This window comes from Calliphora vicina, chromosome 5 (assembly GCF_958450345.1).
Source record: "Calliphora vicina chromosome 5, idCalVici1.1, whole genome shotgun sequence".
NCBI lineage: Eukaryota > Metazoa > Arthropoda > Insecta > Diptera > Calliphoridae > Calliphora > Calliphora vicina.
The window spans coordinates 109,336,564-109,446,422 of record NC_088784.1 but is presented as its reverse complement, the minus strand read 5'-3'; the positions used below and the strand labels follow the sequence as shown (position 1 = coordinate 109,446,422).

Sequence of the window (109,859 nt, the reverse complement as noted above, 5' to 3'; positions counted from 1 at the left end):
TACATGCAATGGGCTTTGAAATATTTATCATTAGATATCCTTATTGTCTATATTAATGACTTAGTAATTCACATATAGATAGGCCAAAGATCGAGGTTGTCCCGGTTTTTTCCTTATATCTTGACATTTGTGGGCCGATTTTCTCGATTTTAAAGAATTCCCGATATATTGATGTATCGTTCAGGTTTGTAAGTTATTTGGGGGCTACGGAAAGTTGATTTCAACATACAGACAGACATGGCTATATCGACTTCGCTATCTATAACGATCCAGAATATACATATATGTATACTTTGTGGGGTCGTTAATTAAAAATGTAGAAATTACAAACGGAATGACAAAATTTCGTGTAATTTATTAATTCCAAAAATATTAAATAATTCTGTATTTCTGATTTTAATTTGAAAGCGTTTTCACATTAAAACAAATGTGAAGGTTTTGTTACAGAAATTGACAAACAATTTTAGAAAACCAAATAATTTCAATCAAAAATCAATTCCACTTTGCAAACTGAAATTGGTTTCATACCGAAAGAAATTTTCGTTTTACTTTTTCTGAAGAAGCAAAATACTGAATTAATTCCACTTTCGATCGGAATGGAATTCTGTGACAGGCCTGAATATAAATGCAACACCATTTATACATATATATATGTATGATAAATATCGAGCCCTTAGCGCGTATATCGTACGTGACAAAACACAAATTTTACCGGAAACGTTTTTTTCTTTCTAACAAATGAATATATGGTATTTATAAGTTATAAGTTATAAGTTTTATATATGTATGGTAATGTCATGTCACGAAATAAATTAGTCATAGCTCCCATGTATGGCCCGCTTCCGAAAATCACTTAAACTAGCAGAATCTTATATATCCTTAACCAAATTATACTTTAAAATACAAATTTTAAATATTTTTAATGTAAACAAAATTTTATTTTTTTTTTTATTTCAAATTTGAAAAAAAAAAATTTATTTTATTTTTTTTCCTGAAATTTTTCAAAATTGCTTTTTTTCCCGAATTTTTTTTATTTGTTTCCCAATTATTTTTTTTTAATTTATTGGTGAAAAAAAATGTATTACAAAAAAATATGTTTCCCGATTTTGACCCATTGTACGTCCAACTTGCTATAGCCTTATATACATGCAATGGGCTTTGAAATATTTATCATTAGATATCCTTATTGTCTATATTAATGACTTAGTAATTCACATATAGATAGGCCAAAGATCGAGGTTGTCCCGGTTTTTTCCTTATATCTTGACATTTGTGGGCCGATTTTCTCGATTTTAAAGAATTCCCGATATATTGATGTATCGTTCAGGTTTGTAAGTTATTTGGGGGCTACGGAAAGTTGATTTCAACATACAGACAGACATGGCTATATCGACTTCGCTATCTATAACGATCCAGAATATACATATATGTATACTTTGTGGGGTCGTTAATTAAAAATGTAGAAATTACAAACGGAATGACAAACTTTTATATACCCTTGCCACTCATGGTGAAGGGTAAACAAATAAAAGTGCTATATTTACCTGTATCGAATCTTATATAAAGAGTAAGTCAGAAAAAACTTATACACACTATTACAGGCAAAATGTATCCTTTATATAACAAATTATTATTTTTTAATCACGTTAGCTTTTAAAAATATGTCCTATATTATCTTTTCATTCGTTTACAACTGTTATATCGGACAAAATGGTCACCGAAAAGAAGTTCGTGACAAAATAATTAAAACTTTTCAAAAAAATCCATATGAAATTTTAAAAAAATAGCAAAAGATTTGAATGTTCATCGTCACACTTTTTCAAAAGCCATTAAACAGTATAAGGAAGACTTGAGTATTGAAAGAAAACCCCGATCAGGAAGAAAAAGAGGTCTAACAGATATTGGTAAGGCAAAAGAAGTCGAACAACTCTTTCGAAGAGCACCGAACACTTATATGAGCTAAAGAACTTAGAAGCAAAACAAACGTGCGAAAAAATGAGGTAAAATTTTATAAAAAAAATACACCTTTTGTGTGATGGATGATGAAACTTATGGACTGGCAGATTTTTCACAACTTATATGGCTGATGGACGAAGTAATGTTCAAGAACAATACCGGTCAAAAAACAAACAAAATACCAAAGAAGTTTCTTGTGTGGCAAAAGAAACCAATAATTTTTTTTATTTTATTCAGTAATAAAAAGGAAATTTGGCCAAAATAATATTACATATACAATAAACCTAAGTATAAAAATAAAAACAAGTAAGAGTGCTATATTCGGCTGTGCCGAATCTTATATACCCTTCACCAAATTATACTTTAAAATTTTAAATATTTTTAGGTAAACAAAATTTAATTTCTTTTCCAGTTGTTTTTTGAATTTTTTGGAAAAAAAAATTTTCGATTGTTATTTAATTTTTTTTTTTTAAATTTAAAATTTTTTTTTTAAATTTTAAAATTTTTTTTTTTGTTTTTTAAATTTTTTTTAAAAAAAAATCGGGTTCAAAATTTTTTTCCCGATTTTGACCCATTGTAGGTCCAACTTACTATGGTCTTATATACGTCGATGCAAATGTCTTTGAAATATCTATCATTAGATATCCATATTGTCTATTTTAATGTCTTAGTAATCCAGATATAGGTAAAAAATAGGTCAAAAATCGACGTTGTCTTGGTTTTTTCCTCATATCTCAGCCATTTGTGGACCGATTTTGCTGATTTTAAATAGCAAAATTCTCGAAAGCATGTCTGACAGAATTATTGAAGATTTGGATCCCGAAGATATCTGGGGTCTTCAGAAAACTGATTTCAAATGGGCTCCCCAGCCGTGATGTCATTTGTGGCAAAAACGGCTTTTACCTTTCTTACAACAGCACAGAGCCCCTTCATATTTCTGGCCATATTTGGCATCATGCCACTATTGACAAAACGCCCTTGAGTGGTATTCAAACAATAATGTAAATTTTGTATCACGGGAAGCAAATATGTACACCTAACTGTCCAGAACTTCGGCCTATGGAAATGTATTGGGATCTTGTAACGGAAGCAACTATAAAATCTTTAATGGGAGGTTTTCTGGAAAAAGTGGATAAATTTATAAATACCGAGTAATATGCCAATATTTTTATGTTTTTGTACAATATTTAAGTAAATTTATGTATTTTTGAGAATTTTTATATTGAACGATGTAAGTTTTACTATGATCGCCCGGTGGCCGAAATTCGACCACTTTTATGGAAAGAATTTAAAAAAATGATGTTCTGCAAATCTAGAGAAAATAACCTTTTAAACCATATATGTTTCATCAATATTGGTGGACAATAACATACTTAAAATTGTACCACAAAAAAACGTGTGGCCTATTTATATATAAGATTTAACAAGTATAGGTTTTTTTCACACTCTTTAGCATTCAGCAATGTGTACTTTAAGATACAAAAGATTTACATTCTACTTTACATTCATTTTACCTTATGTTACGTTATCAAGTTTTAGGCCGAACTATTCGGTTGCACACTCATGAATATGTTTACAAAAATACACGTACATTTTGTACAATATTTAGAGTGTAGTGAATCATCACTGACATGTATATTTGACATTTCACTTTATAGTTTTGACACCGGCTAGTATTTCTCATTTTTTGTGTTTACAATACAATAATTGGTGTGAATTTTTTACAGAAAATACAAAATAAATAAAAAACGTTAAAATGGAAATGATATTAGCAAATGTTAATAATATCTACTTTAAAGTAGAAAAGGATTTAACAGAACAAGTGGGTGCCATATCATTGCCGTTTTTTGGCATGGATAGTAAGTAACAATATGAGTTAGTTGTCGGGGCGAAGGTACATAGACATTTTTTATTTTTAGAGTCGGTGGCAGCAGTTTGTCAATTTCTTAACTCTAAGAATGGAGTGGAATGCAGCAAAGGTGTAATGTGTCCATTTCGACATATACGGGGAGATCGAACTATAGTCTGTAAACATTGGCTGCGCGGCCTGTGTAAAAAGGGAGACCAATGTGAATTTTTACACGAATTTGATATGAAAAAGATGCCTGAGTGTTACTTTTACTCTCGTTTCAATGCTTGTCATAACAAAGAATGCCCCTTTCTGCATATTGACCCGGAAAGTAAAATTAAGGACTGTCCCTGGTACGATCGTGGATTCTGCCGTCATGGACCTCACTGCCGACACCGTCACGTCAGAAGAGTTTTGTGCATGAATTATTTGTCTGGCTTTTGTCCAAACGGCTGGAACTGCAAGCACATGCATCCGCGTTTTGAATTGCCCCCAAGTGCCGACCTCAGTAAGGAAACTTTTCAAAAGAAAGTACCTACATGCCACTTTTGTGGTGAATTCGGGCATAAAGCTTCTGTATGTAAAAAGAATCCTGAAAGTAATACAGAACAACTTACAACAAAACCGGCATCCAATGCTCGTTACCAAAACTATTGTGGTCCGAACAATTCTGGTCAGCCTAGTAATCAACATAAAGATACCCAAGAAAATCTAAGCATTGAGGGTGGCAATGATGAAAATACTGATACTACTTCGAACACGTCTGCTGCTACCAACAATGGTCCTCCATATCCTAAAGTATCTAAACCATTAGACGAGATTACTTGTTATAAATGCGGTAACAAGGGTCATTATGCTAACAAATGTCCTAAAGGCCACTTAGCTTTTCTTTCTAATCATCGTAGTCACAAATGATGTATCCCTCATAATATGTATATGTTTTAATTTAAGGTTATAATTTTTCAAATTCAATTACCGTAATAAAATTTATTGGAAACAGATAATTGGCGTCTAAATTCCCTATAAGTGATGCAAAATATAAATTTCCTTTGGATGAAATTTATTCTTTACAGCTTTTTATTTTTTCATCATTAATAATAGTACATATTTTAAATTTCAAAATGAAGCCGCCTATTTTGTAAAGAATTGAATAAAATTAGTTTTTTATTAGAATAAAAAAAGATTTAAAAAAATCGAAAAGCTATAAATGAGCCAAAGTAGATAAGTGGACTTTTTTCAACTATTGAACCCTAATCGAGATCCTATATATTAAAGATGAGAATTAAAGTTAACAACATTGGTTGTAAATTGTTCAGAGATGGAAAATTCAGTACTATTATTAACTTTTAAAAATTATTGTATAATAATAGTCGGAAATCTTTAATTAATAATGTGCGGACAAGAAATTGATCGCTGCGTGATCCCTGTCTATAATTGACAAATATTTATCATAACAATATATGACGTTTGTTGTCAAGTCTATGTTGTCTGTGTAAAAGCACTTACAATTTAAAATAACACTAAAGGTAGGATCACACGATTGCCGCAATGCACCAATTATTGGTCTATTTTATACGTCAATCGTGTGATTTCACAACTTATTGGCTCATATGTCAAACCACAACAATATTGTGCTTATTTGGCCCAATCAAATGCAACCCTGGTGCGGCAATCATGTGAATGCTTGATAGGCAACATGCACCAATAAAAATGTTAAAAATACACCAATATTTATTGTGTTCTAGTGCGGCAATCAAAGAAGACAATTAGCGCCAATATTAATTTTTGTAAATGAAATATTGTTTTTGTGAGCCACTCTCTGACCCACATACATCTTTTAACATTTCTTTATTAATTTTTTTATATGATAATTAAAGCCGACGCAATTTTCTTTTTTTATTTAACAAATAATTTTTTCAAAAATAGATAGTTTTTACATTTATGTAAACAAAACAAAATTTAAAATCTAGCACAACAGCTGTTTCTCTGAGTTGCCGTAAACTAGAACAATCGTGTGACTGAAATGCGACAATTATTGCCACTAAATCGCTTTGCGCCAATTTACGACAATCAAATTTATATAAAATGAAGCAATCATGTGACTGCAGAGAATTTGATTGGGACAATTTCTTTATTGGGCCCCAATTCAGCACAATAAAAATTGTATTAAATTGGTTCATTGCGGCAATCGTGTGATCCTACCTTAATAAATGGACGGATGAAACCCAAAAACAAAAACACATTTCAAACATTCTCCTTAAATAGTACTTTTTCTTTTATAAAAGTACTTTTTTGTTGTAGAACCATCGTAGAATAACAACTTTCCATTCCTGTTGTCATATGTTTCTATAAAGAACAGAACAAGCATAATTGCAGTGTTAATTTACAAAAATAGAAACATTAAATTCAATTAGTAATTATTAGAAAAATATAAAAAATGATTTAATTTACATTCTTTGTTCGTGTTGTTAATACGTGCATCTGTTAAATTAAAGAAAATCTAAGAGATACTTAAATTTTTCTATTGAAATTTTAACTGAAACAAAAATCGATAGTTTTATTTAGGTATAGTTTTGTGTTCGTGTGTTTTTGTTTATGAATTATTAAAGACAACACAAAAATATAGTATAAACATAAAATGAATATCCATCCACCAAGGGGTACACTAGCCAGAGCTATATACGCAAAGTTTCACAACGATTTCTATTTGGATAAATATGATACTCGATTGGTATGTATACTTTATTTATGCAATCTTTATTATTTTTTAGATGATAATTGTTTATTTTGTTTGTGTTATATTTACGTGCAGTGGTATAGTATTAACTCAGACCATCCATTTGCCTATCATAGCTCATTTGTGCCCTTAGAGGAACCTGATGATATTACTTTACAATGGTTGGAAAAAGCTAAAGATAGTTCCACTAACATATGGTTACATTTGTGGCATGCTTTTGCTCGCATTGCACTGCAATTATTTATGACGCAAACGGATATTAATGGGTTTTTAAAAAGAGGTTCAATGTTTATTTTGTCGGAACAACAGTTTGCTTTACTGCTAAAGGAGGGTGGCTTTGATAGTGGTCGACATGAAAGGGTGAGTAAAATTTAAATGGTTTGAAGTAAACAAATAATTGTTTTCGGAATTTTTGGTGTATTTCAGGTACGATTTGTAGATATCGGAGCAGGTGATGGAGAAATATCAGCTGTTCTGCTGAAAGCCCTTAAGATTTCGAATGAAGACGTTATAGTAGATCCGTTTGCTACAGAAGCGAGCTGGACGATGAGAGAACGCTTAAAGAAGCGTAATTTCAGTGTGTTGGAGCGTTTAGATGAAGTACAAAATGTTCAACTAGTGTCTTGCTTGAATGTGTTGGATCGCTGCATCGATCCGATACAATTGTTGGAAGACATTCATCAAGTTTTAGCTCCAAATGGTCGAGTTATCATAGCTTTAGTATTACCATATATGCATTATGTGGAATGCAATTCCTCGCATATGCCTATACGTCCTTTAATGTCACATTGGCCGGATAAGGCCAAACAATATTCTTTCGAATCGGAAGCAGCCATCTTTTTTCGAGTATTGGAAAATATTGGGTTTCAAGTTGAAGCCTGGACAAAAGCTCCTTATCTATGTGAAGGCGACTTAAGACAATCCTATTATTGGTTAATCGATTTAGTAGTAGTGCTTTCAAAAAAGTCCTAGCTACATTTTTAAACCAAAAAATGTTATAATTAAACTGAACAACTTTTTATGTGCGTGTGTATGCTAAACAAATATAACGCACAACCAAAACCAACTAAATACAACATAAACAAAACTACTTTATTTCTAAATATGTATGTACTACTATTATACATAAAGTTAGTTATATTTTTATCTTTATTATTTGATTTTCTTAATATAAGATGGCATTTAAATGTTACTTAACTGAATTTACACACTTTACATAATTATAAAGATAACGAAAAAAGATAAATCCTATATAAATGCGTTTATATATACATACAAACTTACATATATCACAAAGAGCCTTTGCTATCTATTTAAATAAGTCTCTAAAAAATGTTATTGCCAAAATCTACATGAAAAATCAAATCATTTTTAGAGTTGCTAAATGTTAACGAAAAATATTATTTTCTATAAAAGGGTGCTATAAATTGTCTACTTAAATAAAAATCTAATGGTTTGAAAAAAAAATATACATAAATTATGAACTGTATAAATCTTAAAGAGAAAAATATGTTTTTAAATGAATTATTTTTGTTTAAGGTAAGAATGGAGTTAGTTATAGATCTCAATGAAAGGAGTTTGCAGAAAATCGTAAACATTTCGGAATTAAAAAATGATTTTTATGATTTTATGTTAGACAAGCAAACCCGGTTCACTTCGCTGCACCAAACATATTAAAACTAGTGAATGGTATGAAAAGCTAATAATCGATTTTCGACTTTTCGATCAACCATTTTCATTTCGATTTTTACAGTCAATTTTTTAATAATCGACCTGCATTTTTGGGAACTATAGCAAATGATCCATATACGCTATAATTATGTTGAGGTGCTAATTTTATAAATCGTAAAGTCAAACATTTGATAACAATTTTATGGAAAAAATGTCGTAAGGTTGAACAAATTTAATTAAAAAATGAGGTCCTCCGTGAATTTTCCGATGTCAGCTGCAGATTAATATATTGCAAATTTTAATGAAAGCAAAAAACGTAGATAATACTAAAAAATTCCGGAATTTTATTTCTATTTCGATTAATCGTTATCAAAAATCGATTTCAGCATCAAAATCGAAGTATATAATCGATCACGAAAAAATAGTTTTTAGACCCTGAAAATCGATTTTCGACCATAATCGTAATCGATTTACCATTCACTAATTAAAACTATGAAATGATATACAGTGGCGGCCAGCTATTTAGGGACAAATATTTGAATGTTTTGTATTTACTGAATTTTAAGTTTAAAAGTGCCAAAACAAAAGGACCTAGGGGAAATTTTAGTGTAACTATTTTTAGTTGCGCAAAAATGTTTGGAAAAATCGGTACAATATATATATGTAGACAAAAATATGTGGAAATATGTTGACCCGCCTCAGTGAGCATGATAACATAATATGGCCGAAATAAATGGAATTAAAAATACGAAATTTTGTCTGAATATATTCTAATAATGAAAATATAATTATATAAAATTTAGGAAATATGGTTATTTAAAAAATAAAATGTTGGTCAAGTTGTAGAAAAACCGTATGTGGTCGTGGTAAATATGTGTGAATTGACACATTTGAATAAAACACACTTGTGTTATAACAGTCCTTTTGCATATATATTTGTTGAAATATTTGAAAAATTAATTGAGAATCACATGGAATTTAGCAAACAATTTTTCCCTAATTAGCTGTCCACCACTGTATACCCTTCACCAAATTAAAATTTAAAATTTATTTTTTAAAAAATTTATTTTTTTTTTAGAAAAATAATTTATGACAAACATTTTTTTGATGAAAAACAATTCGTTTTAAAAAATATTTTTCCCTATTTTGACACATCGTATGTCCAACTTACTATATAGCCTTATATACATCGTTGCAATGGACTTTGAAATATACAGTGTTAACAGGGTTAAAATATGAACCGCTTATTTTTGTTTTTTTTTTTAACGTATTTTATCTATGTATCTACACAGAGTTGAAATCTAAATCAAAAGGGTAGTGGCTAAATTCTAATTCAACAGCTTAATAATTTGTATACTTCCCTAGGTGTTGATGGGAATTAGATGCCATTCGCAAATATGAACAATCTTGCAAAAATGAACGAGCCTGGTTGTAATTAGTTCATATTATCGCAAGTACACTGTATATCATTAAATATCCATATTGTCTTTACAGTGCACTCGCGACAATATGAACTAATTAAAACCAGTCCAGTTGACCTTTGCAAGATTGTTCATATTTGCGAATGGCAACTAATTCCCATCTACAGCTAGGGAAACGGAATGACAAACTTATATATACCCTTGCCACTCATGCTGAAGGGTATAAAAATATATACTCAAAATAATCACACATCCGAGTACTGCTTTCACATAGCTTTCCTATCTATGTGTATTTATCTATGTTCCAAACGATTCAAATCTGTATTCATATTTTAAGAAAGTACTAAACAGTTTATCCGGATTTGCCTTTATTTACGAAGTTATTAAAAATTTAAGATATTTGAGTTTTTTATACTAAAAATCGAATACGAAGTTATTAACGTTTTAAAATATTTAAATTTTTTATAATAAAAATCGCTTTTAACGATTTAAAATATATGAGTTTTTTTGAAATAAAAACAATGGACCATCTTATTGTGGCTGGATGGAATAGTATATTTCCAGTAACTGCTAGTATATTTCCAAATTGGTCTGTAACAACACAAAATTTTATTTTATTTATTTATTTATTTATTTATTTATTCACAGTAATATAAAAAAGCCTTCCTAGGCCAATTAACATATATTACAAGATTTATTCCTGAATAAAGATATCTAAAATTAAAAAAAAACAAAAAATTATTTCAATTCATACTCAATACTTCAATTTAATGGCTCCCCAGCCAAAGTAAGAAAGAGAAAAAAATATAAAAAAATGACCATAGTTATATAATCCCAAAAGTAGTAGCAAACATCATGAAATAAAAATTAGCATAAAACAAATTAAACAGTTTTATGAACATTATAACAAAACTATCGAGTAACTAAATACCGCATAAGTTTTAATCGAAATACATTATTCGACTGAGAAAACACACGAAGTTCCAAAGGTAAAGAGTTCCAGCAACGTGCAACTCTAACAATAAACGATCGCTCAAAAACAGAGTTTCTAATCCTAGGTATAATAATTTGCGGGTTACGATTTTATACAATACAATTTTATTTTATTATTTAAAACAAGTTGTTTGTGAATCTTAATCACTTAATCTTACCGAAATCACTGAATCGAATATAGATTGAAATATTAAATTCAAAATTAAGTTTTTCTCGAACTTTATTTTAAAATGGTGTAGTGTTACAAAATACTAGAGATATCCCAATGAGATAAATATCTAAATATCTTTCCAAAATCACTACTGAAGCTCTTTTAAATTTTTAAAAGCGGGTTCGATAATAGATTAAAACATAGACAATAACTATATAGGTAACTGAGAGCCAAAAACCTATGTCTGTTGTCAGATACCTAATTCATGAGAATGTATTGTATGTATTTTTAAAAACGGGTTCGATAATATATTAAAATTAAAACTAGCTGATCCGGCAAACGTTGTTCTGCCATACAAATTATTTCTAGTGAATATTTTGGTTGTTAAATAAAAAATAGCGAATGTATTCTAAGTGAAGTTGGCATTATAGGTATTTTTTGGAGAAATACAAACAAAATTTTTTGGCGAAAAATATTTTAAAAAATGGGTGGATAGGGACATCCTAATGTCCTAGCGGTATGATATATAATATTCTCGTACCTACCAAAAATATATACAAAATTTTATAAAAATAGTTAAATATTGATATTTGGATATTGCTCATACAAAATACTAAAATCTCGGCTAAAAAACGGGTGGGTGAGGGTCTGTTGATGAAAATTTGGGGTTATAGGAATTTTATAATGCCAAATAAATAAAATGCGAAAAAAAAGCTTTTAGCCAAAAAATGGTAAAACTAAATTCTGGATAGGGTCACCCTAATGACCTAGCGGTATGAAATATGCTTTACGACCTATTCTCATACCTACCAAACATACACACAAAATTTCATAAAAATCGGTTGAGCCGTTTCGGAGGAGTTCAAACACTAACATTGTGACACGAGATTTTTATATAATAGAAGATATTAAATTAATTTTGTTTTAGTTTCTTGTGAGTAGCTCTGGAACTTTTTTTAAAATGGAGTTAATAACTTTACAAAAAACTAGAGATAATAAAATGCTATCAATCTGGCAACTTTATACTCCGGATGCTTCGGCTGACATCAGCCAGTTTGGCTGACATCAGACGCTCACGCCTGTGTATTTCTTATGGGAATTTTTGGCTCATGTATCACCGAAATCTAAATCGTAAAAATTTCATATAAAAAAATGGTTTGGCCGCGGTGTTGCCACTACATTAAACTTAATACAATTTTTCACTTTCAGTGTTGATAATACAACACTGTGTTTACTAAGATTGACAATCATGAAATTGTCAATCTTTGTGTCAAAAATGAAACGATTGATGCTTGAAACGGAAATGCTTGAAAGTGACATTCGTTGAAGTCTTTTTGTTTTCGGGTTTTCAGGAGGTGTGTAGTATTTGTGCACATGCTGTAAAATTTTTATTAAATATTTTTAATTTTAAATTGTTAAAATTTTAGGTTAACACGATGCCGCCAAAGTTTGATCCTAGTGAAGTTAAATTAGGTAATTTTAAGTGAAAATTCATGTTTTTGTGGACAAGCGATTAATTTTGTGTAATTTTTAGTGTACTTGCGCTGCGTTGGCGGTGAGGTTGGTGCCACTTCTTCTTTGGCCCCTAAAATCGGTCCATTGGGTTTGGTAAGTGTCATGATCAATGAATTAATAAATTAAAAAAAATATTAACGTTTGCGTTTTTTCCATTTGTGTGCTTGTTATTATTAGTCTCCCAAGAAAGTTGGTGATGATATTGCCAAGGCCACCTCTGACTGGAAGGGCTTGAAAATCACTGTCTGCTTGACCATCCAAAACAGACAAGCCACCATCTCTGTTGTTCCTTCAGCTGCCTCTTTGATCATCAAGGCATTGAAAGAACCACCACGCGATAGAAAGAAGCAAAAGAACAGTGAGTATCTTTATTTACAAAAAAAATGTGTACACATTTGTTATTGCCTGCCGATTCATGAAACTAATTTTTTGTTTGTTTTTTTTTTTTTCATCGTTTAGTCAAACACTCTGGTAACATTGCCTTTGATGATGTCCTCTCTGTTGCTCGCACCATGAGACCCAGATCTATGGCCCGTACATTGTCTGGCACCTGCAAAGAAATCTTGGGTACTGCCCAAAGTGTAGGCTGCACCGTTGATGGACGTCCCCCACATGATATCATTGATGAAATCAATGATGGCTCTTTCGAAGTTCCATCCGAATAAATAGTAATAAACAATTCTAGTTTTATACAAAAATTATAAAGGAAATGGACTTATCAATTAAAAGCTTATTGATTTTATAAGATGAAAAATAATGTATTTCATTAATATGGAAATTAAATCGAAGTGGGCTAACGGGGATTGGTTATCTACATAAATGCATTAAGACACAAGTTTTTAAAATTTAGACAGAATTTTCCGGAAACTTTTATAACCGGAAATTTCATAAATGTTGTAAAAACACGATACAAAATGCCGCAACTGATAAATGCAACGGTAGTTCCGAAACATGGGTCGTAATTTATTTGAGATATTGGATAAATTCATTAAATTATCTCTAACTGAGAAGAGATATAAACATATTTTAAGCTTAGTTTTTGCGATCGGTTATTTGTTATAGATGATAACCCTAGCTAAACATTTTAATTGAGAATTAAAAGTGTCAGCCATTCATTCAATAATTATATCCCCAATATCTAATTCTATAGCTTCATTCAAAGGCGTTTATTTGAATAGAATTCATTCAACCTTTGAATGATTAAATTTTTTAATTCAAATCTAATACAAATTGGATTAAAAAATTTGTTCATTATTAAATTTGTGTTTTTAATCATTTACAAACTGAATTGAAAAATATCTAAAACCTTTTTGTAGGTATTAGATTTGAATTGATGGAAAATTTAACCATTCAAAACATTTTTTAAGCTATTTTGTAATGGATTTGAATTAAAGAAAATTGTATTGATTCCATACGAATTAATTCAATAACTAATGAATTCTTAAAGGAATTAATTAAGAAAACGAATTTGTGCTGAATGGAATTCTTAAGGGGATATATTTAATTTTATTCTGAAAATTTAATATAGAATTAATTCTTTCAAACCTTTGGTTGCAAGTTCTAAGATATAAAGTAAATAATCCTGAAATTAATGAAATACAAACTTCAGTCAGTTGCTTAAAACTGCATTATTAAATATAAACGTCACAAATTCATATTATTAGTTTATTCAACGCATTAAAATCGTAATAAACAGTTTATTTTTTAAAGAACAAATTTGTATTTTATTGGATAATATGATTATACTACTACATATTGATCCAAGTCAGAATTAACTCATTTTTAAAACATTTAAAATGTACCGAGCAATAAAAAACAGTGAAAATGTATTATGGATGACAACCGAACTTCAGTTGAGTTGTAAAAGGATAGAAACAAATTCGGCAACAGAATACCATTTTGAAATATGGCAGCGCAACTTTAGTTCAGTTGCCATCCATAATAGACCCATTAAATTTTCTTTAATATTAAATACTAATATAGAAAGAACAATTGAATAAATTCGTTTTCATATTTGTTTGCTAATTCACATTCAACTTATGTTTTAAAATTTTACATAAATAAAAGAAGTATGGACTGATCATCATAAAATTAGATGATATGACTTCTGTATATATAAAACTAATTTGGAGCGAAATTATAAAGTCCTATTCGGGAGGACATTTGTAAATATATGTAAAATTTTTAAAAATATTTAAACTTGTTATTTCACTAAATAAATTTAAGGGAAAAATATATAAATTTTTTTAAAACAAGTTTAAGAGGTTTTCATTTTATTAAAAAAAAATGATCGGTAACGATTTACAATTAGACATTTGTGTGTATGTATTTTTACTTAATCAGTTTTTTTTTTACAAATTAAGACATGAAATTTGTATTAATTTCACTAAGTTATAAAAGGTAAGAAATAATATATGTATATGTATGTAATTATATGTATGTGTTTCCAAGGCAATATTCCTTATGTAAAACTTCTCAGAATATTTCAACTATTTCGAGTTTTTAATGGTGATTGGAACGATACTGGTCGAGTTGGGAAAACGGACTAAGTAACGTTGTAAGCGTAAAAATTTAATGGATACCAAACGATTATCGAACCACCAACCGTTGATTTCGTTGTGAACAATACCAGCGTCCTTTTCGCTGGCACAACGTATATAAACACAACAGCTTTGGCGATCTAACTGAATGTCAAAGATTCTACATTGTGGTCCGACTTTTTCCAAAATGGACTCGATTATGTTTTGCTTTAGATCGGGCAAATTGGCCTCAGCCGCATCGAACATATGACGTATTTTCAAGCAGGGTGTTGGTGGATCAGATATCTTATTGACGTTGTCGAAGGCTGGACTCTGCCAATGTTTCTTCTTCAAACGTTGATCTGAATTATCCAGATGCAATGTTGATGTCGAGGACGAAGATGAAGCGGAAGAAGACGATGAATTGGATAATATCGATTCGACCCACTTCATAGTTCGAAATTCTTCACCATTTTGTAGAATACATCCAAATTGTATGCGACTGTCGCTGGCTTCCAACTTTTGTAAAGCCTCATTCCAAGCCCATAGCAGCGATTTGCGCTTGTTGAGTGGTATTAACTTGTCTCTCAAGTGATTAATGATTATTTCCCCTTGCGTGTCGTCTTTAAGAGATGCACGATGTATTAGTTCTTTAACAATTTCTTTGGTGAAATTGTCCACTGTTTTCAAACGCAACTCTCTGCGTTGATTCCAAAAGCGCCACAAAACAAACGCCGCGCCAACCAACAGCGCCGCCAAGAACACGCTACCTATTATTAGGAAAAATCGTTGCATTTTATTGAACAATATACACTTTAAGGGCAAGTATGGTTTAAGTAGACCAAATTGTATATCTTGTTTGTAAATATCGGGGAGCTGTTGCGGTCCTTCTATACGTCTATTGAGTATTTGAATTTTCCATTGCGGATTGTGTTCGATCAGGTAGATGGCAGCATGAAAACTCTTTAGCAATTTATGGGCATCTGTAGTGCGTTTTTTATAAAGGTGTTTCATAAATTCAGTGCCCGTCACTTCGGGACTAACAGAGTGATCTCTGCAGTAGTGTGCTTCAATATTTGTCTGCAAAAGTAGTATTAGTTCTTTGTTCAGGGCAAGTGAGGCACCCAACAGCTCGTTATCAATACAGTTGATCGAAGGTTTAGCCATAGACGACAATTCTTCGCATAACGTAAATGTCGTGCTCTTCTCTAGCATAGTACTGGGCATATCGGGTGGTTTGGTCATGTACAATACGGCCAAAACGAGAAAGAATAGTCCCAAACAGCTTATTAGTAGATATGGCACTGATGATTGCTTAAATTTGTTTTTAATATTGAGACGAGACCATAGATTATCACTGAACGATCTGTTTGGTCTTCTATTGAATGACGAAGAGTAACGGGTGGGACTGCCATTGTCCGAATCGGAATCAGATATGTAAAAATGATTTGTTGGAGACGGATTAAACGCTGTGTTTGTGTGGGATCTTCCTATGGTTATATTTCGCAGTTTAAGTAAACGGCTTACAACACCGGGCGTTTCTTTGCCATTTCTCAGAGGTGATCTCTCTGTTTCGCGGGAAGTACGTGTTGTAATATCTACCCGTGAAGAATTGAAGTGCTGCATATCATTGGACATAATTGGAGGTGGAACATATATTTTTGGTGAACTTTTAGGGCTAAGATTACTGCCGTATTTCGAGTTTGAAACAGAAGAGGAGTAACCAGTATCACTGACTGGTAGATGTGGCGACAATGTGCGATTGTCATAGTCCCTATTCAAATAAGATCTACCTTCATTGGAAAGATAGTATTCTCTATTGCTATTGTTAGAGATGCTGGCTGTTGGGGTTTCTTGAATATTCTTGTTGTTATTATTGTTTGTATATGTTGCTGCGGAAGCTGTTGCAGCAATTGTCTGACGTCTAGAGGGAGATGCATTTGATCGCCTGCCTGGCGAAGCATTTTGTCTCTTGGAACTATTTGTTGGCGTTTGCAAACTACGTCTGTTGGTTGCAGTTGACTTGGTCTTTGAAGAACCATTCAATACGTAGCTTTTAAGTTTTTTAATTAGCAAATTCCGCGTAGTCTCTGTAACTGGCATAATAGGAAATCCATATTTTTGCAACTCCTGACGTAATTCCACGTCACTTAGGTTGTCAAAGTACAAATCACTCATTGGACTTGATATTTCCAGATCCTGAAAAAATAAAAATATTAAATGATTATAACATTTCTTGAACATTTTTTAGTGATAGAGAGACATTAAACTATTGCAATTCTTAATTTTATAAAATCCTGGAATTTCATTCGAATGCGGTCTTTTTTAAATCTGACGCCACTTTTGTGTCCCCCATTTCTTTAGTTTGTGTAAATTTCATATAAATAGTTATCGCCGCATTATTTCATTTGTAGATTTCTTAAGTTAATAACACACTCACCACTTAATAACGAAAATGTTTTTATTTTTATTTTAAAAACACTAAAAAATTCTTCACTGCAATTTGGTGTTGTAAAATATCGGCTTGTTGTCTAAATGTCAAGAAGATTTTTGATATTTGCTTCACCTTCTCTTTCTTCATTAACATCGAAAAGACGAAATGTATTTTTATTAGACACACTAAGAAAATTTAGGAAAGAGGCACTGCATCTATAATTCTTATTTTAAAATTTATAATAATAAAAACCACATTAATTTAGTAAAATGTTCTTTAGAATTGCATTATTTGGGAAAAGTATGAAGATTGACAGTTAGTATGTTTGCGCGTGAAGTTGAGTAATGAATAAAAAAATTTTCAATTCCATCGTTTCAACAGGAGATACTACCAAATATCAAATGAAACAATCATCACAAGGCGTATTAACGCCTTGAATCATCATATGAAGCTATTAAAAGCAAAATAACCGAAATAAATAGTCCATATAATCTAAATTTGTACCGAAATTGTGATTTATATTTTGTTATACAAAATAAAACACTCAAAATAACTGTTATAAAATTATTTAGGCGAATTTGCATCGGTGGCAATGGCGAATTCAATTAAATTCGTGCCAAGGTGTCATCGGGAGCACAGCTGTTTATATAAATAGTACACGATCAAGGTGCATTTAATAAGGTGCCATCGGCAGCACAGCTGATTATAGAAATAGCACGCACAAATGTCAAACTACATATATAAAAAATATTCGCCCGTACGTCCGTATGTCAAACTCTATATATAAAAAATAACTGAATTCGCCTGTATTTATTTCAATTCGCCACTGCTGTCACCTTGTTAAATACGCCTTGGTACACGATAATGTCCAAGGTGCATTTAATAAGGTGCCATCGGCAGCACAGCTGATTATAGAAATAGCACGCACAAATGTCAAACTACATATATAAAAAATATTCGCCCGTACGCCCGTATGTCAAACTCTATATATAAAAAATAAGTGAATTCGCCTGTATTTATTTCAATTCGCCACTGCTGTCACCTTGTTAAATACGCCTTGATCAAGGCGTATTTAACAAGGTGACAGCAGTGGCGAATTGAAATAAATACAGGCGAATTCACTTATTTTTTATATATAGAGTTTGACATACAGACGTACGGGCGAATATTTTTTATATATGTAGTTTGACATTTGTGCGTGCTTTTTCTATAATCAGCTGTGCTGCCGATGGCACCTTATTAAATGCACCTTGGCCTTGATAATGTCAAACTACACATATATCAAACTCCATATAAAAAAAATTTTGTGAATTCGCCTGTACTTATTTCAATTCGCCACTGCTTTCACCTTATTAAATACGCCTTGATTCGTGCGTATTCATTAATTTGGTGAATTGAAATAAATACACTTATTACTTATTTTTTATATTTGGAGTTTGACATAAATGCGTACCGGCGAAGTTTGACATCAAGGCGAATTTATATACAAGGTGGTGTCGGTGGCGAATTCAGGCAAATACGAGCGAATTCATGCATTTTTTATATATGGAGTTTGACGTTCGAAACAATGAGAGATTGGTTTTGAACAAGGCGTATTTAACAAGGTGACAGCAGTGGCGAATTGAAATAAATACTGGCGCAAGGCGTATTTAAATGCACCTTGTACTGGCGAATTCACTTATTTTTTATATATAGAGTTTGACATACGGGCGTACGGGCGGATATTTTTTATATATGTAGTTTGACATTTGTGCGTGCTATTTCTATAATCAGCTGTGCTGCCGATGGCACCTTATTAAATGCACCTTGGTTTTGAACAAGGTGCATTAAATAAGGTGCCATCGGCACGCACAAATGTCAAACTACACATATAAAAAATATTCGCCCGTACGCCCGTATGTCAAACTCTATGTATAAAAAATAAGTGAATTCGCCTGTATTTATTTCAATTCGCCACTGCTGTCACCTTGTTAAATACGCCTTGGTATATTACAAGGCGAATTTATAGAAGGTGACGTCAGAACTACAACAAATACAACATATACAAAAACAACAGGTACTTCGTTTTTGTTGTTTTTGCTTTTGGGTTTGTTGTATTTTTCGCCACAACAACCACAAGTGAATTGACAATTCAAACTGAATAAAAACAAGTAAGAAAGTATGGTCGGTCAAGCCCGACCAAAGTAAATTAATAAAGTAGACTCAGTAGAACAGCTGACTATTTTTTTTACTTTGGTCTGAACTGTCAATTCACTTGTGGTTGTTGTGGCGAAAAATACAACAAGCCCAAAAGCAAAAACAACAACAGGCAACTTTGACAGCTCAGACCTTAAACCAAAAACAAAATTGCTTGTGGTTTTTGTAAATGTTGTATTTGTTGTAGTACTGTCGCTACTTTATTAATTTACTTTGAGCCCGACCATATAATACCCTGCACCAAGTAAATGAGTAAAAATATTTTTCTTTTAAAATATCAATAATTTATGTGAGTGAGACCAATTATGGACCGATCACCATAAAATTAGGTCGTGTGTTTTATGTCTATATGAAAGTTATTTATGTTGAATTTTGTGTATATACCAACATTTTTAAGTGATTTAAGCACGTTAAAGTGATTTTCGGAAGCGAGTCTATATGGGAGCTATGACTAATTATGGACCGATCGTAACCAAATTTGCTGACATGAATTTTGTATATATAAAACTTATTTGGAGCGAAATTTGTGTAAATACATATATAAATTAAACATTTATGACCGATAAAGTCCAAATTCGAGTGGACATTTGTATGGGGTCTAGGTGAAATATTGGACCGATTTCAGCCAGTTTCAATAGGCTTCGTCCATGGGCCGAAAAAATTATATGTACCAAATTTTATCGAAATATCTTCAAAATTGCGACCTGTACTCTGCGCACAAGGTTTACATGGACTCAGAAATTGATTCTAAGTCGATCGGTATACTTTAAGGTGGGTTAGACCAATATTTTTGGACGTTACATACATCTGCACAAACGCATAATACCCTCCCCACTATGGTGGTGTAGGGTATAAAAATAATCATCTGTTTCATAACAGTCACCCAAGGCGTATTAACACGGTGAGTGTGTCCCGGCAACAAATACAACAATGCAAAAACAACAGGCAATTTGTTTTTGTTAAAATGTACGGTAAATGTCAAGGCGTATTTAACAAGGTGACAGCAGTGGCGAATTGAAATAAATACAGGCGAATTCACTTATTTTTTATATATAGAGTCTGACATACGGACGTACGGGCGAATATTTTTTATATATGTAGTTTGACATTTGTGCGTGCTATTTCTATAATCAGCTGTGCTGCCGATGGCACCTTATTAAATGCACCTTGGTAAATGTCAAAATCAAGGCGAATTAAAATATTACTATGTTATTTACAATAACATATGTAAACATAAACAAAGTTTGACATATAGTGTACATAAAACCACAGCGAATTAACAAACAGCTGATTTTATGCACTCACCTTGTTAATACGCCTTGCAGTCACCTTTCTAAAGGTAGGGTCACACATGGCAAATATTTGCTCAAAAAAGCGTAACAACTTTTTTTAGCACAAATTTGTTTGACGTGTTTACTCTTACAAGTGTTTTGTAAGATCAATCATCCTAAGTAAAATAAGTTTTTCAAATAAATAAAAGAATTCAAATGTATTTTATTTAGTGGTTACGTCTTTTTCGTCAAAAATTTGTCATGTGCGACCCTACCTTTAGTGTGCCCTGGTCTTGGCCAAGACGATTTATGTCAGGTGGTGGCAGTGGCGAATTCACGCAAAAATACGAGCAAATTTAAAATTTTCTTAAAAATACAAGCTAATTCGCTTTTTTATATATGGATTGCAGGGAGTCCAAGGATATTTGGCAAAAGTTGGATGCAAAGGTAACCAGAATACTAATTGGGATGGGTAAGAAAAGTCTCAGGACTTTAGTGGGAGCAATAACCGGTAACTGCTCAATTGGAGCATTCATTGGTAAATGTGCGCACAGGACTTTTGTACGGAGTGTGATGATATTGAGAAACTATAAACATATTCTGTGTAACTGTCCTAGATTACAGAGCCTCAAGCAAAAATGACTAAAGCAATCTTCCATGATGAACTGTGGAATATAGCTAGGTAAACTATTAGGCTTTATCACGGAATTTTTTAGGTAGCAGGAAGGACTCTGAGAAACCGTCTATATTTATATCCCGTCTTTTAGACTGGAGTTTCACTTAACTTTATTTTTATAGGTATCAAATTACTTTCTTTTCAATTCATTTCTTCGCATCTAGTTATATTTCTAAAGGGTATCACAATGGATCCTATGGGTCTCCGAGTGGAAGTGTATTTCTTAAAGTGCACACCCCTTTAAATCTATCTAAATAAAACTCTTAAAACAAATTAAATAAACAGTGACATTTTTAATCAATAAACAATGTATTAGCACAGCATAAAATTAATTGTAATATATAAATAATTAAATTATTTTTCTGAAAAACTACATTTTAAATGTAATCTGTTACTTTGTTCCGTTAGCAGTGCTACTGGCTGTGGATGAGCAGCCAATTTTTGATGATACAGCCATTGTACCAGGTTCAACCATAGTGCTTGTTTCAACAACTTCCTGATTTTGATCAGGCATAACTTTATCAACTACATGCTTATATATAAAGCCGTTGTCACCCAAATAACAAATTGAGAAACCATCATACCAAGATTCCTGACTATCAAATACTCCTTTCAAATCCCACAATTTGTACTTCCAAAAGTTCAACATTACTTTTAATCCCGAAATGCCACGTACTCGCCATCTTATTTTAATGGTAAAGTCCTCTGGATGTTTGGTGATCTTAAGAACTTCTAATTTGACATAAGCATACTTCAAGTGACCCACTGTGCGCAAAAGAGCAATCTGCTTAACATAATGGTAAAGGCCTATTGTATGTTTTCCCGTTATGTTATTTTGAAATTCCAAGTTTGGACTGTAAATTGAATAATCCAAAGGTTGTATAAATAGTTTTGGCAGCGTATCACTCAGCACACTATAAGCGTGTTCTAAATCACTGACCGTGGGAGGTCTTGGTTGTGAGGGATCTTGTTTTTCCGTACTAGATGATCGCAGTGATTGGAACTGTAATACATTTGTGATATTAGAATTATTCTCTCCAGGATGATTTCTTAATACCGGCCGGAATTCTTGTTGATTAGACGGGATGGGGGGCAGTTTGCCTACAACAGATGAAAATCGTCTTAAACATGTTAACTGATCAAGGCGACTCCAGTAGTCTTTAATTCTGACTGAAGATTGTCGAATTGCAACTGTATTCGAATACATATAGTTCTAATTTATCGTTATTGAAGAGACAATTTATGAAAATTTATGTTTTCCTCTAAAAATTGTTGGATAATTTCTCAACTTTTATATTTTTGACAAAAAAAAACAACAACAATGAAAATGTGCAAAACAGACAAGGCGAATTCAAACAAGGTGGTGGCAGTTCTACGAAAACAATTGGTCTTAACAAATGTCGAAAAACAAAATTGAAAAATTAAACAAATATGTATTAAAACTTAATATAGTGTAGATAATTGAACAGTGAGGGCTTTACTTATTTATGCAAAAAAATAAATATTGTGTTAATAAGCTTAGAATATGTAGATATTTAAATATAAAAACAAGCTTTGACAGATGCTAAAACCAAAAAGCAAAATAAAGTAATCAGCTGTTTAGTGACTCCACCTTGTATAAATTCGCCTTGAAAGCAGAGTTGCAAAAAAACTAGAGATTCTGCCAATCTGGCAACTTTATACTCCTCCGGCTCAATGTGAGCGGCTCACATGCTCACACCTGTGTATTTCTTATGGGAATATTTGGCTGATGACCCCCCAAATCTAACTCGTAAAAACTCAATATAAAAAAATGGTTTTGCTGATGTCAGCCGCGGTGTTGCCACACAACAATGAAAATGTGCAAAACAGAGTTGCCAGTGCCGCACATGAAACTACTACAGATGTTTTGCCATTTAAAAGGATGCCGAACTTAAATTTAATATATTACCCAATAAGTATTTTTACTGGAATTCAAGTTGAATGCGTGTAAGGGTTTCTACAATTGTACTAGGTCATTCGACATTTTAAAAAAATCGCTCATTTGAGGTAATCTTAAAAATTCATATAATTTAAATTTTTACACACAATTGCTATGTAATTGTTAATTTAGTATTTTAAGCCTTATATATGACAAAACTTTGAAATAAAGGAACACTTAGGACTTTATTTTCTAAATCTTGGCGCCAAAGTGATAGTTTCATATGGAATTCAAGATCAAAAATTTGTTTTTGTTACTTCTACCTCTCCAACAAACCTCGTCCTTTCAATTTCTGCATTGTAAAATGGGACTTATTGGAAATAGCTGATTCATATCTATATTACATAAATTAATAAATAAATATCTGTGTAATCTGTGAACATTATGTTGAGCCTTGAAACTTTTCATAATCATTTTTGACAACAATTCAAAAGCAATTATCAACAATCGCTAGCCATGCGACATCGGATAGGTTTTGCTCACCTCTTTGCTTCTCAACAAACAAAAGTTCTTGCAATTTATAGCAGGAAAAGTTGTAAACAGGCATAGAGACAAGACGAAATTGTTAAAAACCAGCATGTTAGTCAATGTATTTTGTTGTTTTATTTTTTTGTTTCGCAAAATGTGTCTCGTCTCTATGCATAATTCTCTTTACAAACCTGTTTGAATGAAGAAAAAATGCGTTTCACCATTAATTTAAATTCACTCATATTTCAAGACAATAGCAACGTTTTATTTTTATATACAAACATATATCATGCTTTTTTATTTTAAACTTATGAATATATATTTATGTATGTCGTGCGTACCTTTTAAGGACGAAGAGTTCATCATGTAAATAATGAACTTTTCTGATGTTAAATAGTTTTTTGATTTTCATCAAAATCTAATTTATTTAAAAGATTTTGACTACCGTTGAACTCATCCAACTCTGGATCAGCGTACTCCAGTATATTGAAATCATCCCCAATCTCAGCAGTTAATGATTTAAGTATGTCGTCATCGTCACCATCTGCAAAACCACCAAGTATATCACCCAAACCGGCGTTTTCATCGGCTTCTAATTTTTCTACTCCACTAGTCATGGGATCCTTAGAATCTGTAAGTTTAGAAACTCCTGGCCAATTTTTATCTGATAAGAATATATCATTACGTTCAGAAAGTTGTAGAGCAGCATCTGCTTTGCTGGGATCAAAAACTTTAGATACGGCATCAATTGAGGGTTGTTGTTGGTGTTGCTGCATTGTTTGGTTTAGTGTGGACATGAAAGATGCTTGTTGTTGCTCGAGTTGAGATAATGATTTGTTGGTGTCACATGTTAGTTGATTTGGAATTATTGAACTCATATTATTATCATTACTCGAGCTCAACAGATTCGATTGCAATTTATTTTGTGAATTATTGTCACTAAAAAGATTCATATCGAACAGGGGCTGTGTCTGTTTATTGTTTGAATTAGTATTAACAGGCGTAGTCGGCTCTGAACGCGAATAGTCACCCATAAAGGCTGTAGTTAGAAATGAAAATAAATGGATTGTTAAAGTGTATTATTAACTTGTGAAGTTACCATTTTTATTAAATTTATTACTATAGGTTTCCTTGTTTTTAGCCTGATGTTGTTTCCATACTCGTTCCTGTTCTTGTTCTTTCAGAGACTTTTGTTGGAAATACATTTTTTCAGGTTCCTATATAAAGAACAATGGAAGATGGCGTATAGAAAAAAATACTTAATATAATTTTTTTACATTTATGAGAGATTGGCCATATTTACCTGTTGGGATCTTCTCAATCTCAAAACTGAACGATTATCTTTTGCATGTTGCAAAAACGGAGCTTTCATTTCCGTTGACAACGAACGCCACTTTTTGAGGATTTGTTTGCAACGTTCATTCCAATTGGGATATAAATGTTTCAGCTCTGGATGTTGAGTGTTGGCATACAAAACGGCAGATATAGTTGCCATCTCACCCAAATCTAATGAAGAAATACAATAATGATGTACAAGCAAATAATAGTATGCGGTAGTTACCTTCGTCTTTTCTCATTTTTTCTGCAGTTTTTTGTGTTCCAGCTACAGCTGTCTCTTTGACAGGTTCCTCTTGTTGCGGGGTCAATTCTTGAGAGTCATTTGATACACTTGTTGCTGTGGCTTGTGTTAGCATAACATCTCTTTCTACTTTTATTTGACTTAACATTGGATCTTCGGATTTTTGTGTTAAATATTGAGATGGATGTTTATTTTGAATGTTCATTGAATTGTAAGGCGTTTGTTGATATTGCATACGCTGTTGTTGTATTTGCTGCTGCTGCTGCATATGTTGTTGTTGTTGCATTTGCTGCTGCATTTGTTGTTGCTGTAGATGATGTTGTATTTGTTGTTGGGTCTGTTGTTGTTGCAATTGCTGAGGACTATTGATGCCGATGCTGGCTGGCATAAATGCCTGTTGTTGTGTCTGACTATTGCTTTGCTGGATATGTTGCATATTCATGTTATTGTTGTTGTTTTGCATCAGGTTCACATTATATTGACCGCTGAAAAGGCAATTAATTATTTTATATACATAACATTTTCTTTTACTTTTTCCGAATTTCGAGGATTGCGGATCGGATTAGTGTGAAACTTGGTAACAATGATTTTCGATTTTTTCAGGTTTCTTTAAAAAAAAATTTAATTTAATAAAACTAGTTTAAGAAACAGGTTAACTGCTATATTCGGCTACGCCGAGCCGAGTCTTATACATATAGCCAAAGTATAACCATATAGCCTTCACCAAGCTATAAAACTGAAAACAATTTTTGTTAAAAAAAATTTTGGTGAAACAATTTTTCTAGAATAAAAATTTTTAGTGAAAAAAATTTTTAAGGAAAATTTTTCTGTAAAAAAAAAATTTTGTGAAGAAAATTTTTCTGTAAAAAAATTTTGTGGACAAATCTAGGTAGTCGTATGTTTTTAGTATTTGTTGGACGATTTTCTCAGTCGATCTGTCTGTTGATTTCAACTTTCCGAAGCCCGCAAATAACTTACATACATGCTTGATAAATCAACATATCCGCTATAGTCCAACTTAGATTGCTATTTAAAATCGCCCCACAAATGTCTGAGACATAGCAAAAAACCTTGATTTTTTCATGAAGATTCGGCACAGCTGAATATAATACTCTTATTTGTTTATAGTAAAATGTCTAAGCATAGTGGTCCCAGAAAAAAACTTTTCAGTCCAAGGTGAAAAAGTACATCAATGGAGTACACAATGTTAGGTGGGTGCCAAGGCGAATTTATAGAAGGTGACGACAGAACTACAACAAATACAACATATACAAAAGCAACAGGTACTTTGTTTTTGTAAAAAGATAAGTGAACTGTGAAAGTTGCCTGTGGTTGTTTTAGCTTTTGGGTTTGTTGTATTTTTCGCCACAACAAACACAAGTGAATTGACAGTCACTTGTCTAAACAACTGAATAAAAAAAATAATCAGCTGTTCTTCTGTCGTCACCTTCTATAGATTCGCCTTGGTGGGTGCTTTAGGGTACCTATAAATTAGCTAAAACAAGCTCTAAAACTAAAATATTTTTTTTCCTAATATTAGATTCGGTTTCGATCTGAAAATGATAGTTCGGTCTGACACTATTAAAGATCATTAAAATCACTTACCCCATTTCCATTTTGATAGAATTTAATGCTATATTATTGGTTGAACCCGTGATAAAATCAGTTGGCATCTAAAAATATTTATAAATAAAATGTATTTCTTATGTTTCATAATAAAAACAAACACTTACATTTGTAGCAATATCTTCAGTTTTTATAGCCTTTAAAGTTTCTTCAATTTTGGCTGAACTGATTAAAACATTCCTCTGCATATTTTGTGTTAGATCAGATTGCTCGGTTTCCAGGGAGGTCGAGGGAGGTACTGCTACTAATGGTTTTGAAATGTCATTAATTAGTTTTTGCTGGATGCCAACATTTACATGTGGTTTGTTTTCCGTCACTTGTTGTAATAATGTTTGTTGTTGATTTGGAATTTGTGCAGCAGTAGTAGAAGTTGTGATATTAGGTTCCTTGGTGTTTGGCTTGTAATTGTCAGTGGAAAAACAAGCAGCCCCTGTATCAGATTCATCCGATTCTTCGAAAGAGATATGGGATGATTCTTTATTATCCAAAAGAGGTTTGCCGAAAAAGGCTTCTTGTAAATATGATGGATATGATTCGCACAATTTGGATTTCATTTTCTTCTTAATAATTTTCTTTTTCTTTTCATCAGTTAGAGATGGATTTTCTAAAGTACCCATGTATAGCTCTTCATTTTCCTTGCGTATACCACGCATGCGTACATTGAAACCGCCAATACCTAGTTTTTGCAAATTACGTTGACGTTTTTTACGCAAAATATTCAAACCTTCTTCATTGGTTGATATAGAGAACCCTTCTGGTTGGCTGCCATCTTCTCCCAACCACACCATGCCATCCTTATAGGTGGGAGTGGGTACTTTCTCTACGGGTGTGGTGTTACCATCATTACCAACATCTCCAGGAGTCGGAGTTGAATTGCCTGCAATTACCGAATCTATGGATGACATAATACCAGAATCTTTTTGTATTGCATCCGTACGCAATTTGCGCTTTCTTTTTATTTCCGTAGTGAGAGAACGAATCATATTAAATCCTTGTTCACTTACACAAACGCCATCTATCCAGAATGTGTTGTCGGTGGATTCGAAAGGTTCATTTACGGTTATATTTCCGGTCGAGCTTGAGGCTGCAGCATTAGTATTGTCTTGTGTTGTTTCATTGGCGGATGGCTTAACATTTGTCGATTCTTTTTGAGAGCTTTTCTCTCCTTGAGGCACTTTAGCAGGCGGTGCTTTCGGTATAACTATATCCTTGCGACACATTTTGCAATGATAGTCGACATCATTGAAAGCTTTTGCTTCATCTTCATTTTTTATATTGTCACATAGACAGTGCAACCACCGTTCACAGCTACTACATTGTATTATCAGCTCATTTTCGTTATACGGTTGGGTGCAGACGAAACAAGCTGCTTGGCTTGCACAGGGACCACACTCTAAAAAGCCGTTAAACCAAGATGAATTTTTTCCTGGTGAATTGCGACCACATTTTTGACAAATCGCACACCATTTACATTTCCAGTTGCCATTAGGCACAGCATCTAGCGGTGGACTCATGCAGTAGATATGATAGGAAATATCACATTCATCGCATAAAATAAGTCTGCCTTCATCATTCTTTTGTCCACATCCCTCGCAAACTGTGCAGTCTAAGCAACGCCAGCCTTTTTGAAGCATTGTCTTCGAGAGAGTTACGTTGGCACAGTGTGGATGGTAACACTGGCCACACTGGACACAACCAATTAAACATGCTTCTTGGTCTGTGCCTAAGGCACCACACATTACGCAAATGTCTTGCATGAGAATGAATTTGTCTTTAGCCGAACATAAAACCAGTTTCTTTTCCAACGCCATATCATCTTCAGAGCACTGAGAACTATTCAAATCACTACTCGTAGAGGGTGTTGATGAAGCGTTTAACATTAACAACTGACGCCCCTTGCCACGCACACTACGTTTACGATTGAATTGACTTAGCATTCCCTTGCCCATGAACAGTTTACCCATTTTTCCGCCACGATTCAACTCCTTCAGACCAATACGTTTTTTGGAGATTTTCAAAGGGTCTACCATATTAGTAAAATCTGCCCCACTATCCTTGTCGTAAAATTCCGCCTCCAAATCTCGAGGAAACCCATCAGCAGATGTGGTTAAGGAATCAGTGGAAGCAAATGTCATCAAATGCTTACCCGACTTACATGGTTGACAAACATAATCATAATCTGGATTTGTTTCTTTTTTTACATGGTATATGGTAAGATCTGCTTCATCGTCGCAAGTGCTGTGAACAAACCTAGAGCATAAAATGTTGTTAGAACAAACAGAATTGTAGGTATAGTGGGCATGCTGGTTATATTTACTTGTTACATTTGCTGCACTTGACCATTTCTTTATGAGAAGCAGCACGGTATGCTTTGTGACAAATGGGACACGAAAATCCCTTATTGCGTTGCTGATAGCAAGAATCACAAATAGTATAGTGACAATGCCATCTAGAGGAAGCGCCAGCGCCAGGTGTGCGTGCACCGCAGTCACTACATACGCGACACCGCTATAAATTATTAAAAGCATTTTACAATATGTATTTTATTCCCTTCAGCATGTACTTACATATGTACATTCATATATTTATTATTTTATTCAGTATTTCGATCAAAAAATTAATTATTGAACCTTTACGCTTCTGATTTCGATAATATTTGGTATACATACATGTTTTCCATGGCCATGCAAAATTTAAAGTTCTCAAAAATTTTGAAATTAGCTTTAGTGGAGTTTTTATAGGTTCAAAGTTCATATTTTTTAATAGAATACCTAAATGAGAGTTTGCAAAATTGAAAATTTGGAAAAATCAAAAACCAGCGGAACTTAGGTTTTGATCTTAGACCCATTTGTATAATTTTCTTAGAATTTTGTGTAGATTCCGATTTTGCTATATGCCTGTCGACCAACAAAATTTACCATCTTAAAGTTTTTTTCAATATTTTTTAGGGGCACATGAAATTTTTAATTTTTGCAACCTAACTGCAAGCCAAACCCGTTGCAAGCCACTGTGCGACGTGCGTTAGTCAAGATTGCTTAAATATATTGGAAATGCTGACTATATATATTTTTTATTTTATTTATTTTCAACAAACTAGCCTTATTGTCCATAACCGGTTATAAATTTCGACTATATATATAGTATTGACCATTTTTTAATTACACAATTTAAAATTTTTGAGAAAAAATTAACCTTTTTCCAGGCAACACACTGACTTAAATGAATATTGTACAAATCTATAATGTATGCTTTCTTGATCATCACTATTGAAAATTCTGGTAAATCGATTCAAGCACAATTTGTAAATGTTATACTCCTTCAAAACCATACATATTTACAGTGCATACGTTACACTATAAAATCGTCCCACTTTAATTTCTCTATTATTATATATTAAGGTAATACGGTTTAAGGTTCGGCATAGCGGACATAACTTGTTACTACATATTGCTGAAATCTAATATAAAAGAATGTAGTATGTATTATTAGGAATTTCACTTACGTTACATTTCCAACCATATTTGGGTACAGATGATATAATGGGTCTTAAACAAGTAGTATGATATACTTTTTGACATTGCTCGCATTTTACGGAACGATTTTCATTGTTTTCGGTTTGACGACAAATTAAACATTTACAACATTGGGAACAACTCCAGCCCGCTCGCGAATCTATCAGGCAAACAGTATGCATAAGTTTTTTTCTTAGAACATTACATTTCTTTAAGGGTTACCTGGAAAGTTAGTTAATCCGATACAGTTAGTATGATAATGAGCTCCACAGCTACAACACATTATAAGTTTTGATATGTCTCCCAAACTGCAGCATTGGCGACACTCAATATTAGTGTCCACAGCTAAAAATCAATTAATGTTCAATTCTTATTAATTTCAATCCTTTTTTAATACTGCATTGAATTACCTATATATGGAACTTGACTAATATGTTCGACGCAAAATGCTTGGAATGATTCAATTATAAGAAAACATCCAGCCGCAGCAGCACACGGCAAATGATAGTTATTTTGACAACTCATGCGACAATTAACACTGGCACCATAGCGGCAGCAGAACGAACATTTAAGAGTTATACTTTTAGCCACCATTTCCTCAAAATTCGGCACAAAGTCTTCTTCAATGCGTTTCATTTGTAGAGACCACATAGCACACATACTATGAATGTAAACGAAGCAACCTTCGAAAATTATATTATCCAGTGAGTGTACTTCATCTTGACCTACACTGTCCAATTCATTTACACATTCATTATTAACCGTAACTTTCGTCTTGATGGCAACTAGAGCCTTTTTGCGACCGCTATTATCTGCACAGTTCTCTAAGTTTTCGTCTTGAGAGACTTTTAGAACTTCCGATGTTGTAGCAAAGGCGGTTTTTAAAGTTTCGCCATTAACAGTTATCTTCAGCATATCACCTTGTCCCAAGGAACTGCGTTCGCATAAATTACACAAACAGCATACTTTTCCTGGGTATTTTTCGGCAAAATACGGCAATTCATCATTGTGGGCTGTGGAAACCGATGATATTTTGTTAGTAGATGTGGTTGATTCATCAGCAAACCCCATGTTTGGGCTCTCAATCACAAATGAATTCAGATATGATGCTTGGTTAAAGGGATCTTTATTAAATTTCTTTTTTGTTTGTTGTAACTGTTGTTTAGTTGGTGCTCGAAATGATAGTAGAGGATTTTCCTTGCGCGGACGTCCAGGACCACGTTTCGAGTTACTTAAAGGTTTATCGTCTGCTATGGGTAGAATAGGATCATTTCCAAGTAGTGATGTAAATGAACTGTTGGCAAAGAAGGTGTTGGTAATGTTGGTACAGCTACTACTCGTACTAGTAGTTGTATTGCACTGTTTGAGTATGATATTAATATTATTTGTTTGTATTAGATCTTCATTTAATAGAGATGATGAAGGTGACCCAGCATCTCCCAACTCAGATGTAGGTGCTATTTACAAAGATGTGTGGAATCGAGATACATGATGTTATATGAATAATTTACAAATGCAAATGTGTAAACATTATTTTACACGGTATGATGACAAGAATTTAAAGGAAAAAAATAATAAAAAATTCTACAAACCCGAAGACTGCTGGTTACTAAAATTGGTCAATTCATACTCGTCAATATCCAAATCTAATCCAATCTCCAGATCCATATCACATTTAATGCTTATATATAATTTAAAACATTTTCAATCGAACCACGTAAAAAGGAAAATATTCACAAATGTATTTACGCCACAAAAAAAACTTAACAAATATAATGAATAACGCGCTTCGTTTCTGTTAGTTACTTAAATTTACAGTTATCAAACTTTTTATTCTTAATAAAACATTAAAAAACAATATTATTTCACTAGAAATTTTATAAATTTAATGCGTATATTTCCAGTTGGTTTATTGTTTATTGCGAGAAGCACTTCCAAAATTGTTTTTATTACTATAATAAAACTTGAGATAATAAAGTGCTGCCATATCTGTACAATCTTGCAACTTTATACTTCTGCTCACGCGGCTGACATCAGCAGCTCACATGCTCACGCCTGTGTATTTCTTATGGGAATATTTGGCTGATGACCCCACAAATCTAGCTCGTAAAAACTTCATGCATTAAACACATTCAAGACAGCAGGCTACACGAATACACGAACACAAATTCTGCTGGTTACAGTTGTAGTCGTGTGGCAGCTACTGAATTATTTTAAAGACGACAGCTACAAAGAAAACAGCTGATTTATAATTCAGTGGTGCCACTTTAATAAAAAAATAACCGTACAAAATTCCAAAGTAATTAAGATTGAAACAATTATTTTGAGTAAAAATATATATATGGTTATAAATAATTATGTACCTGTTATTAATTTACATCAATATGGTTATCAAAAACTTCTCTTAATTAAGTAAAAAAAATATATTTTTTTTAAGCACTCATTTGATTTACATTTTTTATTATATTAGCAACACTATTTCTGCTTTGTAGTTGACAGAAATAGAAATTAGTTTAATTCGGCTACAGCGGCAAAAGCAATCGTGTGGCCGTGTAGCTGTGCTGTCGTTAAAATAATCGTCTCCATATAAACGTGTGCATTTTATTTTTGACAGATTGAAGTTGGTAGCCTGCTGTCTTGAATGTGTTTAATGCATCATATAAAAAAAATGGCTTCGCTCATGTCAGCCGCGGTGTTGCCACTACAACATGTCATCTACATGCAATTGTTGCAAATCCCAGGTAACCTGGCAACATCGTATTTGGCATTTGGATACAGTGATGTCAATCTTGCGAGTTGTAAAATCCAGAGATTTTTTAAGCAAATCTGTTGGTTTTTAACCCTTTCAGACATTTTGTCCAATTATTGGACATTTTGGTTTTTCGTTTTGAAGTCATGTATCGTTGACGCAAATAGACAGATTTTTACAGTTAATGGCGTTATCAAAAGAGTGTTTACTAGATTGTATATATATGTTAAACATCTAAGTTTGTCATTCCGTTTGTAATTTCCATAATATAATATTCCGACCCTATAAAGTATATATATTCTGGATCCTTATAGATAACGGAGTCGATTAAGCCATGCCCGTCTGTCTGTTGAAATCAATTTTCTGAAGACCCCAGATATCTTCGGGATCCAAATCTTCAATAATTCTGTTAGACATGTTTTCGAGAAGATTCCTATTTAAAATCAGCAAAATCGGTCCACAAATGCCTGAGATATGAAAAAAAAAGTTGGACCTACAATGGGTCAAAATCGGAAAAAATATTTTTTAACACGAATTTTTTTTCATCAAAAAAAAAAAAATTTAAAACAAAAAATTTTTTTTTTAAATTTTTAAAACAAAAAATTTAAAAATAAATCGAAAAAAAAATTTCAAAAAATTAAAAAAACAACTTTGGAAAAAAAAAATTTGTTTACCTAAAAATATTTAAAATTTGTATTTTGAATTTTGCCGATTTCGAGTTTTTGTTCGGACAAAGTATATATGATTCCATTTTTCTCGGTAGTTGAACACTTTGCACCTTAAATGTTATAGTATTATACATGGAGTAATGATTATATCATTACACCATGGTATTATCAGAATTCTTTGATTCTTCTATATAAATATGTACATTAGTAGGGCACATCAATAAATATTGGTATTTTATTTTTCTATGAAATAAATATGAAAACCTTAACGACTCTTACTTATACCCATAGGGTAACATAGAGACGAGACGGAATTGTCAAAAACCTAAGTCTGTTGTCAAAAACCTATCTCTTGCAACAACAAAATACATGCTAGTCAATGTATTTTGTTGTTGTATCAGAAATATTATTTGTTGTATTTTTGTTTGACAAATCGGAGTGTCTCGTCTCTATGTATAATTCTCTATGCTTATACCCTTAACCATTAGTGGTAAGGGTATATATGTTTGTCATTCCGTTGGTAATATTAATATTTTTCATTTGTTAGATAGCGGAGTGGATATAGCCATATATGTATGTTCGTCTGTATGTTAAAATCAACTTTCCGTAACCCTCAAATAACTAAAGACCTTTACTACGGCACGCCGCGGCGTATATAAGTTCATAGGGTCAAAATCGGGAAAAAATATTTTTTCACCCAATTTTTTTTCACTAAAACAAATTTAAAAATTCTTTTCCCATAATATTTGTTTCACTAAAAATAATTTTAAAAAAAATTGTTTGTATTTTAAAGTATAATATCGTCCCCTTAATAAAACAATCTATATACATACCCAGCAAATACTTTACTTACTTAGGAAGCCAGCAAGTAATATTGGAGCAAAGACATAACTACTTATTATTTGACTGAAACACTACTTACCTTTGTTCGAGATTTTTAAAAAAATCATGGGTCAAGCTTACAAATGTACTTACAATCAGTTAAGAAATATGTAGTAAATTTACAACAAGAATATGTAGCTAAAAAAAACACAAAAAATATTGTGTGGGAATCGAACAGTCACATTATTTGCTTGTGTTTGATAGTCAAGCTGCTAACTCACTGCTCCATGTACGAGTTATTTTATTGTAAGTAACCAATAGTTTTAACATCAACATATAAATGAATATGATATGAACATAAAAATTAATGTCTTTGACAGGTGGCTAACTAACCTCCCGTTTTCCAGTCAAACACACTAGATAGCTGTGCTAAATGCAAAAGTTCATTACCAAAATAAGTACTTATTCTAGTATTTAAAATAATGTGCTGGGTAACCACCACTCATTACAAAATAATGCATGAAATAACTAGTGGTCATTACAAAAATTCACAAAATTTTTGCTGGGTATGTATATAAAAATGGTGTAAAAAATGTAAAAAAGGAAAACGGCTGGGCCTATTTCTATAAAATTTTTTGTCAGTTGTTCGTATTTCGGAAAATTGGAAAAATCGAAAATCGAGTTTTGGTATGAAATTTTGAAATTATTAATTATTATTCCTTAACGGCTTTCCAAATCAAACAATAGAAAGTTCTTAGTGTAAATCATGGAAAATTGCGGAAAATGCGAAATGTTGTATTATTACTCTAAAGTTTGTCTGAAAGCTTAAAATTGGGGCGAGGCGAAGTTCGCCGGGTCCGCTAGTAGAGTATAATTTTGTTGCCAATAATTGAGTTTAAAATTTTTGCGTTAGTAGTAGAGTTTTTCTTTTCTCGCACTTTTTCATTACCCGGGAAATCGGGATTGATTTTGTAAATTCTCGGGATCCCGGGAATTCCCGCCTAGAACAAATTATTCAATTTTCTTCGTTAAAAATCTAAAATATAATTAGATACAAATATACAAATCCAAAAAAAAAAAAATTAATATAATTTTGATTATATACAAACCTGTCACCATTTTTCATCTGTAACGAAATGGTTTCAATTTCCATTCGATTTTGTTCTAGCTTCGTTAGATTCCAATTAATTCTGTTAATTCGCAAATTATTATTAAATCAAAAAATAAGTAAATTAAAACTTGCCCCAATAATATTAAACAAAATTCATTTCCACGGAATGTGGTTTCATTCCCAAAATTTTCGTTTTACTCTTTTTGAAAAAACAAACTATTAAAATAATTCCACTTTCGATCGGAATAGAATTCTGTGACAGCCCTGAACATTCACGAGTTTTTGGAATAATTTGAATAATGAACTTGTTATTGGTCTATTTGGGTTGAATCTTTTTTGTTGTATGAATCTTCTGCATGTTTTGGAGCTTTAAGTTTCTTTTAGAGAAAGTCAAGTTCAAAAAACATCACATAAATCTAAGAAAAATAATTCCTATTAATTCCGGCAAAATTTCCCGGGATTTAAAATTTTGCGGATTTACTTTGTGAAAGTAGAATATCACCAAATTTTGACCACATATAGAATCAGTTATGTATATTCTTACTATGCAATACAAAATAATGGTGTATATGCTTATACAATATTGTTTTATTGAGGGACGATATTCACTGTATATCGTCCCTCAAAAGTGAGTAAACACCAAAAATTATTTGATTTTTTTTAAGATAATGAAAATCCTAAAATCTATCCATGGATTCAAATTTAAAAATGTCAGTTTGTTGGAGATTGAGTTGAATAATAGATTCGATTCGGAAAAAAAAAGATTTAAGATGCTTTTCGTGATCTGAAAAAAATCAAAAATTTACTGTGTGTAGCTCTCTTACTTGTTTTCTGTTAATATTCAAAATTGTCTGAAGCAATGTTATATAATTTAAAACGTAATTTTTGGTTCACAGTGTTAATAAACTTTTTCATATCACATATAGTATATTAAAGGTATTTTAATTATAGGAGATATTTAATATTATATATAAAGACATGAAAGTCCTATAACTCCTAAACTAAGAGAGAGCTATCAAACATTTGTCGGTTATTATGAATATAATTAAGAGAGTTATCAAAAACAAAATTAGTATTAAAGCTGTTGTCACGATCTTGATTTATACCATATATTATAGATAGTTATATATATATATATATATATATATATATATATAGCGGAGTCGATATATTCATGTCCGTCTGTCTGTTGAAACCACTTTCCAAAGCCCAAAAGTAACTAGATAATATGGATATTTAATAATAGACCTTTAAAAAATACAAATATAATTTATTGGTAATACTGGGTAAAATATTTGTTCCTCAAACGTAGTTCAGATAATAAAATTTGATTAGTCCCCTTTTACAATGCAGAAATTGAAAGGCAGACATTTTTCTCATTCTCTTTTAAACTAACCTAAACCTGTGTACTACAAGTCTACCTCTTCGACCCCGCGCCGACAAACTTCGTCTGTCTGTCTTTCAATTACTGCATTGTAAAAGGGGATATACTGATAATTATATTTATAATCCGAATTATCAGAAGTCCTTTTCGTGGGTGAAATTTGTGAAACTTAAAGAACGACTTCAAACGCTGTACGAAGCGTTTATATGAGATAAAGGTACAGTTATTATATTGGGAAAAGTATAAGCAAAATGTATGTATTTCTGAAAGAAAGAGAAAAATGTAAAACGTATTATCATCTGTCTCGTGTCACATCGTAATGCATGGAAACGTACGTTAATCCCATTTGGTCTCTAATCAATACTCACCTTTAATTATGATTAAGTTAATATGCAAATTAAACACTTGTAATATTTATTAAGGTAGATATAGAATAAAATATCCAAAAAGTTATATTGTATGTATAGTTAATAATTGTAAATTTCTAGTATGTAAATATTTATTAACAATTTCGTTTATGTATACTTTTCTAAATTTAATACTAACATTATACATAATGTAAATATCATCGTTATTTTGAAACCTTTGGAAGATGCATCTAATGACAAGCCAGCATTTCTGGAAGAACAACATTCAATTGCAAAGTCAATTAACTTTGGATAATACTCATTCCAAAAATTAATTTTATGATTTTCAGCGACAGCCTTTACATTAAAATCTTCATTAATTTGTAAATAAGTTTGGTTATTAACATTATATGAATTCCATTTTAGATATATATTAAACGATGTAGGATTAGATGATTTTGCAAAGTTTGCCCACAGGGTCATAACTATTTCAGAAATTTTTTTATCTGTAGAATTCCAACGATTTATAAACATATTATTGTTCATATATGGAACTCCCCATATAAATATTTGATCAAAATATTTCGGCACACTAATCCAATTTGGTAGAACGTAAAATTCGGTACGTGGACGCATATTAAAATAATAAACAAAAACATCTTCATCAGCACTAAGAAGATTAGCAAAAAGGAATAAAGGTGCTAGATGCATTCTGTCTGTGTGGAAGCTTATAAAATTGTTCAGTACTGTTTCCTGATTAACATTTTCTTCATTTTTATACATCAGATTAATGGAGTCTAAAACAATTGGATAGTCTGTTTCGCAAAAATCACTTTGATTCGTTTTACGAATATCCTCCATAGCTACTTTTGAAGCAAAACTTTCAAAATCATCACTAGTCATTAATGTTCCATCCTTTTCTTCATCGTCTAGGATTTGCAGAACATCTTCCATGTCCGTTATACCAGCCATAATTGGAACTTTATTATAATTTCCACTTTTTAAGAGCACTGTTGGAAAATCCTCTATGAAACCTTTTGAGGTATTACTGAATCCTTTATCTATCACTGGGCCCCATTCAATTTCAGGTACATTATCCATTAAAATTTTAGCATCAAGTCTTTTTAAGCATTGTATCAGCATTGAGGTAGGTTTACGATTGCACGCAAAAACATGGGCCACCGAGTCCAATAGGGGACTAAAGTGATCAAATGTTCGAACTATATCTTCGGTAAGCGGGTTGCCCGACATCATAATAACTTTGTGGAAAGCATTTCGGGACCAATCTCCTGATGTCAAATGGAGGCCAGCACTGATGGCTCCCGCCGAATGCCCTATAATTGTTACTTGTTTTGAATCACCACCAAAATGAGCAATATTTTTGCGTATCCACAGTAAGGCGGCTGATTGATCCATTAATCCAAAATTTCCAGGTGCTTCAGCATCTCCGGTTGTTAAAAATCCTAATATATTTAACCGATATGCTACGGTTACCACAATTACCTTTTGTTTGAAAACCATTTGAAACGGATCGATATCGGTAGGACTGCCTGAGGAAAAGTCACCACCATGAAACCACACCATAACAGCATAACCAGTAAGACCAGGGGAACCTTTAAGTAAAGTCATCATTTGTTTAGAGATAAAAGTAATTTAGTTAACAAATAATAATGACATAAACAATAAGATTATAATATTACAAACTCATCTGTAGTTGAGAATGTCATTAACAGGGCAATTTTTTCAAGATTTTTGAATTTTTTATCCAATACCACACATCGAAAATGTCGATCCCATAACTTATACTAAATACATACATATGTATATTTTGGGTCCTCATGAAACAGTCGGTTTTGGCAATGATATAATTTTGAAAACTGGAAAAGATTTAATATTACAATAAACTAAATTTAAAGCTTTAAATCTTTTCCTGTACATATCCATGATTTTTCTGCACTTTTTTGTGAATATTTAAATTTGTCCAGCTCATTAAACTATAAAGTTAATAACCATCTACCTTTCTTTTTGGCAAGAACAAATATTAAATAAAATATAATAATAACACATAACTAGACTTACCCCCATTAACAATAACTCTGGTTATGTTTTAACTAATAGTTATACTGATAGTTTTCAGACAAAAATAATTTTAAACGACAGTTTAACTTTTAGTTAGCACCTAACCAGACTTCTTGTTAATGGGGGTAAGTCTAGCTATGTGTTAACTTATAGTTATATCTTATGTTAAAATATTTTTGAATGAAAACTATCAGTATAACTATTAGTTAACACATAACCAGACTTCGTGTTAATGGGGGTAATTCGAATAATTTGAATATAAAAATTCCATAAAATTTTGCAACAGTATAATTAGAAACTCTTCAAAACTGATGCGACTGCATACTTCATAAGATTAATATAACTTTGGACGAAAATAAATATGTAAGTCTTTAGTGCTGACTTATCTGTACATTTCATACGTAAAAAATAAGCCCAATACTTACCATCTGGTATAAAAATATTTAAATATAAACATTCTTCATCATAGCCCTCGCGAACATTGCCGCCCATAGAATTAGAAGTCATTAATAATTCTTGTATTTGCATTGTTTGTTTATCCGTTTGTCCAATATCTTTCGGCCAACATTTAGGACCGTATGATGTAGCATTATAAATCATGTTCCATTTATTTACTCTTATTTCAGGCGGGGCAAATCTTGGAGCTTTAGCATACTGAATTCCCAAATATGCTTTTATATTTTGTGTGCGAAACATTTTCATATATAGTCCAACCATTACACCCTGGTTGGGTAAATGTACTGTGGGTGCTTCGAGGGCGCATATCGGCTCCGTCTTTTGACTGATCAAATGGCCAATTAAGAATATCAATTTCGCGGATATGATGCTCTTAAGAGGATATTTTGATTTAGCTGTTAACATTTTTACACTTAATGAATAACTAAGGGAATTTAGGCTAAATTGTTTTTTTGGTAAAAAAATATATACTATTGTGCTAAATCTTTGCATTGCATGAGGGTGCAAAATTATGATTGGTTGTCATGGTGCTGAAATATAAAAAATTTCGGTTGCCAAGATATGTTTTAAAGTGACACAGAACACGACATTGCACAATAGGGAGGTGATATTTGTGAATATTTACTATTGCAAACTATACATACGGATCAATTGCGTATGGATGACATTATTTTGAGGTTTTTAAACACAAGCCTACAATCAAATTTTTAATGAATATGTATATCAAAGGATTCAATTCGATATTTCCTAAATAATATTAAAAGTTTTCAGGTACATAGTATGAATTATGTTTAATGAATAGATAGTTAAAAGATTAAAGTTTTATAATTTAATCTACTGGTTCAAATCAGCAAGTGTTGATTTTAGGGTGTTACGCCTAAAAAATGGTTATCACCCTAATTTATGTAAATCTCATATACGGTGTGTTAAAAATTCTGTTAACAAATAATCATACATAGATTTGTACATAGTATGTAGTATATTTAAAAATAATCGTGCCAAAAATTTATTTTGTTTCGTATTAAGCATTTTTACATATACATATATTACACGTATAATTATGCTTAAGAAATTAGTTTTTCTTATTGTCGAAAGATTTTATTAATATACTGTACTATACAGGGTGTGGCAATTAAAGTGTTACAAAATTAATGATTTATTTATAGAATTTTTTATATAAAAAATATTGATAACTTTGGAACCAATGGACATATTTGCTGACAATAGTTTGACTAGTCATTGGACACTATAGATATGAGGATGTTTCAGGATGTCGAAAAAAAAATGAAAATTACACATTTGTTGGCGTAACGATGTATGGATAAAAAATACATTGTGTATACATATATACATTAGGATAGCCCCAAAAAAGTAGTCGATATTCACAAATAAAATAAAAGATTAGTTTGTTTTAAAATTTAATTTTTTTATTTTAAGTTAAGATGTTGTTGTTAACGCAGGTTATAGTTATTATTAAAGTTAAAAATATAACAAATTGTTGTTGGTAAATATTAAAACATATTTTACCTTTAAGGCAAATATGTATAGAAACACAAAAAAAAAATATATTTTTGTTCTTTCAACATTGGGGACTATCCAAATGTACACATGCATACATACTCTTATGTATGTTTGGATTTATATTTGTATATTTATTCATGCAATTGGGAGTAAGTAATAAAATGTCCTTGATTTTCATTACATTTATTTACATACGATGACTAAGGCCAAATCTCTGTTATGAACAAGATTTAAATAGTTAATAAATCATTAACATTATTTCACAGCTTTTTTATTTATGAGTTCAATATACATATTACAAAAAAAAAAAAGAAAAAATGATTGCACTTAATTAATGGAAAATTGTATTTATTCCAAATATTTATATAGATAAATAAGAAGAGTGCTCCTTTAAAAATAAAAAAGAAAAGCAAGCCATTGCACACAACATCCATGCAGCACACTCTCACTTTTGTTCAATTTAAGTGTTATATTTATCATTAACCATGACTTTAAGATAATAAAAAAAAAATAAGAAATATTGGTAGACATCTGTGTATTTTGTTATTTTTATTTTTTGTAAATTGAATTTTTTTTTTGTTAAATACACATTAAAATTAAAAAAGAAAAACCATAACATCTTTCTTTGTATGTAGAGAAAAATCATGCCGTCGTGCTTCAATAATTTTTGAATCTTTATCGTGTTTTAGAGGCATTTTAGTTGTATGAATTTATTCTTCAATCAGTTTTACCTTAGAGCTCTTCAATTACAAATCGAAAATAAAGTAAAACGAATCAATTTATCTCGTAAAGAAAGTTTTGAAGATGAGTGCCTTAGCATTTAAATTGTTATTATATCTATGTGGTAAACATTTCGCAAAAGAAATCCTTTTAATTTATTGTATTACATATTTGACAATCATACCGATAAGAAATAGAAAACGAAGTTAATATTAATTCTTAAATAAACAAATACTACTCGTTCCACCACGACGGTGACATCGAAAATAAAGCCGATTTTTAACTAACCAGCTAGTGCAATACATGATTTCAAAGTCATTTTATATGTCAGATATCTGTGTTTTTGATTTTCGATAATCTCATACAGTAATGTCTCAACCAATTTAATAACATATCGTTACCTAAACCGCAAAATGCCCTAAGTAACATAAAATTAAAAACCGATTTTTGTTACAAATTCCGATGTACTTTGAAAAGATACATCGGAATTTGTTTCAGGTAACGATATACAAATTTTGCTTTAAATAACGTTATCCCATAATATGAAAATATGTCGCAGATGGTAACAAGATATCAGGCTGCATCTATGATGACATGGGTATCAATTTTGTTACAAAGAAAATCTGAAAAATTAATAATATTCGACTGGTATTGGCATATTGAAACTAATTTGGTTTCTATTCTTGGGAAAAAAAGGAATAAAATCAACAATTTCCCTTTGAACTAGACCCAAATTCATACAATTCATTATTATGCCAAAATCTGATATTTATTCAATATAAATATTTATAAATATAACTTCAAAAATATAATTTTTTAATTATATGTATGTATATGTACATTAGACATGGATCTTATTTTGTTCATTAGGATGGATCTTATTTTGTTCATTAGTAGGTAAACTAAAAAATTTACTGCAAAATTTAAGTGCAATCAGATAACTAGAACACGTGCCGGAAATCGATTGAAAGTTGTAAAATTGGGTAAATAATGGTACTTTTTCGATATCTTAAGAAAATCCCCTACTCAAATACGGGTTTTTAACATTTGCAATAAACGTAAGCTTCTAGAGAAAATTATCTTTCAAACAAGTTATTAAACATGAACATCGAGTTAAAAATAACAACGTTATACGTGTTTTATCTGACCAAATATAGTGCAAAACGTCATATTGTCATAAATAAAAAAATTGTAATTTATTAGTGAAAATGTGTTTTAATTAATAAAAAAAAATGTTGGCAAAAAAAATTCCGGTTAAAAAATATTTTTTCTGATTTTGACCCATTGTAGGTCCGACATACTATAACATTATATAAGCCGTTGCAAAGGTCCTTGAAATATCATAAGATAGATATTAGATTAGATTGTCTATATTAATGACTTACAGCCGTATTTATAACCAAAATTTAGCATGGGTTTAACATACGAATTATTTATAATGCATTTCTTATCCACTCGCTAAACGAATGTTAACGAATGGCATTTTTATAATGAACTAGCTGACCGATAGCTATTAATACATTTTTACTTCATTTGTGAATCTAACCCATCCAGGGACCCACTCAAACAAACACGAAAAATGTCTTCGAAAGTACAGAAGAATTATATATACTTATAAAGATAACTACATAATAGTTAACACTATATAATAATTATGCGTTAAAAAAAAATATCAAATGAATTTTATAACAATCTCGAAAAAATTACAAGATATAAATTAAATTATACGATTGAGAAATCTGGTATATCGCTTATAGTCACCACCATTAGTTGCACACAAATTGTGTACATTATCGCTAACACTGAGGCATATAAAGGAACACTAATGCAAATAACAAATTTACGTAAATATGGTTTCTCTAACGGACAGTAACAATTGTTTAGAACTTTTAAGCTGTTTAAAAAATTTACATCCTAGATGTATTGGCCTCAAAGGCTTGTATTGAATTGAATTCTTAAATAAATAAAAAAAAATATTCGAAAATGTCGAATAATAAAATTGGGTTATCGAATAATTCGAAATACTTATAATTATACTTTTGGAGCCTGTTGGACATAACCGGTTATAAATTTATACTTCAAATTGTTTTAATAATTTAACTTTGACAATCGTGAATAGGAGGCTTACACATGCATATACATATGTATAATAATAGACTATAACGTAAACTTTTTTTATGAAATTGTCCGTCCAATAGTGGTATTTTTTGTACCTAAATTGGACTATTCACTATAATGTATATAATGTATACACGGTAGTGACTATAAACGAAAAGTACCCTGTATACCAAAAATTAGTAAAACATATTGATAAGTGTTCATATGTATATTTATTTTACTTTATTTATTCATTTATTTCGTAATATCAAGCCTTCATGGCCAAAATAACAATATTTTCATACTTTGTTTATATATTTTTTAGTATGGAGTAGTATTCTCCAAGCAAATGGCATACAAAATCTCCGCTATCCAACAAGGTTTGACAATACTGTATGTAAAACACATTTTATATTGCTCACATTTATAATTTACTGTATTTTTTGTTTATCTTAGCAATTGAGATTAGGCAAGCGTCAAGATTTTTTAACAAAATCTAGACTTTTTATGTGGAAACCAGCGTTAAATGCCGGCCAAATGTATCCAAATGTTAAAGCACAAGCAGTTCCACTAAATTTTAACCGCTATGGCATTCCACCACCACCAATGGCGCCAATTCATCAAAACTATATGTTCACAATACCAACTAAAGTTAATTATCCTTCATACCAGCCAGTAAAAGAAATCGATGATAAAAGGTAACATAAACAGTGCTTGTGTATTAGAACGTTTCAAAAATCACATTTTAATTTACCCCTCTAAAATGCAAACCTTTTTCATTATTTTCATGTTTCAATATGAAACATGAAAAAAATGCGCATGCCCATACATATTTGTTAATGCATATTAAACATGAAATTAGTTCTACTAAATTTTCAATAAGGAATTAATTCTATTCTCAAAGTAATGAATTCAATGCATTTGAATCACAAAGGAATTAGGCCTATGAATTAATTCTTTAATTCTAATATATTCATTAAGAGATAAAATTTATTTTGATTTTGCAAATGTAATTAAGAATTAATTCTTTTAAACCTTTGATTATGGTACATACCGTTTTTTGACAAATGTTAATGCTCAGTATTATCGCCTGTAAATACCGTATGTAGAACTTAATTTCAGGGGGCTACTATTGCAATGTTGTTTTCCATGAGGCGGTCTAATGTACAAAAAACTGTATAGTATTATTTCTTAAACATGCTAATTACGCTGTTAAAAGTGTAACTAATGTTGGGGTTTTCTTTATTTTTTGCTGACAGAAAGCCAGGAAATTTACATCACATCACGATAATTAATGCCATAATGCCAAAACCTTATTTGCCAACGGTACCCACCCACAGCCATCCAACGACAACTTTTCGAAATTATAGAACAAACAATAAACTACTTTATCATCAGTATTATAATAATAATTTTGGGCGCCAAAGTATGGAAAATTTAAATAAAATGAATGTACAACAACTTCAATTACAACAGTTGCAGCAGCAACAAATCCAACAACAACAGCAGCAACAGCAGCAACAACAACAGCAGCAACTGCAAATTATATATCCTTCAACTCCTTTAGCTTTTAAAGTGAGTACCCCAACAATGGAGTATAGGCATGTTATAAGCTACAACACTGAAAACAACAACAACATTGAACATGCAGAAAATGAAATCAATACTCAGGTTTCACAATGTGGACGAAAAACTAAAAACGATACAAATCATTCTGCCAGCGATGTTTTATACTATTATTGCAATAACCGTATAACAAATTACAAAAATCCTACCCAACAGCAAACATTGGTCTCAATTCAACCAACAACAACAACATCTACATCAACTACGACGACTACTACAACTACTACTGAGGCACCTCCTACCACACCACACTCTACAAAATCTGCACGTTTAGATTTTGATTTTTTCACCACCGAAAGGCCAATATTTTTACCAACTCCAAATGCTCCGATGGAAAGCAGTTTTACTCCAATTACATCTACCACAATACAAAAAAATTCTATAGTTGATTCAGACAATGATAACAATTTTAAGCTACAGAGACAAAAATACAGACCAAAGAAATATGAAGATATCAGACCTACACAACAGCGATATCGTCAAACTGCAACGAGGTATGAAGACATAAAACGACAACAACAGTATACAACTGCAGCAGCAGCAACGTATGATGATATGAAATTTCATAGTTTCTTTACCATAGAAGATGCTGTAACCAGAGCTCCAGAAATGCAAGTTTTCAATGATCCATATCAAGCATATAGACATGCTAGAAGACATCACCACAGCCATCAGCGACAAACGACAACTACAACGATCAAGCCAGATACCACAACAACCACTAAAAAACCAAAATATAAAAGTTTTTTCGATGATCTAGATGAAGAAGATTATATAATACCGGAAGTAAATCAATACGATTATTCATTATTTAGTACCCCTGCAAAATCTGTTTATCACAAATCAAAAATTCATAATGAGCTACAATTTTCAGAAAATAATCAAATCTTAGAACATACGCATAAGCCTACGGAAGAGAATGCATTTTTTGCAGTTGACGAACCATTCCAAGGTAAACCCAAAATAAAACAACATAATTTTGGATTATTTAATGCGATTGGTTCTACTACATACACAACACCTGCTATTACCACATATAAACCTTATGAAAACTTAAGAAATCTTTTTCTAACTACTCATAAAATACCCTCATCTTCTTCTGCCTACGATTCGAAGCCAATAACATTTACTAGCACTACAGAAACGATATTAAGGAATCAGGAACCGATAACCGAAAGGGAAAAGGAAAATACGACTTCTAATTTATTTTCGAACGAAGTTCGTACATCAACAACTATTCCAATTACAACTACTACCGAAAAAAAATCCAACAGAATTATATTAAAATCACCACTGAACCTGAGGTCACCTACAACGTTTAAATATCCCAAGCAAAGAATACATAAATCATTTAAAAATATAACTTCTACCACCACTAGAGCCACACCCACATTAAAAAAGGTCCCAAAATATCAAAGACAATATAAATCAAAGAAATTGAAACAATTCAAACACTTGTTTACAACTTCAAGTACAACTACATCAACCACAACTACAGCTATTCCGACTACCACAGAAATTCCTACTAAACGGATTTCGGTCAGATTAGTTCCAACAACGTCCACCACTGAAGAGCCAACAACGAAGAAAGCTGTGATCTCAAGAACAGTATCAACAACAGAGGCAACAAAAATAAAAAAATTTAGACAACAGCCATCTCCTACAACTGAAACAACAAACAGAAAGAAAATAAAATCACGTACTTCAACTGCGTCAACAACAGCGGCAGTTAGTGATATCTCTATCAGAAGACAATCACCAAGGAGAGGTTCTAAAAGAGCTAATATTGCCAGAAATGAAAAAGAAAGCGTACAACCAACAACGAGAAAAACTGAAAATAAAAGTCGGCGCAGACCTACTTCATCGTCTACAACCACAAAGCCTTTAATCACTCGGACTTCATCAAACTTATCTACTACGAGTACAACTTCATCAACACCAATGTCCACGAGCCTGAGGACATCGTCTACAACGACAACCATGAAATCCATAATGAGAATAGCCAATAGTAAATCACGAACAAAACTCCACAACAACATTAAAACGCCAACAAAACCTTTTAAAGAGCTGAAAGATGATCGCCAAGTTTTCGATGAAAGAATGTCGTTGATGTCAATAACATCTACAATGGCCAATATACCACCATTACCAATAGAAATATATTTTAAAAAGAGTCACAGTGCTAAAATGTAAACATTAATTATGTATTTAGCTAATGATGAATATAAAATTTAGTCAAATTCAGTTTTGTTTCTTTAAAAATATAAATATACTTGGTACTAAAAAGGGGTTTCCCATTTCAAAAATGTTATCCTGTTTATTGTTGACCAGATCTAATTTTCAAGTAGTAATTTAATAGAGGTAATAAATTGTATAAATATTTTTTTTAAAAAATCAAACATATTTTTATTTTGGAGAGTAAACAAACTTATCTCATAAATAAATAAAATTTGCAACCAGCATTACAAATCAGGCAGTGCTCATTCACTTTTTATTATCATATTCACCCTTATCGTGGTTGGCGTAAACGCCTTACGCCTACGACTGTTGCGTACTAGATTAAAGATAAAATGCAAACTGTTTCTTTAATCTAGTACGAAACAGTCGTAGGCGTATGACGTTTACGCCAACCACGATAAGGGTGATAAGGCTGATTGTATAATAAGTAAATTCAGGTCACCATTTTTTGTCCTTACAAAATTTCGAACTTTCTCACAATCATAACCAAAAGTTTTTTAGTAAACTTTTTTTTTTTTTTTGTGAAAAACTCTTATTTGAACACGACTTTTAAAGGCGTCCAAATTGGTATTTTCTATGTACATACATAACGGTACTTTAAAAAGTTTTAAAAATTATCCAGAATAGACTTATTCAGCAAGGTTGCCTACCGTTACCGCTAAGCGACCGTAATTGTTAGTTGTATTACGGTCTTGCACAAAAATATCTATATTTATTCTAAAGATTGTGTTAAAACAAATTTTGATGGCGTCGTAAATCAAAAATATAACTAAAATTTATTATTTAAAGTAACATTTTTAAGAATTTAGTTTTTATCTGGTATGGATGTATGAATACGTACACCATGCATCTCCTTAATCTGTTCCTTGAGAGTATTGGTTACCATTTTATGTTGTTTTAATGTATTTAAGCCTTTGAATTCAGGAGCCTCAACAAAAACTTCAAACATAGCGCCACAGCCACCGGACACGTCGGTTACTTTGACAGTTGCCTAAAAGTCAATGTAAAAACGACCGTTAGGATTACTTATCAAATAGAGGGGGTTTAAATTGTACCCAATGTACGCACCTGAGGAAAACGGCTGATCAGCAAACTGTGTATTGTTTGTTCGGCATGTTTAGCTGTACTAGAGCATAATGAACGCAAATTTAGCTAACAATTTTTAATTAAAACTATATGTTAATGTTTTAATACATAAAATTAAACGAAATACTTACAAAACGTGAGATAAAACTCATTGTGCTAATTTTACGTAAAAATGTTTGAGAAGAAGAAGACGCAACATATGATTAGCCATAGTTGCCAGCTTACATTTCAATTTACCTCACATACATTGCCAGACTTTTAAATCACTTTATTGTATTAAAACCAACTTGTAGTGGCAACACCGCAGCTGACGTCAGCGGCTGATATCAATATGGGGGGTACATGAGCCTAAAATTCCCATAAGAAATACACAGGCGTGAGCATGTGAGCGGCTGATGTCAGCCAAACTGGCTGATGTCAGCCGGAGCATCCGGAGTATAAAGTTGCAAGATTGATAGCATTTTATTATCTCTAGTTTTTTGTAACGTTATTCGATTTAAAAAGAATTTTCCAGTGCTACTCACAAGAAACTAAAATTTTATATTTTAATAATTATCGAACCCGTTTTTAAAAATTAAAAAAAGCTCCAGTATGTAGTGATGTTGAAAGATATTTACCCCCGTGGGATATCTCTAGTTTTTTGTAACGTTGTTGTTGTTACTACTCCATTTTAAAAAAAGTTCAAGAAAAACATAATTTAGCTCGCAAGAAACTAAAAAAATTTTAATATTTTAATCAATATTCGAACCCGTTATAAAAAACTTGAAGTACCTTCAGTAGTAATTTTGGTAAGATTTAATGGGTTATCTCTAGTTTTTTGTAACAACTAACTATTCCATTTAAAAAAAAATTCTATTTGCTACTCGCTTGAGGAACCTAAAAAATTTTGAATTTAACATTTTAATCTATATTCGATTCAGTGGTTTCGGTAAGATTAAGTGATTGATCCCCACTTTATCAATCTCTGGTTATTTTTTATCGTGAAAGTTTATTTTTTCATTTCTTTATTTTTTTTTATTTAAATGATATTTGTTTTTATTTTTATAAAGAACTTAAAAATGTCTCATAATTTATATATTTTATTTAAAAATTGTTAAAATATTGAAAAATAAAATTATTTGTAAAATAAAACGAAAAAATTTAATTTTTTCACTAGATTTATCTGGATGAAATGGGCCAATTTTCCGAAGAACATCGATAATGACGTGCGAAAGTTAATTTGTATTTGGTTCGTGATCTACAATATTTTAATTAAAAATCATCAGCTCGGTCAGTCTGACTGACGCTCGTTCCGATTCATTTTTTTAACAATTCATAAATAATGATTTAATGTCACCCTGTGTTTATTTCTCATTCGTTTCTTCAGCTTTGAGCTTCATTTTCAAAGGAAAAGTGTCTGAAAAATTTTCGTTTTGTGGTGTTTGAAATTATTCCTGCTATTATTATTGATAAAAAGCAATATATTACTTTAAAGTGAACGAAACAGGTGATTTGATATTTTGTTAATAGTCTAGTCAATTAATTTGTTGAATGTGTTGCATTTTGCATTAAATAAACACGAAAAACATAAGTGATGATGTATGTGTGTATACCTTATAATGAACGAGTAAATAAAAAAAAGAATAAAATATAGAGAGGCATAATCATCAACATTAATGCATACACATCTCTACATACATATGTACATACGAATCAAATATTGAATATTCGAAATTGGAAGAAGTGAAAAAAGAAAAACAATAAATTTAATTGAGACATAATAATTTCTAATAAGATTTTGATGCCCTTCTTGTTTCAGGATTGAAATGAACTTTTGTTAGTTATGAATCGTAGAGGTATTAACGCAAACACAAATATTAATTCACAAACAGTCATGGATGATGCCAGTTGGAAAAACGTAAATGTCCCCGAAAACGCTTCAATGTTGGGTGGCGGTAACAATAACCCCTCCTTAAATCCCGATGCTTCAAATCAAGGAGGTTTTGCACAGGGAAATATGCCGTATGGTGGTTCAAATACACCCTATTCTCAGGCTGGTCAGAATTCGCCGGCTGGCAATCAACCTTTAGTATTTCCTAATGCCAATCCTACAGGTTCTAATACACCACAATACACATCGTCTCCTGCACCTTCAGGCTCCTCAACACCAGGACCAGTTGCACAGCAAAATATGTCGGGGCCATATCCTCAGCCAGCAAATTCAGGCAATTTCAATGGACCGGTGGGTGGACCCTTCGGTTCGCCTTCCTCGGGTATGGGCCAGTTTAGTCGTCCGGCCAGTTCAGGAACACCATTTAATAGTGGTCAAGGTGGACACTTCCCCGGGCAAGCGGTGTTCAATGTGGGTGGACAGTTCAATTCAATGCCACCAACCTCTTCATTCGGTCATGGGGGCGGCCATCCCATGATGGGTGGTCCTCAAATGGATCGCATTGATCCAGGTTACAGACGTCACAACTCGTATTTCAGCCATACAGAACACCGTGTTTTCGAAATGAATAAACGTCTGCAACAACGTACAGAGGAAAGTGACAATTGCTGGTGGGATTCCTTTACAACTGAATTCTTTGAAGACGATGCCAAACTCACAGTTCTCTTCTGTTTGGAGGACGGCCCAAAACGTTACACAATTGGACGCACACTGATTCCGCGTTTTTTCCGCAGCATTTACGAGGGCGGTGTGTCTGACTTGTATTTCCAGTTGAAACACGCAAAGGAATCATTTCACAATACCTCGATTACATTGGACTGCGACCAATGTACAGTTATCACACAACACGGCAAACCGTTCTTCACAAAAGTATGTGCTGATGCCAGACTTATTTTGGAATTCATGTATGATGATTATATGCGCATTAAATCATGGCACATGACAATCAAAGGTCACCGAGAACTCATACCGCGGTCAGTAATTGGCACTTCATTACCATCGGACCCCATGATTTTGGAGCAAATTACTAAAAACATCACTAGGGCTGGCATCACAAACTCAACTTTGAACTACTTACGCCTGTGTGTGATATTGGAGCCAATGCAAGAGCTAATGTCACGGCACAAGGCGTATGCGTTAAGTCCTCGCGATTGTTTAAAGACGACCCTTTTTCAGAAGTGGCAAAGAATGGTCGCCCCCCCGGGGAAAAAAGACCCGCAGAGGCCGGCGAACAAAAGGCGCAAAAGAAAAGGGTCAAACTCGGGCGGGGGCGCAAACGCAAACACGCCACCAGTGAGTAATCAAAAGCGCTCCCCGTCCGGTCCCAACTTCTCACTGTCGTCACAAGATGTCATGGTTGTAGGTGAACCCACCCTAATGGGTGGCGAATTTGGTGAAGAAGATGAACGACTCATCACACGTTTGGAAAACACCCAATACGATGGCACCAACGCTATGGATCACGAAAATCATACTGGCTTTGGTCACTCAGATTCACCCATTTCTGGTGCAAACCCCTGGAATATCGATAGATCAGGTGCAATACCAGCTAGTCCCGGTAGTGGGTCTGTACAGAATAATGCGAACATGTCTGATATAGATAAGAAAAGTCCAATAGTATCACAGTAAAATATATAAATATATAGTTTCTTTTTTTTAATAAATTTAATAAAAAAAAATACTTTAAATTTTAGCGTAGTTACGTTAAGTAAAAATTGTATTTTGACAAAGCAATTATAAATAAGAGCAACAAGCAGACACACATTCATAACTTCAAACCCCCAATTGAATGCATCCGGCCCCCTTAAAACATCATACTACTATATTGTATTAATGTAAGCTAAACAACACACTCACACATACACAATTAATAATAACAATAATCATAAATAAAGCAAAATTTAAATAGTTTTTAAAGAAAAACATAAAATGTAACATTTAATGTGTTTTTTTTTTTAATTTTTTAAGATACCAAAATATACCAATATATTAATTCGAGTACATCTGGTTAATTTAAACCATTGCATGTATGCAGTACTACTATTATTTATTTTATTATAATTTTTAATAACCTAGCCTATAGGCCATAATCGGTGACAAATTTCTAATTAAATAAATTTTTTTTTGTTAGAAAATAATTTTCATCAATTTAGATGTAGTCAAAAATAAATTTGTTGGTGAAAACTCTACAAAAATTCTCTTACAGTATTTCGTTTTTATCTGGGACATTTACGGACTGATTTTTGTGAAAAATGAATGTTGCTGATTTTAAAATTGAAAATTTCAAAACCAAAATTTGGAGCATATTGATGTATCATACATTGCTGTAAGTAATTTGGTCTTAAGAAAGTGGATTCAAACATTGTTTAATTTTCTCTCCTACCTATAAAAAATTGTGGATGAAAAAAAATGTGTAAATTTTGTAAAACAGAAATTTTTTGGAGGAAGCAATTTTTTGATGAAAAAAACTGTTACTGTTTTTTTCCCCGATTTTAACCGGATTTTTAATGGATATCATTAGATATCCATATTGTCTTTGTTAATCCAGATACATATAGGCCAAAAATCGAGGTAGTCGTTTTTTTTTTTGCTTATAACTCAGCCATTTGTTGACTGATTTTCCCGAAATTAAATAGCGATCGAGCCAGGACTATAGTATCAATCATGCAATTTATTTTGGGTTTCGAAAAATTGATTTCAACAGACAGATGGACATGACTATATTGACTAGTATATATATAACGTTCCAGAATTTATATATCGTTAACTTAATTAGAAAGGCCCTAACTGGGGTTTATGTTGTAAGCCCAGATTTTTGTTTGAATATCTTATATATACCCTTAACCTGGCGCTGATCCAGCTCAACCATTTGGGGGAGGAGGGAGTTATACAGCCCAATTATGAATAAAAATTCCGCGGGAGTTTTTTCCCTTTTCTCATTTTTCCTATTCAATTTCAATGAGAAAAAACTCCCGGGGAACAAACTCCCGCGGAATTTTTTATTCATAATTGGGCTGATAAATTTAAATTTCGTTTGCCTTTTTAATTTTTACCTTTTTTTATATTAAAAAATTTTGGTTTTAATTTATTCACTCGCCGGATCCGCGTCTGCTGTTAGCACTAATGTTGAAGAGTACAATTTCAGGCAAACCTAATCTGAAAAGATTACGGATGCATTTTCTTTTCCCTGAGATTTATCGCCATCCACCCAAGCCTTTATTTTACCTTCAATTAAACTTCCACAAACCAGTAAGTTCGATTAACTCTACACTGAGTCTTAAAGAATATGGACAATTTAAGAGTTTCAATATTCATGACGAGTGATACGGTAAATAACCGGAAGAAGTATTTAAGATGCGGTTTTATTTCGGCGTAAACAAACACTCACATAAAATAATCAATTCTTCATATTCTAAATACATTAAACTAATTAATATGCAGAAATATAGCAACAATTTTAAAATCAGATTGAAAAATATATTATATTTAGGGTAAACATTTTGATTTTCGAAAAAATATAAACCTTCTAAATACCTATGTATATAGATATGTAATGTTTATCCAAGAAATACAATTATTAAAAATGCAGAAATAAGTTGACTCGATCTAATCAAATAGCTATAACCCTATAAACTTGTATATAATATATACAAGCAATCTTTAAGTGTTTTTAATGAATTATACCAAAAAATTGAAACTGCAATTTTGAAATTAGCAAGTTATCCTCCGTCTAAAATTAATATACAATTTTTTTTTAATTTAGCTTGTATTCAATTTGTTTTTGACTTGACCTAATGAATGAAATACCTCCAATCTTAAGTTTAATTGTTCAGTAGTTTTGTATTTCCGGAAAGATATTGTTCACGAAAAAAACACTACATTTAGAGCTTGCAATAATGTTTCATACAAATTACAATAAACCACACAAGTTATCAATCACCATCTTCTAGCACGAATCAATTATACAAAATAAAAACACTGAAATATTTTGCTTAAATAAAAAAGCAATTATTTTTTATATTTTTTTCCAAGATATTCTGTGTATATTAACATACATATTTAAACTCATACATCAAAAAACACTACGAATATTGAAGATGTAAACACTACATAAAAATGAATTCTCATTATATGAGAATCTAATCCAGGGTAGCATAAAATTTACAACTTCAACTTGGTGCGTCTCCAGTGACGTCTCTTGGCGTTGTATCTAAATTAGGAAACAAATTTCAAGGATATTAGTATAAATATTACAAATACTAGGCTTAGTTTTTGTATAACTTACCTAATGGTGTTGCCTGTACGCAAGCGGATCCATTGAGGTACCGAACGATTTTGTTTCAATTTCTTGGCAAGCTTTTGCTTGATTCTGAAAGTTTTATGGGCCGCCTAAAATATAATTATATTTATTTAGTATATGAATAAAAATTTATTTAAAATAATATTAGGATTCCATAGATAAATACGGATTTAAAAATATACGCACCATTTCGTCTTGCTCGTATGAGACAAAAGAGGGAAAAGAAAGGTTGTCAAAGCTGAGCACACACCGATAAATGTTTCAATGAAATGTCAAAACAAAATATCGATAAATTAGTGATGAGCTACAACTCAAGAAATATGGTAGCACTGGCTTACGGACTGGCAATACTTTTATTTATTTATTTATTAAAAATTTGTTGTATTTTCCCGGCCGGTCGCAAGTACTTTAAACATTTTATATGCAACTGTTGGTTTTAATTTTGTGCGAATGAAGTGCTGCTTATGTTATTTAGTATATAAAAAATAAGGTTGCCAGATTATTTTACATGTTTTTCACAATAAGAAATTATTGTGAAATTATTTCGCAAATATTTCATTCCAAATATTTTATATGTAGTTTGACAGCATTTCGCACGAAATTTTGAAATTTTAAGAGTACTCAGCATAAATTCAAATTGGAATTTTTGGTTCATAAGTCCCGGTCCACACTGTGAAACATTTGCTGCAAAACATTTTTAAATTCTCTTTTGAAACTGTATTCGTGTCCACACAGTGAAGTTTTTGCCTTTCAGTTTTTGACATTTCTGTACAGTACGTATACGAACAAATAAATGTGGATGACATACTCAACAAAAACTTCATGTACATGAAACAAAGTTCCCTTTATCATTCATCTTTCCCCTTTCATCAACAAACTCAAATGATTTGTAGCAAATGTTTCACAGTGTGGACCGGGACTAAGAGATATAATTTGAAGCACCAGTCAACGATACTCATATTTTTCAGATAATTTATTTTAATTTGCTAACATTGTTAAACCGACTTTACAATGGTTCTACAACTGACATGAAAAGCTTAACATGATATTAGTGTTAGGTATAGACTCATCATGTTAACGTTTTTCTCACGTTTTAACACAGTTTTTAAGCCATGTGTTTTAACAACTCTTTTATAACAGCATTTCATGCCTGTTGTTAATAGTAATTATATTGTAAAAATACATTATTTACAAATTTTTAGCCGCCGCCGTTACTTTCTTGTTTAAGCCGACGCCGTTTTGTCCAATTTTGCCGATATCTGGCAACAGTGTACCTGTTTATTAGTTTCAATTGCAACCAACTTCGCTATATTTTTTTAAAATTATTATTTGTGTTCGTGTAACTGATAATTTGTTTTTAATATTCATTTATTTTACTAATGTAATAAAAAAATTTAACGTTTTTTTTGAAAGTTATTTCTTTCTCTCGTTTTATGTATATTTGAAACCCAGGATGATTTTTAATTAAAAATTGTTCGAACAATAGTGATGATTTCGTGTCCAATTTTGCCGAAATTTGGCAACAGTGTACCTTTTTATTAACTTCAACTCATAGTAGAAAAATAGAAGGTAGTTTCATTCTCTCTTTATTTTTTAAAATTCTACGTCTGACATGCTTAAGGATTTTGACGTTTTCGTTAAAATAGTAATACCATATTAATTAAAAATTTTCCCATATATTCTTTGAAGTTTGTGAAAAAATTAATACATAATTTTCATTAATTTGAAAAATATAAAAAATATTATTTTAAGATTTAACAAACATGAGTTGCATTTTCCCCAACTGCGAAAATACCAAATATTTTTGCAAAAATTCAAATGTAAATTTGTTTAAAGTCCCTACATTACCTAACAAACGACAACAGTGGCTGGATGTATGTAAAACTTGTGAAGAAGATTTGCCAAAAGAGCCAATGGTGTGCTCCGACCATTTCCTTAACGTTTAAATTAAATTTTTTTAAAATTTAATGAAAATTCTTTGCTTGGTAGCCCAAATTATATGTTAAATTTGGATAAAAAAATTGTTAAAAGGTTTTATCTTGGGAGAACATATTTTCGAATTCGGTTTTTAAACCGCCATTTAAAAGATACAAAATATGTTCATAGTAATAAAAAAATTAAAAAAAATTCTTACTTAATATACCTATAAAAATAGTCAATGTGTTTTAATTATAAGTAAGCGAAAGTTAGGAATTGAATCATTAACTTCCAACACAACATATTTAATACATTTTTATTTAAATACTAAATTATAAATTACACATTTTTTGTAAAAAAATTTCTCTAAAATAAAAATCATTTTTAGGAATGTGGCAACGCTTTTTATAATGCTCACAAAATAAGGAAACTTCAAAAAACCTTATTTGAAAAAAAAAATTGGATTGAAACTACCTTCTATATTTTTATCATGGAATGAACTACTTCCAAAGTTATGTTTTTCTAGAAGAACTTTTTTTTTTAAAAAAATGGAGTAGTTGTTACAAAAAACTAGAGATAACCCACTAAATCTTACAAAAATCAGTACTGAAGCTATTTTAAGTTTTTTAAAACGGTTTCGAATATAACTTTTTTTAAAATGGATTAGTAACAACAACAACGTTATAAAAAACTACAGTGGGATAAATTTCTTTTAAAATCACTACTGGAGCTTTTTTATACCCTTCACCTTCGTGAGAAGGGTATATATAAGTTTGTCATTCCGTTTGTAATTTCCACAATATAATTTTCCGACCCTATAAAGTATATATATTCTGGATCCTTATAGATAGCGGAGTCGATTAAGCCATGTCCGTCTGTCTGTCTGTTGAAATCAATTTTCTGAAGGCCCCAGATATCTCCGGGATCCAAATCTTCAACAATTCTGTCAGACATACTTTCGAGAATTTTGCTATTTAAAATCAGCAAAATCCGTCCATCAATAACGGAGATATGAGTAAAAATCCGAGACAACCTCGGAAAATTTCATCAAAAAACACAATGTATGCATGCTTTGACAAAAAAGCAACAAAACGTATGTTTGGATGTGCATGCTTTGCTTATTTTGTTTTTTTTGTGTTTTGTTTCTTTTGGCGTTGTTGTTGTTTTTTATACAATTAAACGTATGTTTGGATGTGTGTTGGTTTCATTGCCTTGCGTATTTTGTTTTTGTTTTTTCTTTTGGTGTTTTGTTTCGTTTGGCGTTGTTGTTGTTTTTTGTGTTCTTGATAAATTTAGGATGCTGTACGCTGAAAGTGGGCAATGTACATACACATATACTAATTATAAAAAATAATAATGCATCCACAACAATGGTGAAGGGTATATAAGATTCGGCATAGCCGAATATAGCACTCTTACTTGTTTAATTTTAAAACGGGTACGATAATAGATTAATGTGCTGTTTTTCTATAGCGAACGAGTGCTTTGAGTGGACGTTTTACATGTATTTTGTTTTTGTTACAATAACAAAACACATGTAAAACGTCCACTCAAAACGCTCATTCGCTATAGAAAAACAGCACATAAAATATTAAATATAAAATTTTAGTTTCTTGTGAGTAGCACTGGAACATTTTTTTAAAATGGAGTATCGTTACAAAAAACTAGAGATAATAAAATGCTATCAATCTGGCAAGTTTATACTCCGGATGCTCCGGCCATAGAGAAACAACAAGAGCGGAAAATAGAAAAAAACTCAAACAAAAATTTTACTCAAAATAATCACACATACGAATGTTGTTTTTGTTTTCACATAGTTTTTTTTACTAATGCATTCTCAGCTTTTAGGTTTTTGACAACTGAGTTAGATCTTTGACAGGAGAGTTTCCGCTCTATGTATATTTCTCTATGGCTCCGGCTGACATCAGCCAGTTTGGCTAACATCAGCCGCTCACATGCTCACGCCCAAGGCGAATTTATACAAGGTGGTGGTAGTTCTACAAAAACAACAAATGGTCTTAACAAATGTCAAAAAACAGAAATTAAAAATTAAACAAATATGTATTAAAACTAAATATAGTGTAGATAATTGAATAGTGAGGGCTTTACTTATTTATGCAAAATATAAATATTTTGTTAATTAGCTTAGAATATGTAGATATTGAAGTATAAAAACAAGCTTTGACAGGTGTTAGAACCAAACAAGCGAAAAAAGAGTAATCAGCTGATTGACTGACTCCACCTTGTATAAATTCGCCTTGCTCACGCCTGTGTATTTCTTAAGGGAATTTTTGGCTCATGTACCCCCTAAATCTAAATCGTAAAAACTTCATATAAAAAAATGGTTTGGCTGACGTCAGCCGCGGTGTTGCCACTACTACTTGTACAAGCCGCTGGCGGCTGACGCGGTGTTGCCATTCCAGCTAAACCAGCTGTCATTTTAAATTGTATTTCTTTCCACAGCGTTTCAATAGATCATTCCTATTTGTTAACTACAGAGCGAGTGTTGTTTATTGATTTTTTTTGCTTGTGATTAAGAAAATACAAAAATATTGTAAAAAATGAATACTACCAAGATTGCAGAAGGCAACGAACTAGTAAAACAGGCTGAGAAGAGGTGTGTTATAATTAATAAAATATTTATAATAATATATGTATTTGCAAACATAATTGTACTAATTATTGTTCTTTGGCAAAAATGAAATATCCCCACCACCCACTATAGATCAGATACTATATTTACATTGTATGTACATATGAACGAATAAATATTTGTGTATAACTCCTACAGAAAGTAAAATTATCTTATTAGTATGATTAATTATAAATATAAGATTATCATATGCTAAAAATATTTACACTTTTTACCAGTTACTTGCTGCTATGACACATTAAAGTACTTTGTAGAGGAAATACATATCTCCAGTAATGAATCTGGTAGAGATTGTGACCTTGAATATACTATATATCAAATATAAAAAGTTAAAAAACTTCAAAAAAAAAAATTTAACTTCAAATGTAGTTTTATATAATAAATAAATATTGCACTTCATGGATAAATTATCATTATTGGAAACGCCCAAATAAGGAAGAGGATATGCATATATACCTACTCGGATTGTATTTGTAAAACACAATTCGTTCACTTAACACAAGACCGTCACAACTCAAAAATACCTATAAATACAGTTTAATTTGATTTTGTTCTATAATTATGTATGTTAAATCTAAATTAATTGCGTAAAAATTTAATTTCTTGAAGGAGTTGGGTAGAAAATTTTAAGTAGTTGTTTCAAAATTTTTAGTTGTGACGGTATTGTACAAACCTAGGAAATTATAATTTTTTGTTTAAAATCGAAGGAAGCGTTAGTAGATTTATTTGAGGTTTTTCATATTATATTATTTTTTTGTAAAATGTCTGATTTTAGTGACAATTTCTTATAAAATTAGAAATAAAGGTGAATTTAAAAAAAAAATATATAAAATATAATTGAAGGGGGCTTAGTACAGTAACTCGATAAGCCACAAAATTAAAAAACTTCCACAGTAGACTTTAAAGTTAAAATAAATCTAAAAATAAGATTATTGACAATTTTTACTTTTATATAATGGGTCGATTATGGATGGCAACCGAACTGCAGTTGCGTTGCCAGAGGGCAACAGAAATGATAGCCATCTGTAATATCATTTAGGCAACTGACAATGCAACTGAAGTTCTGTTGCCATCCATAATCGACCCATAAGAAATAGTACTACCAGAAGCCCGTTGATGGATATCTAAAACAAAATGGAAGCAACTTCAGCCAAAAAGTATTTTATAAAGTTAAATGTTATTGAATATTTTTATCTTCAAAACTACTTGTACTAAAGTGGCTTATAAAGTTTTAATGAAAAAATATAATACCATTATTACATTACAAAATGTTTGTTTGGTGGCATTTACACTTTGATTTAAAGTCATGTCGTTTTTTTTGTTTTTCTTTTAAAACTCCTACGAAAATCCCCTTGCATTTATACGATGCCTTTTTTGTCAACCACGTTTGCCTTATTTTTGGCATATAATCGTATCAACAACCAATCAGAAAAGAGCTCAAAGCTGAATATCAAAAAAAGTCTTGAAAAACAGAAAACTTGCCTTTTGTTTAGACGTTACAATTTGTTAGTACAAAAAATAAAACATGATTTTTAGTCATGACTTAAAGTCATAATGTAAATGCCCCTTTTTTAATTTTTTTTTAATTTTTTTTTTTTAATTTTATTTCATTTATTTGTAATACAAAGCCTAAAAAGGCCAAAATAATTATATTACATAGCAAATATTGCCTGATAACATACAATATAAAATCTATAAATACCATAATATGTATATAAAAATCCATAACTATCATAAATTACATACATATGTAAATTATTTAGATTATTATTATTTTTTTTTTCTTTTCTCTTTTTCATTTATAATATTTAATTTTATTTGGCTCCCCAGCCGTAGAAAAGTTTAAAACATTGATAATAATATTAAAATTGGTCCACTCAGCAACAAATTTATATAATTAAATAGTACCAAGAAAGTTAAATTAAATTCCAGAATTCAAAAAAGATCTTAAGAGTTTTAGTCTAAAAACATTATTAGATTGAGAAAAAGTGCGTAAATAATGTGGTAAAATGTTCCACCATCTAGCAATTCGGACTAAGAAAGACTTTTCCAAAAAAGATGATATTCTAGGTATTAAAATTTGAGGGTTTCTTTCTTAAAAGTTCGAATTATTTTCGTTATATGTAGTTGTTGTAACAGTTCGACTGTGACCGATTGTTCTTTCCTGGGGAAAACACTTTCGGTTTGTACAGCTGTCGCTGAGTTGACAATCTTTGGCCGAATATGATTCGGGTCGTTCCGGAACGGAGATCCAATTGTCGTGGGAACGTTTTTATTTTCGTTATATGATGCCTTTAGCTGTTATAGATTTAACGATATATGCATTATTGTAATTTATCATATTAGCGAATTTCTGTCTGCATTATTCTATTAAGAGGAAATCACTATCTGATTTTAATAATAAACGGAGTTATTCAGTTAAGTGTTTATAATTCCAAACTTGAGCTTTTTTCGCGAAAATAAAAAGGCATGAGAAATTTTGTATGAACATAATGTAAGACGCTCTGAACATATTGCGAATTTTGCTTCTCGTTTTCTTTGATATACATTTAATAACATTATTAAATGTCTTACAAAGTATTTCGTTAAAACCGGTTTGTCAAAAATCCGGAAAGCTACAACTTTTTTTGAATTTTTTTTCTTGTGTTTGTTTTTTAAAATGTAAAAAAATTAGAGTGTAATTTTTAATTTTTTTGAAATGAATACCCTCTATGTTTGAAATCGAGTGGCTTTTCAGATTTTTCAATAAGAATATTCACAAAATAGAATTTTTAATTGTAATGTTACAAATTATATTATTGATTTCTTTCAGCATGAAAACAGGCCTACTTAAATGGCGTCCAGATTATGATATTGCTGCAGATTGTTATACTAAAGCAGGTTAAACATTGTCAACATTTTAATATACAATTTATGCTAATTCATATCTAATACTTTACTCTTATGTTCATTAGCAACCGCATTCCGAATAGGCAAATCGTATGATCAAAGCAGAGAATGTCTTATGAAAGCAGCCGATTGTCATAAACATAATACAGCTTGGTTCCATGCAGCCAAATGTTACGAACAAGTACATTTGATTATTGAAAATAAATGTTAAAATTTCATTACAATTTATTTCCAGGTAATTTTAATTTGTAAAGAAACAAATAATTTGTTGCAAGTTGAAGAATTTGCCTGTAGAGCCAGTCAGTTGTATCAGCAACATGGCTCTCCAGAATCGGCCGCATCCGCTTTGGACAAGGCTTCCAAAGTTGTTGAACAAAAACATCCCGAGATTGCACTACGTTTCTATCAACGAGCATTGGAAATAAGTATGGTAAGTACAGATATTTGATATACAAATCTACCAATTCTACCATTTGATCTGTAGCTGATAATTGAATTTGTTTTTTGTTACTGCCATCTATAACAATAACTACTTAATAATAAAGATTGAGGACTCGACACGTTCTGCAGCAGAATATGCTTCCAAAGTATCACGTATTTTGGTTAAATTACAAATGTAATGCTTATTGATTCGTTATACAATTGTTACTTTTTATATAAAATGTAGAAATAACATGAAATTAATGTTTATAATGATGTTTTTAAATAAACAGGTTTGATCAGGCCGCTGATGCTTTAAGGCGTGAGATTGGTATAAATCAACAAACAGAATCGTATGGTCACATTGGCAGACTGGCTGTTGTTTTAGTGATGGTGCAATTGGCAAGAGGTGATCAGGTGGCTGCTGAAAAGGCATTTAAGGAGTGGGGCAATTGTTGTGATCCCCAGGAAGTCCAAACATTAGAAATGTTGCTGCAAGCATATGATGACGAGGATCCTGAAACTGCTGAAAGGGCATTGAATTCTCCATTCATAAAACATATGGATGTGGAGTACGCAAAGCTAGCACGACAAATTCCTTTGCCCCAAGGCATATTATCATCCTCAAAAACAGGTGTTGTTAAAAATGCAGCAGCTTCCTATACGTCACCAAATTTGGATGTAATTTATAAAACGAACAGCTAAATTTTAAATTATTTACTTTATTAATTTTCTGTGATTTGTAGATATCGAATTCTGATGCTGCTGGTGCTGGTGCTGATGCTAAAAATGACGAAGATGATGATGATGAAGGTGGACTTTGTTAATTTATTATATATTTTTTCCTAGCTTAATTGTTTTAATGCCAGTTATTATATTATATTTGATGTAATTAACAGCAATGCAATCTAAAAATTTCATTCCAAATATAAAGTCAAATGTCGTTAAATATGTTATTATTTATTTTTATACGGCCAGCACTATTTAATTGAACTTTGCCTCGACGTCTTCGATTTATAATTACATTCCGATTGAAATTTCCACAATATAATTTTTCGACCCTATAAAGTATATAGTACCTAAATAACTTACATACACGATTCATAGATCAATATCTCCGGAATCCTTCCGGCTCTGTTGCTATTTAAAATCGATAAAATCGGTCCACAAATGGCTGAGTTGTAAGGAAAAAAACCAGGACAACCTCGATTTTTGACCTATATCTGGATTACTAAGTCAAAAATACAATATGTATATAAGACAACGACGTATATAAGATCATAGTAAGTTGGACCTACAATGGGTCAAAATCGGAAAAAAATATTTTTTAACCCGAATTCTTTTTCACTTCATTTTTTCGCTAAATATTAAAAAAAAAAATTGGAAAAAAAAATTTCCAAAAAATTAAAAAAACATCTTTGATAATTTTATTTAAAATTTTTATTTCGAAGTATAATTTGGTGAAGGGCTGTTCCGAATCTTATATTACTTGTTTTTACCTATTTTTGATCTACATAGTATATATGTATATCTGGATTACTAAGTCATATTATAGACAACATGAATATCTAATGATAGATATTTCAAAATTTGTTTCGCTAATAAATTTAAAAAATAAGAAACCTTTTTTTCGAAAGTCGACTTGAAATTCCGAAAAGTCGACGTTTTGTTTCAACTATAAACCCCTACCCTACAGCACCCAAGGCGGATTCATAGAAGGTGGTGGCAGTTTTACAACAATTGTTCTTACCAAATGTCAAAAAACAGAAATGATATATTAAAAGAAAATATATTGTTAATAAGCATAGAATATGTAGATATTGATATATAAAGATAAAATTTGATAGACGCTAGAACCAAACAAACGAAAAAAAGTTATCAGCTGTTTGCCTGACTCCACCTTATATGATGCACCCTGTAGTAACTTAGGTTTGTTTATTTGGCAAACAAAATTCGATAACGATAATATGTTTTGCTACGTTGCAACAAAAAGTACTTTAATTTTTTTAATATAAATTTTACTACAAAATGTCTTTTAAACGTATTAACAGACTTTGTTTACACGATAGTATTATTATTTTTGTTGATAGATATTTTTCTGCAAACTTTATTTTAATTTATATAATTTGAAAGTTAATTTTTAATTAGACTTTAGTTCATTTATTATAATTAATCTGTAATAATTCAAGGAATATCATTGATTATAACATTTCAATGCGAATTTATACATGATGATTTCAACTAAACGGCTGTTCACTGTTGTTTTCTATGGGAAACGTCAAACTCTACATATAAAAAATAATTCTGTTTCATCGAATCTCAAACTTCATTTACAAAAACATATACCAAGGCGAATTCATACAAGGTGGTGTCAGTTCTATAAAAACAACAATTGGTCTTAACAAATGTCAAAAAACCAAAATTAAACAAATATTGAATAGTGGGGGCTTTGCTTATTTATGTAAAAAATAATTATTTTGTGAATAAGATTAGAATATGTAGATATTTAAATATAAAAACAAGCTTTGACAACTGTTAGAACCAAAAAACTGTTAGAACCTTGTATAAATTCGCCTTGACATATACCAATTCTTTGTGCATAAGTGCCCGTCTATACTTGATAATTTTTTATCATGATAAACTTCAAATTGGTTGTCAAGATAAAAAACATCAGGTATAGTCTCCTGATATTTTTTGTTATGATAAGTATTTGCTATGTATAGACAGGTGCTACGTTTTATTTAACTTGCATGTGTAAATGCAAGTCAAAAACTAACAAACATGCGCTTTATTTGCATTTCAATAAATATAACAAATGCTGATATTATAAGGGTTTATTTATTTAATTCCTTATAATTTTCTTATCTTTCTGAATTTTCGGCGATATCATCCTCCATCTCTAAAATATGCACTTTTACTTACATGTGTAAACACTCAGTTAACTTGCTGACATTTCGATGTATTTTTCGATTATAATTCGTATTCTCAACTTTTTACAATTTACTTGCCTGTGTAAATAAAGGTTTATGTCTTTGACAATTAAAAAACAAATTTTGTATGAAAATTAAAATAAATTTTTGTAAATAATTGCATTTTATTGCGATGCAGCCGAAAAAAATATATATGCCGTTAAAAAAACGGCGTCGAGCCAATAAGCTGCCGCCGCCGACAAATTTTGCCCCTTCAGCCGCCGCCGAAAAATTATAGTTACGTTCTCTTTTGCTTTGCGGGTGTAACTCTGTAAAGTCGTAGAATTTGTTGAAGGAAAAGTTTCAACAAATTAATAAATTTAAATAGATTTTTCATTTATTGGTAAGTTTAATTAAAGAATATTGATAAGAAAAAATACAACAAATGAGTGTAAACAGCAAAAATGCTAGAAAATATGTACATAATAAGAATTGCAAATAATTTGCAAATCACGCACGTGTTTTTCTCTTAGAAGGACAAAATTTTGTCTATAGAAAATTTTTTTTATTAATTCTATTTCAACATGGTCTTTTTATTGTTATTGGAAATAAGATTTTGAGTGAAATTTTTTGTTTAAATTATAAAATTTGTTAAAAATGTTCGTTTCCCTTGTGTTTTTAATTATTTTTTATATGCGAAATTATGTACATCATCTAGTATATATTTATATTATACATGTGTGTGTGTATATGTATAGACGCAAATCAGTAAACCACCAGCCATGCTTTGGATGGTAGACGACAGACTACATATTGTATGATGATGATACATCATACATGAATGCCTGCCTGACTACCTATTCTATAAGTTTTCATTTTTGTTGTTTTTGCATTATGTTAAAACTACGCAGTTTAATATGATTATTCTTGTGAGTTATTTTTCTTCAGTTTTCTCTTTTGCATTAAAATTCCGTCACATTTGCTTAGAAAATATATCAATTGATTAGTTTTCTTATTATTATTTCATTAGAGATTCAATCGGAAATATGGATGCCCCTCACGACACTGAAGATACTGCCGAGTCCATGAACGAGGATGAGGAGAGAGGATTTTCCTCTAACCAGATGGTGTAAGTTCTTTATTTTTGTATTTTATTTCCATTTATATTTAATTTCTGGATACAAAGAGATTCACATTGTTTAAAGTTACCGGCATTTTAAAACCGGTTTTTTAGTGTACATATGTATATCTAAGCTTGAACTTATTATTGTGATACACACATAATTATCATTACAGAACCGACCCAGTTAATTTCTTATGTTCTTAATGTTAAACATTTTAATGGATTTTAAAAACATTATAAAGTTATATTTTATGTAGTTTAAAGAATTTGAGATTCTATAATTAATTTAGGCGTAGGTACTTAATGGATTTGCTATCTGACGTCATTCTCTATGCTAAGAAATATGTTCAAATTCTATCTTGTAACTTGACATTAGCGTAGCAAATGAGTATTTGCGTTTCGACTACGAATCCCACAGATCTCGACATTTTTAAATAATTATTACAGAACTGACTCAAATAATCAATATCTTCTTAAAAATATAGCAAACTTTAATGGGGTTTAAACATTAATAATTTAATAATTAATTAAGCGTATTTAATAAATTTTCTGTCAGACGTCATGCTTTATGCTAAGAAATATGTTCAAATTTGACCACTGCATAGTGAAATTAAATTGTCATTTCTAATTGGCTGATACCATTGGCATGTAACTTCAAATTGGAGTATTTGACAAATGAGTATGTGACTTTCGACTACGAACCCCACAGGCCACTACACTTTAAAAAGCTTGCAAACTGTTTGTGGTTCCTTCAATTGTAATGCATTAAATATGTATAATATTAAAGCCCTCTATTAGACCTATAAAAACAAGATTGCGTGCACTATTATCTCTTATAGTCAAAATTTAATTTCCGGGTTCAGCTTTATGAAAAATCGGACACAAATTATTTTATTAAAATTGTTGTTGTTAAGCAATAAATAAAAAAAAACGAAACAAATTAACGTAGAATAGTCATGTCTGTATTTTTTGATATTTCTTGTTTTGTGATAGTTTTGTTGGTGTTTTTATGATACATATTAGAAATATTTTTTAAAAATATCCATGGCAAAATCAACACAAGCAATGACTTGGTACAGCGCTAGGTATGAAACGAGCTCGTTTTTGTTGATGGTTGATGCAATAAATAAAATCAGAGTTTTTAAAATGATGCATACAAATTTTGGAGTGTTTCTTCAGATTTACACCACATGCGGCACTCCAAACTTTTATTTTATCTGCTGAACATTTCAGAAACTTAACATATTTTTGTTCAAATGAACATTGAACATTTTCAAACAATACATTTTATAAACATTTTTGTAATTAAATTTAAAAATTAAAACTGTTTAATATTGTTTAAATCATGGTAGAACCAACCAGGTACAATTATTACGGAGAGTTTTCAATATTTACCCCTGCAACGTCAAATAACGCATTTACTCTCATCACTTTTTATTTTGTATTCGCAATGTTTTGCACGTTATATTAAAACTAACACATATTTATTTGGAAAAAATTAAATTTGAATTGAATATTTCACGAAAAAAAGTAAATACACAAAAATTTGTTAATTGATTTATTTTTGTCTTAGACATTTCGTTTTGTTTTTTTCTAATTTACTTTTGTTTGACGTTATAGGGAATGTATAATTGAGAACGTACTTTTTAATAATTGTACCTTGCTTGTTCTGTCATGGTTTAAATATAAAAATTTTGACATTTTTATTTATTTATTGAATATAAAATGTCCCTTAGGACCAAAATAACTTATATTGCATAGATAAATTAACTGAATAAATAATATACATTCAAAAAAAGTTATATTCAAATAAAATCTTATTCGATTTCACTTAAACTTAAAAATACTGACTAATTGTTTTAATTGTTCTTTTTTTATTTTTTTTATTTTCTTTCTTTCTTTCTGTATGTAAATGACATTTTAGGGAAATTATAATTGAGAACGAACTTTCTAATAATTGTACCATAGCATGACACAACTGTATAAGGTACACTCAGTAGAAAATAAATTCTCAATTATACAATTCTGTAACGTTAAACAACAGAAAATATAAAAAAATATGAGGCTAAATATTAAAAACTCTCCCTAGTGATTGTACCTTCTACAATTATTGTATCATGGTACCATAGTAGAAAAATAGAAGGTAGTTTCATTCTCTCTTTATTTTTTCAAAAGAACCAAAATACATATTTGCATACATGACACAACAATTATAAGGTACACTCAGTAGAAAATAAATTCTCAATTATACAATTCTTGAAACGTAAAACAAAAGAAAATATGAAAAAAATCGAAATCAAAGTTTGACGTTATAGGGGTAAATATTAAAAACTCACCCTAGTGATTCTACCTTCTACAATTTTTGTATCATGTTTGCATAGTAATTATAAGTAAGCGAAACTTAGGAATTGAATCAATAAATTCTAACACAACAATATTTAAATTTAAATACTGAATTATAAATTACACATTTTTTTTAAAAAATGTCTCGAAAATCAAAATCATATTTAGGAATGTGGCAACGCTTTTCATTAAACCTTATTTAAAAAAAATTTATTGAAGCTACCATATAGAAATATACCAGAGAGAATAGACAAAATATACATAGGGACGAGATACTCCGTTTGTCAACCAAAAATAAAACAAATCATATGCCTGAAACCATAGATGGGGGTAGTGCACTAATTTTGCAGTTTGCACTGATACTTAGTGATAGTGCAATCATTTTGTTCATATTTAGTGCTGAGTTGAAAATTAGCAGCCTCACTAAAAATGTTGCACTCAAAATCAAATTAGTTGATTTAAACAAATGCAATCATCAGTTTATTGCAACTTTTTTTCTGCACTAATTTGAGTGCAACTAATTTAAAACTTAAGACTAATACTTCATTAAAAATAACAAAAAATATTTAAAATGTTTATTTTTCGAACTATGTCTGAAAGAAAAACAAAATACATTGTTGCAAGCAAAGTATATTTATACAAGTACATGCAACTCTACAACAAATCAACAATAAAAAAAAAAGTAAAACATTGTGAGATTGTCAAAAACATTTGAAAATTTTTGCCACAAATTTGACTCATGTTGCCTTTTAATCGGGTGCAATCTTTTCGCACATAGAATAAGTCACCACTGCCACTTGTACATCTTTTTTACACAATGATCAAAAACACATAATTCCAATTACTTTTCGTCTCTATGTTACCCTGTGGAAACTACCTTCTATTTTTCTTGCTAATTCTGCCATGAAAATATCTAAGCAGTTTTTTATAACATATTCCACATTTTTTTTTAACCATAGCCCTGCATATATGAATGCTATATTGCGTCGTCAATTTTTGCAAGAAATGGTTAAGAGTCTACCAGCTCCATTGCAAAATCGCATTACCGTTTTGAAAAATCTCCAACTGGAACACTTGGCGCTTGAAGCTGAATTCTTCGATGAAGTTTACAAATTGGAAAAGAAATATCAAGAAAAGTACCAACCTCTGTTCGAAAAGCGAAAAACTATTGTTACCGGCGAAGTAGAACCCCCAAAGGAAGAGCCCAAATGGAAGCCCGAGCCAGCTGATGAAAATAGCGAAGACTTACCCGACTTCAGTAAACTGTTGACCAAGGTCAAAGAAATTTCAGAGGATACAAAGGGTATTCCAAACTTCTGGATGACCATCTTCCGCAATACGGAAATACTATCTGAAATGGTGCAAGAGCATGATGAACCCGTTTTACAAAAACTTACTGATATTACCATTAAATACGACGATGAGGTGGGTTGAGTTGTTTTGTGTTTTTTTTTTGTGTGTGAAAATGTTTTAAATAATCTCTTTCTCTCAGCATTCGTATACTTTGGAATTCCATTTTGATAAAAACGATTACTTCTCCAACCAAGTGCTTACCAAGCAATATTTCCTGAAGTCTGCTGTAGATGAGGATAACCCCTTCGGCTTTGAAGGTCCTGAAATTTACAAATGCAAGGGTTGCAACATCAACTGGGAAAAGAAAATGAACTTGACCGTGAAGACCATCAGGAAGAAGCAAAAACATAAGGAGCGTGGTGCTGTTAGAACCATCGTTAAACAAGTGCCCAACGATTCATTCTTCAACTTCTTCAATCCCCCAGAAGTACCAGAGGATAAGGAAGAAATCGATGAAGACTCTCAAGGCGTAAGTGTTTTTAGTAAAATTCTTAAAAAGTACATCATCTCATTTCTTTCCATTTTTTTTTTTTTAGATTTTGGCCACCGATTTTGAGATCGGTCATTTCTTGCGTGCAAGAATCATTCCTAAAGCCGTTTTGTATTATACTGGTGATGTTATTGATGATGAAGACGAAGATGATGATTCCTTCGATGGCGAAGAAGAGGAAGAAGAAGATGAGTCTGGCGACGAAAGAGAACACAAAAGCAGCAACAAAAAGAAACCAACACCCAATGAATGTCCAAATCAATAAGTAAATAAAAATAAACAATCACAAAACAAAACTCATTTAAAAATAGAAATATAATTTCAATTTAAAATGTAGTTTTTAAAACAAGAACAAATTCATAAAATTGTGTCCCTATAAACATCATTTCTTTTTATTTTCTAATTGTGAATTAACTATTAAAATTTAAATAAAAACGTCTTTATTTTGAAAAGCATTTGTTTAAATATTATTTATTAAAATTCAGTAACCTAGCCTCATGGCCACAGTCGGTTACAAATGTTTGTATTTGATTTTGGGGGCATATGTTTTTTTTGTAATCATTTATTTGCCATCAGCCAGCAGGGTTCTGCGATCCAAAGGTGACGCTAAAGCCATTAGAATTAATGACATTAAAACGCCAACAACTTAAATATTTTGAAAAATTAAAAAAACATATTTACATAACATATGTACATTTTTAAATTCAAAGAAAGGTACTTTATATTTCTTACCACAAGTTATAACATTTGCAGGATTCATTATAATGACTATAATTTGGTTTCGACTGTTTGAATATAATTCGTTTAACAATTGAAGAGCACTTGTAGTTGCAGTAAAATTGGTAATATTTATAGTCAAATATCATAGGGTAGTTTATATGATGAGAAAAAAAATAATTGAGTGCACGAAATCGTGTTTGTATAAAATTAAAATTGTACACAATCACGATTTCGAAGAGGCCCATTAAATTTAAAAAATTTGGATTTAAACATTTTTACTTGTAAAATTTATTTCTGCAATTACCGTAACAACTAAAATATCGTTATCGATATACCGAATGATTTCAATAATAATTTAATTGTGAAATGTATTAATACTCTGTATTGTTGTCTCTAAATACATACCTTAAATTGTATTATAAATTTAAATCCGACCAAAATTACCCTTATCATTAAAATACCGTTACCGAAACAATCTAAAAACTGCCGTTATCTTTTAACCGTTTCGAATCGGTAGCTAACCTTGAAAATAACTTAACTGAATAATCAAAATGGAGACATTATTACAGCCATAGAGAATTATAAGTAGAGACGAGACACTCCGATTTGTAAAACAAATACAACAAATCATATGTCTGATACAACAACAAAATTCATTGACTAGCATGTATTTTGTTGTTGCAAGAGTTAGGTTTTTGACAACAGACTTAGGTTTTCGACAATTACGTCTCGTCTCTATGATTGCAGTTTCCTAATTTTTTGACAAGACTACGAAATTCCTATACAAACAAAAATAAGTAAGAGAGCCATATTCGGCTGTGCCGAATTTTATACATCCTTCACCAAAGTTTACTTTAAGATAAAGATTGACAACAATATTTGGTGAAAAAACTTATTGTTAAAAAAAATCCAACAAAATAATTCTTTAGCATCATTCAAAGTCTTTCTTTGAATATAATTCATTCATCGTTCATGAAAAAATTGGTTAAAATTTTTTGTTAATTCAAATCTAATCGAAATTAATAATGTTTTTGTCATAGAGAAATCCACTCTATGGTTTTTGTTTTTAATTATTTACAAAATTAATTGAAATAATTGTCTAAAGCATATTTGAATTGAAGTAAAATTTAATCATTTAATAAATTTCATTAAGGTATTTTGTAGTGTATTTAAATTATTGAGTATTTTTCATAAACAAATTTTAAAATTGTTTAATACGTTTAAAGAACTAATGAATTAATTAGTAATGAAGTTATTTATTTCAAAATTCTGTAATAAAATAAATAAGCAATTTATAACAATTATAATAAACTAAAAAATAACGAATTTATTTGAATGGTTAGAGATAAAATTTAATTTGACTTTGAAAATTGAATTGAGAATTAATTCTTCCGAACATAATTTCCTTTTCTTTTTTAATTCTAAATTAACTAAATATTTAACAAATTAAATAAAAATATATTTTAAAATACAAACACTGGTACTAGGAATGTTTTTTTATTTTACTACGATAGTGGTAGCGAAGCGCACAGGGTCAAGCTAGTAGAAGGTTAAAATCGAATAAAAAAAATCAGCCAAATCGCTCTAGCCGTGCTCACGAGATGCGATTACATACATAGACCATTTAATTTTTATATATATAGATAAGCCTTCACCTTTAGATTTGAAAATTATTTTATTAAAAGGGGAGGTTATATAATATTTTATATACCAATAATTCTACTTATGAAGAATTCTAAGAACTTTGCCCTAGAAATCATAGGTATAAAATTGAGGAAATTATAAAATATTCACTATAGTGATCAATTCGTTGTTTTTCAAAACCTATTTGTTTTGTAAATTGTATATGTGATCGCCGATTTTCAACGTTTTAGCTGTAGTGACTTTAGTTTCCAAGATGTTTATTTATTAATCCTCATTGTAATACAAAAGCCATCCAGGTCAAAAAAATGCACACCCCTGTGACCTGTGATTAGTGAACAATAATCACAGGTCACAGGGGTGTTTAGAACTTTTACAGATAATGTCATCATTTAGTTAAATAATCAAAATTATCTTCCACGAATGTCCTTAATTAACAACCATCTGTTGTCATTGAAAATTAATGAATTCAACTGAATTTTAGCTGTTAATGGAATTTATAAAATGAATCCATACTCCTTGTACACAAAGAATTATAATAATAAACAAATTTTATTATTGCAAAAAGGGTATGTTTTTTTTTTGTTTCATAATTTTTAAAAAATATTGTACTTAATATTAAAAATTAGATTATAGAGAAATTATTATATTATGAGTTATCCATTAAATCATCATATTTTTTCATTATCGCCTTAATTGTATAAATGTACAAATTGCTGTCCATTTATTTTATTTATCCTTAATTGTTTTGCTCCTGTTGAGTTCGTACGATACATTGAAATGATAATTGATTATTTTCTTTTTAATTTATTCTCCTTTCTTTTGATCTGATAGTGTTCGATCGATTTGTGAATACCGTTCTATGGATGATGTCGATAAATACTTCATTTGACCTTGATACAAGATATCCGAGATTATTTTTTCTGCATAAATGGCTTGTTTGGCTTCCATCGTACGAAGTTTGTGAGCAACAATTTCTCCAAAACTGGTGTAGTGATCAGAGGTGTTCTTTTGGAAATTCTTACAGGCCAGCGATAACAGATTTTCGATATCCAACGTGATATCACTTTTCGAAGTTTTGATGGGTGTTGTGGTGTCAGTTTCATTGGAGTGTTGAGATGAAAAGGAGGATGATCGTTTGCGGGATTTATTGTTAGACGACTGTTGCTGCTTTATGTGGGGTGTTGAGCTGCTTATAGTGGTGGCGGTGGAAATGGTGGTGGGGTTGTTAGCAGTTGATGTATCTACAATGAATACTTGATCTTTCCGGATGGGCGTTATAGCAATCTCTTCAATATCTTGGCTTATGGGTATACCTTTCTCCGAGATGACAGATATATTGACTGTGGCTGTTGTCTCCTCACCAGTCATATCCTCTTCTTCCTCAGTACAGTTATTTTCCTTTCGAATTTCTTTGCAAATATCTGAAAACAGATTATTGGGTACTTGCATTGCATCTTCAACACCATTGATGGACGACTGCTTGTCGGGATCTACCACCTCCAATGAAGCACTTTCCGTCTCAGTGCTAAGTAAACGCCTCTCGTTCTTGCCATTGCTGGCTCGGGTGATACTGGTTATTGTTATTTCACTGATCGAGTTGTCTACTTTACTGTTGTTGAGGATTCTCTTGTCTCGAATCTCTTCATCTTTGAGAAACATTAAAGATTCAAAATACTTGCGTTTGGGACAGTAGGGCTCCTCCTTTTCTCCCTTAGTCTTGAGTTCATTGTACTTTTTGAGCTGGTGACGGAAAGCACAGCGCAAATTATTTATTTTTTGTTTGGTTCTCTCTACATTGTAGTGTTCGCCATGTTTTGCGGCTACATCAATTAGTTTCATATAGGCCTCTTGGCGCTTGACGCGATTTTTATAATTCGCTGAATCAGCCTTCCAAAGGCAAGGATTATTTTTATATTCTTGTATGAAATCGTCAATAAAATCCATAATTTCTATTTATTAAATTTCCTTTTTCGTGAATTTGATTGTTTTCAGTTGATTCCATCAATTGTCATTTTATTGATTTGTTAAATACAGTGATAGTAATACAGCGATTTTTTCTAGCGATTTTTAAATAATTTTAGTGTTTTTGATATTTGTCGGATTTCTAGCGATTTTATTTGCATTGTGAAGAACTAAATGATGACAATTTCGATATATATTCGGACCTCCCGCATATATATATATACGCATAGATCAAATGTAATCTTATTGAATTTATATATTTTATTCATTAGTAATAGTGCGAGACAAAGCTATCAAAATGATGGTCACATATATTTACATTTTGGGACTAAATATTTAAGGTGCAAAGGATATCAACAAAAGTTTTGGGAATGATAAACTTATATATACCCTTGTACAAAAATATTTGCATTAAATTTGGATTAGATTATTAAAAAAATGAGCGGCTCAAGCGGGTTTTTATGAAAAAGTTATAGTTCTCGTACAAATCTTATTAAAATATGGCAACTTTATTGCTGTACATGTGATATCATTTCACAGTGAGTACAGTCCAGTAAAAAGAAGACTTATTTTTTTTTTGGCAAAAGGTTATTCTGCAGAAATTTCATATTTGATTCCAAAATGTTATCATCCTATGCCAATTCAGGAAGAATATTATCAAGAGTAGGTTCTACATTATATGCAAATACTAAACTATGTAATAACATTTCTCTTGACTTTACGTATTTTAGCAAATTTTAAACAATTGCCGGCACAATGCTCTTATCAATCAATGTAGGACCAAAACATCAACTCCGATGAATACCATCATAATGTTTGTGCCACAACAAGAGGTAAGCTACATTAGGGAATATTGTTCATTAATTTCTTAAATTCAAATTAATAATTCTTATTATGTTCATTAAGTACGTTTATTTGAAGACGCATTTCTGTGTGGTTCAATTTCATTAGATAACTGATGTAATGTCTATATTTGATTGTGTGTTATGTTGTTGTTTTAAGGCATGGATTGTTGAACGCATGGGCCGGTTTTCTCGAATTTTGGAGCCTGGTCTAAATGTATTGCTGCCCATTATGGATAAAATCAAATATGTTCAGAGTCTTAAGGAAATTGCAATCGATGTGCCCAAACAGAGTGCCATTACCTCGGACAATGTTACTTTAAGCATAGATGGTGTTTTATATTTACGGATTATAGATCCATATCGGGGTAAGTTAAAGTATTGGAATTTAATTGTATAATTCATGTTATTTCTGTACGATTTTGTATAATTTGTATTAGTAACAAATAAGAGTGCGATTCTTTTATGCGCTTTTCCTTAGTATGTATATGTCGTTCCGTTTGTAATTACACATTTTTAATTTGTGATCCCATAAAGTATATTCAGGATCGTTATAAATAGCGGAGTCGATATAGCATGCCTGTACATCAACATATCCGCAATAGTCCCATTTCGATTGCAATTCAAATTCGGAAAAATCGGCCCACAAATAGTTGAAATTTTTTATTTATATCTGGATTACTAAGTAATTAACATACATACACAATATCGTGATCTAATATTAGACATTTCAAACTACGTATGAAGATATGTATATAACGAAGGACATATAAACGTAATAACAATGGGTCAAAAGCGAGAAAAATATTTTTTACTCTAATTTTTTTTCACCAATTTTTTTTTCATTAATATTTTTTCCAACATTTTTTAACAAAAATTTTTGGACCAATTCTGCAAATTTTCATTATATTGTCGAAAATACGGATGTTAGACATTTCAAAGACCTTTCAAATGACGTATGCAGATATACATATGTATGTATAACGACGAACATATAAACGTATTCCCCATTTTAGATTTATTAGTGGAAAAAAATTTGGCATGAATGTAGAATTATATATTTTCGAAAAAAACCCTGTATATCTATCGTTGTAATCGTTTAATTATTTTAGAATATATAGGTATAATAGGAATGTAATAAAAAAGATACGATGTTTTAAATTGAATTATTCTAATTGTTAGAAAATGTGAAATGTTTGTAATTCTTAAAAGAATAATTAACAAAATTTTATATTTTAGCTTCCTATGGCGTTGAAGATCCTGAATTTGCTATAACGCAATTGGCACAAACTACTATGCGTTCGGAATTGGGTAAAATGTCATTGGATAAAGTTTTCCGTGAAAGAGAGTCTCTTAATGTCAGCATTGTTGATTCCATCAATAAGGCTAGTGAAGCTTGGGGCATTGCTTGTTTGCGTTATGAAATTCGTGATATTAGGGTAAATTTAAAATTGTTATAAAATATATTAAGTTTGTAATAAAATCGTATGTTTCTAGTTGCCGTCTAGAGTACACGAGGCCATGCAAATGCAGGTTGAAGCCGAAAGAAGAAAACGTGCAGCCATTTTAGAATCCGAGGGTCAAAGAGAAGCAGACATTAATATAGCCGAGGGTAAACGTAAATCGAGAATCTTGGCATCAGGTGCGATAACACGCTTTTGAAATTTATACTAGAAATATTTTATTAATAATGAAAAACTATTTTTAGAGGCTGATCGTCAGGAACAAATTAATAAAGCTAGCGGTGAAGCGGCTGCCATGTTGGCTGTAGCTGATGCTAGAGCTCGTGGTTTAGTTACTTTGGCGAAATCTCTAGAGGATTTGGTAAGTTTATTTTAAAATTTAACTGGTGAAATTTACTATATATTTTTACTCAATTTCAGAACGGTAAAAATGCTGCTTCTCTAACATTAGCTGAACAATACATTTCCGCTTTTAAGCATTTAGCCAAAACCAACAATACCCTTATACTTCCCTCAAATGCTGGCGATATTTCTTCTTTAGTTACTCAAGCCTTAAGTGTATATAAAACGGTATCGTCGCAAAATTTGGGTTCTACAACAACACTATCCGGTGATGATATCTCATATAGAAGAGGATCCCGCGAAAACGATAGTTCGTCAGAAGTGAATGCTAGACAGAAAATACAATCGGGTGGCAATGTATCTAAAATGGATATTGAATAAATTGTATTAAAGAAACACAAAACAGATTGTTATTAAAAATGTAATTTATGTTTTTTTTATTATTTATTGTTCAGACTTAGACTAAGTTGAGAATAATTTGAATACAAATCAGAATCGGAAATGATTAATGAATTTGTCTATATCTGTAAATATAAAATAGCGTATTTTTGATGGAATTATAATTTTTGGGGGAAACTTTTTTAATAAGCGATTATTTTTTCAGAACTTTTTAATAAACGTTGTCTTTTAAAATTGTATTTTCGTTTAATTATTCAGTCTTATTTCGATTGCTGAGATATAAGCCACACAAAAAAAAACAAGACAACTTTGGATTGATAGCTACGAGTAGCACCAGTAATTAATTTATCTCCCGGAGACATTTCGGGCATGTTATGTTTATCCCAGTTCAAATTAAATACTTCTTTTTCAACTTTAGGCCAAAAGAGTAAATCAAAAAAAAAAAAAATTGTTAATCCTGTATCAATAAATTCAAACAATCTCTTCCTACAAGGACTTCTTCTATGTAGTTTTATTTTTTTTATTGCTGTGATTAGTACTTGGCTAGAGCATCCAAATCCGAAAACCGGTTTTTTCATCTCTATAAACTGGTTTTATTTAACTCTTCGGTTTTTTGATAAACCGGTTTTTGTAAGACGGTTAACCGGTTTTAATGAAATATATTTTCTTAAACTCATTTAAATATATATTTATAAAACTTTGATGCCATTTTTAAAAATAATGATTTATTTTATAGAAAATTGTATCATGTGACAATATTTCGTAATAGATATAAAATAATTGCATAAAGATGGAGCCTTAAGATGATAAATTTCCAGAGATTTAGTATACAATTCTAACATATTTCTTATTAGCGTCCACAAATGAAAATAAATTTAAGTAGACTTTAATTATTGTCTTTTAAGAAAACAGGTTCAACGATTTCGGTTTTTGTCTTAAAAAACCGGTTTATATTATATTTCTATTTAATATGAAAAAGGTCTCCTTAAATTTACTTAATTTGCGGACGCTAATAGGAAATGTGTTATGAATTGTGTACTAAATCTTTGGAAATTTAGCATTTTAAATTCATGCTATTATTTTATATCTTTTACGAAATATTATCATATGCTACAATTTTCTATAAAATAAATCAATATTTTTAAAAATGTTATCAAAGTTTTTCATAAATATGTTTGAATGAGCTTTAGAAAATATGTTTCATTAAACCGGTTAACCGTCTTACAAAAACCGGTTTGTTAAAAAACCGAAACCGGTGGAGTTTAGAAAGATAAAAAAAAACGATTTTCGGTTTGGACTCCAATTGTTAACTTACGATAAAATAACTCGTACATGGAGCAGTGAGTAAGTAGCTAAACTTTCAAACAAAAGAACAATCAGCATGCCGGTTAGATTCCCACACAAGGTTAAAAATATTTTTATTTAAACAAAATCCAAATTTTTTTTTAATGTTTTAAAATTTTTTTTTCCAAATTGTTTTTTAATTTTTTTTAAAAAAAAGTTTTTTCAAAAATTTTTTTGGAAAAAGAATTTGACAAAAGAATTTTTTTGGACATACAATCCGATTTTGATTGTATGTCCAACTTACTATGGTCTTATATACGTCGTTGCAAAGGTCTTTGAAATATCTATCATTAGATATCCATATTGTCTATATTAATGACTTAGTAATATAGGTCAAAAATCGAGGTTGTCCTAGTTTTTTCCTTATTTCTCAGCCATTTGTAGACCGATTTTCTCGATTTTAAATAGTGACCGAGCCGGAAGAATTTCGGAGATATTGATGTATGAATCGTGTATGTAAGTTATTTGGGGGCTTCGGAAAGTTGATTTCAACACACAGACGGACATGGCTATATCGATTCCGCTATCTATAACAATCCAGAATATATATACTCTATGGGGTCGCAAATGAAAAATGTGTGTGAAGGGTATAATAAAGAAAATTAAATATGAATGCCAAAGAAAAAATATTTTGGGGATAATTTCTCGAACTTTATAAAACAATGACTTGCCTATGGAAAGTTAAAAGTATGGAATACTGCAATCGTGAATTAAAAAACCATTTCTACAATAAAATGGTAGAAAAATTAAAAGAGGTGGACCAAGAAGCAAATAGACCCAAAGTGGTAAAAAATTAACTTTATTCGAATGCTGCAGGAACAGATGATGTTTTTGAGTCTTCGTTGTGGTATTACGATAAACTAAATCTTTGGAAGATCAGGAATGTTACAGAGATGGAAAATATAACATCATCATCTTTAGAAGTTTAGTATGTCCTAGTTCTCTTTTGTTTTCTAGCCATTTCTTCATCCAAACATGTTTTTTTTCTCATTTTTTGCTTTCGTTTATCATTATTCATTAAAACCTTTTCCACATAATTTTTGGTAAAAATTAATTTTGTACCAGCATGCTGGTGTATTGTGAGCATCAGGCCTAATTGCACAATCACTTGATAATAATGGTGTTGTGTATGGACCCTAAAAAGGTGTATGAGTTACCATTTTCCGATTTTCTTACTATTATAGCTGGATTCTTGACTTCATTTTATACTTTACATACTCCATTTTCCGCTAAAAGCTGGATTGTTGACTACTCCAATATTATTGTCATCGGCTTTTGAAGAAGGTGCTAAATTAGTGGACCCCGGTGGCTTGCAGAATACCATGTCTCTCCTTTTTACGATAACAGCGTTTTACGTTTGCATTTCACGGCTTTGATATCATCTCAAGCATCAGCCATATTTCAAAGGATTCTTTATTAAAAAATCCTTTAATGTTTTTCACAAAATTGCAAAATTATAAAACTAAACTCATAAAAACTACCTTTTGCCGCTTTTTTTGTTGAAAATAATAAAAAAGAAAATTGTTCTATTTTAATCAATCTGGCAACTTTATACTCCAGATGGTCCGGCTGACATCAGCTGTTCACATGCTCACGCCTGTGTATTTCTTATGGGAATTTTTGGCTCATGTACCCCCCAAATCTAAATCGTAAAAACTTCATATAAAAAAATGGTCAGCGGCTGACATCTGCCGATTTGGCTGACGTCAGTCAGAGTGTTGCCACTGGTATTGCCACTTGTTGGTTTTAATACAAATTTGGCAGCACCGTGTTGCCAATAACAGTAGTGTTGACAAGAAAAAAAAAACGTTGTGTTGGCATACTTTTAGGCTGATGTAATTGTAATGTTGGCAACACCACAATCCAGAAGAAAATTTTCATTCAATGGTGGGTGAAGGAAGACAAGAAAAGAAAACTTTGTGTGGTAGTGAAAATTTTGTCTAAAAAATCTAATTAAATAATTAAAATTGACTTGAAAATTATTAAAAATCTATTAAGTAAGTTGTAGATAACTCAGTGGAAATGAAATAATAACTGTTTTCGGCAATAATAAATGAACGAGACAAATTGGCATACTTTTAGGCTGATGTAATATGCAGTTCTTGAATTTTCATCGGGTTTTATTTAATAATAGTGTATCTCTTCGTATTTATTTTTCAGATGCATTATAGTGTAGTAGTACAACATTATGTCACAAAAATCTTGCATAGAACTTAATGAGATACGTAAATTGGACGAAATTCTACGTCAGTGTGAGATTTACGTATCAAAGAACAAACAGACACCTCTACTAGAGACACGTAAAAAGAAATTTGCTCATCAGATTTTAACCTCTACCAAGCTGCAAAAATTTGTGGAACGCGAACTCTTCTCCTTAATGTGCACCGCCAACAAAATGAACAAGAAAAGCATATTTGTTTCCGACATCCTAATGAACTCCAATCTGTTGTCGTACAAAGATGAAAATGGCAAATATTTCTTACGTAACAATTTTCAAAAGACACCGAATAACTTTCGAATGTACCACAAGATAGTGCGTTCGAATATCGAGGACGACGAGGATGAGTTTATGTATCGCAAGTGTGCTAAAAAGGAAATTTCGCAAAATTGTTTGGAAAACATAAAAAATTGTCTGCATGAGAATCTAAAGCAGGGCAAGAAATATGGCTCCAATACTTATGAAGCCATACAGCATAAGCGGAAACAACAATTAAGCAAACAACACCATGAACAACAACATGAGCAACAACAACAACAACAGCATCAGAAGCAGCAGCTGCAGCGCGCGCAGCAACAACAACATCATCAGATGACCTCCCAAGCCCCACGTACGGCAACCTCCATTGGTCATTCGCATTTACCACCATTGGAAAACTGTACCATGAAAACGATGAAGCCACCACCAATGGAAACAGTTGTCGGTGTTGGTCCCGGTATATCCTGTAATAAATGTGAAAAACAACGCCACAAAGCGGTACTAATACAGACCGGTTCCGACAATGTTAGTGAAAAAAGTCGAAAATTCCATAAAACGGAGGCTCCGTATGCCAGCAGAGATCATGGTTTCTCGAAATCTATAGCTCAAAGTAGCTGTCAAACCACTCCCGAGGAAAAAAGAAAAAATCTCAACAACAACAGCAATAGTCGCTATAAATTCTCATCGCAAATATTTGGACGCAAACTTTCATCGAAGCATGTAAGCGAACATGGAGAGGATACACTAGATAAGGAGGCTTTGCTAAGTCCAAAAATTGAGATCAAATTTCCGGATCCTGTTGAAACGGTAAGAGCACAATATGAGATAAACGACTCCATAATACATTTCTTCTCATTTTGTTTTTATTGTTAGGTATTATCGCTGGGAGCAAATGTTTTACCCGAACAGAAAAATATGACTGCTAAAACTCATCGTTGGACTATTTTACATTATTCCCCATTCAAGGCTGTCTGGGATTGGATCATTTTGATTTTGGTTATGTATACAGCAATATTTACACCATACGTAGCTGCATTTTTATTGGGTGAACAAGATTATCAGAGACGTACCAATAAGTATATTAACAGTGATCCTATAGTTATTGTGGATCTTATAGGTAATTGGAACAAAGTGCAAAGAAAATCAATTCAATTCAAAACAAAACAAAATTTAAGCAATTCAAATATTTATATACAAAACATCTGTATCAGCAAATATCAAATGATTCGCATAAAATAACCAATTGTGTCATAATGAATGGAATAATTATTAATGCCAACAATGACAAATATGCATTTTTTAACGATTTTCTCACGTTTCTATTGAATGTAAAAGAATAAAATCCGAATGTTTTTTTTTGAAGCAAAGACTATTTTCCTAAAATTCTGTGGTTCTGAATTGAGGTTCTAATATCCCGGAATTTTTCCATTCACGGGAATCTTTTAATTCTAAAAATTAAAAAAAAAATCAGTCAAATTTCAATAATGAACTTATGTATGTATATCACGAATTCAATAAGATATCTAAAATAAATTGACCAAGGGTGTTCCGATTTTTATCATATTTATGTGCTGTTTTTCTATAGCGAATGAGCGTTTTGAGTGGACGTTTTACATGTATTTTGTTTTTGTTACAATAACAAAACACATGTTAAATTTCCACTCAAAGTACTCGTTCGCTATAGAAAAACAGCACATTAAGCAACGTTTCCCGGAACGAAAACAACTTCAAGTAGGTTGTTGTCGGTGCTGTAGGAACGAAATTATTTTAATTATTTTTTTATTTCAAATTTAAAGAAAATCAAAATGAATAATAAAAATAAATTTTCTTTATTGGAAGAGGAAAAAATAATAGATTTTGTCCATGATACAATAATTGTAGAAGGTAGAATCACTAGGGAGAGTTTTCAATATTTAGCCCTATAAAGTCAAACTTTGATTTTGATTTTTTTCATATTTTTTTATATTTTCTTTTGTTTGACGTTACAAGAATTGTATAATTGAGAATTAATTTTCTACTGGGTGTACCTTATGTTGTTGTATCATGGATTTTGTCAAAAATAATGAAATTAAAAAATAATTTCGTTTCTGTTTTATGCCGCAACGCACCCAACTGAAACGAAAACAATTCAGAAACGAGACGGTGACGAACACCAACGTTTCGGTTTTCGTTATCAGAGCCGATTACGGTATATGCGGAAACCCAGCTTTATTAAACACACATTCTTTAGAGTTATTGGGACATTTAGAAGAAAACTTATAAAGAAATTCCCGGGAAAATTTTCCAGATTAGTGGAACCTTATCCTGAACAAAACAATTTACTACCGATTTTATAAAAAAAAACAAATATTTTGTTATATTTAGTAAAGTTGTTTTGGTAAAAAGCTACAGAATTACAATAAAAAAAAAACTATTCTTCACTTTACGATCTTCATCAGGCTATATATGTATCTTCGCTTCAAAGATGTAATTTTAAATACTCAATACGAAATTTCAAAATTATTTTCACTGAAAAGAAAATACTAAATACGTGAGAGAATTTCTGATAAATTGGTACAACAAAAATTTCGCAAATTTAGCAAAAATGAATATGAAATTCTACAATTCGTGTTAAACAGAAATGAAATACATAAATATTTTATATAAATGAATGGAAAAAATTAAAAGTTTTGGTTGGATAAGGATTTGGAGAATACTGCAAATAAAAACAAAAAAAAAACATAATTTCTATGAATGTATGCGATGAATTGGTAAACCAAAAATTATTAATTAATACTTCAATTGAGCACAAAAACTAAAATTGGTAACGAACGAAATCAAGGTGTATTATGTTTCTATCATGTCAAATGATCACTTTCCCGCGGTGGACTTCGTATTGAGAATAATGAATAAACGAGTTAGTCTATTTTTGTGAAATGATGTGGCCTTTCGAATGCGACTATCAAAATTCACTTCCATCAAAACATACACAATTTTAGACTAATTTTGTGCAATATGCTTTTATATTATAATAGTATTTAATATGTAAAATACATACTACATAACTGACGAATTTTGCCTATTCTTCTGATCCTTAAAATCCATACATATACTTTATGGGGTCTCTGATACCTAATTCAAAATATTTTTTTAAAAATAACCACGTTATTGATTGTCAAAACAAAATGCCACCAAACATTACACTCGCACTCACACCCAGGCCCTGTAGAATGTCAAAAATGTTTCTTCAATGGGGTAGTAGGGTGGTGGTGTAATCGAATGGCAATTTCTTTTGACAATTAAGGCGGCTTGAACGCGCTCATTATACAAAAGCTGTACGCCGAGGTAAGAGAGTAAAATGCTACTACTTAACAAACAACATACATACTTAATTGCCTAAGAAAACTTGGTAAATAATAATTAAACTTAAAACACCACTGCTGAACTTATTTCTTTCTTATTATTATTATTATTATTGAGTACATTATTTTTCTTATTTTTTTTTTTTTTTTTTTTTTCAAAGTACACAAAATTGTAATTGTCGCTGTTGTACTTGTACACATTCCTCACTCCTATAAAACAAAAAATTTGAAAAGAAAGTACTATTCTAAATACTTGTAAATGAAAAGTTTCCTGGCTAATATTTCCGTTAAAATTACCTTTCCATTTTTGTAGTTGATGTCACATTTATTGTTGATATATTAATAAATTTCCGTACTACTTTTGTTAATGGGCAAGATGAAGTCGTCTCGCATCCGGGTCGCATAGCAGTCCACTATTTGAGTGGTTGGTTCTTAATCGATTTGGTAGCGGCCATACCATTTGACTTACTCTTGGTAGGCAGTGATACGGACGAGGTAAGTTGTACAAGTTTTTCTTTAAACATTTTTATTTTAAATTGTTATTTTTTGAATTTGAATTTATGTTTTTGTTTTATATTTAGTACCTACAGAATTAAAACAAAACAAAAGCATAGTAAACTATTATTATTTATTTTTTGAATTTTTGTTCTATATTAATTGTAATAATTTTTTTTTTTTATTATTTGATTTTCTTTAATTTCAATTATTATTTTCTAGTTCATCATTAGCCAAGTTCTTATTTTATAAAATGCTATATTAACAAATATTTATCCATTTAGAAATTCCGTATTACATGAATAAGAAGGATTTGATTTGTTTTGTGTACAGTGGGTTAGAATTTTGTTTCATTATTGGAATCTCCTCAAGGGAATGTAGCAAATTGGTTTAACATATAGTAAAACAAATCATTTAAAAGTCACGTTGACAAGTTTTTTGTTATTTGAAAGTACTTAGAATCATGTAGAACTAGCTAGCCATAGATCACAACTAGATAGGTAACTGAGAGCCAAAAACCTATGTCTGCTGTCAAAAATCTAATTGATGAGAATGTATTGCCATGTATTTTGTTATTCTATCACACATACATATGTATGTGCGAAAAGAGAGACATATTGTTTTCTCTCCTTCCGCTCTATGCATTTATTTTATGTAAGTAGATAGCAAGGTAGAATCAATTTCAAAAATATTTTTGTGAAATAATTTTATAAATAAATAATGACAATCCTCTCTAATAATTTTCCACAAAGCTTCTCCATCTTACTCGGTTTACTGCTGTTGTTTTCGCGCCTTCCCACGTAACATTGCATTGTCTTAGTTCTTTTAGTATCGTGCGTTTCCAGGTGTTATCGGTCGAATACGGCTTCTTGAACCTTGAGGAATCCACTCTAGCGCCATCATAGTAAAGGCTGGTTTAGCCGACTGTTGATGGAATGTAACCGTAATGTTGACTTAACGTAACACTTTAGTGCGATTAAAAATATGTAACACGATCCACCTCCATTTTCTGCGTTTGATTTGTTTCTGTATGAGTTCCACATTGGGCCGTGTTGGGCCAGAATATTCTGCATATAATTCTGAGGCAGTTATTGATGAATACCTGTAATCTCGATATTAGCCAGGTTTCACTTTCGTACAAGAAAGTAGACTTTTCACATTGAATGCATTGAATATTCTGACTTGGTTCGTCATGGATATTTTCGAGTTTCTCCATACTGAATGCAGTCGTCCGAATGCCGCATTGTTAATTCTCATGACTTTGGGTTTTCTTGATATTTATCTCAAGTCCAACATTACGCTCCAATCTTTCAAGATCTTGTAAATTGGTTTGCATGTTGGATAATCCAAATCCTCGAGTTGGCGTTAGAGACTCTATATAATTACTCTTCACTCTAAACATGTATCAAAAGAGTTGAAGTGAAAATGTCATCCTTGTTTTACTCCAGCGTTAGTATGAAATGGTTGACTGATGTTCCTGTTGTGAAGAACTGAGAGTTCTGTATCCTCGATTATTTTCTTGGGTACTCCTTTCCTACTCAATGCTTTCCATATTGCAGTTCGTCTGATGGTATCAAAGGCTTTCTTTAAGTCTATGAACAGTAGATATAGGGAGGTACGCCATTCTATAGATTGCTCCATTATAATGCGTAGAGCAGCTTCCATTTGGCCTGAAACCTGCTTGTTCATTTCGCAGATTGTTCACTATTTTGTTTTGGATTCTTCCCTGTACTATGACTACCAGTATTTCAAAGCTGTGGTTTCAAAGTCAGCCCGTAGAATTTCGGCTGATATTTTATACTTCTTAATTTTAAGATGGCATCTTTTATCTCAGTTGCATGATATTCTCAAGATATTTTCTGCAGGACAGCTATTGTTTCTTTCGTTGTCTTCAGTAGCTTCATATACATACGATGACGTTACTAATTTCTTCGATATGCTCTCTCCATTTTAGCCTCTGTGCATCATTGTTTGTTAGTAGTGCGCCACTGCGATCAGCGATTGCTTGGCTCCTGTTACACCTTCGATTAGTGGGACCATGCTTATTAAGCTGCTTAAAAAATTGTTTTATTTTTAAATTTGAAAATCATTATTTATCCCTGCAAAATATTTCGCTAGATTTACATATAAATACACTTAAATATGCTATTCCAAACACTTTGAAATTTGCTAGAATGTTGAACAAAAATATTTGCTTTTATATATATAAAATCACAATTGCTTAAAGCATTTTTCAGCATCACAAACATTATTAAATACTCATCTCCTCACCCCTGCGCTTCTATGTCAGGAAGCTTCATATTTAGGAAAATATACTGAAATATGTACTAGTTTTTCTTGAAGTGATTCCAATATGACTCGACTACCCACTGTAAGTTCTTTTTGTGTTGTTCTTCTTTTACATTTTTTTTATTGTACTTATTATTTTTTGGTCCGATTACTGCAATATTTTTAATTTTTGAGATTTGAAAACCAAAACCAAAAAAAAAAACAAGGAAAATCGGTCACTGTCAAGCCTACGTAAGTTGAATTCTTTTCTTAATTTGATTTCTTAATTGAAAAACCAAGATTTTTTTAAAATTGGCTTTAAACGACTCTAAGCCTTTTCATGACGTTCATTCTATAAATTATAACGAAACAAAAAGAAATATTTACAAAAATTAAAGTTTAATGTTGTTGTTGTTGTTTTATTTTTACGTCTTTCATAATATTGAGCCTTACTATTGTAAAACGTGTCTACTTTCTCTCGCAGTGTTAAATTTTAAGCTCCATTTTTTACACCCCCTCCTCTGTTCTATTTTTTTTGTTCTGTTTTTCTTTCGTTTTCATTTTAGTCAGTTAAACTCTAAATAAAAAAAAATATGGCGGCCGAAGAATAACTAATTGACAAAGTAGTAGGTAGCTGGCATTAAAAATAAATAAAAACTTTAAAATCTTCTTCCTTTTAAATAATACACTTAGAAAAAAAATATCAAAAAAAAAAACAAACAATGTGTTTAAACTTTAAAGCCAAGTGTAAACGTTAAAATTTCATTTTATGTGTGTTTGTTGTTTTGTTTTTGTTTATCGTTTATCGTTCGTTTTCTTTTTTTACGTTCAGTAGAAAAACTTTGTTTTTTTTTTACTTTACTTTCATTTTGTTTTACAATAGTTGGTTTGATATCATTTCTCAACTTGAATTTATTGTTTAATTTCTTGTGCAAAATTGTTAGAATCGATCAGAAATATATACCCACATATATATTAATTAATTAATCTACATTGTTTTCTATCCAATTATAATGGTTCGAAAGGAAAATTGTCATCAGTTATGGAAAATTCCAGACATCGTATAGGCTTTATCTTTCTATTAACATAAATAGTTACCAACTTTAAGGCTGAACTTAGCCTGTTGCATCCCTTAATAATGGCTGGAGTTTATTATAAGTTGAATTAATTTCACTTCGACCCATAATAATGTGGGTTGTAGGTCTGGAATTTTTAAAATCTGGAGTTTCGACACATCTATTTTCAATAAAAATCAAAATGAGTTTAAAAAATTGTATTATCGATTTTTCCAAAAAAAATTAAAAAAAATGAAACTATTTTAAGTTTTCGAGAGATCGAAAAAATCGTAACACATGAATTCTCTTACAACTTTATTCACAAGCATTAATTGGATTTTTTAATCATCTCAGTTATTCTGACAAAGTCCAGAATGCTCTAATGCTAGAAGTTCTTGCTATTACTGTCGAATATGCTCAACAGATCGTTTTTTTTTGTAAAATACCTCCTTTTTGACATTTTGTAAAATACCTCCTGAAACAAATCCAACAAAGTCCCCGGAACTATTTCCAGTGACATGAATTTTGACATTTTAAATCATAGAAATCCGCGCACAAATGGCTAAGATATAAGCAAACACCCACGACTACGTCGATTTTTATCCAAAAGTTATCCTTTGAAACCTTCCAGATATCATATGTGACAAATAATACTCAACCCTGTCAGAAATACATTCTGAATTGTCTGTAGTAGAGGAGTCATCCAAATCGATCCATAAATGGTATAGATAAGCAAAAAGTGGTTTAAAAAAATTGAAATTTTTCATATTCCACCTCTCATTACAAGGGCGCGACAATGAGTCCATGACTTTTTGAATGAAACACAGGTTTTTTTGATAAAAAAATCATACCCAAGTGATCATTCAAAATAGAAACCACTGAGCCATGTGTTTTTATACTCTTCACCTTCGTGAAAACGGTATATATAAGTTTGTCATTCCGTTTGTAATTTCCACAATATAATTTTCCAACCCTATAAAGTATATATATTCTGGATCCCTATAGATAGCGGAGTCGATTAAGCATTTCCTAAGCCCCCAAATAACTTACATACACGATTCATACATCAATATCTCCGGCATTCTTCCGGCTCGGTTGCTATTTAAAATCGAGAAAATCGGTCCACAAATGGCTGAGATATACAGCCCAATTATGAATAAAAATTCCCCGGGAGTTTTACCTCTTTTCACATTTTTCCTATTCAAACTCAATGGGAAAAAACTCCCGGGGAACAAACTCCCGCCGAATTTTTTATTCATAATTGGGCTGATAAGGAAAAAACCATGACAACCTCGATTTTCGACCTATATCTGCATTACTAAGTCATTAGTATAGACAATATGGATATCTAATGATAGATATTTCAAAGACCTTTTACAACGACGTATGGGTCAAAATCGGAAAAAATATTTTTTAACCCGAATTTTTTTTCAACAAAATATTTTTTTTGCTAAATATTTAAAAAAAAATTTTAAATTTAAACAATTTAAAAACAATTCGAAAAAAATTTTTTTCCAAAAAATTAAAAAAACAACTTTGGGAAAAAAATAAATTTTGTTTACCTAAAAATATTCAAAATTTTTATTTTGAAGTATAATTTGGTGAAGGTTATATAAGATTCGGCACAGCCAAATATAGCTCTCTTACTTGTTTTTTAATTGTTTCGGGTGTAGAGACATAAACAAGAACGTTCGGCATCTTCCAAAATACTATGTTACCATTGCGATTTATGGTGCAGTGGTCCCAATGTATTTATCAAGCTTTGTCTTGGTTTGAGTGATTATTTTTTTCCGCAAAATCTAATATCGTGTGCTCTTATTAAATGTTTTCATTTTCTCCTCAAGTTTCGCTTCAGTCTACTATCAATGGCTGTCAAACACAAAGTAAATGACGCACGCAGCTTGTTCAAATTTTGACGGGAGTCAACTGCCTGTTGATAGGAGCAATTATATATTTAAATCAAATTAAAAATTTGGATAGATTCTGGAAACACATTTTTAACTCGACTATAGCCAACACATTAAGCTTTAATTTAATGTATAATACGACTCTGTATGTGTCGTATCACAACTAGAGTATTCAAAAATCGAAACAGGGAATTCCCGAATTTTTTGTCGGGAAATTTCGGAAATTTCTTTTCTTTTTAAAGTTACAATATTTATCTAATGATTTCATTATATCCATAGAAATCCGATCATATAAATCTTTTGCAGTATGAATGTTTTAAATACTGTAAATGCGAGCATATAAAATTCTTGACAATATCTAAAATTAATTGTTAAAGTGTCGGGTAATTCCCGAGAAATATTTAGTTGCCATATTTATTAATTGATTGGTGAAATAGGAAAGAAAGCTTAAATACAAAACAAGAACTTTTGAAAATTACGATCCAATTTTCCTCCATTCAAATATTCTTATTTAATGTGAATTTTGATACCATTTAACGGATAGATAACACTGTGAGACATGACGTATGACAAAATTTTCTATTTTTGAAATTGTTTAACGAACAAATTAATTCAATTCATAAATTGTTTTACAGGCATTATCAAAATAATGGTCTCTTGCATGTTTGTTTTTCATAGTTTTTTCATATAAAATACTAATAATAATAATAATAATAATATATTATAAATAAATATTTACGTTAGGCCTGGTAGTATATTTCCGATTTTACTCGTTTTTACTCTAAATATAATAGACTACACCTTAAAAAATATTTAAAAAAAAAACATTTTTGTTGGTAGAATTTCACTTTTCAAAAACAAAATTAAAAAAAAAATAAAATTAAAAGCTAGTTTGTGTATTTATTATATTCCTAAATTGTAAACCATAATTAAAACTTTGTTCAACACTTTTAAATCAAAATTAAAATTTTCTATACATTTTCATTATGCTAAATTGGAGGGATCTCAATTCTATTAGAATCAAAGAAACCGTTCATTCATACACATAAATATTTTGTTCGAAATTGGCAAAAAAAATTACTTTCGTTTAATTTAAATTTTGATTTGATTAAAAAATTTTAGCATTTCTTTTCTTACACTCAAACCCACCCAACTCCACTTACCACGTCCACCCACCTTTATTCATTTAAGTTCATAACAATTTTCTTCTTATTTTACAAAAAAAAAAAAATAATAAAAATAAATAAAACAATTAAATTTTTATCTTAAAAAAAAAACTATTTTATATTTAATTCAGAATTTAATTTTAACAAAAATATTTTACAGCTTGGCTTGGATAATGAAGAGGTATTAAAAGCCAGTTTCTACTTTTTTAAAAAACAAAAAAACTTTAATATTCCACTACATACACGATTTATTTTACGTTTTTTTTTTCCTTTAAAATTTTCAATAATTTTTACTACTACTTTGCAAGAATATAAATATACTATAAATAAATTTAATGTCAATACTTTTGTTTTCCTAACTGAATAATAAGTATCTATCTGTATGTAATTGAGAGGGCATTTTTTTAGGTGGTAGTTACAACTAATTTGTCTTTTTTTTTTTTGTTCAAATTCGATCTGAAATCTATTCAAGCAATACGCATATTTTTGTTTCTCCTAAACTAAAAATGAAATTTGAAAATTAACAACTTGTAAGTATTAGAAAATCTGGCCAGATCTTGTATTGCCTGTAAATACAACAAATACTACTACAACTACTACTTTACATTTGTATTACAATTTTACCAATAACCAATAATGCACTTTATCAAATTCTAAATGAATTGTACTTCTACAAACTTTGGCACTTGTACTATAAATACTTAAATACTTCTTAATCAATACAACAATTGTTATTTTCTTTTAATTTCATGAAATACACACAATGCTTTTTACCCCAATAACTAATATGTAATAAGAACTAACTACAGATATGGACGGAAAATATATTTACATATATGAAAAAGAATTCTTAATTCATTTTCTAAACTTTATTTTTATTTTACTTTTAGTTTAATAAACAATTTAGAGCATTTTATCTTTTTGTTACACATTTTTCTCTTTACTTTTTTACATTTTATTATTATTACATATTTTTGTTTGAATGGCTTGAAATTTAGGCATTTTAAAATAATTCTCGCTAATTTTTCCTTTTTAAAACTTTCTATACTTACTAATAAATACTTTCTTTCAGTAATTTAGCCTAAATTATAAACCTCTTTAGGAGTTTAAAGATTTTTAAAATACAATCAAGCGTAAACTAATAAAAAGGTAACGTTATTTATGTAAAGATACATATTTTGGCGACAGCGATATTACGTATAATTTCGGTTACGTTAAGTAGTCAAGTCTATTTCAACGTCATTAATCCTCATCTCACCCTTGTGTGGTAAACCACACTAAATAAAACTTTTTTATACACATTAATTTATTCAAAAATAGTTTTTGATATAGAGTTATTTCAAAAGTGACGTTTCTTAACCACTTGTGTCGTTTTCCACACATATGTAATTTTATGTATTTTGCTTTGAAATAAACCAATAAATACTTTCTTTCAGTAATTTAACCTAAATTATAAAACTCTGTATGAGTTTAAAGAATTTTAAAATACGAACAAGCGTAAACTAATATTTTGGCGACAACGATATTTCGTATAATTTCGGTTACGTTAATTAATCTAGTTTAAAGGAAAGTTTTGTAATTTGCTATTTACATATTTCAAGGTCATTAATCTTCATCTTACACTTGTGTGTTAAACCACACAAAATTAAACTTTTTTTATATATTAAAACACAAATTGATAAGCGATGTTCATAAAAACGCATTAATTTATTCAAAAACTGTTTTTGATCTCGAGATATTTCAAAAAGGACGTTCTTACCCACTTGTGTAGTTTTCCACACATAAGTAATTCTATGTAAAGCCGGAAAATATGCTGTTTCTGCCCAAAAGCTTTCTTACTCATACTGAAATGTTTGTGTAAAGTGTGTTGAAGATAAACTAATTTTTTAATGATGGTAAATCATGATTTTTACCACATAAAAAATTATGTTGCTAGTGTAAAATACATAGACATATTGTATGTGTGGAAAACAACACACAAGGATAAACAACGTTAGTTTTTTTGTGGGTGAGATGAGTGTTAAAGAAAATATGAATGCGAAAACATGAAAAATAATGCAGTAATATTCGGATTTACAAGTTTTAAAAGAAAAACATAAAATATTTTCTTTAAAAGCCGCAAATCTGGTAAATACTGAAACTAAGCTTGTATTATTAATTCAAATGCTCATCAAAATTAATTGAAAAACATCTATCACATGATCATAGGTAATTATTCTGTGATGTGTGCAATGCTTCGCGATCATATTGTGAATGAGCAATTCCTTCACATGAGTTCCACAATTATAATTTAAGAGAAACATATTATAGAATATGATACATAATTCGTTATCATCCCAATAATTACTGAAATCATTTAACGATTGCAGCGACCATATTAGTGTGAAACAAGATTTAATTTTCCAACCACATACTGTGGGGATTTCAAAAAAGTGGAATTTCTAAACGGATCGTAATAGTCGAGATATTCGTATTTGAAAGTGAAATGCAAAAAATGGAATTAGTTTTCAATTTACAACCTTTAGTATGATTTGTCACGCGAAATATATAAGAAAGAGCAGACAAACGTTTTTATGCTTATAATTATATATTTGGTCAATTCACAAGGTCTCTTATCAGTCATAATGTTCTAATATATCACGACTCGGCGGCTCGGCTTAACCGACTCTTAGGCATTCGACGCAGGTCTCTGCTAGTTGGTTACGATAACACAATAAACATAGTATGATTTTAGGACATACTTATTTTGCTTGAAAAGCAATACATTGTGAAATTTTAGGACATTATGACAATATGACATGATAAGAGACTTTGTGAATGGACCAATTATATTTTAAGGGAGCTTTTAACACAAACTAATTATTAAAATTCATTAGCCAGAATAGAATTAGATTGTGTAAGTTGTTAGTTAGCCATTAACTTATGATTTACATAAAAATGTTCAGTCATTTAATTAAATGATCGCGGAGTACTGATAACAAATAATAGTTAGTCATAGTTCCCATATAAGGCCCACTTCCAAAAATCACTTTAACGTGCAAAAAATCTCTTAAAAATGTTGGTATCCACAAAGAATTCAACAGAAATATATTTCATATAGACATAAATCACACGACCTAATTTCATGGAGATCGGTCCATAATTGGTTGTGGCTGCCACTTCCGGAAGTTACACAGAAAAAATTATATTTCAATACACACATTTATCCCATATTGGTTTCAATTATTTCATAATTAAATCAAATATTCATTTGCTCAAAAACAAAATTTCATGATATTTTCTATTGAATTTTGAGTTTTGAATTTGATTATTTTGACAATTGAATACACAATTTTCGTTATTGGTTGAATTTCAATTACAAAAATTATTGAATAGATAATTTTCGTAATTGAAACACAAAAAATAACAAAAATGTGTTTTCAATTACGAAAATTATCTGTTCAATAATTTTTGTATTTGAAATTCAACCAATAACGAAAATTGTATATTCAATTGTCAAAATTATCAAATTGAAAACTCAAAATTCAATAGAAAATATCAAGAAATTTTGTTTTTGAGCAAATGAATACTTAATTTAATTATGAAATAATTGAAACCAGTTCAATATGTGATAAATATTTGAATTGAAACGGTTTAAGAAATAGTTTTTTTCTGTGTAGTCATGAGAAAAAAAAAATTATGAAATTTTAAATGAAAAATTATTTGTTCATATACTCAGCTGTAAATACCTTCACATAGAACAATTTGAGTGTTTTTCAACTGATCTTGGGCAACTTTCCGTAGCCCCCAGTTAACTTATATACATGATTCATGCATCAATATATCCGCTATAGACCCGGTTTAAAATCGAGAAAATCGGCCAACAAATGACTGAGATATAAGGAAAAACTCATAACAACCTCGATTTTTGGCCTATTTTTTTGTTATCTGGATTACTAAGTCCTTAATATGGACAATATGGATATCTAATGATAGATATTTCAAAGACCTTTGCAGCGGTCATAGTAAGTCGGACCTACAATGGTCCGAATTACGGGAAAGTAATTTTTAAACTAATTTTTTTTTTCACCAACAATTTTTTTCACTAATAAATTAAAAAAAATTTTGAAAAACAAATTATAAATTCAATTTTTTCCAATAACATTTTTCACTAATAAATAAAAAAATATATTAAAAAAGTTTTGAAATTTTTTTTACCTAAAAATATTTGAAATATGTATTTTAAAGTATAATTTGGTGAAGGGTATATAAGATTTGGAATATAGCTCTCTTAAGGCCCAACTATAATATGCATAAGCTAGCTTAAGTTAATGTCAAAACCGAACGAAAAGTCCGTCAAATGCTTAAGAAAATTCGAAGAAACTTTTAGGTGGCCATAATGTACTTACGTGCATTCAAAATAATTTAGCCCCATTTGCACATTTATGTGCAACACGTAATTAAAAACAATCGTATTTCTTATTATTTTATGAAATAATAAATTAATAAATTAATTTTCTTCATCCTTTTCTTTTTTTCTTTATTTTCTTTGTATAAAATAAACAAACTTACGGAATGTGCGACCAGCTTCGCTCATTGCTTAAGCAAATAAAATTTGACGATACTTGACGAAACTCTCTTAAGTACATTATAGTTTGTCACATTCGTTTTATACATATGTATTCGCACAGTGGCTTAAGCTGACTTAAACTATTGTATGCATATTATAGTTGGGCCTTTATTTGTTTCAGTTGTAGTTGAGATATTCATGGAATTGCCCATATGTAAAAAATAAATACTAAAGATTAAATGTCATTAATAGTAGCTAACAGCAAGAAAAGCTACATATATTTTCAGCTTTAAAACCAATTTTCTAAAATTTTAATATACACAGAGAAAACAGATTCGTTTTCCTTAGTGAACGAATTTTACAGTTGTGGATACAAAATATTAGAAGGGGTAACAAAAGTTTGGTTGCCACAATCGAAATTCTTCTTTAGCAACTGACTTTCTGTAGATAGAACCGCGAAAATTCAATGTGTGCAACCGAATCATTCGATTGGCAACAAATTCGTTTGCTATCACCAATCTGTTTTCTCTGTGTAATATTAGAAAAACTCATTTGTTAATGAACATATTTATTTTCGGTTACGGTGAACCTATTCGTGAAAATGTTCATATTTATTACCATTTATTTTGGAATAGGCCTTATCGTGAAATGTAACTTTTCTATTCTAGTGTCCATAAATGTAAATTTACCAAAAAAAAACAAATATTTCTTCTTTTTCTATAAGATTTAAAATGTGAAAACTTGAGAAATGTTCCTTCCATGAGCATGTCGGTAATTCCGATGAGGTGCACGTTATAAATGACAATTATTTAGTTTTATTTTACTTTTTCTTTTATTTGTATTATTGCAGTTTTAATTATTTCAAATCAAATATGTATGATTAAATGTTTATATTTTTATTTTCATTTCATTTCATATCTGTAACTGTATCTCTATCCGTATCTGTATTGTATGGAAAAATATGCATACATATCTACCAAGTTATACGATTTCCTAATATGTAGGTTTCTAACACCTAAGCAATTTATTTACTATTAAATACTACCCAAAATCTTTTACTGATTATCCATTTTCAAAACTATTTATCTATACATAAGAACTGGTTGTAGGCAAATCTCAATATTCTTTCAAAACAAAACAAACAAAAATCAAAAAGAAAAAGAGAGAAAAACTTTTTTCGATAGTTATAAAAAAAGTTTTAAAATTAAAATTAAAAAAAAAATAATGGAATTGGTTGGTTGGATGGATGTTTAAATTGTATTGTAAGAAGACATCGGCGCTTTTTATGAATTCTTATACATTTTGCAGGTCTTGCTTGTCAAACAAACATTCACATTAATAAGGATGATTATATTTATTCAAACATTGGCAATTCGGTTCGTATATTTTGAAAATAACAAACAATATTTAGAACAGAAAACTACATACTTATAAAAAAAATAAAAAATACAAAAATACAAATATCTACAATGATTTTTGACAAATTAAACATAACAATATTTGAAAAAGAACGTTTCATTTTAACGACTTGTTGTGTCTGTGTCATGAAAAGATTTAGTGTCGTTTTTATTCCGAAACCTTGTTTTTGTGTATGTGTATTTAGTTGATTATGTGTTTTTTTTTTGAATTTTTTTGTTTTTTTTTAAAAAACAATTTTAGTTTTTGTATAATTTATGTATATTTTTTCCAATGTTTAGATGCTTTTTAAAAATTTTCAGTTATTTTTTACACACATTTTAGAAAAGAAAAATTTAATTAATTATTTTAGTAAACATACTAACTAACTATATAATAATAATAATGGATCAATTTGAAACCAAAATTTATGTTTAGCAAACACTAGGTAACAAAAAACAAAACAAAGATTTTATATAGAAACTAGTATATAGAATGTTAAAAATAAATAAATAACTACATGAATGCTGAGATGAGCTTTTATTTTATATAAAAATATTTAAATACATACAATATTATTACTTATTAATTATATACATAAATATTTATGAATATATAGATTAGGATTTTTTTTAAAAAAAAGAATACTTACAAGATGATTTTATATACAAGAAACTAATATTCAATATTTGATTTCATTTCCCAGACTACAACACTGATTGGTTTATTGAAAACAGCACGGCTGTTGCGTTTGGTAAGAGTTGCCCGTAAAATCGATCGTTATTCGGAATATGGTGCTGCGGTGTTGGTATTACTGATGGCTACCTTTGTTCTAATTGCCCATTGGTTGGCTTGTATATGGTAATGTGGTTTTATTCTAATACATTTATGCTTCATAGTTATTTTATTGCAAAGCCTCACTTTCAAAATTTGTAACTGTCATACTCTGAAATTTAAGTTTTGAAATGTTTTCTGATAAAATTTACATACATACATAATATTTGTATATATTTATTTTCTTTTGCCAATAAATATTAATAATACGCTTGAAACATATGTAATTGTAAATATATCGTATGCTTCCCCTTAATCCTTAGGAAAAATATATAAAAAACAATCAAATTTAATTACAGAGAACAAATTCTTTCAGAATTACAGAGTCTGACAGTTAACATTTGTTTGTTGTAAGTTGGGGCTTTTCAATTTTTTTAACAATACTTACATTAACATTGTTGTCGTAATTATTGTTTTTTCTTACAGTGTATTTTTTTTTCGTATTTTTAACATTTCCTTAGAGATTTTTCTTGCATCAAATTAATCCGTATTATTAGCGCTTGTTAATTTTCATCCATATGTATTTGTTTTTTAATTTCATCAAATTTGTTTAAATCTAGAAATGTGGTTCTCAAACTTCTATATCGAACTGAAACAGAAAATAATTTACAAATTTACATCCAAGCCCACCTCAAAGTATTCGTGGATGATGCTTTCAATACAGACATTTCAGAAAGTATTTCTGACAGATTTTATTTGTAGTTCTTTGCGGTTTCTGAGAACATCCAAAACTAAATTTTTCTGTACATATTTTGGCCAAAAAATCAAGTTTTGAGTTTTTGCTTATATCTCAGACTTCTATAGGATGATTATGTGGATTTTCAATATCAATACCTTCACCATATCATACTTTAAAATAAAAATGTTAAATATTTTTAGGTAAACAAAATTAAAATTTTTAATTTTTAGCGAAAAAAATTGTATGTCAAAAAAATTTGATTCCAATTTTTGTTTAATTTAAAAAAAAATAATTTTTTAAATTTATTTGTGAAAAAAAAAAAATTTTTGGTGGAAAAAAAATCGGGTTAAAAAATATTTTTCCCGATTTTGAGCCATTGTAGTTTCGACTTACTATGGTGTTATATACGCCGTTTCAAAGGTCTTTGAAATATCTATTATTGGATATCCATATTGTCTATATTAATGACTTAATAATCCAGATATACATATGTAGATCACAAATAGGTCAAAAATGAGATGTCCTGGTTTTTTCCTTATATCTCAGCCATTTATGGGCCGACTGTCTCGACGGAAAGGACATGGCTATATCGAATTCGCTATCTATAACGATACATTGTGGGGTCGCAAATAAAAAATGTATAAATTACAAACGGAATGCCAAACTTAATACCCTTGCCACTCATGGTGAAGGGCAATAAACACTTCCAAAAATAATAAATCATATTTTACTGATTTCTGTTGAGAGTATGACGTTCGAGAACCACTGATCTAGAATGTTTATAGATGTTTATCAATGTATAAATTAAATTTAAGAGAAAAAACGGTCTGACTTTTTATCTATAAAGGAACATCTTACAAAAGATGTTCAATAACTTTATATGTAAAAAGCGGATAATGACAAAAGGTTGTTTGATAAGTCCAATTTATTGAATCAATAATGTTTCAATAAAGTTGACGCTATATCGTTTAAAATGTTTTAACATTTATGTAGAAATGTTATTGAAAATATAAAACAGACACTGGCATAATAAAATTTTAGTATTATGATATGCGTTAAATGTACTTTAGATTAAAATACATGAAGTGATCTGATAACTTCAGATCTGTTTGCGCAAAACAGTTTAGGGAAAGAACTGTCAAAATATTTCTTTCCCAAGTTATGTAATTTTGCAGCAATACATTTCCGAATATTAGATATTTTAAAACTTAAAAACATTTTCCCTTATATTGACATCAAACCTTCGAAGGAATTAATTCGTAATTCTATTTTCAAAATCCAATTAAATTGTATTTCTTAACCATTCCATTAAGGCATTATTTACGATTTAATTCATAGGCTTAATTCCTTAGTATCTCAAACGTATTGAATTCATTCATTTAAGAATTCATTCTTTATAGCATTAATTCCTTATTGAATCGATTAAGTTTTCTTTAATTCAAATCCATTACAAAATGGCTTAATAAAGTTTATTGAACGATTGAAATTGTCTTCAATTAAAATCTGTTACAAATATACAATAAGAAACAATTTTTAACCTTTTGTTACCCTATGTCTATAGCTGTTGTCATGATAAACGTCAAAATGGTTGTCAAGATAAAAAATTATCAGGTGTAGTCTCCATTTATTAGTATTATTGCTTCGTTGTGACAAAATTGTTAGTGCTTTTGCTCAGACAACTTTGTCTTGACAACAAACGCCATTATTTGTTATGATAAATATTTGTCTAGTATAGACACGGGTTAATGATTAAAAACAAAAAAAATGAATTTATAATAATTTAACCATTCAAAAGTTTAATGAATTTTAGTATGAATTAATTTCATTATGAATGAAATCTATCCAAATAAAGCCTTTGACTAAAGATAAAGAATTTGTTGTTGATGGAAATGGTGTTATGGAATGAATTGCTGACATTTTTTAATTCTGAATTAAGATTTTTGTGAAATATGCTTTAATTAATTCGATGTTCTGTTATTAAAATAAATATTTCGAAAAAAATAAGAAAATTATAAGATTTCACATAGAAAGTGTGCTACTTCAAATACTATGTATTAAAAGGCAAATGTTTAGTTAAATAAACATAGATCGGAAACTCTCCTGTCAAAGTCCTAACTTAGTTGTCAAGAAACTAAGTGGTGATAATGTATTAGTAAAAAAAACTATCCCAGCAGTTCTAGGAGATTGTCCCTAACTAGTGATTTTACCTATCATTTAGAGTGAAATTAGTTACATAACTAGCCACGTGACTAGTTATTTTAACACGCATTTCCCAAGCAGGGCGTCAATTGACACTTTTGGATTACAATGAGACTGCCTGATAACTGGTCCCAAGTAGTCAACGCATTTGATTCACATACTGGTTACATAGAGTCGGTTATATTATTAGCTACCTAAATGGTTACTTCATCAGCTACATTAAGTACTAGTTATTTTAACATGTTCGTGTGGAAGCGGAAGATAATTATTTATCTTCGACCTCAAATAGCCAGTTAAAAAACATTTCATAGACAGTCCAATAGCCGATTGCTTGTAAACAAACCTTTCTCCGATTATTTCTGTTGGGTAAACTAACTGTTTCTAAAGTTTAAATTGACATTACATGGGATGTCAGTATACTTAAGTAAAAAAGAAATTAAACTGTATGAGAATTATATCAACATAATTTGTATAAAACAAGTTTTTACGAATTACTCACAATACGTTTAAAGTGACTACACTCTAGATTACTTAGAGACACTTAAGTGACAATTGACTTCAAGTCAGATTATATGGGATGTATAAAGTAACTAATTGACTTATCCCTACACTACAAAGTGCTCAACGTGTCAAATAATCCGAAATATATCAATTGTAGTTAGCCAAGTGATCAGACATTAGGGAATATTACTTGACAGCTGTATATTTCTGTATGGTTAAATGGTTTTAAATTGTCTCAATTCATTTTTGTCTATGAATTGTTTCTACGAATAGAAAATTCATTAACATTTCTATAAAATAACTATTGAAAAAGCATAAACCGTAAACTATTTTTTAAGGACTCGTCAAACAACCTCTTTTGCATCAAGATCAAAAAGATCTTCATTATTAAATCCAATCCAATTGAATCTAATTATTTGCTTTTGATGGAAAATATACATAATTTAGTTGAATAATGGAAATACTTATGTATGTATCTACGATTTCTTTTCCACTTTGGAACACATATATGGTGAAAATTTTCATTAATTTTTTCCAAAAATCATAATATTAGATTTTTATAAAGTGCATTTAAAAAATCTAAATGTGATTGCATATGGACAAGCAGTTTTCGGTTTTAGTATCATCTTATACTATACTAACTATACAATATTTGGAGCCGCTGAATATATTTTTGAATTCTAAATTGTTTGCCTGCGTTAAAGATAAAAACTTGGACCAGCTTAATCCCCTCCTAAAATAAAAATGTCTTATGTTATTAAAAAAATGTTTGTTATTGAATGTTTGCGCTATTTTGTTTTTTTTTATGGAATGCTCAGTGAATGAAACGCTGTTAAAATGTTGCTTAAAGAAAAAAAATAAAACTGATATATAAAATCATGCGTGTTAATATGTTTTGATTAAAAATACATATGTACTATACGTTACAATATTCTAGTGCTGTTTTGTTATAAATTTGTTATAAATACATAGTGTCTAAATAATATATATCGTTTCTATCCGGTTAACGGAGTAATCAAAAAAGTCATATCGTTCACGAGGCTGCTGTTTGTATAATAATTTCCCTATTTTAGGTATGCTCTTGGTAATGCTGAACGTATAATGTTATCAAAAAATATAGGCTGGTTACATACTTTGGGAAATGATATTGACGAACCCTATTTTGAAAATAAAACCGGTGGTCCTTCTATCAAGGTAAACGAAAGATACAAGAAAAAGTGAAATTGAAATTGATATTTGGAATGTAGTGGAGGGGTAGTGGCTGTGGCAGTTTGTTTGTTAACGGAAAACATTTTTACATTTTACAGTCCCGGTATATAACCGCGCTATATTTTACATTTACATCCTTAACCTCGGTGGGATTCGGTAATGTGGCTCCAAATACAGATGCAGAGAAAATTTTTACAATATGTGTTATGTTGGTGGGATGTAAGTTAACTTTTTGTATTAACTTTTTGTAACCGTATACGAATCCATCCATGTATTAGCATTTATTGAATATACTAATTTCAGCCTTAATGTATGCTAGTATTTTCGGTAATGTTTCGGCCATTATACAACGATTGTATTCGGGTACAGCCCGCTATCATACACAAATGTTAAGAGTGCGAGAGTTTATAAGATTTCATCAGGTATTACAAAATAAACAGTCAAATCCTGGCTATAACGTTCACAAATATACAATGATATTGAACATTTATGTGTTTTAACATGCAAAGAGATCAATTAGAAAAATCCAAAACGTTATAGTCAAGTTTCGCTGTAAATCTGTTGATATCCTATAATAGTGATGGTTATGTGACATGAATACAAACACAATAAAACGCGTTTTTATTTTTAAACTTTTTATTTTCAACTTTCGATGATATAGTTAAACAGATTGTGTTTACGCTCTAAATTCAGGTCACATATCCAGCTCTATTGTACATTTTCGTTTTCTTCTTATGTTTGTGCTGATAAAAATCGAAAATACTTTCTCTAGATACCCAATCCTTTAAGGCAACGCCTAGAAGAATATTTCCAACATGCCTGGAACTATACGAATGGCATTGATATGAATTCGGTTTTAAAGGGCTTCCCGGAATGCCTACAGGCTGATATTTGTTTACATTTGAATCGTAAATTGTTACAAAATTGTCCTGCGTTTTCCGGTGCTAGTCCTGGTTGTCTAAGGTACATAAATACATACATACTCATAAATATATGCTGATTTGATTTGAGCTCTCTATTTATGGAATTTATGAAAACAAAATTAACTTTGAATCTTTGAATTCTAGAGCGCTATCATTAAAATTCAAAACTACACATGCGCCGCCCGGTGATGTTTTGGTGCATAAAGGAGATGTCTTGACCTCATTGTTTTTCATAGCCAGAGGATCAATTGAAATTCAAAGGGAGAATACCACTATTATTATATTGGGTAAGTACAAACTTATTATACATATTTCCTTAAAAATAAATATCAACTCACTTTTCTTTAGACATCGGGAAACTGACTCTAAATAAAGCTCTGAATAAAATTTCATCCTCACTTAGAACAACAAGTCCCTCGGTATGGGGAATGATTCAGAAACACTGACAGAAATTTTTATTTTAAAATATTGTATGAAAATCACTCAGTTTTTTTAATAATTTTTGAGTGTTTTTTGAACAAAAATTTGAAAATTGTTTTCTCTTCGTGCTTGGGATTATAATCATAGATAAATACACATAGATCGGACACTCTCCTGTCAACTCAGTTGTCAAAAACCTAAGTGGTGAGAATGTATTAGTAAAAAAAACTATGTGAAAACAAAAACAACACTCGTATGTGTAACTTTTTTGAGTAATTTATTTGTTTGTAGTTTCCGCTCTATGTATATTTTCTTTATCATAGATAAATTCACATAGATGAGAAACACTCCTGTCAAAGACCTAACTCAGTTGTCAAAATCCTATGTGAAAGCTAAAACATCATTCGTTTTTTGAGTATGTTTTTTGTTTGAGTTTTTTCTACTTTCCGCTCAATGTTTCTCTGTGGTTTAATCATAGTTTAATCATACTCTGTTACAAAGTGAAGCGTATCCCAGAGATAGCGTTCTGTATCGATCGACAAAAATAGTTGTCGGACGGGGCACGATCTGGACTATAAAACGGGTGAGGCAGAACTTCTCAACCACTTTATTCTAAATAGTTTTTAACAGGTATTGCAACATGTGGCCGAGCGATGTCATGATGGAATATTACGCTTCAAACGAATCAGTTGCGTTCGATACAGGTTCGGTGTGATGGTCTTGCCAGATTTAAGCAGCCCATAATAGATAGGACCCTTTTGTTCCCACCAAATACAGAACATTATCTTACCGCCATGGATATTTGTCATTGGTGTCGATTCGGCTGGTTGGCCGGGCATCACGTACGATCTCTTACACTTCGGGTTATCGCTAGTAATGATTCGGTACAAACATGATTTTCTTTTATAGAGTTCAAGCATCATTTCAGACACACAAAAATCGTCTTTCAAGGCCTCGCTTCAATTCGTATGGTATCCAATTTCCAACTTCAAACGTTTTAAAATTGCTGCTTGAGTAGCTCCCAATGATTTTTCAAGCTCTTGTTAAGTTTGACAACAATCTTCATGGCCTGGGAGATCATCGGTGTCAAAATTACCACTTCTGAACCGAACAAACCATCTCTCGCACGTTGAAACCGATGGAACACATTCACCATAAGCACTGGTGAGCAATCTAGGTGCTTCAGCGGCTCTTTTTTCAAATTAAAGAAATAAAGCAAAACTTCCCGCATATGACGCTTTGCCACTTAGATTTTAGACAACTGAGTTAGGTCTTTGACAGGAATGTTTTCGATCTATCGGTATTTATCTATGGTTATAATAACGATAACTTGTCCCTCGTTTTTGGGGAAAGATTCGAACACTCGGAGAGAAAATTTATTTTAAATCTGTTTATGATAATCACTCAGTTTTCAAATAATTTTTGAGGTTATTTTTGGATTATCATTTTTGAACCAATTCAAATAATTAATAATCGTCAATATTTATCCACTTCGTGAAAAGTACGTGATTTACCTCAATTATGTTTAATACTTTATGTTATAATGTGGAAATAATAAATATTTTGTATAAATATTGTTTAAAAACTGATGACAAACACTTTAACAAAATTTACACAAATAAGATTATAATTACTTCAAAGATGTTAATTGAACGTTTTTTTTTAATAATATACTAATATAGTAGGGTCCTAGAATTAGTATATTTGATTAAAAAACACGTTCCATAAATATTATAGAAAATCATTAACCCTTACCGCATCGATCCTAAAGTTTGGTGATTTATTTAAAGGGAGGAATTTAAATAAATATGTTTAAATGCATTCCATAAAACTAGTCCCAATATTACAAAAGGGTCGCATTTCTCAGCTCTCAAAAACGAACGACAGAACATGTCGCTTCATCATCCTAAAGTTTGGTGATTTATTTAAAGGGAGGAATTTAAATAAATATGTTTAAATGCATTCCATAAAACTAGTCCCAATATTACAAAAGGGTCGCTTTTCTCAGCTCTCAAAAGCGAACGACAGAACATGTCGCTTCATCTGTATTTAGGGGTGTTGGAAATATTGTAGAATCAGACGTTCTTGATGTTCTGGGCATGAGAATACAATGTGATGTCCACTGGTCTAAACATATTTTTCAAGTGTCGAAAGAAGCATTCAAGTCTCGGATTTCTAAAACGGTGTAGGAATTACTTCACTACATCTGATCTCCCACTATTAACACCACCTATATCCGACCGAAAATGGAATACAACTCACATGTATGGGCCGGTGCTTCAAAGTCCATTTCGGAGCTTTTCGACTGCGTACAGGAGAGGGCGAAGGTGATTATTGGTGACAGTAGGGTATCCAACTCTATTGATTCGCTACAGCACCGAAGCAATGTCGGCAGCGTTTCACTTTTCTATCTGATTAAATTAGGGAACTCCTGATACCCACAGATTTTTACATAATATATTCACGTGTTTCATCAAGAACACATCCCTTTGTGTTCTATTGGCCAGTTGACTGCCCAATACACTACAGGGAAAATTCGTTCTTTAGCCGTACTGTATGTATGTGGAACAAACTTCCCGATGTAGTGTTTCCTGTCATTTTCACATCGAATGTCCATAAACACTACTCCTTCTTTCCTCTCTCCCATAACCTAGCTTCGCAATCTCCAAACTACATATATTTGAAACAATTCTACAAATATTCATTCTTCATTAAATGTTTGAGTGAAATATGCGTACTTTTTACAATAATTCATTTATTTTGCTTATACTTGCAGGTAAAGATGATATATTTGGTGAGAATCCTTGTATTTATCCGAATATTGGCAAATCAAATGCAAATGTACGTGCCTTGACCTATTGTGATTTGCATAAAATTCATCGAGACGATCTATTGGATGTGCTGCACTTGTATCCCGAATTCTTCGATAGTTTTGTCAATAATCTAGACATTACATACGTCATGAGAGATGTAAGTTGCCAACAGTCATGTAATTAAATATTTATTAATATTTCTATGGAATTCATTTCAATTCACAGGAATACACATCTGGCGTTGATGTGAAACATAAATATTTACGAGTGAAATCGATGGATAAAGAACGCAGTAACAGTGATATGAACTCAATAAGAATGTAAGAGATTCTATGGATGTGTGTGCAAAAATTACACATTCTTCTACTCATTTTCAATTTAACGTTATTTGTTTGTGAAAAAATTTAATATAAATTTTCTGTTCATGTCTTTCAGTGTGGGTCTTCAATTTAAGACCAACAATAAATCATTCGTGCGTGATGGTGCACAAAAAGATACACCCGATGTTAATTTCTATGTGGGCAAAGATAGTAATAATTACAAATATGGAGCACCCAAAAGTGGTAAATACATTATTTGTATACAAATACTTATTACAAATACATTAACTATTTTTAATATTAATTATTTTTCTTTTTCGTTTTCTAGATTACTTTTAATTTTAAAGTGCTTAACTAGGTTTTACATAAGTAAATATGGGTAAACATATTGTAATAATTAAGTGAAATATACTACTCCTCGTAAATAATTCAATAAATTTTAAAATTAATGGCTCAATTAGTATGAAAGCATATTATGAAATAATGAATGAAAGAAAGGAAACATTAAAATTTTAATTCAAATCTTTTAATATGAGGCGACAATAGTTAGATGAAAAAAAAAACAAATAATTTTTATTCGTTAAACTTTTTAAAATTAAAATTTTACAAATTGTTTAATTGAAATTGAACCCACTCTTTTTATGTATTAAAGTTTTTTATTTAAGTTTATTAAAGTTAATTACATATTTAAATACTCATATTGTGCAATAAATCTTAATATAAATATTTTTATTAATAATCAGAATATGTACACATGATGGTTTTTAATTTCAAAGTCAATTACTTGCAATAAAACGGTAAGTTACAATACTTTAAATTTAAAACCTT

General features: G+C 30.7%; 16 protein-coding genes across 17 annotated transcripts; 9 read left to right on the top strand and 7 right to left on the bottom strand.

Moving 5' to 3' along the window:
- The first annotated feature begins 3,657 nt into the window (after positions 1-3,657).
- On the top strand, positions 3,658-4,809 carry Clp (Cleavage and polyadenylation specificity factor subunit 4). The gene is made up of 2 exons (XM_065511194.1): positions 3,658-3,815; positions 3,876-4,809. Exons 1-2 carry the CDS (start codon positions 3,713-3,715, stop codon positions 4,718-4,720), a joined length of 948 nt encoding a protein of 315 aa, XP_065367266.1. The 5' UTR covers positions 3,658-3,712; the 3' UTR covers positions 4,721-4,809.
- Positions 4,810-6,189: 1,380 nt separating this feature from the next.
- Positions 6,190-8,050, top strand: LOC135960074 (protein-L-histidine N-pros-methyltransferase). The gene is made up of 3 exons (XM_065511277.1): positions 6,190-6,536; positions 6,618-6,902; positions 6,969-8,050. The coding sequence occupies exons 1-3, from the start codon at positions 6,444-6,446 to the stop codon at positions 7,512-7,514; spliced, it is 924 nt and encodes a 307-aa protein (XP_065367349.1). The 5' UTR covers positions 6,190-6,443; the 3' UTR covers positions 7,515-8,050.
- A 4,058-nt stretch (positions 8,051-12,108) lies between these two features.
- Positions 12,109-13,050, top strand: RpL12 (ribosomal protein L12). The gene is made up of 5 exons (XM_065511936.1): positions 12,109-12,133; positions 12,206-12,251; positions 12,313-12,386; positions 12,471-12,651; positions 12,753-13,050. The coding sequence occupies exons 2-5, from the start codon at positions 12,215-12,217 to the stop codon at positions 12,956-12,958; spliced, it is 498 nt and encodes a 165-aa protein (XP_065368008.1). The 5' UTR covers positions 12,109-12,133; positions 12,206-12,214; the 3' UTR covers positions 12,959-13,050.
- A 1,480-nt stretch (positions 13,051-14,530) lies between these two features.
- MAN1 lies at positions 14,531-17,551 on the bottom strand. Its single transcript, XM_065511663.1, has 2 exons — positions 17,253-17,551; positions 14,531-17,011 (listed from the first exon to the last, which is right to left on the bottom strand). The coding sequence occupies exon 2, from the start codon at positions 16,988-16,990 to the stop codon at positions 14,783-14,785; it is 2,208 nt and encodes a 735-aa protein (XP_065367735.1). The 5' UTR covers positions 16,991-17,011; positions 17,253-17,551; the 3' UTR covers positions 14,531-14,782.
- Positions 17,552-21,662: 4,111 nt separating this feature from the next.
- On the bottom strand, positions 21,663-22,691 carry LOC135960069 (uncharacterized protein C6orf136). The gene has a single exon (XM_065511268.1). The coding sequence runs from the start codon at positions 22,594-22,596 to the stop codon at positions 21,781-21,783; it is 816 nt and encodes a 271-aa protein (XP_065367340.1). The 5' UTR covers positions 22,597-22,691; the 3' UTR covers positions 21,663-21,780.
- Positions 22,692-24,060: 1,369 nt separating this feature from the next.
- On the bottom strand, positions 24,061-32,549 carry Lpt (Lost PHDs of trr). Of its 2 annotated transcripts, none has more exons than XM_065511926.1 (11): positions 32,127-32,549; positions 30,945-31,991; positions 30,757-30,879; positions 30,525-30,694; positions 29,340-29,530; positions 27,130-29,272; positions 27,002-27,069; positions 25,379-25,881; positions 25,121-25,323; positions 24,917-25,034; positions 24,061-24,856 (listed from the first exon to the last, which is right to left on the bottom strand). In XM_065511926.1, the coding sequence occupies exons 1-11, from the start codon at positions 32,200-32,202 to the stop codon at positions 24,207-24,209; spliced, it is 5,292 nt and encodes a 1,763-aa protein (XP_065367998.1). In that variant the 5' UTR covers positions 32,203-32,549; the 3' UTR covers positions 24,061-24,206. The 2 variants fall into 2 exon arrangements, with proteins under 2 accessions (XP_065367998.1, XP_065367999.1); XM_065511927.1 differs by having other exon boundaries at positions 24,938-25,034; positions 32,127-32,547.
- Positions 32,550-37,681: 5,132 nt separating this feature from the next.
- LOC135961528 (carboxylesterase 5A) lies at positions 37,682-40,555 on the bottom strand. The gene is made up of 2 exons (XM_065513030.1): positions 40,120-40,555; positions 37,682-39,228 (listed from the first exon to the last, which is right to left on the bottom strand). Exons 1-2 carry the CDS (start codon positions 40,553-40,555, stop codon positions 37,784-37,786), a joined length of 1,881 nt encoding a protein of 626 aa, XP_065369102.1. The 3' UTR covers positions 37,682-37,783.
- Positions 40,556-44,958: 4,403 nt separating this feature from the next.
- On the top strand, positions 44,959-48,432 carry LOC135960884 (mucin-2). The gene is made up of 2 exons (XM_065512284.1): positions 44,959-45,186; positions 45,748-48,432. Exons 1-2 carry the CDS (start codon positions 44,996-44,998, stop codon positions 48,305-48,307), a joined length of 2,751 nt encoding a protein of 916 aa, XP_065368356.1. The 5' UTR covers positions 44,959-44,995; the 3' UTR covers positions 48,308-48,432.
- Positions 48,433-49,091: 659 nt separating this feature from the next.
- On the bottom strand, positions 49,092-49,674 carry LOC135960238 (bolA-like protein 3). The gene is made up of 3 exons (XM_065511480.1): positions 49,570-49,674; positions 49,421-49,504; positions 49,092-49,343 (listed from the first exon to the last, which is right to left on the bottom strand). Exons 1-3 carry the CDS (start codon positions 49,588-49,590, stop codon positions 49,158-49,160), a joined length of 291 nt encoding a protein of 96 aa, XP_065367552.1. The 5' UTR covers positions 49,591-49,674; the 3' UTR covers positions 49,092-49,157.
- Positions 49,675-50,793: 1,119 nt separating this feature from the next.
- Chi (LIM domain-binding protein 2 Chi) lies at positions 50,794-53,303 on the top strand. Its single transcript, XM_065511934.1, has 2 exons — positions 50,794-50,924; positions 51,237-53,303. The coding sequence occupies exon 2, from the start codon at positions 51,261-51,263 to the stop codon at positions 52,995-52,997; it is 1,737 nt and encodes a 578-aa protein (XP_065368006.1). The 5' UTR covers positions 50,794-50,924; positions 51,237-51,260; the 3' UTR covers positions 52,998-53,303.
- A 2,073-nt stretch (positions 53,304-55,376) lies between these two features.
- Positions 55,377-55,969, bottom strand: RpL39 (ribosomal protein L39). Its single transcript, XM_065511938.1, has 3 exons — positions 55,855-55,969; positions 55,654-55,757; positions 55,377-55,578 (listed from the first exon to the last, which is right to left on the bottom strand). Exons 1-3 carry the CDS (start codon positions 55,855-55,857, stop codon positions 55,530-55,532), a joined length of 156 nt encoding a protein of 51 aa, XP_065368010.1. The 5' UTR covers positions 55,858-55,969; the 3' UTR covers positions 55,377-55,529.
- A 4,094-nt stretch (positions 55,970-60,063) lies between these two features.
- Positions 60,064-64,496, top strand: gammaSnap1 (gamma Soluble NSF attachment protein 1). Its single transcript, XM_065513412.1, has 7 exons — positions 60,064-60,202; positions 63,051-63,118; positions 63,193-63,308; positions 63,363-63,557; positions 63,673-63,743; positions 63,841-64,228; positions 64,294-64,496. The coding sequence occupies exons 1-7, from the start codon at positions 60,147-60,149 to the stop codon at positions 64,372-64,374; spliced, it is 975 nt and encodes a 324-aa protein (XP_065369484.1). The 5' UTR covers positions 60,064-60,146; the 3' UTR covers positions 64,375-64,496.
- A 2,206-nt stretch (positions 64,497-66,702) lies between these two features.
- Nap1 (Nucleosome assembly protein 1) lies at positions 66,703-72,220 on the top strand. Its single transcript, XM_065511280.1, has 5 exons — positions 66,703-66,859; positions 67,487-67,585; positions 70,882-71,347; positions 71,415-71,744; positions 71,812-72,220. The coding sequence occupies exons 2-5, from the start codon at positions 67,503-67,505 to the stop codon at positions 72,028-72,030; spliced, it is 1,098 nt and encodes a 365-aa protein (XP_065367352.1). The 5' UTR covers positions 66,703-66,859; positions 67,487-67,502; the 3' UTR covers positions 72,031-72,220.
- Positions 72,221-74,659: 2,439 nt separating this feature from the next.
- On the bottom strand, positions 74,660-76,140 carry LOC135961961 (uncharacterized). The gene has a single exon (XM_065513618.1). The coding sequence runs from the start codon at positions 76,071-76,073 to the stop codon at positions 74,934-74,936; it is 1,140 nt and encodes a 379-aa protein (XP_065369690.1). The 5' UTR covers positions 76,074-76,140; the 3' UTR covers positions 74,660-74,933.
- A 461-nt stretch (positions 76,141-76,601) lies between these two features.
- Positions 76,602-79,163, top strand: Stoml2 (stomatin like 2). The gene is made up of 7 exons (XM_065511161.1): positions 76,602-76,754; positions 76,823-76,924; positions 77,094-77,301; positions 78,173-78,372; positions 78,431-78,575; positions 78,642-78,757; positions 78,817-79,163. Exons 1-7 carry the CDS (start codon positions 76,713-76,715, stop codon positions 79,117-79,119), a joined length of 1,116 nt encoding a protein of 371 aa, XP_065367233.1. The 5' UTR covers positions 76,602-76,712; the 3' UTR covers positions 79,120-79,163.
- Positions 79,164-82,497: 3,334 nt separating this feature from the next.
- sei (seizure) lies at positions 82,498-109,495 on the top strand. The gene is made up of 14 exons (XM_065513940.1): positions 82,498-82,569; positions 82,642-83,764; positions 83,831-84,074; positions 86,612-86,793; positions 99,840-99,994; positions 104,420-104,540; positions 104,654-104,774; positions 104,859-104,977; positions 105,328-105,518; positions 105,623-105,765; positions 108,675-108,868; positions 108,937-109,031; positions 109,147-109,274; positions 109,360-109,495. Exons 2-14 carry the CDS (start codon positions 82,670-82,672, stop codon positions 109,368-109,370), a joined length of 2,799 nt encoding a protein of 932 aa, XP_065370012.1. The 5' UTR covers positions 82,498-82,569; positions 82,642-82,669; the 3' UTR covers positions 109,371-109,495.
- Positions 109,496-109,859: the final 364 nt, after the last annotated feature.

Coding starts and splice junctions, on each gene's coding strand:
- Clp (XM_065511194.1), top strand. CDS start 3,713: ATGGAAATGATATTAGCAAATGTTAATAATATCTACTTTAAAGTAGAA. Junction 3,816..3,875: donor GCCGTTTTTTGGCATGGATA/GTAAGTAACAAT, acceptor TTTTATTTTTAG/AGTCGGTGGCAGCAGTTTGT.
- LOC135960074 (XM_065511277.1), top strand. CDS start 6,444: ATGAATATCCATCCACCAAGGGGTACACTAGCCAGAGCTATATACGCA. Junction 6,537..6,617: donor ATAAATATGATACTCGATTG/GTATGTATACTT, acceptor ATTTACGTGCAG/TGGTATAGTATTAACTCAGA. Junction 6,903..6,968: donor ATAGTGGTCGACATGAAAGG/GTGAGTAAAATT, acceptor GGTGTATTTCAG/GTACGATTTGTAGATATCGG.
- RpL12 (XM_065511936.1), top strand. CDS start 12,215: ATGCCGCCAAAGTTTGATCCTAGTGAAGTTAAATTAG. Junction 12,252..12,312: donor TCCTAGTGAAGTTAAATTAG/GTAATTTTAAGT, acceptor TGTAATTTTTAG/TGTACTTGCGCTGCGTTGGC. Junction 12,387..12,470: donor AAATCGGTCCATTGGGTTTG/GTAAGTGTCATG, acceptor TGTTATTATTAG/TCTCCCAAGAAAGTTGGTGA.
- MAN1 (XM_065511663.1), bottom strand. CDS start 16,990: ATGAGTGATTTGTACTTTGACAACCTAAGTGACGTGGAATTACGTCAG.
- LOC135960069 (XM_065511268.1), bottom strand. CDS start 22,596: ATGTATTCGAATACAGTTGCAATTCGACAATCTTCAGTCAGAATTAAA.
- Lpt (XM_065511926.1), bottom strand. CDS start 32,202: ATGGATCTGGAGATTGGATTAGATTTGGATATTGACGAGTATGAATTG. Junction 30,880..30,944: donor TAGTCAAGTTCCATATATAG/GTAATTCAATGC, acceptor ATTGATTTTTAG/CTGTGGACACTAATATTGAG. Junction 30,695..30,756: donor CGGATTAACTAACTTTCCAG/GTAACCCTTAAA, acceptor TTTGCCTGATAG/ATTCGCGAGCGGGCTGGAGT.
- LOC135961528 (XM_065513030.1), bottom strand. CDS start 40,555: ATGTTAACAGCTAAATCAAAATATCCTCTTAAGAGCATCATATCCGCG. Junction 39,229..40,119: donor AAATATTTTTATACCAGATG/GTAAGTATTGGG, acceptor CTTTACTTAAAG/GTTCCCCTGGTCTTACTGGT.
- LOC135960884 (XM_065512284.1), top strand. CDS start 44,996: ATGTGGAAACCAGCGTTAAATGCCGGCCAAATGTATCCAAATGTTAAA. Junction 45,187..45,747: donor AAAGAAATCGATGATAAAAG/GTAACATAAACA, acceptor TTTTGCTGACAG/AAAGCCAGGAAATTTACATC.
- LOC135960238 (XM_065511480.1), bottom strand. CDS start 49,590: ATGAGTTTTATCTCACGTTTT. Junction 49,505..49,569: donor TGAGTTTTATCTCACGTTTT/GTAAGTATTTCG, acceptor AAAAATTGTTAG/CTAAATTTGCGTTCATTATG. Junction 49,344..49,420: donor TGATCAGCCGTTTTCCTCAG/GTGCGTACATTG, acceptor ATTGACTTTTAG/GCAACTGTCAAAGTAACCGA.
- Chi (XM_065511934.1), top strand. CDS start 51,261: ATGAATCGTAGAGGTATTAACGCAAACACAAATATTAATTCACAAACA.
- RpL39 (XM_065511938.1), bottom strand. Junction 55,579..55,653: donor CGTACAGGCAACACCATTAG/GTAAGTTATACA, acceptor TTCCTAATTTAG/ATACAACGCCAAGAGACGTC.
- gammaSnap1 (XM_065513412.1), top strand. CDS start 60,147: ATGAATACTACCAAGATTGCAGAAGGCAACGAACTAGTAAAACAGGCT. Junction 60,203..63,050: donor GTAAAACAGGCTGAGAAGAG/GTGTGTTATAAT, acceptor GATTTCTTTCAG/CATGAAAACAGGCCTACTTA. Junction 63,558..63,672: donor GAGCATTGGAAATAAGTATG/GTAAGTACAGAT, acceptor TTAATAATAAAG/ATTGAGGACTCGACACGTTC.
- Nap1 (XM_065511280.1), top strand. CDS start 67,503: ATGGATGCCCCTCACGACACTGAAGATACTGCCGAGTCCATGAACGAG. Junction 67,586..70,881: donor TTTTCCTCTAACCAGATGGT/GTAAGTTCTTTA, acceptor TTTTAACCATAG/CCCTGCATATATGAATGCTA. Junction 71,745..71,811: donor TCGATGAAGACTCTCAAGGC/GTAAGTGTTTTT, acceptor TTTTTTTTTTAG/ATTTTGGCCACCGATTTTGA.
- LOC135961961 (XM_065513618.1), bottom strand. CDS start 76,073: ATGGATTTTATTGACGATTTCATACAAGAATATAAAAATAATCCTTGC.
- Stoml2 (XM_065511161.1), top strand. CDS start 76,713: ATGTTATCATCCTATGCCAATTCAGGAAGAATATTATCAAGA. Junction 76,755..76,822: donor CAGGAAGAATATTATCAAGA/GTAGGTTCTACA, acceptor TACGTATTTTAG/CAAATTTTAAACAATTGCCG. Junction 77,302..78,172: donor GATTATAGATCCATATCGGG/GTAAGTTAAAGT, acceptor TTTATATTTTAG/CTTCCTATGGCGTTGAAGAT.
- sei (XM_065513940.1), top strand. CDS start 82,670: ATGTCACAAAAATCTTGCATAGAACTTAATGAGATACGTAAATTGGAC. Junction 83,765..83,830: donor TTCCGGATCCTGTTGAAACG/GTAAGAGCACAA, acceptor TTTTATTGTTAG/GTATTATCGCTGGGAGCAAA. Junction 104,775..104,858: donor ATGTGTTATGTTGGTGGGAT/GTAAGTTAACTT, acceptor TACTAATTTCAG/CCTTAATGTATGCTAGTATT.